The sequence below is a fragment of the Balaenoptera acutorostrata genome, chromosome 5 (assembly GCF_949987535.1).
Source record: "Balaenoptera acutorostrata chromosome 5, mBalAcu1.1, whole genome shotgun sequence".
Classification (NCBI taxonomy): domain Eukaryota; kingdom Metazoa; phylum Chordata; class Mammalia; order Artiodactyla; family Balaenopteridae; genus Balaenoptera; species Balaenoptera acutorostrata.
The window spans coordinates 70,586,937-70,731,115 of NC_080068.1; the positions used below are offsets into that span (position 1 = coordinate 70,586,937).

The 144,179-nt window shown below is 41.6% G+C and overlaps 3 protein-coding genes and 1 pseudogene across 8 annotated transcripts; 3 read left to right on the top strand and 1 right to left on the bottom strand.

Annotated features, from left to right (window-relative positions):
- Positions 1-2,073: 2,073 nt before the first annotated feature.
- On the bottom strand, positions 2,074-38,147 carry SPATA18 (spermatogenesis associated 18). 3 transcript variants are annotated; one of them, XM_057546970.1, is made up of 13 exons: positions 37,803-38,147; positions 24,074-24,179; positions 23,826-23,941; positions 22,293-22,405; positions 17,546-17,641; positions 15,336-15,575; positions 13,369-13,642; positions 11,706-11,864; positions 10,681-10,856; positions 8,336-8,459; positions 6,446-6,529; positions 3,440-3,485; positions 2,074-3,129 (listed from the first exon to the last, which is right to left on the bottom strand). In XM_057546970.1, the coding sequence occupies exons 1-13, from the start codon at positions 37,887-37,889 to the stop codon at positions 3,122-3,124; spliced, it is 1,629 nt and encodes a 542-aa protein (XP_057402953.1). In that variant the 5' UTR covers positions 37,890-38,147; the 3' UTR covers positions 2,074-3,121. The 3 variants fall into 3 exon arrangements, with proteins under 3 accessions (XP_057402953.1, XP_057402952.1, XP_007180858.1); XM_057546969.1 differs by lacking the exon at positions 15,336-15,575; XM_007180796.2 differs by lacking the exons at positions 15,336-15,575; positions 17,546-17,641.
- Positions 38,148-47,987: 9,840 nt separating this feature from the next.
- SGCB (sarcoglycan beta) lies at positions 47,988-69,677 on the top strand. Its single transcript, XM_057546747.1, has 6 exons — positions 47,988-48,146; positions 54,861-55,070; positions 61,616-61,801; positions 62,459-62,650; positions 62,982-63,113; positions 66,468-69,677. Exons 1-6 carry the CDS (start codon positions 48,081-48,083, stop codon positions 66,669-66,671), a joined length of 990 nt encoding a protein of 329 aa, XP_057402730.1. The 5' UTR covers positions 47,988-48,080; the 3' UTR covers positions 66,672-69,677.
- Positions 69,678-69,825: 148 nt separating this feature from the next.
- LRRC66 (leucine rich repeat containing 66) lies at positions 69,826-93,732 on the top strand. Of its 4 annotated transcripts, none has more exons than XM_057546745.1 (6): positions 69,826-70,092; positions 72,920-73,420; positions 83,427-83,596; positions 89,634-89,823; positions 91,084-92,966; positions 93,416-93,732. In XM_057546745.1, exons 2-5 carry the CDS (start codon positions 72,925-72,927, stop codon positions 92,958-92,960), a joined length of 2,733 nt encoding a protein of 910 aa, XP_057402728.1. In that variant the 5' UTR covers positions 69,826-70,092; positions 72,920-72,924; the 3' UTR covers positions 92,961-92,966; positions 93,416-93,732. The 4 variants fall into 4 exon arrangements, with proteins under 4 accessions (XP_057402728.1, XP_007180856.2, XP_057402729.1 ...); XM_007180795.2 differs by lacking the exon at positions 69,826-70,092 and adding exons at positions 75,286-75,466; positions 82,033-82,180 and having other exon boundaries at positions 73,352-73,420; positions 91,084-93,732; XM_007180794.3 differs by having other exon boundaries at positions 91,084-93,732.
- Positions 86,128-87,538, top strand: LOC102999100 (dr1-associated corepressor-like; annotated as a pseudogene).
- Positions 93,733-144,179: the final 50,447 nt, after the last annotated feature.

The following is a 144,179-nucleotide window of genomic DNA, read 5'->3' on the forward strand; positions in this document are numbered from 1 at the left end:
AACCTTGTCCATCACTACATCCCTAGCAGGACATACTGTATCTAGCACACAGGAGGTGCCCATTGCACTTGTGAATGTATGAATGAATGAATGAATGAACAAACCAATAAACAAAAGAACTGACGCTATAGGCCATGGAGGAACAAAAGAAAACAGGAGAGAATATTATTCTGAAATAAAAAGGCTTGGAAGAAGACCACATGGTGTATTGGATGAACAGGTTCCTAACCTATTTTACACTGAAGACACCTGGATTTCTTGTGGGGAGAAACTGAAATAATGTACATGAAAACAGTATAGAACTACTCAGAGAGAGTGTCTTGAATATGAAGACAATGAATTGTGAATAAAATAAGCTGAAGCTGATAATTAAGCTGCAGCATGGAATCACAGCATCATGGAGTCAACCCCAGAGCAGAGGCACCATTGATATTTATTGAGGGAATTTGTGGCCCTGGTTCAGACCTCAGAAAATGGAGATGGGTGAAGGGAATCTGCAAGGAAAACATTTCATTGCAAAGAACCTACAAGTACAGAAGCACTTTTTTTCTTAATTTTATTATTAGATGTTAACCTGGTAATACAAAAACTAACATTTATCCAGGTTACAAAGAAAGAGTTTATCATTTTTCAAAGTCACCAAGGTTAAGGTGCATTAAGATGTTAATGCATCTTTTTCCCAATCAGATGCATTCCCATATTTCACTCCTAAAAAATTCTGATATGTAGGCATTCTCATTATTTAATGAGATTTTAGAAAAGACCTTTTAACATATAACACATTCTATGGTTTTAATATACACCAGCTTCTCCAGGAATGCATTTACTATGTAAATTAAGGCACAGCTGTAAGTTTTTGTTCAAAACTTTACCAAGAGTTGTTCACCATTTCAGAAAACCCATGACATTAGTGTTTATGATATTGCCAGTACAATGCACATTGATCTGCATTTGTAGCTAGTAATTCTACATAAAGTCGTAAGCGTCTGATGACTTTATCTTCCGGGATAGTCATACCCAAGCTTTTTTGCTGAAATACATTCTATTTTATTAAAAACTGCTTTCCTTTTTTCTGATTTATATTACAGTTCAAGTACTATATTCGTTGCTTAAAAGTATATATACCTATAAATCATATTAACTTTGAACATTATTTCAGAATAGCCAAAATAAAATATTTGTTATGAAAGAGGGCATGAGTCTGGGAGGGTTGAGAGAACCACTGATCCCATCCACCCTCCTCGCTATGCAGTGAAACTGAGGCTCAGAGAGATGCAGTAACTTGCTTAAGGCCACCAAGCAAGCAGATGATCAAGTCAGAACTGGAGTTACCTGGGCACTGAGTTCTCCTTCCAGCACGCGGCCCTGCCTCAAAGTGATGCCTACATAAATGCAGAGGGAGAATAATTAAGTTCACGCTTCAGAATGAGTTGGTGACCATTAGACCCAAGGGGTGGAGGCTGGGGAGGTCTCTCCCCGTCCCTGTGTCCCAGCACAAGAGGCAAGATGCTTTAGGGAAGATTTTTTTGGTTTTTTGTGGGGTTGTTTGTTTGTTTGTTTTCACCTAAAAAGCCCCAGGTGCTGGTTCTGGTGCTGAGCTTACACAAACTGAGCTGTGACCAGTTCAGCGCTTCTCTCTAAAAGGCACACAGCAAAAGCTGTCATTTGCAAAGCTTGTGTTTAAAACCAGCATTAAAGTGAAAAGAATTGGGCTTCCCTGGTGGCGCAGTGGCTGAGAGTCTGCCTGCCGATGCAGGGGACACGGGTTCGAGCCCTGGTCTGGGAAGATCCCACATGCCGCGGAGCGGCTGGGCCCGTGAGCCACAACTGCTGAGCCTGCGCGTCTGGAGCCTGTGCCCCGCAACGGGAGGGGCCGCGATGGTGAAAGGCCCGCGCACCGCGATGAAGAGCGGCCCCCGCACCGCGATGAAGAGTGGCCCCCGCTTGCCGCAACTAGAGAAAGCCCTCACACGAAAACTAAGAGACCCAACACAGTCATAAATAAATAAATAAAATAAAATAAAATAAAAAAAGTATAAAAAATATATATAAAAAAAAATAAATAAATAAAGTGAAAAGAATTAAAAAAAAAAACAAAACAGAAAGAACATTATTCATCTTGAGAGAGCAACATTCCATTATAATCTTGAATGTGAACTTTTTCAACAGTACTTCACAGTGAAGAAATCAAGGGATAGACATTCAATTTAAAATCCATAAATGGTACCCTTAGCTTTTAGCCTTGAGTTTAAGTGTTTTTAGTCAGATGGAGTTCTTACGCGGTCTGAGTTTGTAAACAACCAGGTGGAATAGGTAAAGGGTGTGTCCCAGGAAGCTTTTATATTTCACACGTACATTAAAACTGCCTGAAATATTCCCGGGAGATAAACACAAGGTAATTAACATTTATCTCCAAACTGGCTTCTATCCAGATCACAGCTCTGCATTTATGAAGCAAGAGAATTCTCTCAAGTAAGTAGCTTCAACAAACAGTGCTCAATTCAGCCACACTGGGCACTTCACAGTAAGAAAAGAGAAGCAAGCCAATGAACTATATTCTCCTAAATCATCATCACCTACATTTAGCCTGAAGTCACTGCTATGCTATAAGTTCCCCAACCTGAGACTAGGGCTGTCTTCCAAACCCCCAAAGAAAATTAAAACACCCCAGATTGTTTTCCAGTTAAAGCTAAAACCAGCAATTATAATATTTATGATCAGTTTATAAACTGAAATGACTCCTCTTGTCTTTTGGACTCAGCACGGTAAAGATTTTCCACTTTAGTTCTTGTAGTTGCTATAAAAGAGCCTCGTATTTCAGGATGAGAATCCTGAACCTGTGTAATGGACTTTGCTTCGAATGAATATGATCCTAAATACCTAGGCAATTGTTTTTTTATCAAATTAATGGACTCTGTATCTATAAAATAAAATAAAATGCAATATATCTGAAGTTACAAATGCACTAAGCCAAAACATTTAACTCTCTGTGTGAAGTGATACACAGAATTGCCTTTTCACATTATCTTAAGTGAGGTCTGAGGCAGACAGCAGGCAGGCGGAGGCACTGGGTAAGTTGGCCGTTGCAGACGTCCTGGGCAGAGGAACATGGCTGGTGGTTTTAAAACCCTAGGGAGAAAAGTAAACGGTTTATTATTATGGTCCATTTCTTAGACTTTCTTTTGGGAAGACCTAAAAGAAAGGTGGGTGGTTAATCTAAGTTTACATCAATCAAATCTCTCCATGAGAGCCTCTTCCTGTGTCACCCCTGGCACCTGCCGTGGTACCATCCCGCGAGAAGGCCCAGAAATAAAAGGTGTGAAGTGGAGGTGAGCAGTGTTCTCCAAGGAGCAAAACATTCATTTTGCTGCACGATGCTGAGCTCTAAAAGCAACAATAAAAAGCAGAAACTTTGTTCCATCTAGACCATCCTACTTACTTGGCAATCCATATCTCATTGGAGAAGGACTCCGGCTTCGAGATATCTGGAAAATATAAAAGTGCAGTGTGAACTACACAGTAGATGGAGCTCAAAGAAAGAATCCTTTTGATGTTTTTTCCCTAAAACCAGCTAAAGAGTTTATCTGAAGCAGTTTAGAACTATGATGGTTTCCCCCTGAGGTTGAGCCCTGTGATTGCTTTTATACCTCCTGAAGTAAATGGACACTCAACTTAGCTTAAATTTTATTATTAACTAAAAGCTGAGCTCAGTGGCCTAGGTTTTGTTGGTTTTTGTTGCTGTGGTTGTTTTTAGTGGTTGCTAAACACTTTGAGACGGGATGCTCACTGGCCATACTGAAGTCTATGCTTTCCAGAAAATATTTATTACTCGTATTAATTAACCCTAAAGTGATCCAGTAATCTCTGGCACATCCTTTATATGAATTATATCATGTGTCCAAAATGCTGTCCTATGAAGGAGGGTCACTGGGAAGCCAGAAAAGAGCCATTTTTCAAATCTCACCTTTGCTTTCACTGAGGAAAAGCTACCCCCGTACCTACAAGCCTGCGATGGCTCGGAAATAACTGACCGCTAGCATCATTCTTGCTGTGAGCTTTCAAGCACTTTAGATAAATAGACATTAACAAAGATGGAAGGGCTTCCCTGGTGGCGCAGTGGTTGAGAATCTGCCTGCCGATGCAGGGGACACGGGTTCGAGCCCTGGTCTGGGAAGATCCCACATGCCGCGGAGCAACTGGGCCCGTGAGCCACGACTCCTGAGCCTGCGCGTCTGGAGCCTGTGCTCCGCAACAAGAGAGGCCGCGATAATGAGAGGCCCGCGCACCGCGATGAAGAGTGGCCCCCGCTTGCCACAACTAGAGAAAGCCCTCGCACAGAAACGAAGACCCAACACAGCCATAAATAAATAAATTTAAAATGCCTGGAACTAAAAAAAAAAAAAAAAAAAAAAAAAGATGGAAGCTGTTCTGGATATGAGGTCTCAAACAAGTCAACCAGATTAACCAAAAATGTTTGTACCGGGCTTGTCGTAAAGAGATGATGCCGGAAAGGGACAGGATTTTGGCAGCAGTTTCACCTTTGAGAATCTACTTTAGTCTATCAAAAGTTTAAGTTTGTTCTCCCTGGGCACAAAGTAGGAAAAAGAGAGGATGGGTTCAAACACATACAGGTACTTATTACAGAGGGACATTGCCCTTTGCTAAGCCTTCCAATGAGGGTCCAGAGTTAAAATTCGCCATGGCTGTAAGTGCAACAGGTGTCTAATATTGCTCTTTCTTCTGATAGAACACTTCGTCTTAGAATGCGAATTGTAATTCTTCCAGTATAAAACTCGTAATATGTCTTTTTAATTTATCAGCCCGTTAAATGTACTCTCCTTTTGCTTTTTCCTACTGTGAATACCTATTTGGCAATAAGGATAATTAAGTTATATTAAAATCAGCAAGAGCTAAAGAACTGTGTCTGACACATGGCTTTCCATTCTCAGGCCATTTCTTTCATGTGGATAGTCGTCCCCAGTTTCCCAGCCCACAAAAATTCTGCCAGATCACATAACACCTCCCCCGTGAACTAAATCCAGAGGGAATCTCTACCTCCTCTGACAGCTTTAGCTGTCATTCAGTAACATTCAGTTACTTTGTTGAAATCATACTGATCTTCCTATATTGAAACCCATTCAGGGAAGAAACCATGTTTTAGTCATTTCTGTATCGTCCACACACACATACACACTAGCATCCATCCAATAACGGAAAAAATGTTTGATAAGAATGTTATCAGGGCTCTCCTGGTGGCACAGTGGTTAAGGATCCGCCTGCCAATGCAGGGGACACGGGTTCGAGCCCTGGTCCAGGAAGATCCCACATGCCGTGGAGCAACTAAGCCCGGGTGCTACAACTACTGAGCCTGCACTCTAGAGCCCGCGAGCCACAACTACTGAGCCCGTGTGCTACAACTACTGAAGCCCGCGCACCTAGAGACCGTGCTCCACAACAAGGGAAGCCACCACAATGAGAAGCCCGCGCACTGCAACGAAGAGTAGCCCCCGCTCGCCACAACTAGAGAAAGCCCGCGCGCAGCAACGAAGACCCAACGCAGCCAAAAATAAATAAATAAATAAATTTATTTTTAAAAAAAAAGAACATTATCAAACATAATGTTTTGTTGAGAGGGGTTTAGAAGTTTAGGGCTAGAGTTGCATCACTAGAGATAATTTCAGAGAAGTTGCCTTCTCTACCACTCTCCCTAAAACAAGTTTGAACAAATATTTAAAGAATTTTTATTTGAAGGAACAGCAAATTGTTAGCCTATCTGGTATCTTAACATGTCTTGGTCTAGATCTGTATTCAAAAGGCACTGACTAAATATTATGTGTTGAATGAATGAACAGTGGTGAATCATAATAATGTTAGTTTTTAGGGATATTATCTCCACAGTTTTCAGAGATGTTTTTGCTGTTATTTTTTTCTTTTGATAGATGTGTTAGTAATCCTAAGAATGAATACACAGAGACTCATCCTAATTCTTCCTACTTTGAAGTTTGGAGGAAAATTAAGACCTGCAATGCCCTTTATACAGTATTGAAATCCAGACCATTTGAGCAATTTCTCCAAACTCATACAAGAAGATCTAGAGATACCAGAGACTGATGTGTGCAGAGACCAGTTGACTAAGATGTCCTATTCTCTGTTCAGGAGACTCATAGCTAATAGCCCATTTTCATTTAAAGATAAAAATAAAACACGAAATAACTAAAGTCTATTATTCTTTCAACTAATGAAGAAAAATACTACCTCTACTTCCTTCTTTCTAGAATGATAAATTCCTTAGCCAAGGTAGTATAAAAATCAATCTGGGGTGATTGTAGTAGGTTCTCTTTCTACCTACAAACTTATCATCGCCTCTTTTATAGGTGACTGTGGACAAAAAAAAAACATCAACCATAAGATGATTTTGTGTAAAAATGATTAGACAGATACGTACCGTGCTTAAACTAATACGGCTACGAGGGCAGATGGGACTTAAACTCCTGCTTCGACATCGACTTAGAGATCGCACTGAGTTCCACTAGAGAAAGAGAAAGAGAAAAATAGTCAATAGTTTGTGAAAGCCCAGGTGGCTTAAAACAATACTCATATCCCATAGAACGAACAAGAGGTTTTTCTGATATGATTACACTTGCCCGTTACTGGTCGTCAGTATGAGTACACTCATTTGCTATAGCTGCCCAATATTTGACAATAGCTCTAGGGTACTTCTCAAATAAAATCCCATTACAATGAACTTTGGGATATTCAAATTCATGATGCTAGTGGAACTTTGTTTTGATGAGTAAGCTGTTAGAAATTTACATTCAAATTTGCAAGTGTTGGAGAACGTAAGCTCCATCTGGTCAGGAATTTGTGTTTGTTTTGTTCATTGCTGAATCCCCAGCACCTAAACACAGTGCTTGGGTCATTAATAACTATTGAATAAAATGAATTAATGAATAAGTGAGTGAGTGAATCACTACTGTGGCCCACCTACTGTCCAACTAAGTTAATGAACAAAAAGAAAATTTTATTTCCTATAATGAGATTTTACTAGTCAAAGTCTTCTCATCAATTCCCGTCGTTCAACCCTTTCCCAAGTTCTTGCTTTAAGGGTATTTTCTTTGTTTTAGGAGTTTAAGCTTGGGTAAATATTGGTGACATACTTGAGGGGAGAGAAGAAGGAAGTTAAAAGGCAATTGCTATTTGATGGAGAACATAGGAATAGTGGCTATTTCCTCTCCCTCCCTTCCAAATTGCACTGCAGACAGTCTACAACAAGAGTTTCTTAATAGAGGGTAATTGTTGTAAGGGCAAGAAGCACGTTTTATGAGCTCATTCACTGTAGAGCACGTGCGATTGCCAAGTCAACACAACCCAGTTTCTATGGGCTCAACTCTTACAGCACAGAATATTTTCATTGAGATACTTTATGCTACAGTGGGATGTTTAAGCTTAAGTTCTTAAGTTCTTTTAAATACACTACTCCGCTTCTCCACTTCATGTGTGAAGAGCTGCCATGAAGCCCTTCCCCTATTCTCCAGGTCAAAGAGAACAGGAACTGAGACCACCAAGATGGTGGCTTTGCTCTGGACCTGGGAGCTCCTCTCCAGAATTCACTTAACTTCTAGGAAGGGCAGGGTAAAACTCCATAATGGGAACAATACAGAATATCCAAGCACCCGTAGCAACCAGTTGCAACATCCTCTCCCCACCTTAACACACACACTTACACACTTGCATACCTAAGACTCCATTCTGAAGGCTGTCCAATCATTTAACATGTTCAAAACATTCTACAGCCAATGTATACAGGAAGCAACCCTCCAAAACTGATTGGCTCCTCTCTCCCCACCTCCTCTGCCCTCTTTTTCTCCATCCCTCCCCTCCCTACACATCATACCAAGGAGAGAAAAACAGGACACATCCATCATATCCCAAAATACAGAACTATCAGTAAAAATTGGGCCAATTGTTTTCTGACAGTTAATCGATCACTTTTAAATGCTTAGAATTGTAGAGGGCCTCCAAAAGCTGAGCTCAAAGGGCTTTGCCCTTATAATAGTATAATGTTTCTAAGACAGAGGAGGCAAATAGGACCAGTTCTGTCTTGTAAATAAAGCAATAAACAAAGAAACGACTGCCAGGAAATGACGAAGACTCATGGAAGAATCAAAGAAAAGAATCTGCTCTTTCCCAGCCGGTCCCTTTCCTCTCCTTTGTACGAAATCTTATCAAATAACCCTTTATGAACTTCTTTTATAGAATCTCTGGGTTTATAAATGTTCTCGAACTTGTGAATCAAACACTTGTGATGAATTGTCACTATGCAAGGCCACCGTACAAAAGCCCCTCTCCTGGTGACAGCTTCTCCCTTCATAATGATACAGTCATTCTCCATGATAGCAGGCCACACGTGATAGAAGACCAAGGGAGCCGTGAAATCGGAGTCATAGCTTCGACGGTACCTATTTTAAACACCCAAAAGAACAAGAAAGAGAAGGTAAGCAGTTATGTAACCTAACTGGGAGGGAAGGGGACATCAGTGTAAATTTTCATCTTTTAATTCTGCTCACATTTAGATAAATATGGATCCTGATTCTATTGTTAAAGAGATAGTTGTGGGCTCCTAGAATAGGAACCAGTGATAACAAGGACCCGACATGGGCTCACTAAAAACAAGTCATGTCATAGAGAACAGACTGGTGGTTGCTGAGGGGGAGGGGTTGTGGGAGGGATGCAGTGGGAGGCTGGGATTAGTGGATGCAAACTAGCATATTTAGATGGATAAACAACAAGGTCCCACTGCAGAGCACAGAGAACTATATTCAATATCCTATGATAAACCATAATGAAAAAGAATATTTTGGAAAGAATGTATATAGAGATATGCATATGTGTAACTGAACCACTTCGCTGTAGAGCAGAAATTAACACAGCATTGTAGAACTGCAATGCGCTATCACTGCACAATGGAGTCACCCCAACACAATACTGTAAATCAATTATACTTCAATTTTTTTAAACTGACAAAAAAAAAGTCATGCCAGACTAGTCTTGTTCCTTCTCAGGATTACAAGAATTGTAATTCAGTCAAATGCTAGAGACAGAGACCATCTAAGTCCCACAGGCAACCTATAAGATTTCTCATGCTGGGGACTTCTCTGATGGCACAGTGGTTAAGAATCTGCCTGCCAATGCAGGGGACACGGGTTCGAGCCCCGGTCTGGGAAGATCTCACACGCCGCGGAGCAGCTAAGCCCGTGCGCCACAACTGCTGAGCCTGCGCTCTAGAGCCTGTAAGCCACAATTACTGAGCTTGCGAGCCACAACTACTGAGCCCGCGTGCCACAACTACTGAAGCCCACGCACCTAGAGACCATGCTCCGCAACAAGAGAAGCCACCGCAATGAGAAGCCTGCACACCTCAACGAAGAGTAGCCCCCGCTCGCCGCAACTAGAGAAAGCCCACGCGTAGCAACGGAGACCCAACGCAGCCAAAAATAAATAAATAAATAAATAGATTTATTTTAAAAAAAATTAAAAACAGAATTACCATATGATCCAGCAATTCCACTTCTAGGTATTTATCCAAAGAAAACTAAACACTAATTTGAAAAAATATAAACACCCCCATGTTCATTGCTGCTTTATTTACAATAGCCAAGATGGACATCTAAGTGTTCATTGATGGATTAATGGTTTAAAAAGTTGTAGTGTCTATACAATGGGATACTATTTTGCTATTAAAAAAAAAGAGAATGAAATCTTGTCAACTGAGACAACATGGATGGGCCTTGAGGGCATTATGCAATAAGTCAGACAGAGAAAGACAAATACCATACAATCTCACTTACATGTGGAATCTAAAGCAAACAAGCAAACAAAAACCAAGCTCACAGATACAGAAAACAGATTAGTGGTTGCTGGACATGGGGGCAAAATGGGTTAGGGAGGTCCAAAGGTACAAACTTCCAGTTACAAAATAAATGTCATGCAGACGTATAATTGTTAACAATATAGTTAATAATACTGTATTGCAAATTTGAAAGCTGCTTAGAGAATAGATCTTAAAAGTTCTCATTGAAAGAAAAAAAAGTTTTGTAACTATATATGGTGACTGATGGTGATAATCATTTCACAATATATACAAATGTAGAATCATTATGTTGTAGATGTGAAACTAATACAATCTTATATGTCAATTATACCTCAATAAAAAAAATTTTAAACAATAAAAAGCAATACATGTCTGTATTTCTATAGCACTTTTCTTTTTTTTTTAACATCTTTATTGGAGTACAATTGCTTTATAATGGTGTGTTAGTTTCTGCTTTATAACAAAGTGAATCAGCTATACATATACATATATCCCCATATCTCCTCCCTAGCACTTTTCTTTTAAAGAGTTCCAAACAGACTACAGGTACTCATTAGTTCTCCCCAAGACCAATATGTTCAGTGGAAATCATAACATCACCTCTGAAGCACATTTGACTGAGAAGGAAAATGACCCCAGAAGAGGGCCCTGCCCTGTAGTACAGAGAAATATATGGCTGGGCCTGAAAATCAGGTAATGTCTGTTGATTTCCCCATCCAGAGTTCTTTTCCCTAAATTGTTCCCAGAGAATACAGACAAGATCATTTATTTATAAAGAATCCCTTAGCTTCTGCTCCTATGTCTCTTACTTGCAATCATTAAAAATTTCTCCATCGGCCCCAAATGCAATATCGAGGGGTGGGTCTAAAGTCTGCATTGCAAAGGCGATGCAACATATCTCATGGATGAAGTTACTGAGGAGGCAAAAGTCAACTTCAGGAGGGAATGAAATCTTGGGATTGACATTCATGGCTCGGATCACATCCTGAAAAACAAAAAGATGGCATCACCTTGTTACCAACCTGTGAAATACACACTGACAATCCTAAGGACGTTATGACTGATGGGAGGGTAAAAGAGCATGTGAGTTAAAACAAGGTAAACTAGAAGAGAAGTGCATGTGCTGAAAGGAGGAAGACTCATTAACAGAGAAGGAGGAAAGATGACAGAGGACAAATGATATACTAAAGGCCAAGAAAGTCTCCAAAAACAAAAAACTAAAGCAAAAACCCTTAGTAGCTTTCATTTATTATTTCCTTATTTTTCTATTCTGGGCAAGTTATATAATCGCCAATACAGGACTCTGACTTGTTCATAATCTATAATAATAACAATTATAATAGCTTGCTCTTATTGAGAGTTTACTCTGTGCCAACTCTTGTGCTAAGCAAATTACCTGCTTCCTTTCATTTAATCCTCTCACAAACTCTATAGGGTCATGACCATTGTTGCTCCCATTTTAAGATTAGAAAACTAAAGCACAGAGAGGTTAAGTAAATGTGCAAGGTCACACAGCTAGTAAGTGGCAGAACCAGGATGCAAATCCATAACTATCTTTCCCAAAATCATTGCTCCTAAGCACTATGGTATTCTATCTTCCAATCTTAAGAGCCTGTCTGAAGAATAGAACTAGAAAGCTCAAGATATTTTCCTCATAATATGTCTGAGAAAGAAAGAGCCAATAATGACTGGTTCTACAAAATACATTGGATGCTCATTCCTGCTCTTCCATTACATAGATGCGATGCTAAGCTGGATGGATTTCTGAGTTATTAGTATTCATTACAAACAGCAGCAGCAGCAAACCAGTCCCAATAAAAGACCCAACACTTACATTAACACTGCTTTGGGAATCATATAGATCAAGATGACAAATGATATAATCCAAAACAGCATCCTCAAAGTCATTTGACCCTGCATAAGACGGTGTCAGCGATTTCCTCACACGGATCTTGAAGTGTCTGAATGCCACTTTAGCTACATGGAACGCCTCCTGCACATAAAAGTACAGCAAGTTTATCTGGTGGGAGGAGGGAGGTAAAGAGGTCCAAAGCAAGGAATGAAGAAAGAATGTCCAACAAAAATTCAACATCATATTGGACTTCTGGTAACTAAACCCAGCGGTCAAAACTACTTTTAACCTGGGAGAAAATACATATCTAAATTGTGGAAAGTACCTAAATACATATAAGACTATCCATATTCACTAATTTCAAGACAGTTGACCACTGTTCTGGTAATCCTGATTGCAAGAAGCAGGACAATGCCATAACTATTCATATGGTGACCATTCATAACCATTCATTATGGTTACATAAATACTTGAAATATGCTAGTTCATGCTTTGATCCCACAGCAATATCATATTACTGGTCAAGAAATAAGAGAAAATTATCAATCTAGTGGTCACGTCATACATAGACACATATCAAGCGTCTGACATGTTTCCTGGCATATATTAATTCAACAAATATTTATTAAATGCCTGTAATATAGCAGGCACGGGGAAAACTCAGTTATGCGTGAAAGATATAGCCTCTACAATTACAGAACTTTAACCAACTCAGTACATGATTCTTAATTATATAAATTACATATAAATTAAATAATTCTTAATGATATAAATTATCTTTTCTGTAAAAAGCCAGATAGTAAATATTTTAGGCTTTGCAGGTCACATAATTGTCTCTGTCACTTTTTTTTTTTTTACAACCCTTTAAAATGTAAAACCATTCTTATATGTTAGCTCTTGGGTGGTATTTCTCTTAGAATTACAGATCAGGGCCAGATACAGCCCAGGGGTCATAGTTTGCTGACTCCTGATATAAATGAATAAATATAGGATAAAGTCCAGTAGATTCTGATAATTCCACTCTCACACCAATATTTTGTTTTGTTTGTTAATATTTAGCTGCTCTCATTACAGACCCTTAGTATCTCCATATGGTACCCACAGAATAAACACATTTGCTTTGGATTTTAAGATTATATATGAGCATTTTTTAATCTTGCCATACTCAAGTAGTTAGCAGTTCTAGTAACTACTCTTAGTTAAATAAACAGAAGAGTGAACACAATCACAGCCTTTTGATTTTTCTAGGAAGGGAAGGTAACCTATCAAATGATAGCCCTTAGCAATAATATATCCATTGTGCATACATATACCCATATTACAATAGAAGATCCAGTGCGAATCAACTTCGTATATACCCATCTGAGATAGTCCTACATTTATGGATGCTTCAACAAATGTCTGGTCAAAATAGATATTAACGTATATGAACAGTTATTGAGTGTGAAAAATAATTCATCGCAAATATCTGTAATGGAAGGAAGGGAGGGAGGGAGGGAGGAGACAGATGGAAACCCACCCTCCTTCAGTGACCTCAGGCCCTACCAGTCTTTTTTCAGCCGTCCTGTTCAGTTGACCCAAGCACTGCCTGGCCGCAGCGCCCTTGGACCGCGGTAGTGCAGCGGCGCGCGCGAGGCTCACGTACCACTGCTGCGATGTAGATGATCCGCTGCACCGTCTCGGCTTTGTCGATGCAGCGCCGCAGCAGGCATTGCGCATCCAGGCGGGTCTGGGAATAGGCGTCGCTGAACCGGGACAGCAGGGCGGCCTTGCGCGCCGCGCTGGACAGTTTGGCGCGACTCGGAGACGGGCTCCTGACCTTCGCGACCGCGGTGGAGGGGCTGGCGGACCGGCTGCGGCTGCGGTCGTGACTGCGGCTGCGGCCGTGGCTGCGAGGGTCAGGGCTCGGAGACCGGCTCCTGGCGGACACAGTGGTGAGCAAGAATCAGGCAGGGAAGCGCTCTGATTCCCTTCACTCTCTTGTTCCTAGACTCGGCTGCTTCTCTCCCCGTAAACCAGAAGCCATGGGAGCAGGGAGAGCAGCTCCCTATGAGAGGCACTGTGTCTCCACAAGGCCTCAAATAGGACCACAAACAAAAAACAATACTCTATACTTGCCTGGTGCATTAGAATTTATAACACACTGTCACTCACTCAGCGCATCAATTTATCCTTCAAGCAGCCAGGTAAGGTCAGCATTGATTGTTGGCCCTTTTACAGATGAGGAAGTTGAGGCTCAGAAATGCTAAGAGGGCTGTCCTAGAGTAACACAGCTAGCAAGAGCTAGAGTTAAATAAAAAGTCCGATTTTCAGTATTTCTTACCCCAACCTTGGGCCACTAACACATCACTGAGCTTTCTGGTATAAAATGAGATGAACGCTGATTGAACAATGAGAAAGAAAATCTGTGCTCTCCTTCCATAGCAATGGAACCATTTGCAGTCATTTTCTCCTCTGCAGGTCCTCCATTTTCACCTACAAAATTTGTGCCCTATTTTGGGATGGTGGGGAGGTTATCAAGTGAGCTAATGCATGTGGAAGTACTTGGTGAATCGAAAAGCATTGTATCAGTGAAACGTATATTGCTACCAAGTACAAAGTAAATGATCAGACTAGCTAGTCCAAAGGGAATGGGCCACCAAAAAGAGAAGTTTTGTAGAAGGAACTGTGGGGCAAAAGGTAGTACAAAGCAGACTCTCTGAAGGTGGAAAGGGGACAAAAAAGCCCTCATTTATAGTGTTTGCCAGTTTCCATGGTGCAACAAATACTCTCACCATAGCCAATTTCAAACTATCAATGTGACGTCACTGAACCCAGAGTTAGGTAGAAATGCACAGAATCAGTTCCCAGAGCTAGTACAAGCTGGCACTCGCACAACACTGATGGAGTGATTCCCCAAAATGAAAGCCTAAGGTGACATTTAGGGGAATGGAGAACAGGGTTAGGAGTGGCTTTGATAGCCTGAATCTGGGTACACTGTGGGGCTGGGGGGGAAGAGGGGAAGTGCTAGAAAGAACAAGGAAAATGCAGAAACTCCTAAGAGAGAAATACTCTGCTTTGTCCTCACTTAACACTGTCTGAATGACCTGTCTTAACGTTCTGTCCATCAGTAGAAGGGAATTTCACATTCCCTTACCTACTCATTCCATCAAACAAAGTGAGATGTAAAAAGGCAATACCCTCTAGTAAAATGACAGTTGGTCATCCTGGCGAGAGAACTCGTAGAACTCAGAGAACAGGACCCTTCCCCTATCATGGAACAGTCTTTCAACATGGGTACCGCCTTTTGCATTATAGGCACTCAAATCTGGTATCAAGACAAAGAACCTTCCTTTTGCACATCTTAGTTTCATTCCTTAAGCTTCAATGTCAGTCCGAAATTAATTAGTGCCCAAGTATTGTCAGTCCACGAGGTATTTTCTCTATGGAAGAGTGAAGTTAGAGAAAACAATCCCTCTACAATTCAAAGTTTTCCATATTATTGGGGTTCGCACTCAGGATGTCACTTTATTTTTCTTTTTTCTTTTTCTTTTTTCCTTTTCCAAGCCAGGCTTTTATCACTAACTCAACAAAAGGAGCTTAAATGAAAAGATCTGTGAGACTTTGTCAGACCTTCCTTGGAGTACAGATTTTTCAGCGGACAGAACAGCTATCTCGTCCTTCAGCGTTCGGAGCTGTTTCTCATAATCGCATATCGCTTCTGCCTTCCGCTGGTCTACGCTCCACCCGTCCGCGCCCATCTGCTCCGAGCCCTGCAGCTCCTCTCTCCTACGCTCGGAGCCCCGCTTCTCTGAGCTCCTATGCTCTGAGTGTCTGTGGCGAGATTCCTCCTGGGCTTGAAGAGATTTAAGCCTGAACAGAAAAAAAAGTTTGAAAGAAAAGAGAGAAAGGGAGGAATGGAGGAAAGGTAATAAACAGCAATTGGCCTACTTAAGGAGGCTGCTCTATTTAGTGTGCCGTTATTGCCCTGGGAAACTCAGATGGAAATACATAGGATCAAACACAAATTAACAAAGAGCAGAATTGCCAGGGTCAGGGTGCCACTTCATGTCTGCAGCTTGCATGGAAAAAGGCTCCTGAAGAAAAGATAGGCATGCAAATCCTCTAGCCAAAGCAGAGTGGGCAGAGTCATGAAGTCTTTGCAGAGGCAAAGCGGAGACATACTATTCTACGTTGGACGGCTTCACTGCACAAAACTCTGGAAACCTGTGACCTCCAAAACCTAGTCCAGAAGCTGGTCAAAGATATAGCTCTTCTATTCTCTGAACAGACGGAATGTGGGGGGAAACTGCAGTGGAAATTGAATACCATCCACAACACTAAGCAGAAGTGTGGACCTATGAAAATAATGGACTACTATGGAAAAGAGTAAAGCTTTAGAAATAAAACTGGCATCCTCATTAATACAAAAAGGTATGACCATCATACAAGGGAGCAAAAGCCGTAAGAAGAGAACATGCTGTGATGAAAATAACAGTGATGTAAGAAGAAAAGGGAAGGGGTAAGATTAAGAAGGATGTAGAGGGCTTCCCTGGTGGCACAGTGGTTGAGAGTCTGCCTGCCAATGCAGGGGACACGGGTTCGAGCCCTGGTCTGGGAAGATCCCACATGTCGCGGAGCAACTGGGCCCGTGAGCCACAGCTACTGAGCCTGCGCGTCTGGAGCCTGTGCTCCGCAGCAAGAGAGGCTGCGATACTGAGAGGCCCGCACACCGCGATGAAGAGTGGACCCCGCTTGCCGCAACTAGAGAAAGCCCTTGCACAGAAACGAAGACCCAACACAGCCAAAAATAAAAATAATAAATAAATCTAAAAAAAAAAAAAAAGAAGGATGTAGAAAAACTAAAAATGCAATAGCAGAATTAAAAGCTGCCCTAGAAACAGTAAAGAACAGAATTGCTGAGGAATTGTGCTGAAGGAATTGCTGAGTAATATGATCAAAGAATTTGAGAAGCTGTATCAACTAGGAAATGAGATTAGTGCTCCAAGCTAAAATTTATGGATGTTCCTGAAGAAATCAGAACAATTGGAACATGTATGAAGGCAATAGAAAGGTGTGTATGTATATATACATATATATATATATATATATATATATATATATATATATATATATATATTTATTTTTTTTTTTTTTTTTTTTTTTTACTGCAACTCCCATTTGCTCTTTTTGGGGGGAAAAAAAATTAAAGTTAAGATTGAAAAAAGTGTGCCCTTAAAGGATCAGTGTTTATTTTCCCCTTCTAGAAATTTATCTTTAGAGGATAATCTGAAATTTAAACTAAGATTTGCCACAAAAAATTATTTCTAATGCTGAAAATTGGCATCAAAGTAAATATTCCATGTTCCATAATTTTTTGCCACAAAAAATTATTTCTAATGCTGAAAATTGGCATCAAAGTAAATATTCCATTCCAAATGAGGAACTATGATGTACCTATTTAAGACTAAGCTCTGCTTTATTTTTTCTTAGTAATAGAGAAAAATGTTAAATGAAACAATGGGGTCCACAATTGTATCCTTACATTTTGTTGTCTTAACTTTATTTTTAATGTACTACTTGGAAGAAATAGCAAATGGTGACAGTAACTGGCTCTGGAATTATGAGGGCTAAGGTTCCTTTCTACTATGTTGTACTTTGAAGATTTTCTATAGTAGCTAAGTATTGTTTTGTAGTAAGAAACATATATAAACCATTAATAAAAACATTGCTGCCTTTCCTCTTTATGGACAGATTCTTTCATATTGTAATGGAGCACCAAAAAGGCTAAATTCAAAGGTTGATCAGCAGCCTGCAATAATCCTGTCATTATTTTTTCTTACTGCTTTCTTAGCTGATTTATTTCCTCCTCTGCAGTCAGAAGGGATATGGCCGATCTGTTCTTGGGTTCTTCAAGAGTCTTTTCAGTTTCAGCCATACTGTAAGAGAAATCAGTAACGAAAGACAGATTTCCCAAAATTGGCAGACTTTCTAAATCAAGGCATAGGTTCTCTGGGGAACTTTTGCCATATGATATAAATTCGATATAAACAACATCAAATTATAAGACATCTGCATTCAATTAGACGATATTACAAATATTATGGCACACTAGTATGCAAAAACATGCTAGCACCTTTCCTCGATGTCAAACGCAAAGAAATTACAGAGCTACTACCTCTAAAAGACTATCTAATAATTACTGGTATTAGAATGTAAAAGACAAACTTCTTCAGTTCCTCCTTCTCATCCTCCTAATTCATCTGCTCTAATTACACCGAATCCCCAGGTTGCCTCTCTCTATAAAATCTCCATTTTTCTGTAATATACTAATACCTATTCTTATGACTTTGCACTGTAGAGCTGCATTTGACTTAATTCCCCCAGATTTACTAAATATAGAAAAATTATTTGCCCGCCTATAAAAAAGTCCTCCGCTATTACGCTCGACTACCAAGTACTTCGTGTCTTCCTGCCTCTGACTTCCACCACTAAATGAGCACAGTTTTCCTGAGTTTTCAACCTAGCTTAGTCCTTGTTAGTTTCAAGGACTCTCCTCGTTGTAGACAAATCATAATAAATCTATTTTTTTAGGAAGTGAGAATGTGATGGATGCCATTGGATGAAGACCAACGGTTCTCAATGAGGTTGTCCTAGTACAGTGAGAGGCTGTGGATTGGCAAAGGTTTTTGGACTTCTCTGACCTTGCATCCCTGGAACAGCCAGTATCTTTCATCACAGTAGTTCTGAAGCTAAGAGATTGCAACTGCTATCCAAACTCACACCAGTCTTCCTCCCTACACTTGGATGGAAGCATGGAACGTCAAACACTGGCCTCCCCTATACAGTGAGGCAGATTGAGAAATAATGGGACAGCAGGATCCCTATCAAGTCCACACTGATCCAATGAGACAATGCAGGAGGTGGTGTGAGTTTCCCCAAATTCCATCTCATCCCCTTCTCCTCTAACAAACGCCCACTCATCCAATGAGTGCCTCTCCAAAAGCCACACCTGACTCTCAAGCAATGTTTGTCTTCCCTTCTCCTGAGCCCCTCCAACACTTGTTCACATCTGTAATCTCATTACAAACACACTGTGAACTACTTGAAGGCAAAGATTTTATTTTATTCATCTCTTTATCCCCAGCTCCTAAAAGACTACCTGTCATATAGATTTTTTTGAAAAACTGAAAAACTGAATGAATGAATGAATGAATGAAATGTCTGAAGTCTACAATAAAACCAGAGGAGCAATAACTTCACAATAGGGATGCTGGCGATTGTAAGGAAATTGCTGTGATTTAATTTCACTGTGAATATGTTATAGATTTTTTAAAGTATATATGGGAAAATGAACATTTTTATCAAGAGAAAACTGTGGAAAATTAAAAGAAGAAAATAGACCAAGAAAGGAAGAAGAGTATGAACAGTAATCGGGTTTTTTTCTCTCAAGACATGGCATACATGTGTGAGCACATATATATACAAGCAAATATATATGCCAACTTGGCCCCCTTGGATGATATACAGAGCAAAGAAAGGAGATACCTTCATGTGACAAGCATTGTTTTAAGCAGGCTAACATATTTACTTTTTGTTATGGATTTATTCATTCATTGAGCAAGTTATTGAGAATTTACTATGTGCCAGGTACGATGCTAGATGCTGGAGATACAAGTGTCAGAATAGCGATACAGGACAGTAACACTTTGGAGCTTCCAGTCTAGTGGATCATAAATATTCAAACAAATTTTTCAAAGTTCCAACTTGCAATAAGTGCTATTCTTAGATGATTGTGAAAGAGAATTAGAAGAGAGGGAGAGGAAAGACCATTCAATGTATAGCGGTCACAGACTCTGAGAAAGTCACATTTAAGCTGAAACCTAAAGGACAAGAAAAAGCCAGCCATGCAAAGAGCCAGCAGAAGACTTCCATTTCTCTGAAAATGCACAGGCAAAGGCCTCGAGGTGAGGAAATAGACAGAACACTAGGTGAGGGGAACTTGGCATGAGATGAGGGTGGAGCAGGAGGTAGGTTCAGATCACGCAGGGCTGGGAGAGCCCTGGGAAGGAATTTAGAATTTTTTTCTAAGTACGAAAAGAAGCAACTAACAGCTTTTAAGCCAGGGGGCGACTTGCTACAATAAAAGTATATCTATATTTGCTGCGTGGAAAATGAGTTGTAGTAGAGCAAGAATGGACCCAGGGAAGCCAGTTGGAAGGCAACTGGCTGAGGCAAAAGGTAACAGCGACTTGAACGAGGGCAGTGGTAGTAGAATAGAAAGGAACATGTGTGGGAGACGTTTAGGAGGTAGATTCCACTGGATGTTCTAATAGATTGGATATAGGAAATGAGGACAGGTGAGATTTCTAACCAGAGTCCCAAAATAAAATCCAGCAGTCTTCTCTTGTCTAGGGCTCGTCAAACCTGAGCAGACCTGTCGCCATTCAGCACTCTGCTGGAATTTGCACCTTTGGAACTGAGTCACAGCTAAACTGGTCTCCAGAGGGTTAGACATGGGAACCTCCTGGGGTGGGCCCCTCATTCCACATTAGGTAGCACCCTGGATTTAGAGACAGGTAGGCAGAGCAGTGGAGGAGAGAGCTGGCTACCGTAGAATGTGGGGAACAGCCTCCGTCATTTCTGATGCCTTAAAAAGTGGAACATGAACCACACGTGGGTTAAAAAACAAACCAAAACAAAAATAGGGAAAAGCACCTTCTTGTGTGCAACTTTCAAATGGGGGAGGGCAGTGTGTATACAGATAGGGAGAGTATACATACAAATGATAAAGCAGGGACTTCCCCTGATGGCGCAGTGGTTAAGAATCCGCCTGCCAGTGCAGGGGAAACAGGTTCGAGCCCTGGTCCGGGAAGATCCTACATGCCGCGGAGCAACTAAGCCCGTGCACCACAACTACTGAGCCCGTGCGCCACAACTACTGAAGCCCGCATGCCTAGAGTCCGTGCTCCTCAACAAGAGAAGCCACCGCAATGAAAAGCACGCACACCGCAACGAAGAGTAGCCCCCGCTTGCTGCAACTAGAGAAAGCCTGCATGCAGCAACGAAGACCCAACGCAGCCAAAAATAAGTAAATTAAATAAATTAATTAATTTAAAAATGATAAAGCAAACAGGGCAAGGGGCATATGAAAGGGTATATGGGTGTTCTTAGTACTATTCTTGCAAATTTTCTGTATTTGAAATTATTTCCAAATAAAAAGTTTTTTTTAAAAAAGCGTGCAGTCATAGTTTTTGGTCCACGATGCCCCTGATGGGTAACTACACAGCCGTAGTGACAAGAGAGGCAGGTAGGAATTCCTGGCTCCTACGGATTCTGACTGAAGACAAGAATCAGCAGTCACAAAGCTTTGCCTCACAACCAGAGGCAAATGGAGGCAGCAGCAGGGGCCAGCGAATGCCTGAGGAAACTTAACCAGATGAGCCACAACTCAGTGCCCATCAGCACAAGACTCCAGTGCCCAGGTAGAACCAAGGCAGCAAGAACCCAGAGGGCAGTACAAGACCAAAAGCCCCTCTCCTCCATCACCAGGAGAGCACGGAAAGGAAAAATGTGTGAGAAAGGAAAAATGTCTGGAGTAAAATATGCCAAAATGTTAACAGGCGTGAACTAACAGGTGATTTTCATCTTTATACTTTTATTTGTTATATGCATTTTGACAAAGGAAATGTGTATTACTTTTATAATCAGACAAAATTAAATCAATCGATAGAGATGTTTTCCTTAGAAGGAAATCTAATCAGAGAACAAGGCAGAATGCCATACCCTATTCCATCACAAGCCTTAACTAGTGACAAAAGAACCCCTTGCCGTCCTCTACATGTCAGCCATGGAGCAATGCTGCGGTAGGAGAAACACCTTACTGATGGATTTTTATTAGATATGTTAAAAGCAGTTGCATCACATTTGTCTATCTCCCTCAAGTACAACCCAAAGTTTGCAATTTTCTTTGCAGTGATTCTTTGAATTTGCTACCCTGGCTTTGCACACAGCATACATCTGAGATCTGTTACTGCCAGACATTGCTTAACTTTTTAAAAATACATTTTTATATCTAAAAGTTATTCCAAAATCTTGAATGGTTCTCAGTTAGGCGTGAATAACCCCTAACTGACAGATAGATGCAGGCTGCTTCATCTTACTTTTTCTCTCTTTCTCTTAATTTTTCTCTTTACCTCATCTTTCACTCTCTTTAACCCTTCCTCTTCTGCCTCTTTTCTTATTTTCCTCCCCAAAGTTAGATTTTCGTGCAACAATCTTTCTATTTTATACATATGGACTGATAGTGGGCCTATGGAAAAGGAGGAGCCCCAGGAATGAAGCCAAGGGGACCAGGGTCTTAGGGATCATAATGTAATATAGGAATCCTGTCCCCAAATTCAAAGACACTGCTTCCCAACTCATACACACACACACACACACACACACACACACACACACACACACATCATATGACTTATTTGCAAATGTCTACATTTTACATGAGCCAGTATTCTCCTTTCAAACTTAAAAAATTAAGTTAAGAACAAGCAATTCTTTTTGGAAGCAAATAACTTGCATTCCTCTTACTCGTCTTGAACCTGGTTGAGTTGATGACGAGTTGCATTCAAATCAGCATCTAATTGTTGTATGTCCCGATCCCGAGCACCAGACTCTTTATGTCCGTCCTTATCAAACGTATCCTGGAATGGTACACAAATCAAAACAGAGTCTGAATACATGAAACCGCATGGGCAGATTGCAAAAACATTACCCTGGACAAAAGAAGACAAGTACAAAAGGGCATGTAATGTATAGTTCCATCTTCATGAATTTCCCATGCAGGCAAAATTAATGGAGAGTGATAAAAATCAGAAGAGTGGTTGCCCTGAGGGTGGAAGGAGGGGACTGGGAAGTGGCACAAGGGAATGCTCTGAAGTGATGGAAATGCTTTATATCTCCATAGTGGTGTGACTTACAAGAATATATCCACTTGTCAAAATTCACCAACCTATGGTTTTCATTACAGGTAAATGATACCTCAGATTTTTAAAAAAGACAGTGAAATATCATCCTACATCTTTATACCCAAAATATCATCCACAGGGGGTAAAAATCTAAGAGGCATATGAAAATCCCCACATAAAAAAAATGTGTTTAATAACAACTGATGTCTCCAGAGCCCTTACTACATGTAAGTTGTCTCGCAGGTTTATCACGTTTAACTCTCACGGTGACCCTGTTAGGTCAGCAAAAGCATTGTTTCCATATAACAGATGAGGAAACTGAGACCTAACAGGTTGGACAACCTACCCAGGACCATAGAAGATAGACTAGGATTCTGTCCAGTGATCTCTAAGCAGGAATCCTTTGGCCACTACCTCATAAGGCCCTCTTGCTTAGAACGGCCTGCTCTAAATGGTTCAGTTTTTGAAAGGAATTTATGTAAATCCATATAAACATTTAAAATCAAGGTTACAAATGTTTTGCCTAACCAGACATAGTGATACCAGCGCCTTGAGCAAAGTATGCGTTCTCTTTCCAGTCTGGTCCTCAACTGTTAAAACACTGCCACTGTCTCATGGAAACCACCAATATCAACCATAAATAATGACACTCATGATCAGTCTACCAGAATTGAGTTTTCTTCTTATCTTGGAAGTTTCCAATTAGTTTTATTTAACTCTTTCAGAATACTGAGCTTTCCCCCATCTAATGATCTCTTTCTCTTCTGACCCCGCCCAGTGGTACCCTGTCTGAGTGGCTAACTTGTTGTTTAAAAGTTACTATTTAGTGCCTAGTGTGGGCCCAGCAATGTCCCAGATGCAGATCATCACCAGGACCTTTTCACAGCTGAGGAAGCAGGGGCTTATCGAGTTGCCTGAAGCCGTACCACCAGTAAGTAGGCAAGGCTGAGATTTTAATGCCAATCTGTCTTAGGAGAAAGCTCAATCCATTATGCCACGTATTACTGTATATAGAAACTCACCTTTTCGACCCGCGTCTCAATTCACTAACTAGAGTTGAGCCCCTCACTAGGTAAAAACCATATCTTACGTATGTTTGAGTCCCCAGAGCCTGATGAGGTGCTGAACACCTAGGAGGATCCTTTAGCATCCCTACCTGTAGAGAGGACACCTTGCTGTCGACAGGTTTTCCTAGGGAAGCGGCAGTAAAGGAGGCCTCCAGCCAAGGCAAAAGGCGCGATTTGATTGTTTCCACACCATCATAATGTCCTCCTAGAAGAATCCACAAATCAGGTCAGTGAGAGAAATCCAGCCACACCAACCCAGTCAGAGAGCACAGAGAAGGGACAAAGAAAAGAAAGCAAAGACAGGAGACCCGGAGGGGGATGCATGGGCCATTCTCACCTTCTTGGGCTGCTGTAGTGAAGATCCCAAAGAGTTGTCTCTGCACTTCGGCGACTTGTTCAATGAGTTCGAGGCAATGATTTAGATTTTGATCACATGAGTTCGTCTGCAACGCCAGAACAGTAGACATCAGTGCAATTTCCTTATTCTGGGACGCACTGCAGGTGGACAAGCACTTCACTTTACACAAGGGCCAGTGGCTCTGGTATGCTCCCAGGGCAGAGACTGCTGTGTGCTCACAAAACACACTTCCCTCTCCTCCAGGGCACCCACTAGACTGCTTTCCCCAGCTTCCCTAGCGGTCGGTGCAGCCGTGCAAACCAGTTCCTGTTAGGGATGGGAAGTAATGAGATTGTCCTGAATGATTGTCTTCTTCCTGTCTCCCCCCATCTACTAGCCAAATGCAGAGGACCCAGCAGAGGACCCCAGGGGCATAAGGGATGGTGGAGCTACAGGATTTAGAAGGTTGCTAACTGAACACTTGAATTGAACTGTCACATCACTGAGAAAGTTTTTTGGTGGCCATTAAGCCACTGAAACTTGAGGATTGTTTTTATAGCAATAACCCTGACTCCCTACTCAATGGAACCCTGCAAAAACTTCTTTTAAAAGTAAATAGTCCTTTTGTAACACAATATAAATCACTGTCTCCTAATTTACCAACTTTACTGGTTCTTACCCTCTACCTAAGTTCAATACGTGCATAAAGGGCACTACTTGCTGACAATAAGAAGGTATTGCTGGTTTGAGGATACAATAGAGAATAAGACCAAAAAGATGGCCCAGGCCATATGGCGAGCCAGACAAGGGGGGGAGAAAGGAGAGTAGACAGTTACCCTGCAGTGGAATAAAGTCTTACTATAGGGATGAGCGCAAGGTCTATTCAAGAGCCCATTGTCTTAGAAAGTCAGGGAAGGCTTCTAAGACAAAGTGAAATCTAGGTGAGAAGAAGTTAGGCAGACTTGGGGAAAGTCTGTCCCCAGAATGAAGAAGCCAAGAGGTAGGCCTCTCAGCTCTTTTTCTGCTTTTCTCATCTCCTTGGTGACCTTTCACCAATTCCTCGTTAGCCAAACCTCTAACTGATTCTAACTCCAAAGGAATGAACACAACTACAAGCAACAAATTGTGTGGGTGTAAAAATGCATAGATTTATGTGTGACCTCAAGCCATAATAAGGCACTAGCAGGGGGTACCTTCTGGGCACTATGAATCCCGAGACAAGAAGTGGGAGCTAGAAACTGGAATGAAGAGGAAAGTTTCAGGTGATCTCTAGGTAAAAGTTTATAAATAAAATGCAGATCTGTGTCAACAAGGGAAATGGTTCAGACAGGCAGTAAGCTCTTGTGGACAGAGGATATGCCTGGCCTGTTCACTGTTGCATTCCCAGCCCTGCATCCTGTTGTCTCTATATATTCAAACTCAATGTGTATTGGGCTGATGAATGAAAATGAGACGATTCACTCACTTTGGCTTTATTACATCCCCCCTAAGTGCCAGGCACTGTTAATGCTTTACATACATAAACTCAGTTAACCGCACTATAGTACTCTAGGAGATTAAGAGGGCCTTTGTCATCATCCCCATTTTCAGATGAGAAAACTGAGACCCAGAGAGGTTAAATAACATGGTCAAGGTTACTTTAGTAAAATGCCAGAACTGAGACCTGGTTTCAGAGCCCATGCTCTTAACTACTAAACTATAGTGACTTCTGGATCATGATTCGTGCCAGGAAGAGGAGGAAAAGGACTCGATGATGTGACAAAGTGTGAATGAGGAGGGCACTCAGGGAGGCCTCTCTGAGGACGAGACACTGGAGCTAAGTTCCAGATGCAGAGCAGCAGAGAAAGAGCAGGCCGGGCTGTGGGAACAGCAAGGGCAAAGGCCCAATGGCAGGAAGGAGTCTGGCAAACTTGAATCAGAAGTAGGTACATGTGGCAGAGGACAGGTGGTCAGAGACGTTGGCAGGACAGTTCCTGGAGGGCCCAGGAGGCCTGGTAAGCAGTCCAGATGGAATGGACTCGTTGTAACTGAGAGGAAGCTGCTGGTTTACCTTCCATGCCTGGTTAACGGCACCTGGGGACTAGCTCTGTTGTAGCATTGATTTCTGTTGTGGCCATTTCTTCTTCTGTCTCATCTTTCTACCCCCTTCTCCTACCAAGACTAAGTTTTTTTGTTTGGGTTTGGTTTGGGTTGGGGTTCTTTTGTTTGTTTTTTTTTTTTTTGGTCGCGCCACACGGTTTGGGGGATCTTAGTTCCCCGACCAGGGATCGAACCTGGGCCCCCTGTAGTGGAAGTACGGAATCCTTACCACTGGACCTCCAGGGAATTCCCTGGTTTGGTTTTGACTATGAGTTTTTTTAAAGACTTTGTCTTTCTCATGTTTGTATCCATCATCACTAGCATCCATAGCAAATCGAAGGGCCCAAAATATTTGATGAATGAGTGAGCAAGTGAGTGACTTAGCATAATATTGACATGATCAGAACATATGGAACCCACAGCCTGAACAGCTCTCTCCATTCCTTCCTCGTTGAATCAGCAGCTCCTTGTCCTTGCTGTTTTATTCCTGCATTTACCACAGTGAACTTCACTTCCCCACTTACAGCCATTTGCCCTCTGGCTAGATCATGCCATGTGCTAAGTGGACAGAGAAGGGGCTTGGGAGTCAAGCAGACCTGAGTATCTCAGCTCTGCTACCTGCCACAGTCCTTTGTGATCCTGCACAGGTTATTTAACCTCTCCGATCCCATTTCCTATCCAGGAAAATGGGATAAAGCCTTGCAGAGTGTTAAGAGAATTAAATCAAAATAATGCACGTTCCACACCTTAAAGGCAAAAGATGTTCAACAGTTGGTACCTGCGAGGCACTACACAGAACTGAATGGAGCAATGAACTGAGTAATAGGGCAGACCATGGTTCAGATCTAGTTCTCCACTTATTAGCTTTTTCTCTTAGAAAGAATATTTTAAATATGAGCTTCCATTTACTTGTATTTAGAAGGTGGTTGATCTCACCAGCTAACTTAGGTGCAGAGTAGAGGAGGTATGTAATAATTAGCATTATTGTAATACTATTACTATATGTTCCCGTGCTATGCCCAATGCCTGATACAAAGTAGGGGCTCAATGTTTGTCAAATGAGTTTGTACACACGACTGAAATAACAGAAGAGAATATACCACATCAGAGAGTTCCTGATCCCAAGACACGTCATAACATGCTGCTGTTTCTAACACAAAGCATTGCACAAGACACTCAACTTGCAATAGAGTCACAGTACTCTACCAAACAATTACTCCCACAAGATAAATAGAGCAAGGATATGAACTAATTATATTGTCTCCTAATTCCAAAGCTCATTCATTCATAAATCATTGAGTTCCTTTAATTTGTAAGCCTTGGGCTGGCAGCTCAGGAAACAAAACTACATGAAAAAATAAAAAGTTGCCTGCTGTCAATGAGCTCACCAGCTGGGGAAGCAGGATGGAGAATGGGAAACACACAGAGGATAAATAATTCCCTTAGTGTTTATTAAATGCTCTAGGAAGACAATGAGCTGTAGAGGGAGCAAAATACACTCTGGTGAGGGGTGAGGGTAAGAGGTTAGGACACTTCAAAACGAAAAACATCAGGTACCAAGGCAAGAAGCAGTAAGGCATACTATACAGGAGAAGGGAATGCAGGGTCCAGTGACCAGGTAATGAAGGACTTTATTTGCCACGTGAAGGGCTTTGGGCTTTATCCCATCACTGAAAAGTTTAATGGGGCAAGTGGAAGATTTGCTTTGATTTTACAAGAATTACTCTGGCAGGAACAGACCAGATAATTTGGATTAGAGAGCGAGTCCTGTGAGACGGTAGTAGCTGTCTGGCTGAGAGATGCTGAGAGCTGTGGCAATGACAAGGGTCCCCTAAGAGTCCTTCCCAGCCCCCAAATTACATCTGTATCAGGCAAGGTCCCACTGAGTCTAGCATTACCTGAGGAGGAAGTGAGGATGTTTGGAAACAGGTAAGAGGTATGAGAGGGAAGATACTGTTTTCAGACAGTTTAAAGGGTTTGAAGGAGCTTCAGATAGAGATGTCCAGTGAGAGTACGTAACCATTACTGAGCACCTACTCTTTGCCAGCCAGGCACTGCGCTAAGAGCTTTAAATACATGTTTAAACGTTTCATTTAATCCTCAAAACAACCCTGCAAATTGGACACCATCCATCATCTCGAATTCACTAATGAGGAATACAAAGCTCTTAAGTAATTTGGAAGACATGGTGGTTCATCTGGAACCTAAACCCATCCTTGCAGCTTCTGGAACTGGAACCGATCTCTCTAACATGAGGCTTTACCAAAAGCCGTTGGAAAGTCATCTGGATCTTAGAAAAGAGGTGAGGGTTAGAGGTGCGGCTGTGGAAGCCTCCAGCAGAGGAAGAATGGAAGCCACGTGCACAGAGGGGAGAGTGGGGAGGGGGCTGAGGGTGGGGCAGAGGGCAATTTGACTGTTTCGGAAGTGGGCTGAGGAAGAGGGGCCAGTGAATGAAAAACAAAGCAAGAGCGGTAAGAAATAAGAGGACAGCCGGAAAGAAGGATGAAGAACGAGGAAGCCAAAGAAGATGGTTTATTCTCTGCTTCACTCATGCATTTATGTTCTCAGCAAATCTTTATGGAGGAGGCTACGGTGTGCTGGGTGCTAGGGACCCAAGATAGTCTCGTGCACCCAAGGAATTTATAGTCTCAGATAAACATGTAAATGAATGCAAAATCGAATACTGCCTGCTATAATAAAGGTAGGTCCAGAATTCAGAGGTGAGGCTCAAAGGAGGACGTGGTAAGAAGCCTTCACCAGAGGAGCCTTGTGGGTTCCCACTCTTAAAAATTCTAATTGCTCTAGTGTGGGATCTGGGCATTAGAAAGCTTAAAAATCTTTCTAGATGATTTGTAGGTGTAACCAAGACCACAACATTAATGAGGAGTGATATTGATTTAGTGAGTCTCACCCAGCTCCCCCTAAAAAAATTAATGAAAAAGAAAACAGAGTATATCACAATTACTAGAGATAAGAATTATTTATGAACCTTTACTTCAGTTATATAAGGGTGTATGTGTGCTCTGTCGTGATGTAAAATGCATTCATTTCTATGGGTAAGTTTTTAAAACAATGTCCCAGGGCATAGGGCTTTGCCTGCGTTGAGAATCACTGGTATGGGGAATGAGGAGCCCCCCAAAACGATCCCCTGTACAGCTGTATAAAAATTGGATTGGAGAGGGGCATGGAGCAAGGCAGGAAATCAATAGGAATATGCCATGTTGCAGGTGTGGAACTTAAACAAGTAAGCTTCAAACTTATTCTAGTTGCTTCGTGAAAATAGGAAAGCTAGAGGTAAGAGAAAGGAGTAGAACATTCCGGAATATAACCACCAGCATTATTAACATTTTTTTTTAAAGTGTTCTTTTGAAGCTACAAACCCCTGTGCAACAGAGATGGGCTACTAGCCTCCTTTTGTAACCGTGACGGCTATAAAAATACTGTGAGTTGTTAGGGACAGAATTCTCTGCACAGCAATCAGCTGCTATGCCAGTGCATCTTCTCCCTGCAGCTGTAGGCATTATTGCTATAAAGTTCACTTGAGATCTGCCTTAAACATATCCTAGAAGTTGGTTTTCCCACATATATAAGAAATGATTGGAGCCTGAATAAGAACAATAGCAGTTAAAGGGGAAAGGTAGGAGATATTTGAAACCTTTAAAAGGTAGAATCCTCAGGGCTTGATGAACCCATTGGCGAGGGGTGATGGGGAGGGAGGGCGCCCGGGCTTCTGAGTTGGGCCACAGGGGAGATTGTGATGCCGTTGCCTAACCAGAGGCCACAAGTGGAGAACCCGCAAGACTGGAGGGAGGGTAACTAGTCCCGTTTGGTTCATGTTGGGTCAGAGGATGTGGACATCCATGTAGAGATGTCTGGAAGGCAGGTGGCCGGCCACTCAGGTCAGGAGCTCTGGAGAAAAGCCCAAGCTAGAGATATATCTGGGAGTCGCCAGCACCTGGGAATGAGCAAAAGCCATAAAATTGGATAATACGTGTCAATTGCTGCAGAGAAATCAAGGAGATAAGGACTGTGGAAAAAAAAAAAAGAGGTTGGACATGACTGACCATCAGGTGGCTTTTAGTGACCATCGTGAGAGCAGTTATGGCAGAATGATGCAGGAGCAGTGGTGCTTGGTGTTGTTCCAGATTATTCCAGGTTGAGGAACAAATGGGAGTTAAAGAGCAGAGGCAATGAAGACAGATTATTCTTTTAAGAAGTTTCGTAGTGTGGGGAAGGAGAGCAAGAGGACAGGGGCTTTGTTCCCATCCCTTCAGTGTCACCACTCTCTTGCCCAAACCAAAGGTCCTAACCCACTGAACCTAAGTGTTGCCTAATTGCCAAGGTCCTTCATAAAGTGCCTCCCCACCACTTACACAGCCTTATTCCTCCAGCAACCCTCTCCAATCCAGCCACCATCCTGCTTTGCCATTGTACATGTGACGTGTGCACCAGATTGACCACCATTCCTTTGATCCCTTTCACTTCCTTTACTTCTGAGCAATCTTGACCTTATTTACATTTCTTCTCATGAGAGCCTGATCATCCCAGCCTCTATCAATGGTTCTCTCACACCCACTATTCTATTCCTAACTCGAATCACCTCCACAACATGAAAATGAAAAAGAGAGAAGATGTTTCACCCCAAAATAATAAAATTTATCACTAAATATGTTTAATCAACTTGCCAACTTCAGTTTGAAAAGCTATTCAAATCTATCAATTTTAGTACAAAACACAGTTATTTCCACTTTGAGAAATTTTAATCTCATATACACAAAATATGCTTCATCTATATTAGATAAGAATTAAATTGTGCCAAAGGGTTCATCACAATATTCCTTTAAACTATGAATGCTACCACAACATTAAATGATTTGCCTGACATTTTAATTTTTTTAATACTTTTCTTTTTAAAAAAAAAAAAAAAACCTCATTTTACATACAACAAGGATACCATCTCCAAACCTGCCAATTAGGGAATATGTAGATGAGCAAGGGAAAGAGATGATCAGTAGGAAGTAGGTGGAGTCTAGTCTGAGGGGCGGCATTTCGCAGGTCCTTGCGACTGGCCCTGGAAAGACACACATGGAAAGCAAAGCCCTAATTTTTACCTTCTTTCCCTGTTCCCCACCCCCGTTGTTCAGGGTATTTATTCTTGGGGGAGTGGGCAGGGGAAGGATGGCAGGAAACAGACATCCTTCAAGTGGAGTGTCCTTATACCGTCCCTCCTTCTGTAGGAGATAAGAGAATGGACTTGACAAGCAAAAGACCTAGATTCAAATCCAAGTTCCATCCTTTCTAGCGGAGTGACCTTGGGCAAGCAAGCTGCCCTCCTGGGGTTTGGTTTTCTCATCTGTAAAATGTAGAAAATAAAGCCTGATATTTCATAGGTTCTTACAAAGTTTAAAGGCAATAATGCATGAAGAGTGCTTTGAAGGCTTTCAAGGGCTCTTTAAATGCTGGTTATAGGGGATGAAGAGGTACAAACTACTATGTATAAAATAAATAAGCTACAAGGATATATTGTACAGCACAGGGAATATAGCCAATATTTTATAATTATAATGGAGTATAACCTTTAAAAATTGTGAATCACTATGTTGTACACCTGAAACTTATATAATATTGTACATCAATTATACCTCCAAAAAATTTTTTTAATTTTTTTAATAAAGTACGCTACAAAGTAAAAACAAAAATTCTGGTTATAACAGGCTATAAACTCTCCTCTAGGGAAGTACAGTCCCATATGTGGGAAGTCTTTCAAGCAGCCCTATTCCAAAATCAACCATCTGTTCTACATCATGGCTGACCTTGCCATGCCTCCATGCACCACTGCCTCCACAACAAAGTTTTTAAACTGAAGTCCTGAATTTTAGATATAAGAAAAAGTAGGCTTATGTACACCCCAACGTTTTAGGAAAAGCTTCTGTTTAGACTTCTCCACGGGATTTTATTGTCTTGACCCATAGTTGATATTCCTACTGGACTTTTTTCATTACTTCTTCTCCTTAAACATTAAACAATGGTGATTTTTACATTAACCAGTTTGCCCAAGATGAAAATAAGAAAAGTCAAATGAAAAAGTTGATAGCCTCTCTGTTAAAAAGAAAATAATCTTCCTTAATCACTTGTCAATTTTTTTGTAGCCATGGACCCATCATTAGTAACTATGGCAGGAGGGGTAGCACCAATTAAATATTCCACGTGCTTTTCCACATTTCTCAGGCTCCCTTACAATTAGATGGGAGCCACATAACTAATTCTGCCCACAGGACAATGAGTGCAGGGGACGTGTATAATGTACGAGCGGTGCAAGTTCTCCACTCCGTCTCTTACCCTGCAGAACCTTCGAGGTCCCGTAAAGAGTGGTTGCTCCACCTGATGGAAGGCACCTGAATCTGAGCCAGTGACCAATGAGAGAGCTGCCATCAGGCTTTGCATGAATGGGAAATAAATCTCATTTTGTTGAGACACTAAGGTTTGACATTTATTCATTACTGGCTAGTAAAAAGATAAAGGTCCTGAAGAGAAGAAAAATGTTCTCTATAAATTTACTAATTAGAATGAATCCTCAGGAATGTAGAAGGGGAGGGGTAAAGGAGGACAGGGAATCTGGTTGAAGACACCATAGCAACGACAACAACCTTGTGTACCAAGAAGCAGGCATACTTTGGCATAAAGGCAGCCTCTATTTCAACCACAAAGATTATTCTAAAACAAGCAGAGGAGACACCTCTTTAAGAGCTCTTTTTTATGTGCTGATATTTAATATACTGTTTTCACTTGTTAGTACAGATTTCTATAGCACAAGAGGAGAGTAATGCAAGAGGAAGCATTATCAGCCCTCCCTACTATCCCCACTTATATATCAAATAATCAGAAGTGTCCAGAGTGTAGTGTCCTGGTGTCTATTATTTTACTTAAGAAATGTAATCGTGTCCTATCTTAGGGATGGGGTTATCAGTGGTATTAAGCTCTTACCATTTCTCCATAGAGTACATTTTAAAAAGTAATAAATCTCAGAGAATCTGACCAAAGTTAACTTCTTGGTCCACAGGACTCTGAGTCTAAACAAAAGTATCTCAGAGGGAGGCGAGTTTCAGCCCAGAGTTGATCTTCTCTGGGTGCTGCTAACATTATAAGGAAGTTAATTTCTCTTCTCATCTTGACATCTCTAGGGAGTAATTAGGTAATCAGAATCCATTTCTGCATAGGTGGTTATTTGACCCTTTGAAAGAATTAACCAATAAAACCATACAGATGTTGCTTGATAAATCGGAGGCATTTGGAGCCGCACACTCTTACATAAACCTTAAAGACCATCTTCAGTCTTTGACCTTGTTTACTAAATGTGCCAGAGTAGTTTACAAGGAGCTGATTTATATAATCTCTTGCCTAAAGTCTTGCAAGAGACCGTTCTCCCTAGGGTTTCCAATTTTCCCATCATAGAACAGCTAGAGCAACCTTTCCTGAACACAATACAAACATGACTCCTCCCTGCATAACGCTTTTAGTTTCTCCCCATTGCCCTTATGATAAAGTCCAAACTCCTTAACACACTACCCAAGGCCCTTCATCCTCTGGCCCCCAACACCCCGCCTCCTCGGCCTCACGTCGGCTCCCTGCCTGGAAGTATTCACGGTCCCCCTAGATATGCTAGCTTTTTCATGCTCCCTGCTTCTTGCACATGCTGTTTCTCCTATCCTTCAACCTCTTCTCCAATTGGAAGTTCATCATTAAGATGCAGCTGACATTTCTATTCCCAGCACCTAGCACAGACACACACATCGTAAACTCTGGGAAAAAAACATTTTTTGAATGAATAAATGTACACTGCAAGAAGTGTGCAGTGTACATTTATATAGAGTGTCTGACCCAAACCCTTTACACATACCAGAAGCTAAGTAACCATTTGTTTTTTGGGTTTTGGTTTTTTTTTTTGTTTTTTTGACCACACCGTGCTGCATGTGGGATCTTAGTTCCCTGACCAGGGATCTAACCCATGCCCCCTGCATTGGAAGTGCAGAGTCTTAACCACTGGACCTGCCAGGGAAGTCCCAGTAACCATTTGTTGAATGAATTATTAAAAGCTTAATAATTGGCTGAGTTCGCAGTTAAACAAGAAGGAATTCTCTATAACCACAAAGGAGGAAAACCAACTCTGCGAGTTATGTGTTTACCCCAAACTGTCCCTCATCCTCCAGTGGAATCCAAGTTTTAAAGGCCAAGTAATGCAATAATTCAGCATCTCTTTAATAACTAAAAGAAAATGAGGTGGTGATGCTTGCTGTTATTTTTGGGATTTGTTTCTCACTAGGGGGGTTGAAAAATATTTCTTCTTGAAGTTTTTTAAGATAAATATAACTTTAAAAAAAAAAATCAAGGGCTTCCCTGGTGGCGCAGTGGTTGAGAGTCTGCCTGCTAATGCAGGGGACACGGGTTCGAGCCCTGGTCTGGGAAGATCCCACATGCCGCGGAGCAACTAGGCCCGTGAGCCACAACTACTGAGCCTGTGCGTCTGGAGCCTGTGCTCCGCAACAAAAGAGGCCGCGATAGTGAGAGGCCCGCGCACTGCAATGAAGAGTGGCCCCCGCTTGCCACAACTAGAGAAAGCCCTCGCACAGAAACGAAGACCCAACACAGCCAAAAATAAATAAATAAATATTTTTTTAAAAAAAAATCAAGCAAGAAGCAGTTTTGCCTAAGGCCCAGAAGATTGGTAGATGTTTTAAGATAAAAAAACAAGTAAAATACAAAGGCTTTGGGGCAGAAAATTACATTTTTAAAGAACTTACTGTTTCGGCCAACATATCAAGGAAACAGGCTGTGCCTGAGATGGTGGTGATGCCCGGATGAAGGCAGAGGGGATGGGAATGGATAAAATATCAATGGATGAAAACCTTTCCAGGCAGAGGGGAACAGTGAGGGTAAAATGCCCTGAAGCTGGAGCATGGCTGGTGTGTTCTAGAACAGCTCTGTCCAATACAGTCGCCACTGGCCATATGTGACTATTTAAATTTAATTAGACTTCAGTGAAGTTAAAAATTCAGTTCCTCAGTTTGCACTTGCCAGATTTCAAGTGCCCAATGGACACCATATTGGACAGTGCAGATATAGGTATAGATATAGATATAGATACAGAACATGTCTGTCATCATGGAAAGTTCTGCTGGACAGCTTTGCTCTAAGGCTGCCAGTATTGCTGGAGTGGTTGAGCAAGGGAAAGGGTAAGAGATGATGTCACAGAATTTAAAGGACCACAGTTGTATAGGAGCTTGATGGCCATTGTAGGAACTCTTTTTCTGAGACAGGAAGTTTGGAGAGTTTTGCCAGAGGAGCAACTTGATCTGACTTGACATTTAGAAGAATCACTTTGGGTTATTTTTTTAATGATCCAAATAAAAGATGACCAAAGGTGGACAAGGGTGGCAGCAGCAGGGGTGGTGGAAAGTGGTCCGGTTCTGCACGAATTTACAACTGGTACCCACAGATTCTACTGGCGAGGAGAAAGCGGAGTATGTCATGATAAAGACTATTAAGTGAGGAAAGAAGTTGGTGTTTGGGGCATGGGAGAGGCTAGGGTCAGTCTTAGACTGATTTGACTTTGAGATGACAATAGCACAACTGAAAATGTCCAACGTACAATTGGAGAAGAGAGAGCTCAGATGAGAATAGGACCTGAATATAGATGTGAGATGATCAGCATAGGAGTAAGAGATGAAGCAGGAACAGAGGTAGAAGAGAAGATTTCTAAAGTCTGGCCCTTGAAGAACAGTTACAAGAGGGGAGTGGGTGAGGCAAGGAGACAAATTATTAGAGCCTTAGAAGAATAGGGGTGTCAAGAGTCAAATGTGACAGAGACGCCAAAGAGTTGAAGACAAATGATGTTGCCCAGGGAATGGCCACAAAATTTGGAAAGCCACTGATCTCTTAGAGTGCAGTCTCTACTATTCGTGTGTGTGTGTGTGTGTGTGTGTGTGTGTGTGTGTGTGTGTTTTAGGGGGCGGGGTGGGACAGGTGAAGAATCTAGATTAAAATGGTTTCAGTGAGAACAGAGGAATGGGATGCACCAGTGTCAGTGAGAAGGGAAAGTGCAATAAACTTTGGCATTTCTCAGTTCTTACAGGTATTTTCAAAGCAATCATTTAATTCGGTCCAGCCACTACTAGTATCATTTGTGTTAAATGTTGTCTAGTGACAAACTGAATACACTTTTTAATATTCCAAGTTAATTTAGACCACAAGCAAGAAAAACATTTTTTTTTGTAAGAGGGAGTTTTAAGAAGGGTGAATACATGTATAGGATTTGTTATTCTCAACCTTCTGAGACTAGGTAACAAGTAGCCACTTTTAAAGGTAGGTGGTGAGGGGAATCCAAGTCTTTGTGCTAGAGGTGAATTTTAGTTTTCTTGCAATCTTGGTGGAGAAGGAATAATCAGTGCTGGTTCTTTAAATGTGCGCGAAGGGGTTAAACACTAGGAAGGAAGGCTAAGGAGAAAGCTGTAGCTATGCTTTGAGCTCCCCTCTTCCCAGGAGCCCTGGTTAGAGGGTGGATAGGAAAGCCCAGGGACTCATGACAGCAACCAGTTGCATTTTTCCTGGTAGAATTTCAGAAACAAGCTGATCTACACTCAAAAATTTGAGATCTAAAAAGGAACTTTACCTATCATCTAATTCCAGTCTCCCATTTAGCAGAGGAGGTACTGAGACCCAGAGGTTAAATAAGTTGCCCCAAATGATTCAGCTAGTTCTATGCAGAGCCAGACCTAGAAGCTAGGGAGACTGATTCCGTGTCCCCAGCTCTTTCTGCCTCCCTGTTCTACTTGCTGTGTGAAAATAGGACTCCCCTTTTTAAGACAGACGAACCGAAGCAAAATTCAGCACTGGAGTTCTACTCTCTGGGTGGTGGAGATTAACTGGAGCTGGAGTCGGGGTGGGGATTAAGGAGATTTGAAGAACCCTTCTGGGTTTGATGAGAGAATATGGGCTTACAAATGCCTTGGCAACAGGCCTTCTGAAATCTGCCCTGCTGTTGAAACTGTGCCTTACTTGCCATGCTGACCAGCACACAAGTGAAACCCGCGACGTTAACAACTGCCCGTTTCACTGATTTCTGGGTACTAACTCCTGGGTGTATTTTTATAAAAATCCATTCTGATACAACCACAAGTTATCCCCAGAGTGGGAGACTTGAGGAAAGGCAAGAGGAGGGATGTAGTAAAAAAAAAAAAAAAAAAAAAAAAAATTCGAGTCGGGGGTATGAGGATAGACTGCTGGCGGAGGGGATAGGAGGGAGAGTGGCAGGCTTGACCAGACCCCGGCGGCTCGCAGGGCTTTCGCGTTGCTAGGGCCGCCAGCGTCCTTGGCTACCGCCGGGTAAAATGCGCGCTCTCTTCCCAGACTCCGAATCCCGCGCTCCGCGGGCTGCGCCACCCAAGCGCCGCCTAGCGCCGCACGGAGAAAGGGGAACGCGCACTGTCCTTCCTTCCCGGCGATGCGGGTCCGACGCTGGGCCCCAGTTAGGCATCACAACCGCGGGACTTGGCAAAGCGGCCACCTGGAGACCAGTCCCAAGAAGCCCCCGCCGAGGGTCGTGCGAGGAACTAGAGGGAGGGGCGAGCCCCGGGGGTCTCCCACCCTGACTCACGTTGTACTCCCTCAGCCAGGACTCTAGCTGGTCCTGCATCGATCTTAAAGATTCGTTGGAGACCAGTTTCCTCAGGTTATCCGCCATTGCTCGCTTTTCCGCTCGGCCCCGCTCTGGGAGATGGGCTCGTAGACCGCGGGGCGGTGTGGCGGGAAAAGTGTTATCTTCCGGAGGGGCTCAGAGCGCGGCTGGTGTTTCCATCCTCCCTCTCCGGTCGGACGGGGCAGGGTTCGGGAAGCCGAGGGGTGGGGTGCCCTGGGCCACAGCCGCCGCACCTCATCCGCCGCCCCGCGCGGTCTCCAGGCTCCCCTGCGGCTGCCCGGAGCCCCGGCCAGAAACACCCGGGTGATTGTGAAACAAACCTTGACGTGAGCGCGCGGCTGCTAGGTACGCGCGCCGCCCAGCCCCAGCCGCGCCCTCCGCCCGCCTGCAGCCCAGGCGCCCTCCCTCCGACCCCGCGCGATGCCGCCGTTCCTCCCGCTGCTGAAGCTCTTCCTCCTGCTGCTGGTGGTGCTGCTGGTGGTCGAAAGCGAGGGTGCCCAAAGCCAGTGAGGCTCCAGGTTGGGCCGCGGGGCTGGAAGACGCTAAGACTACGGATGGCGGCTGCCCTAGCCCCTGATGGGCTGAGACGCGCCCGCAGTGTAGGATGGGGGGCAGCTGGAGGCCTCTTGTCTAGAAAAGCAAAGGTCGTTTCTCCCTAGACGTCTTTGGTTAGGCTCTGAAGAAAGCACCTGTTTGGGTCCTTCCTTTATTCTTTCATTTCTCAAGGCTTTAATTCTTCATCTGTTAACACCTAGGGTTTGGTGGGTGCCCAGCTAAATAGATATTAGCTCCAGGATGTTCACAAATTAATCAGGTTTAAACAAGATTTGGTCTATTTTTAGAATCATTAACACTCTAAAGCTTCATTTAATTATGAATTCTCTAATTGAGACTTTGTTCATGTTCAGAGCCGGTTTGGCGCTATTTCAAAAGGGTGTATTAAGCCACAGTGATAGTTTGAACTACTTAAGAAATGAAACCATTTCAACCATCATTAAGCACTTTAGAACCCTTATTTTCTATGCCATCAAATGATGTGCAGATTGCAAATCATCCTTATCTATTCATTAAAACAGTGCGGGTGGAGCAGGGCCTCAGCCAGCTAGTTTAATTCAGTTCCTTTTTTTCAGGTATATGAGAATACATGAACATTGCACATGTCCACCTACCGTAAAATTCAGAATTTTTGCCCCCTCCCCTTTTTTTTCCCTTAATTACAATGGTTTTAATGTCCTCTAATAAAAATGAAAGGCTCATTTCTGGAGCCTATGTGCTTACTATCTTCTATAGACCACAAAATAAGAACTATAAAAGTTCTCATCACAGGAAAAAAAAAAAACAAACTTGTAACTATGTGTGGTGATGGATGTTAATTAGATTTATTGTGGTGATCATTTCACAGAATATACAAATACTGAATCATTGTACATAATGTATTATTTTGATTATATCTCTACAAAAAGAGAAAAACTAAGGAATATAAAAAGAACACACATTTTATCATGGTGCAATAACAATTACTAAATTACAAAAAAACACTATTCATTAGAGACTTTCTTCCTTTAAAAAATTGTAAAGAAGGAGGAAGGGAATGGGGAAGAATCTCATAGATTTCTTAATTTAGGGCCAATAACTGCACATTTTAATAGGCAATTGGAATCTTTGAACAGTTGGATTTACTTATTAATAAAAACCAAGTTGGAATATTTGCTTATATCAGATTGTGTTAAATCTTCTTCCTTGCTATGGGCACTTTAATTAACTGCTAATCCTTGTTTATAACATCTTACAATAGTTCTTACTTCACAGGAATATTAGAGACTAAATAAGATCATTCATGTGAAGTATACTTAGCACAGTGCTTGGCATATATTATAGCAAGTGCTTCCTAAATGCTATGATCACTCTTAAGACGAATGTAGATCACGGTATTATATTAAACAGAGAAAACTAGGTTGGAAACAATGTAAATCAATGATAGGGTAATGATTGAGCAAATCATTCAATGAAATTTTCACACTAGAAATCTTGTTATTGAAGAATATCTAGTATCTAGGAATTCTTACTACATAATGTTAAGTGAAAAAAGCCAGACACTAAATTATATATATTGTGTTACGTTATACAACATGAAACAAAGGCATGATTATGGATGATTTTAATTTGTTCCTTTATACTTTTCTGATTTTCCAAATTTCTACCATGAACACAAACTGCTTTTATGAAAACTTACTCAGAAACAAAGTTACCCAAAAACTTTACCACCTTCAGAAAAATGTTAGTCAAAATATCAATATTTAAGCCAACTCAAAACAGAATATGCTTTGACCAAATGTTCATATTACTAATTTAATAGACTTATAGAGTCTTAGGATAAAATGGGTCTTTGAAATCACTTTACAATATGCTACCTGATGTTATTTATCTCTACAATACTGGAGCCCCACAGCTAGATTCAAGACCCTTCAGGCCTCCAGGCATTTCATGCACTTCTTGGTTTCTGTAGAATCCTGGAGCATGGTTGCCCATAGCAGGAACTTGATGCTTACTAACAACGAGCATAGTTCTTAAGGACTCAAAACAAAGGAAATGCATACTTATTCATTATTTATCCCCCCAAAACTTCCAAAAGAGGATCTGAGATGGCTTACAGTAAAAGGCTTGTAGAAAATATCATTGTTAGATTTAGAAATTTTTTTAATGGAAAAAATATGCCCCCAATTTAAGCTTATGTACTAAGATTGAGCCTTATTTTACATTTATTTCTGGGCTTTGTAGTAGTCAAGGCAAAAAGGAAAATGGGTGGTATGATTAGTACTATTTGATTTTAAAAGTATACATACTAATTTTTTGAATGAAAACACATTTTTCTGGTACCAGTTCTAAAATATGTTTATTCTTTTCCAAAGAGTATAGAACAACATAGATGAAGCTGTCCTTAATAACCCCCCCCCCTTTTTTTTAGAAAATATAGAAACAATCTTAATTTGATTGTTTCTTGCAGTCACCTTTGATCAATGCCAAAGGGGTAACACTAGAACACATGACATCAAAGAGAGGGCCAAGCGATTGACACCCCATTTCTTAGCTCTCTGGTGATGTTACTTGATACAAGCTTAGAATTTCCATACGTGTAGGAATAAGTGGATATCCTCATAAGTGCCCTTAATGATGATCCCCCCCTCAGAGCTTTTTATGGGTGTAGGATGGTAATCAATTTAAGAGAGAGGTAGAGTCTGGAATGCAAACAGTCGATGTTGCTAATTAAAGAAGAATCCATATGCTTCAAACTACAAGTATGCACTCAACAAGTTTGAGATTCTGCTTTAAAAGTCTATTTTATGTGTATATATGAAAGAAAATATCAAAGTAAAGGAACTATTTGGAGAATCTTTTGATGCTCTAAATTTTGTTCCAATTCGATTATTTTAGGATATTATCAAGTAGGCAATTATTTGGGAAGAAAAGATAAAAATCAATCTTTCTTTTTGGTACACTATCAGGTATCACGGGGAAGTTGAAAGAACAATAAACTTGGAACATGGATACTCTTGCTTTATCTCACACTCTGCCAGTTAGTGGCTTCTCACGACTTTACATAAGTCTTTAATCATTCTGAGCCTCATGTTTTTTCCATTCTATATAATGAAAAACATGGGCTAGATGAGCTCTAAGGTCTCTTACAGTTCTCACATTCTTTAATGCTATTTTTCCTTTTTTTTTTTTTTTTTAACATATTGGTTATGGTTTGGATTGAGCAAATTTTGCCCTTTGTTTCAGTTTTTGGTTCACAGTTCAGTTGAGGTCAAGCCTTGATTCTGAGAGCATTAGCCAATCAGCAAAAGTTGAGCCTCTTCCTTGCATACAATTTAATCTGCAGACTTTCTGGAATAACTAATATACCTAACCTCCAGGAAATAAACAAGGGGGTTCACGATAGTTGCACTTTTAATTAATTTAAATCCAGCTCAAACTGACAAAATCTTCCTAACTCCTCCAACCCCACAAAGCTCATTACTCTCTTCTTTATACTTTCTGTCTCTAGCTTTAGACATGTTGATATTGTTAAAGTTATCATACTATATTAAACTTATTTGTCTGCATCCTATATAAGTGTGTGAGCTTCTTAAAGAAAAGGGCAAAGGTTTATTTAGCTTAATATCCTCAGCACAGCAAGTGACACTTTCTAAGCCCTCTATAAATGTTCGTTAAGCTGCATTGTTAACAGAAAGATACAGAAGTAAAAGAAATAAAAGAAGAAAGAAGGTAGGAAGGAGATGATTGGCTGCTTCATATCTGATGTCATAATCCCATTGAGGCAGAAGAAAAGCAAATTTAATAGCCAGTTGGTTGTTCTTAGAGCATCATAATTCTACCATCCAGCCAGGAGCCACTTGATCTAGAGAAGTGTAAGAGTCAAACATCTGGGTGGAATAGGCTTTCTGAAAGTCCTTAATTGTGTCTGGTTCATATTTTACCTACATCAGTTAGCTGGAGATATTTTTAATTTGGGATTTTAAGAAGCCAACAAAAGACTGACGGAACCCACTCTCAGTATAGTGAGATCTGTGCGTGTTTTTCACGCTTGTATGTAAGAAACCTGTATGCAGGAAGCTACAAGGATATACAGTGGGATCCTCATCATAATTTCCAGTGCTCCCTCACTAGGGACAGTTGCAAACCCTTAGCCAATGTGGCTAAAGGCATAATCTGTTCTGCTCTGGCCAGGATTCTTTTTCAGGCACCCCAGTCCTCTTCTGTGTGTGCCATTGCTATTCTTATCCTACAGCTGTCCGTGTCAGAATCTCAGTCCTTTGGGTCAGGGCCTATATTACTATTTGAAGAAAATCTTTTAGCCTTTGCTGACCCAATTGCATGAAGTTTCCTTTAAATTCAATTCGTATTGGTAGTATTGCCAAAGCACTTTGTCTCTACTCGTAGGTAGAGAACACTAATTTGTCCATTCACTCAGCATTCTGTAACCTGAATGCTCTGTGTTCTCATACTATCAACTTCATTTGGATCTTTTTGTTCTCTGCCACACTGGAAAGAAGCTTCCCCCCACTGGACAGAAGCAGGGATGCTGTTTTCTGTGTAATACCAATAAGCATTCCCTACTCAGTGCAACAGTTCAGAATTTTTCTGTAAAATTATTTCATGCCCACTATTGATTAAACTACAAAAACGAGGAAAATTTTAATATATCACAACTGTATCACCTTAGCATGTAAATAAACTATTGATACTATAGAACATTTGTAGCAAATACAGATTAGCGGGGGGGGGGGGGGGAGTAGATTTGGTGTGATTTTTGAGGGCTACAAGATACCTCTCCTATCTCAACCCAGGATTCCATCATTTTAGTTAGTTCAAAAAAGAAGGCATGGGCTTCCCTGGTGGCGCAGTGGTTGAGAATCTGCCTGCTAATGCAGGGGACACGGGTTCGAGCCCTGGTCTGGGAAGATCCCACATGCCACGGAGCAGCTGGGCCCGTGAGCCACAATTGCTGAGCCTGCGCGTCTGGAGCCTGTGCCCCGCGACGGGAGGGGCCGCGATAGAGAAAGGCCCGCGCACCGCGATGAAGGGCGGTCCCCGCACCGCGATGAAGAGTGGCCCCCGCTTGCCGCAACTGGAGAAAGCCCTCGCACGAACCGAAGACCCAACACAGCCAAAAATAAATAAATAAATAAATAAATAAGAAAATCCTTTAAAAAAAAAAAAAAAAAAAAAAAAAGAAGGCATCCTTGCCCTCAATCTTTTCAGCTTTGCTCGCTAGACACATGGCAAATACTTGGCTCTGAGAAAATGGTCATTGAAGGTATGAGCTTAGGATGCATTAAGCTGATGCAAAGGTGCAGTGGGTATGATCTACATTATAAGATACCCTTAAACACCTCAGGAGAGGGACATGGGACAGCATGAGAACAGTCTCTAGGATGAAGGATGTTGAAATAGATCTTTTCAGCACATTTGATAAACATTTACTGAATTTCTAGTGTGACGGAAACAACTGCCTTAATCCTAAGGCAAAATTAGACTCAGTCCCTTCTCCCTAACATCTCACAATCTATTCAGGAGAGAGAGACACAACCATAGTTCATTGTGACAAGTTACAATAGGGTAAATATAAAATTGTATGGAAACACTGACCTTCCTCTACTTCCTCCTCCATCCCCCTGAAGAAAGGAAATTGTAATGCATGTACACATATCAGCAACACTTAGGTGCTAGTAATATTTTTTACCCAATAGAAAAAAATTAATCCAATAGTCACCCATCAAAGTTACTAAGTACATATGATGTACTTGGTTCCTAACGTGTCCAGGATTTGGGGCAAACAGAAGTAGTAACACATTATCCCTGCTTTTTAATGAGCTTACATTCTACCCGGGAGCACAATCTATGTGCGTGAAAAGTAAAATAACATACGATAATGTGTTATTAAGTATCAAATGGGTGTCATAGCAAATTGGTGCAATACAGTTAAAAATAGAGAGTAAGGGCTACCCCTGGTGGCACAGTGGTTAAGAATCTGCCTGCCAATGCAGGGGACATGGGTTCGAGCCCTGGTTTGGGAAGATCCCACATGCCACAGAGAAGCTAAGCCGGTGCGCCACAACTACTGAGCCCGCGTGCTGCAACTACTGAAGCCCGCGCACCTAAAGCCTGTGCTCTGCAGCAAGAGAAGCCACCACAATGAGAAGCCCGCACACCGCAACGAAGAGTAGCCCCACTCACCGCAACTAAAGAAAGCCCGCGCGCAGCAATGAAGACCCAACGTAGCCAAAAATTCATTCATTCATTCATTCATTTTTTTAAAAAAAGAGCATAATAATGATTGGCTGTAATTGTCAGGCAGAGGTGGAACTGAGGTTGGTGCCTAAAGATGACTGGAATTTGGAGAGGTATGAATTCATAGACCAGAAAGATGGCCAAATAAATAAATTTCAGCTTAGTGAAAGAAATGTGACAATAAAGGCATGCTTGAGGATCACAGGGAGGGGCACAGAAATCAGAAATTCATGATGGGGAGGAAGATTAAAGAAGTCTTCCCAAAAGAAATATCCCTTGAGCTGAGTTTTAGTGGACAAGCTGAAGAATATCTAGATAAAAAAGAGAAATATCCACATATGCAAAGGCACAGAGACATTAAGAACTTGGTATGTTCAGGCAAATACTTGGGAACTGCAGATACTGCACACGGCAGGAGTGAAGGATGAGTTTGTGGAAGGGGCAGGAAAGGAGGCTAAAAAGAGGTAGACAGGAACCAAAAAGTAAAGGACTATATATATACACACACACATATATATATATATTACTATAAAGAGTTTGATTTTTATCATGGAAGGTATTGGAGGGTTTTAAGCATCAGGGTGAAGAGAGACATGATCAGGTTTGTACTGCAGAAAGATCATACTAGAAATAGTATAGAATGACTTCTGAGGTTTCTGATGGGATGGTGGTGTCATTCACTAAGAGAACACAGGAAAAGTAAATTGGGGGGAAGTTTCTGAGTTTAATTTTTGGATGGTTTCCTAAGGGCTGCCATAACAAATTATCACAAACTTGGTGGCTTCAAACAACAGATACTGATTCTCTCACAGTTCTGAAAGTTAGAAGTTAGCAGGGTTGGTTCCTTCTGGAGCCTCTAAGGGAGAATCTGTCTCAGGCTGCTCTCCTAGTTTTTGGTGACAAGTCTTGGCATCCCTTGCCTTGTAGACACATGGCTCCAATCTCTGCCTCTGTCTTCACATCATCTTCTCCCATGTGTGTGTCTCTGTCCTCACCTCTTCTTATAAGGACATCAGTCATTACATTTACAGCCTACTCTAAATCGAGAGTGATCACATCTTGAGACCCTTAACTTTATTACATCTGCAAAGACCCTATTCCCAAATAATGTCACATTCGCAGGTACTGGAAATTAGGACTTGGATATATCTTTTATGGGGGGAACACTATTTAACCCACTATAATGTGAATGAATGGATAACTGTCTCTGTGTTCTGACTAGTACTCTAGCCTTGGGGAGCTCTGCTTTGCACTTCTAAATGCTAATAATATGTAACAGGCAAAAGGAAGCGCAGAATTAAAGGTTATGTGATATGGTAGAAAAAGCAAACACTTTAGTCAAGTGGACTTAGGTTCAATCCTGGCTCTTTAGTAGTTGAAAGCTTGGTTAGGTGTTTATGAGCCTTGATTTCTTCATTTGTAAAATGGGAATAACATGACCTATCTCATAAGACTGCTGGGAGAATTGAACTTAAAATATTATTTCAGAAAAAAAAAAGCTTGAAGATAATGCATTTGGGACTGACCTACATTAAAGTTGTGGTCTTATGAGTGAATTTAAAGACTATACAGTAATTGGCATCAAGGAGAATAGTGAGGTGTCCTTTCACAGAGCTGGAGATCAGCAAGGAGGAATCCAAGAGAAGGTAATTTTTTTCTCAGATAGCCTAAGGGGAATTTGGCATTAGGAAAATCAGGTATCTCACCACCTAAGTGCGAGAGAGGTTGGCAAAATCAAGGCAGGACTGCTGGTCTTAGAAACTGGGGTATCAGGCATATTTCTAAGACATTTATTAAGTATCCTTACTGTGTTAAGCATTGGAGATAAAAGAGTGAGTGAGATACGGGCGTTCCAGATAGAGCTCCCTGTTTTTTAGATGAAATTAGACAGGTTAACAATATAGAATACAATGCACTCTAAAGTGCATGTAGAAGACTAGGAGCAGAGTTAAGGGACGGACCAGCTAAAACTGCACATACGCCCGGGGAGGCTTTAAAGAGAATGCGACATTTGAATGGATTTTTGGAGGATGTATAAGAGTGTGCTTGCCAGAAAAAAAGAGAAGGATTTTCCAAGCAGAGGGAAAAAAGGCAAAGCATAGGAAGTAAGGACTACAGGACCAGAATTGGAGACAGGAAATAAAGATCAGTCAAAAGCCCTGTTATCTGAATGGATAATTGGGACCACAGTCAAGACTATTCAAAGAGACTTACTGCTGACTCCCAAAGCATTGGGCTATAACTTATAGTCTTCCTGCCTAAGATGAGGTTTGTCCTAGAGATCCAGGCAGGAGTGAGCCTAGAGATGCAAATCAATTGGTTCCAGCATTTGGGAAAGGATAGGCAGAGATTGATGACCAGGTAGGTGCTGACATTAGCCGAAACCAGAGGAGAGAAGGGAAAAGATTATGAGGGACTTACCACCTGAGAAAGTGTCTAACTTAAACTTCACGGCAATCCTCTGAAGTAAAGTAGGCAGAGAGCGAAACAACGGCTCCAGTCACTGAAAAGCAAAACTGACCTAGTTCCCAGAGAAAGGAAAACTTGGTCAGCAGGTAGGTCTCTTTGGTGCTTCCTGCTGAGTTAGGCAGGCCTAGGGCCCAAAGGTGCTTAGGAGAACTGGTTTCGGCTACCTGAGGAACAGTTCTTGGAACGGTTTTTGCACCTTGATTGCCACTGCTCTTTTTTTTTTTTTTTTAAATAAGAGGATTATTGGATTATATTGACTCGACTGGGAACAAGGAATGTGTACTCGAGTTACTTGTGTATCTGAGTGGCTTCCTGGTGTGCAGCAAATATCTGTTAAATCGGGTTCCCCAGGAGATATATCGACACTATCTCCAACCCACCTCCAATACTACAGAAAAAAGCATCAGACTTCACAGGCCCTCCAGAGCTAAGAAGCATCCCTGAAGTGATTGTATGTCCTCTTAAGGGGTCTCGGGAAGTGATTGTATGTCCTCTTAAGGGGTCTCGGTTCTCAAGATTTTCGATACCTAATCGGGAACTTGTTAACTTTGGCCACATTATCACCACCTTCCTCGTCCACGCGTACTCTCCTCTCTCCAGGGAGATCCCGGCCCGTGCAGCAAGGAGGACTCGGGGTGGCACCTGCCCCTCGTGATGGGGAATGGAGGGGAAAGGGAGAGGCGTCTTCTGTATTTTGAGGGCGCCCTTTTGGAGGAATCCAGAGGCAGCCCGAGGTCGCGTGGAATCCCGGTGCGTGGGAAGACGCGCCCGGAGGCCACCGCCTGGGCGCCGGGCCCTCGCCGCAGCCTCGGGCTCGGAACCTCCCTGCCGGGGCGGGGCAAGGTTGGAGGAGGGGAGAGGCGGTGAGGGGCTGGGTCCCCTCCCGCCCCTCCAGGGCGCAGGCGCAGGCGAGCGGGGTGCGGCCGCGGCGGGGAGGACGGTGGTAGTGGCGGCGGCGGCGGCCAGCGCTGGAACATGGCGGCATCGGCGGCGGCGGCGGCGGCGGCGGCCGCTGCTTCGGCGGTGGCGGCAGCCGAGCAGGTCTGTGAGCCCCGCCGCGGCCGGGCGCTGGAGGGCCAGCGGCGGCCGGGGTGCTGCCGGCGGGGCCCGCCTAGGGCCGGCCGGCATGACTCCGCGGGGTGGGGCGGGGTGGGGCGGGGCGGGAGGAGCTGTCCGCAGTCCGCGATGCTGGCAAAGGCCGGGCGGGACCCCAGGCAGGGGCCCCGGGGCGGAGAAGGGGGGAGCCAGACCCGGCCCTCGGCCTGGCCTGGCTGTCCGTCGGCGGGGTGAGGAGGGGTCGCTGTCCTGAGGGCCCGGGAGGCGGCCGTGGCAGCCGGGAGCCTGGGCCAGGACGTGCCGGGGACATGCCCTGCTCGGTGGCCAGCGAAGATGCAGGCAAAAATAACCCCAGCCAGCGATCCAAGAGCCTCCCCTGACACCAGCCAAGAAACACTCAGCTGTTGCCTGGGTGTCAGCTTGCAGCCCCTTCTTGTTTGCCATCCCCATATGCTGACATCCACGTTTCTCCTCCCGCTTTGGCTTTTGGAGACAGTCACCAATATAAAACTGTCTCCTATCCAGTTGGTTTAAAATCATTTTTTTAAATGCTTTATCAAGTATTTCCTGATCTGCATTGTAAACGGGTAACTTAGAATAATAGTTTAACAGGCTGTTTTCTTACAAAAAGCAAGCTATGCATAGGCACACATGCACATTTACATACACACACACATACATACATACCTGTAGTTACTAGGGTGATTTGTTATAATAAAAATAATTTTGATAGTCACTTTTTCCCCTTAACTGTTATTTCCTTTTAAAAAGAAACTGTGGTGTATGATAGTTTCTTTGGGAAAGTCTCATTCTTCAACACTGCTGAAAAAATACACAAGTCAAGTAGCCAACATTCTGTTTCCAGAACTGGAAAGATTTTCTTAGGCAATTAACAGCTTTTAGAGACATAGTAGATAGATATCACTGGACCAGTCATTCTGAGGGACATAAAAAATAAAAGACATGACATCTGCCTTCAAAGCTTAAAGTCAAACTGTCAGATAAATGCAGAAAAATCAGCTAAAGATGGTAGGCAAGCTACAGGTCCTAACAATAAAAATAAAATCTAAAGGAATGAGTGAAATTGAAAGGAGACAAAGCTTCTTGCAGTTGTTGAGGTTAAAATTGTCCCTTGGCTTTCCTGATTTCCCATCAGTGCCCGTTTTAGATGGTTCTTTTTTCATCTGCATCACCTGTTGATGCTCTTGAAGTTCCACCGAACTTCTGTTCTTGCTTTACACCTGCACTGGGCAATCTGATCCATTCCTCAATCTCTACTTCTCTACTACTTGGAGTTTATGTCTCCAGCCTGAACTTAACTGAATTTTCCACAGGCACCCCAAGCTCAAAAATGTTGGATTGGATCATATTCACCATTAAAAGGGTTACAGCCATCCATTCACTTGGTTCACCTCGCCACAAATTTGGGAGCAGGGCGGGTTCAAGGGAACTCAGAAGGGACCCGCACTTGGTTTAATGCTCTGCTGTCCCAAGCTTGATATTTGAGCAAAGGACCTCACATTTTCTTTTTGCTCTGGACCCCACAAATTATGTAGCAGGTCCTACTTGGGAGTCATCATAGATGCCTCTAAGTCACACTCACATCCAGTCAATCACCAGGTCCTTTAGGTTCTACCTCTTAAGGCTTCTCCCCAATCTTCTCTTCATCTGCAGCGCCAAAGCTCAGTCAAGCCTTCATTTGGACTGTTAGAGAAACCTGCTGTTGAAATCTCCATCTCTAAACTCTTCTGTTCCAGTTCATCTCTTTTTGGTTTGATTTTGCTCTAATGCAGATCTGATTATATCACTGACCTATTTGAAATCTTCAGTAGTTCCCCATTGCCTTCAGGATAAACTTCATCATTCTTGATGTGATACTTAATGTCCACTCATTTTCTAGCCCCTAACCACATCTCACCTCAATTTTTGTCCCATTCCTATACTCATCCTCTTCACCATCCACATAAAGCTACCAAAATTAGTTTACAGAGATGACTTATACTCAAAGTTCCCATGCTGTTCCCTCTGCCTGGAATGCCTTTCTCTGTACTTTGCTTGGCTAACTCCTGTTTGTCCTTCAAGATTCAACTGAAGCCCCCAACTTTTCTTAAAAACCTTCAACTGATGCCCCTGCTCGCCAAGTCGAGTGGCATTCCTCTTCTGCACTCTTTCAGTATTGTGTGCATTGCTGTACGACAGCACTTGCCATGTTGAACTGCAATTGCTAGTGACCCTGTCTATCTACTCTGCTGGCCTATAAGTAAGTTTGTTGAGGGTAGCTGCTCTGCCTTGCTCATCTTGGTAGTCTGGAGCATCTGACATATAGTAACTCCTCAGTAAATGGTAAGTATATCAAATGAAATACAATACTGTACATGAATTGGCAGAGAAAATTAAAGAATGCATCTCAGGAGGGTAAGTTTTGCCCTGTCTCTCTATAATGTAGACCTATATTCAAACTCTGGCTAAGATTTTTAAATTGCCCACCTGTCAGCACTGTCATAAACCCATACTGTGTCTGTGAAAATTAGAAGCAAGCACACTTCCCCTAAGGTATTTTACTGCTTTCGGCTGTCAAAATGCATATTCAACTCTAAAATGTTTGAGTGTCAATGCACCCTCATAGCTGTTGTACCTCATGCAGATATACAACCTACACAACTGTATTCAGCAACTTGTTTTGTGTTAAATCTGTTGAGTAGATTGAATTATCTTCTACAGAGCCTTTCTTACCGCTTTGTGGAATTAAAAAATTTTTGTCTGCCACATTACTCACAATGATTATTCCTGTCTTTTTCCATTTTCCATAAGCCCTCAACCAGCCTGCTACCCCTGCCACCACAATAAGATTCCAGCTGCCCTCTCCACTCTTTCTTGGCAGATGACCTTGCCTTTTACATCCCCAGGGAAAAGAAGAATTTTTTTTCTCTTCTTGGTGTGAACCATTTCAATGAGGTGGGAACCCACCCTTTAAGATTGTTTTCTCCTGTACTATCACTTTTCTTTCCTATCTCCTGAAAGATCTTATTTCCCTCATTATTCTGCCCTACTTTGAGATCTTTGACCTTTGCCCTTCTTGGCATCTTTCCCTCTGCCATCAGACATACAAGTCTTCCTGCAAATTGTTGTGAGGAGAGGATGGAGAGATACTAAGAACAACAAGAACGAGCACAATTTTCCTCCAACAGTACATAATCCTATAGTTAGTGTTCTGTCTTAACACTTTTGTCTTTCTGGACTTGAAAATAAATGCATACATGCTGGCATCCTTTCAGGACTATTCCTGCTTACCAATTTGCTACTCAGAGTTCGTATTTGAAAGTCACAGAGGCACTTCTTGACAAATTCAGCGACACTGCACCTCCGTAGTTTTCTTGTATTTCTCATTTTCCACTGTTTCTGCACATTTAAAGTTTTCCAAGGGTACATCCTGGGCTCTTTATTCTCTTCCTCTATACTGTTTTTTACAGCAAACTGATGTAGTCTCATAGATTTAATTTACCTTGAAGGTGAAGACTCTCAAATCTGTATTTCTAGTCCTGACCGACCTAATTCCGCATCCCATCCTTCCCATTGCCTTTAAAGCAGGCGCTTATTTCTCAATCAGTTCAAATGCAACATGTGTAAAATCTTCTCCCTGCTTCATTCCCCATATTTAAGTAGTCACCATTCAGTAAACATGAGGGGCTTTTTTTTTAACCTGGTACAAATTTACTTAACTCTTCTCTTGAAGTATATTTTAAATCTATCCTTTTTCATCCCACCTTAGTTTAGGCCCTCAATACTTCAGGCCTCCATTACTACAACATCCCAACAGCCTACTTGCTGGTTTTCCTCTTTCCTGTGTCTCCTACAAATGCCCACACATTTAGCATCCTGAAACGTATGTCATTCATCTTCAGAGACTTCCAGTGACTCCCAAATAAGCAGACATAAAGACTAGAGTTTGTACCCAGATGTCCAAAAAGTTTCACAACCTATCCTCCATTTCCAACTTGATTCTGCCTTCATTGCCAGATTTGACCCACCTACTCCTTCTGGTTTCCCTGACAACTCCAAGCCCTCCTGTCTCTTCTCCCATGAACTCCACAGCATGTATTGTCTAAACTATTGATTTTGGCATCTGAATATACAGAGCATTTTATTGCATTGCCAACTGTTTTGTGTACCCAAATCACATTTGTAATATCTGGAGGATAAGGATCTTGTCCTATATTTCTTTTGTATTCCTATTTATAATATTAGTGTTTAAGCATAAAGTGCTTAATAAATGCCTATTCAACAAATTAATTTTCTCAGAGCTCTGAAAAATATGAAAATTGGGCAGTATTCCATTCTACTCCTTCCTTTTTTTTTTTTTTAATTAATTAATTTATTTATTTATTTTTGGCTGTGTTGGGTCTTTGTTTCTGTGCGAGGGCTTTCTCTAGTTGCGGCAAGCGGGGGCCACTCTTCATTGCGGTGCGCAGGCCTCTCACTATCGCGGCCTCTCTTGGTGCGGAGCACAGGCTCCAGACGCACAGGCTCAGTAGTTGTGGCACACGGGCTAAGTTGCTCCACGGCATGTGGGATCTTCCCAGACCAGGGCTCGAACCTGTGTCCCCTGCATTGGCAGGCAGATTCTCAACCACTGCGCCACCAGGGAAGCCCCTACTCCTTCCTTTTGTGTTCATGATATACCAGATTATTACCTAAAATGTCTTTCAACCATAGTCGAAAGTCAGAGGTTCTCAAACTCTTTGGTCTCAGGTTCTCTTTACACTCTTTTTTTTTAAGATTTTTTCTTTTTTTTTAGATGTGGACCATTTTTAAAGTCTTTATTGAATTTGTTACAATATTGCTTCTGTTTTATGTTTTGGTTTTTTGGCGTGAGGCATGTGGGATCTTAGCTTCCCGACCAGAAATCAAATCCGCACCCCCTGCGTTGGAAGGCAAAGTCCTGACCACTGGACCATCAGGGAAGTCCCCCTCTTGATACTCTTAAAAATGACTGAGAATCCCAAAGAGCTTTTGTTTATGTGGGTTATATCTGTTGATACTTACCATATTAGAAATTAAAACTGAGAAATTTTGTAAACACAGGAATATACAAACACACATTCCATTAGCTGTTAGAGCAATGATGTCATCACATATGGTCATGTAGCCTCTGGAAGCTTCACTGTACAGTTGACCCTGGAATGATCCCCACACAGTCAAAAGTTCACGTATAACTTTTGACTCCCCCAAAACCTAAACTAATAGAATGCTGTTGACCGGAAGCCTTACTGGTTACATAAACAGTCAATTAACATGTATTTTGTATGTTATATTTGTTATATACCATATTCTTACAATAAAGTAAGCTAGAGGAAAGACAATGTTATTAAGAAAATCATAAGGAAGGAGAAGATACATTTACAGTACTGTACTGTCTTTATCGATACCATAAATTTATGTCATCTGTTTACAAGATGAATCATCTGTCAGCACCTACATCAATATTGTCTTATATGGTACAAAACACTATAGATGTTATACATATTACTAACACTGGACATCAAAAATTAAAAGATAATGTGGAAAAGAAATTCATATTTATTTACGTGCATAACGATTCATGCATTGATAACGAAGAAGCAGCAGTATGGTTGCTTTACAGTAGCCTCGTGTAATCAGTACACTTCCTTCACAGTAGCCTAACCTATACACTAATGAAAGGATCGTAATAAAATTTTTTATGGCATAGAGTATCACAGTCATATTCATAATATCTTTTTTAAAAAACCAGTTACATGGGATGATAGGCTGATACACAATTTCTCCAGTTATGAGAGAGAGAGAGAGAGACTGTACAGTAATGTAATTCTTTGAAAACAGAGTTATAAAACAGTAAGAAAACTAGCATTATTTTATATTAAATATCACTACACTTATGTATCTACATATATTTTATGGATTCATGACACACCTTTTTCTTAATTTTTTTGATATTTCTAGGCTACACAGTTTATCTGCAAGTTTTTTCAAATTGTTACAAATCTCCAAATTTTTTTCCACTATATTTACTGAAAAAAATCCACATATAGGTGGACCCATGCAGTTCAAATCCGTGTTGTTCAAGTGTCATCTGCATATTCATGGGAGAAGAAGAGTAAAAAAAGAAAATAACATCTTAGTGTTATTTTGAAAATAATTTGCACCCTCCAGACACTTGAAAGAGTTCAGGGGACCCCTCCAGGGCTTCCCAGCCCGTATTTTGAAAACTGCTAGTCTAGGATAATGTTAACTTTAGCCAATTGGAGTGATAAATAAAGTGTATTAGCCTTTCCAAATTATTTTCATATAAATGAAAAACTATATACAATTAAACAAATCTTTATAAATCATTCATTAAAAGAAGATTACCCACTGTAGAATGTGTATGTTAACTCTTCCCCCAAATGAGCTAGCTGTTCAGTTTACTGACAGTAGGACTATTCAAAGCAGACAGTGGAAATATGTTATCAGATGGTCACACTGAAGGTTCTTCTCTCTGACCCTTCTCAGCACAGTCATGTCCTTACTTGGAGCCTGCAACTCAACGTGACTTGAGGTTTATTGGTGGAAAATACATCACTAACCAATTCAGCTTTCTTTAGTTATGAATTTGCACCTAACAAATAAATGCATCAAAAAGAGAGGGTATAGCTGCTCCATTGTGTTGTATTTCGTTTTTAGCCAAGTTCCAATGGTCCTGTAAAGAAGTCCATGCGTGAGAAGGCCGTTGAAAGAAGGAACATCAATAAAGAGCACAACAGTAACTTTAAAGCCGGGTATATTCCAATTGATGAAGATCGCCTGCATAAAACGGGGCTGAGAGGGAGAAAGGGCAGCTTAGCCATCTGTGTGATTATCCTCCTGTTTATTCTGGCTGTCATCAATTTAATTGTGAGTATTTAGTACAGAATATTCTTTTCTTAATTACCATGGGGAATTTTTCTTCTGTTTTTTAGTCAAATCATGGACTCTCTTCCTATCATTTCTTTCAGGACCCTCTTTCTGCTTTTCTGTACAAGCATACCTTGTTTTATTGCACTTAGCTTTATTGCACTTTGCAGATACTGCGTTTTTCACAAATTGAAGGTTTGTGGCAACCCTGCATCAAGCACATCTGTCGGTGCCATTTTCCCAACCGCATTTGCTCACTTCAGTCTCCATGTCACAGTTTGGTAATTCTCACAATATTTCAAGCTTTTTCAATATTAGTATATTTGTTATGGTGAGCTGTGATCAGTGATCTTTAATGTTACTATTGTAATTTTGGGGGGTTGCCACTAACCACATCCATGTAAGATGGTGAATTTAATTGATAAATGTTGTGTACGTTCTGACTGCTCCATTCACTGGCCGTTCCCCGTTTCTCTCCCTCTTCTCGGACCTCCCTATTCCCTGAGATAACCCTACAATGGCCTCTAAGTGTTCAAGTGAAAGGAGGAGTTGCAGGTGTCCCTCACTTTAAATCAAAAGTTAGAAATGATGAAGCTTAGTGAGGAAGGCAACGTGAAAAGCTGAGATCAGCTGAAAGCTAGGCCTCTTACGCCAAATACTTAGCCAAGTTGTGAATGCAAAGGAAAGGTTCTTGAAGGAAATTAGAAGTCCTACTCTAGGGAACATATGAATGATAAGAAAGCAAAACAGTCTTATTGCTGATATGGAGAAAGGTTTACTGGTCTGGGTAGAAGATCAAACCAACGACAATATTCCCTCAAGTCAAAGACAAATCCAGAGCAAGGCCCTAACTCTCTTCAATTCTCTGAAGGCTGAGAGAGGTGAGGAAGCTGCAGAAGAAGTTCGAAGCTAACAGAGGTTGGTTCATGAGGTTTAAAGAAAGAAGCTGTCTCCATAACATAAAAGTACAAGGCGAAGCAGCAAGTGCTGATGTAGAAGCTGCAGCAACTTATCCAGAAGATCTTGCTAAGATAAGTAATGAAGGTGGCTACACTAAACAACAAATTTTCCATGCAAACAAAAGAGCCTTCTATTAGAAGAAGATGCCATCTTGGACTTTCACAGCTAGAGACGAGAAGTCGGCGCCTGGCTTCAAAGCTTCAAAGTACAGGGTGACTCTCCGTTAGGGGCTAAGGCAGGCAGTGACTTCAAGTTGAATCCAGTGCTCATTTGCCATTTGGAAAATCCTAGGGCCCTTAAGAATTATGCTAAATCTACTTCTGCCTGGGCTCTGTAAACGGAACAACAAAATCTGGATAACTGCACACCTGTTTACAACATAGTTTACTGAATATTTTAAGCCCACTGTTAAGATCTACTGCTCAGAAAAAAAAAGATTTCTTTCAAAATATTACACCTCATGGACAATGCATTGGCCACCCAAGAGCTCTGATGGAGATGTACAGTGAGATTAGTGTTGTTTTCATGCTTGCTAACACAACATCCATTCTGCAGCCCACGGATCAAGCAATAATTTTGACTTTCAGGTCTTATTATTTAAGAAATACATTTTTTAAGGCTATAGCTGCCATAGATAATGATTCCTCTGATGGATCTAGGTGAAGTAAGTTGAAAAGCCTCTGGAAAGGATTCATCATTCTAGATGCCATTAAGAACATTAGCAGTTCATGAGAAGAGGTCAAAATATCAAAGTTAACAGCAGTTGGGAAGAAGTTGATTCCAGCCCTATGGATGACTTTGAGGGGTTTAAGCCTTCAGTGGAGCAAGTAACTGCAGATGTGATAGAAATAGCAAGATAATTAGAATTAGAAGTGGAGCCTGAAGATGTGACTGAATTGCTACCATCTCATGATAAAACTTTAAAGGATAAGGAGTTGCTTCTTATGGATGAGCAAAGAAAGTGTTTTCTTGAGATGGAATCTACTCCTGGTGGAGATGCTGTGAAGATTATTGAAATGACAATAAAGGATTTAGACTATTCCATAAACTTAGTTGATAAGGCAGTGGCAGGGGCTGCCTGAGCTGCTTCCAAGCCTTAAGAATGTTTGCATCTCCGTGCAGCCCTGCTGTACCTAAGTTTACCAGGAGATTTGGGTCGGAGTGGGGTTGACGGGCTTCATCGTTTATAAAATCAGGAGTGCTGATAAAAGAAGTAAAGCCTTGAAAGCTTCCAGTCCTACTCCTGCTCGTGGTCATCGTTAACCAGCTTTACTTGGATGGGACGTTGGTCTGGCCGTATTGTGGGAATGTGGGACATCATGCACACTTGTAGCAGTGCCGCTGTCCTCGAGCATGAATAGACATACCTGTGAGATACCCCCAACAGAAAGAAAGAAATTAAATAAAGCAGTGGCAGGATTTGAGAGGATTGACTCCAATTTTGAGAGAAGTTCTACTGTGGCTGAAACGCTACCAAACAGCATCACATGCTACAGAGAAATCGTTCATGGAAGGAAGAGTCAGTGCAGCCGACTTCATTGTGGTCTTACTTGAAGAAATGGCCCCAGCCACCCCAGCCTTCAGTGACCACCACCCTGGTTAGTCAGCAGCCGTCAGCGTCAAGGGAAGACCCTCCGCCAGCAAAGAGATTACAACTTGCTAAACGCTCAGGTGATGGTTAGCATTTTTTAGCAAAAAAGTATTTTCTAATTAAGGTATGCACATTGGTTTTTTTGGGTTTTGGTTTTTTGGTTTTTTCAGCCGCATCGCGTGGCTTATACAGGACCTTAGTTCCCGAACCAGGGATCGGACCCCAGGACCCCGGCAGTGAGAGCGCCAAGTCCTAACCACTGGACTGCCAGGGAATTCCCTATACATAGTTTTTTTAGACATAATCCTGTTGCACACGTAATAGACTACAGTATAGTGTAGCCATAAGTTTTATATGCACTTGGAAACCAAAAAAGTTTGTGTGGACTTGCTTTATTGCAACATTCGCTTTATTGCTGTTATGTGGAACCAAACCCACAATTTCTCTGAAGTATGCCTGTATATGTTTTATCTCTTATTGAATTTTAATGAATATTTTCTATATGAAAACCTAGTATGTTAATATTGCCATGCACTAATTTTATTTAGAAAAAAATGTTCATGGACTCTTTCCTTTAAAAGACTTAACTTTTAGGGCTTCCCCCAATGCAGGGGACACGGGTTCAAGCCCTGGTCCGGGAAGATCCCACATGCCGCGGAGCAATGAAGCCCGTGCGCCACAACTACTGAACCTGTGCTCTAGAGCCCATGCTCCACAACAAGAGAAGCCACCGCAATGAGAAACCCGCACACTGCAACAAAGAGTAGCCCCCACTCGCCAGCAACAAAGACCCAACGCAACCAAAAATAATTAATTAATTAATTTTTAAAAATAAAAGACAACTTTTAAAAGGTTAGAGTCAACTCAATGGAAGAGACCTTTGTCAAGATGATTTTACTGCCTTCATCTCTCCTAAAAATATACTCCTTCCTGTTTTCATTCAACTTTTCCAAAATTTGCTCTTGCCTCCTCAGCTAGATTTTAAAATTGTAAACCTTGGATGGCAGTAAAGGGTTATATTTTGTAGTCCTAAATCTCTGTTATAAAAGAATGAAAGGATCTGAGGTAGACTGGTTTACACTAAGGTGTGAGGAGCTGGTGTGTTGCCTTTTCCAAAGATATTTGCTTTCTTGAAGAAGACTTTTAATCCAAGGTTGTAACTACCTGGGCGTTAAATCTGAACCCCTCTGGCATGTGTGTGGATAGATATTTTCAGAGAGTGATTATTGGTATCCCTGAGACCAATCATGAACATGGATGCAGCAGTTCTAACATAATTTCACTTACTACTGTATTTTTTTACTTCTAATACTCTCAAACCAGTCCATTGTATTTTATGTACATCCAAAACATTTGTGTCTAATTCTTCACTTAAATCAAAAAGAGCTGATACTGTAAATAGCTTTACTAGGAGCACATGTTCTGAATTTATTTTATTTTAGAAATTTATTTTTTTGGAAAGTTATGGTTAAGATGGCAAAAAAAAAAAAAAAGACATTTTCATCCCCTTCTGCTTTAAAAGCTCATCCTAAGATGACAATGTCAAGAACCAGAAATATCTTGGAAGAAATTGGGAGGCAACCGAAATCCTAAACCGTAATATATGAAGACAAAAAGGAGGAGTGGCAAATACCTTACCAGAGAAGAGAAACTGCATGTTGGGAGAGAGGGTTGCAGGGGGCATTGGTGGAAGTGCCTTGCAGAATCCTGAAAAGCCTCGGGAACTGGGAGTACAAGTGCCTTGAAAAGCAGGAGGAGTGAAGGGGGAACTGAAAACAGAGAGCTTGTTTGAAAAGTCCATGGAAGGAGGCATGCGATCCCCAGCCTCCCTTCTCCTTCCAGGCAGCAGTTAGGCAGCCAGCCCTCCTAACCCCACACTGAACCAGAGGGGATGCTTTCTGCCTGAGGATATTGCCAAGAGGAGAGTAGGGATGGGTTTCCACACTGAAGGCAGGAAAGCCTGTATCCTGAGCACTGAGGCTCCCTTATCCTCATCCTCCACCTCCAGCTCCCTGTACCAGGCTTACATCCCCCAGCAAGAGATAAAATAGCCTGCTCTGGAGAAACTGAAGAACATAGAGAAAAGACCTGAAGATACACTTGGCAGGTCCCTGTGAAAAAGCCACCTAACCTCCCTACTGTGAAGCCTGTCAGTCACAAGTGCCACCCCACCCAGAGAACTTTCCCTGAGCTTTTTATAACCGCTCTGTTAACTATGAACACAGAGCCACCAGGGGTCAGTAGATTTTTATGGAAAGCTCCCAGAATTGAGAAATGATTGAGATCAAAAGCACCCAAACCATGGGGAAAGTGGGAATTCAGGGAAGTGGAGAGAAGGCAACAAATGACAGGAAACTTAAAAAAATTAAAACACACAATCAATAGCTTCAGAGAAGTCAGAGGATATTGCATCCATTAAACAAGGATACCATGCCATTAAACAGAAGCAGTTAAAGAATATGGAAGAACTCATAGAAATACACATACATGGATGGATGGATGGATAGATATAGACAGATAGATAGACAGACATTGGAAGATAAAAGAAAATCTTCCACAAAATTCAACTAAATTAAAGAATCAATCCAGGAACATTCTGTTAATAGGAGTTTTAGAAAGAGAGAAGAAAAAACACAATGGGAAGAAAGTTATCAAATAAATAAAGAAAGATCCCTAGGACAGGTTGAAAACTACCATTCTGGATCCAGCATATGCATTAAAAAAAGACTCACACCAAGGCTATTACTGTGAAATTTAAGAAGACCAGGAATAAAGAGATGATTCTAAAATCTTCCAGAGAATTAAAAAGACAGGTTTTGTATGAAGAACACAAAATCAGAGTGGCATCGGACCTGTCAAAAGCAGTGCTGGAAACTAGAAGGCAAGAAAGCAAGGACCTTCAAAATTCAGAGAGAAAATAATTTCAAATCTAGAAATGCATACCAAGCTAAACTATCAGTCAAATGTGAGGAATTATAGAGACATTGTTTTAGCCACGCACACTCTCAAAAAATATTTACTTCATGTACATTCTTTCTAAGGAAGCCACGGGACAATGTGCTCTACCAAAAGAAGGTACAAAACCGAGAATGTTGAAGACAACATACCGGAATACCGGAAACTGGGTACCCTGCATGGGAGAAAGACGAAAGGAAGTTCCAGCATGAAAGTGAAGGGAAAGCTCATGATTACAACCATACAACAGACCCAGAGGGCAGGAGCTCAGACTGGAGCAAGAAGATGAGGATTCATTCCAGAAAGATTTCCTGGGAGAGGAAAATATAACTAAATACATTTTCTGGGAGGTTTGGACTTTTAGAACATTTTATTAAGAGACATTTTATGGAAATGTTGGAGAGTTTGAAAAAACTTAGTCTGATTTTCAAAGAAACTAAGCAAATGAAAGAAGGACAAATATAAAACTCTGAAAGACACAAAGTACAAGAAGGGAACTGCCATCATAGTACAGTATTTGGCTTAGCAGTGAACAATATTTATATTGTTGTAATACTGAAAATACTGAACATGGATTTAACCAAAACTTGAGATTGGAGTTGGAGGAGAAGAAATAGAAATGAGCTAAAATTCTCATCTGCTAAAATAGAAAATTGATAGATACAACCTAAAATTGATCAGTGAAGAAATAACATATACTTATATTTAGAAATATGGAGATAAATTCTAGACGAAATAGCTAAGATTGTTGAAAAGTGGTTGTTCCTGGACGAGATATAGGGGAGGTAGAAGAAATAAACTGCTCTTTTTTTTTTTATTATAGATCCTTTAGCACTTTTTGACTTTTAGTTATTGGTATGTAATACCTTGATAAAAATAAAATTGGTTTTGTTTGTAAGTGGAAACCCAATTGATGTGTTCATCTCATTGATGAAACACTTTAAGAAGTTTAATCCTTTGGCAGCTATCTTTCTTATTTGTTTACTGATTATGTTAAATGTATGCTACCTATTAACAGTGGGCTTGATTTCTTTTTTAGGTAACGCTTGTTATCTGGGCTGTGATTCGCATTGGACCAAATGGCTGTGACAGCATGGAGTTTCATGAAAGTGGTCTGCTTCGATTTAAGCAAGTATCTGACATGGGAGTTATACATCCTCTTTATAAGAGCACAGTAGGAGGAAGGCGAAATGAAAATTTAGTCATCACTGGCAACAACCAGCCTGTAAGTAACCACATTAATTGAGGAACATTAGAGAAAAATTCTTCGTAAAAACCTAGAGTTGATTACTGGAAATGGATACTTTCCTTTAGAGAAAATTCATAATATATTTAATAATATTGTTGGTCTTCTCATCTATTAATGTTAGATACTTTCTTAATATTCTAGATTTTGTCCCATGGTAGCATTTTCTGTGATAGATATAATTACTGTAAGAATATGTAGTTTACTCTTTTCTCCTCCATATGAGGAAACCATTTAAAAAAGCACCTTCCCAGGTTAGAATACCCTCTACTCTCTGGGAGTCTGGAAGAGAATATGCCAGTCTAGTCAGTGGCAGCCCCTGTCAAGTGGCTACTATAACGTAGGTTTTCAACTGACCAGAACCTCAAGGAGGTATCCTTACTGCCCCTGCCCGTCTTAGCTCTGGGCCCCTGTGCTCTGCGATCATCTGTGTCTGCCAAGCATTACAGCAAATAAGCATGTTAAGGCCTCGTTTTAAAGGACTATTCTCCCAAGTGGGTGGAGGGAGTCAGAGAGAGGCAGTTAAAATTATTAGGAGTTAAGCCTGCTATTGTAGAGTTTTCTTATAATGTTCTTGATGAATTTTGGATGCAGTCTTGTTCAAAAACATATTCATGATAAAGTGTTTTTCTGAAGATTGTTTTTCAGCAAGGGACAACAAAGCTCAGTGTAGAAAAGAACAAAACTTCTATTATAAGTGACATTGGTGTGCAGTTTTTCGACCCAAGGACTCAAAATATCTTATTCAGCACAGACTATGAAACTCATGAGTTTCGTTTGCCAAGTGGAGTGAAGAGTTTGAATGTTCAAAAAGCATCTACTGAAAGGGTATGATTTATTTTCCTTGCTTTATTAATGGAAGAGAATTATTATCTAAAGTTACAAAGTGTGTGAGGTGGCGGGGGCAGAGGCAGCTTTACTGATAAAATGCTATGAAAGAAGTGACTCCAGAGCAGCGGAAAGGATTAGTTCTAGATTTGTCATCAACTAGTTTATGTGACCGTTATCAAATCATCTCTCTTTATCTCTACATGTGTAAAATGTGAATTAAAACACTTGCCTTTCATATGTTGTCATTGAAACGCCTCCTCTATCTCTAATAATAATCCTCACTTTAATGTAGAAACTCTTCATCACTACTTTTTTTTTTAATCTTCAGATTACCAGCAATGCTACTAGTGATTTAAATATAAAAGTTGATGGGCGTGCTATTGTGCGTGGAAATGAAGGAGTATTCATTATGGGCAAAACCATTGAATTTCACATGGGTGGTAATATGGAGTTAAAGGCTGTGAGTATTTTTTGATTTTAAGAGAATTATTAGATTCTTGGGTACATAAGTCCTTATGTGGAAAAAGAGTTATGAAAAATGATAATGTAGTTGTATTTTTTGGACATGGAAAGATGTTCAAAATGGATTATGAAGTGAAAGAAAGTTATAAAACAATCTGTGAAATATCTCATTTTTATTTTTCAGATTATGTGTATGTTTATAGCAACCTAGAAGGGTATGCCAAAATGTCAACAATGGTTAGTTATGGGTAGCAGGGTAACAGATGATTTTCATTTTATTTCTGCTTGCCTGTTATTTTCTAAATTTTATTTTTTTTTTGCATAATGATGCCTGTGTTATTTTAAAAGGCAAACAAACAAGCAAGCAAAAAGCTTCCAAAAGAGAATTCTCAGTATGCACGCCCTGAAGTTGACAGGGTTTTTTTCAGTTAAAGATTTTTCACATCTCTTCATGGGTTTTGTGTCTAGTGATGTGAAAATCAATTAGCAAATATATTAAATGTATTTTTATTTATACATCTATTATTAATTGTAAAGGAAAAAGATTTTGCCTTTATTATACCTGTTGAAAAGTAAAATTTTCTTTGTGCCTCACAGATTATATCTGAACTTTAATAAGTAACATTTTTCATATAAGGGAGCGATAAGTTCGAAAACATTTTACCTGCTCACAATTCTGGTCAAAGTATATTTATTCAAAATGTCTTTGGGCACCTGCTCTATGCTACCTAATTAAAGCTAATTAAATTTGTTTTACTAAGCATTAAATGACAAAAGTTAAACCTAAGGACTTATAAAATAGTTCTTTCCTTTTAAAAAATTTAATCATAGTTCTTGAAGGAAAAAAGTTTAAAAAATTAAGTTCTTTCACTTTCATAAATATCTTTTCCCCATGAAGAATATGTTCCAATCTCTAAATAATAAATATGAACATAAAACGTGATTCTTGCCAGAAACTCAATAGTAATGCTGAGTATTGTTTACATACATTGTAGAAAGAAGCCATTCCTCTGAGAGAATAATAGTGTTGAAGAATGGTCACAGTGGGGCTGTTGTTCTCTGCGTCAGAAACTCAAAAGCAGCAAGAGATGGGATTGATTTGTTTATAGCCATTAGCAAGTCACCTAAATCTTTTATTTTTTTCTACCTGAAAATTCTACCTGTTGTTAATATGACATACTTTGAAATACATATACACACATATCAGTTTCTCCACAGTTAAAAAAAATAAGCCAGTATTGAAAAGATAATTAGCTTTATAATTCAGTTAATATCAGAGGTTAGTTTTTAAGTGTATGGCTAGTCATTAGAAAGAATTTTATCAATCAAACTGCTTTTTAAAAAAAACTGCTAAGACAAATATTATATCACTTACATGTGGACTCTAAGAAACAGTACAAATGAATCTATATACAAAATAGAAACAGACATTAAAAACAAATTTATGGTTACCAAAGGGGAAAGGAAGGCAGGGAGGGATAAATTAGGAGAATGGGATTAACAGATACAAACTACTATATATAAAACAGATACAAGCTACTATATATAAAACAGATAAGCCACAAGAATTTAATAACCTATAATGGAAAATAACCTGAAAAAATATATATATGGCTGAATCACCTTGATGTACACCTGAAACTAACACAGTATTGTAAATTAACTATACTTCAATTTAAAAAAAAAAAAAACTACTTTAGCAATTTAAAGAAAGTAAAATTACATAACCACAAGATGGCAGCATTGGAACAAAATTTGAAAATTCCATATACTATCACTACATAGTCAATTAGCCATTTCCATTACTTCATAATCAACTTTTGTTGCTTTACATACCCTCTATAAGCTGATGACTCTCAACTTTGGAACTCCTTCTTTCTCCTCTGAACTAAGTAAAATTCACATATCCAGCTGCCTTCTTACCTCTCCACTTCAATATCTAATAGGCATCTCAAAGTCAACAAGTCTAAAGTCTTCATATCCTCCTTCCTTCCCCAAACATGCATTTCCTTCAGTGTTCCCATCTTGTTAAATGGTACGCATTAGTTCATCAGCAAAGCCTTTGGGCTCTACCTTCAGAAGATGTAGAGTCTGGCTGATTCTCACCACCACCACCATGGTGTAAACCAGCATCGTTTCCTGCCTGCACTGCTAGAATAGCCTCCTAAGTGGTCTCCCTGCTTCGTCTTTCACCCCTGTATTCAGTTCTCTGTACAGCAGCCAGAGAGATCCTTTTTAAAAGATCGTCACTTCTCTATTCAGAACCTTCCAAATGGCTTCCCATCTGATTCAGAATAAAATCCAAAGTCCATTCCCTGGCCTTATGTGTCTGGCCCCTAGTTATTTCTTTGACTCATCTCCTACCTACCAGTCAACTCCCTCTCTCAGTCCTTCAACCACTCTGGCCTCCCCTCTGTTCCTAGAACACAAGGCACGGCCTCACCTTGGGGCCTTTGCATATGTGCTTTCCTCTGCCCAGTTACCTACTTCCCCTACTCCCTCATGTCATCCAGTTTCCATCAGACTGTGACCTTATCAGAGAGGCCTTCCCTGACCATCCTCTGGCCACTCTCTCTCTACTTATCCTGACTTGCTTTTCTCAGATGATGTCCTGTTTGTTTTACCTCTTCAGGTGTTGTCTGCCCCTCCCCAGTAAATGGGGACTTGGACTTTGCCTGTCTGTTGACTGCTGCATCCCCAGCACCTAGAATAGTATCTGACACATAGGAGACCTTTAATAATTATTTGTTGAATGAATGAAAAGAAGAAAAGGGAAGAAGGGAGAGAGAGGGTTAGGAGTTCCGAAAAAGAGAGGGTCTGCAATACTAGAATGTTCCTGGGATAGTGGGCTGGAAGAAGAGAACCTCCAGGCGGTTTTCTTTGAGTGCCTGGGCTTCAAAATTGTATGGTTTGAATTCACTTCATTTATGGTGTTACAAAAAAACATTGGAAATTAAAATTACTTTCCTCTAGGAGAAAAACAGTCTTTTTCTTCTTATCGTCAGAAATTTATCAATCAGTAGCTTGGTTAAAACTCTCTTAGGAAGTAATAAATGAAAATGATCTGAGACCTTATCAGTATTAGTCTTATTGTGCACTTAGGAATTTTGATATAATTTTTAACTAATTAAGAAATAAATTGTGTTAACAAGTGTACTGATATACATTGTGAACAATTACTAAGAGGTCACTAGGTGAATTTTGATTGGTTTTGGTTTTCTGTTGTTGTTTGGGTCATGACTTTTTCTTGCTGCCCTCTATTCTTGCTAAGATTTCAGGGAGTTTTGTTTATTAATTTTGTTCTCTCCCTACTTGTGGATGCAAGCAAGCCATATGAGTTTTCTCCTGATAGGAAAACAGCATCATCCTGAATGGAACTGTGATGGTCAGCACAACTCGCCTCCCTAGTTCCTCCAGCGGAGACCAGTTTGGGGGCGGTGACTGGGTACGCTACAAGCTCTGTATGTGCGCTGACGGAACCCTCTTCAAAGTACAGGTGACGGGCCAGAACATGGGCTGCCAGACCTCAGACAACCCCTGTGGAGACACTCATTAGAAGAACCCGAGAGGGCGTCAGTAGGTTCATATCGTGACTTGACTTTTTTTTTTTTTTCAGAGTAGGCATGCAAATCATGTTTTTACAGAGTTTGTGATAACTCGTAATTATTTTATCTGCAGAGCACTACTGTATCTATTATATAGTCTCCATGTTTAAAATAGTCTCAGAGACCCTAAATTCTAATACATTTCATTAAGTTGCACTGATCTGCAATTTACAGTTCTCTAAAACAATTAAGAGAAGTGATTACAATCAATATTAATCTTTAAAGAAGTGTTTTTAAAATGCCACTGTTCCTTGTCTAAAGGCCAAAGGGCTGAAGCAACTGTTCAGACTCACTATAAGTAAGCTTTTGGTAACTAATGGGGATAGACCCACTTAAGATGTTTAAAGGTACACCATCAGTAAATGTTACATGCTCTGTCTTTTGGCTTCTAAGAGGAAAGACAGATTTTTAGTGCATTGACTTTCAGCCATATTCTCACATGCAAGTGAGGTCATTAAAGAACTTCGCATATGGGAGTTAGTAAGAAACTATGGTTCCTTAGTTTTGCACTAGGAAGAAAATACTCTGATAGAATGTATACTCATTAAATATTGATAAATATTGTGCTCACAATGTGGTAGAAGTTAAAGCACCATCTCAGCTTTAACTGTTAAATGATGATAACTGTCATGTATTGAGTACCTTACAGTGCTAGGCATTGTCCTAGGCATTGCACATGGAATGTCTCTAATTCTCACCACAACTCTATAAGCAGGTGTTGTTCTCCCAGTTTACCCATTAGGAAACTGAGGTTCAGAGAAGTTAAGAAACTTGCCTAATGTTACAGAGGAAATAGCAGAGTTGGGATTGGAATTCGAATGTGATTCAAACCTAGATGGACCTGTTTCTAAATACCGCATTCTTTTCACTATCTGCGCTGGAGTTTTAATTATTTAAAACTTTGCAAAGATGAACAAGGACTAATTCAGACTTACCTAGGCAGATAAGAATCAAACAAAACAGGTATGCTTACTCTAATTAAAAGAAAATAAATCAACCTCAGTCAAAAAACTGACCAATCACTGTCAGATTTTAAATTTTCTTAAGCCAATTCCAAAATATACTATAGAGAGATCAAATTGGCCTAGTTGTGGGTTACCCCTGTTTCCCAACTGGGGTACCTGAATGGGTAAAAGGGTTGCCAAGATATGTATACCCTCAGCCCTCGGGGCAGCACAGTGGGAAATGGGGAGGCCATGCCCCAGACGAGTCCTGCTGACCCAGAATGGCTGGTGGATTTACCCCAGCAAGCCAGACAAATATTACCCTTTTTAATATGTACCATACCTTGTAAAAAGTCAGGAAGCACTGGACTAAAGGGTACTAATGCAGGAAATAATATAAGTAATTTTTACGTAAGTATGAGATTGATCTCTGCTCCTAACATCACCACCCGTTATAATGTATTACAACCCTCAAGCCAGTTGATTTTTAAGGTGTTTTATATTTGACTTGAAAGGAACTCTCTGGTATTATTAAGATACACATAACATCAGGAAGAGAGACCTCAAAGTAGTGTGCTGTAAAATAGGCAGAAGAGATAAATCATGGGCCCTATTCTGCATTCAAGTAAAATATTCTGTCCTTGCCAGTTTGAACTATATAGATAAGAAAATCAATACAAAAACAAAATTTGCATTCAATATTGTCACAGTTCTCTCTGATAGAAAAACCAAATACTTTAGAGATTATGAATAGTCATTAAAGTATACTAAAGTAGAGATTGACTTACTACCTACTACTGAGTGAAGTTTTTTTTTTAAGTGAAGAAAAAAAGAGAGTGAAATTTATGACCTCTGGGTGTTATTTGTTGTCGTGATATTCAGAACCCATATGAATATATTCAGTATCATTTAATATCTGAATAATGTTCAGAAAAAATCCATTGGAATATTCGTTCAGATGCTCAGTGTATTTGTAAATTTTACATTCATTACTTGTCTGCTCTATTTAGATTTGTTTTGAAAGTTTGTTTAGGTAAATATTTTTACAAAAACCACAGAACACTATGTTACAAAGTATTATTTATTGAATGTAATTCACGAAATAATCTATTTTTACTTCTCTTTGAGAAATACTTGTTTTTGATACATCTCCATTAAGTGCTTTGGACATGAGAGAATATTTTGATGTTTTCACAGAACTGATTGTTAAGGTAACAGGTATAGTAATTTAGGACACTTTACAGGTAGCTTTTGCTTTTTCATTGAAATGTAGACCTGGGAAATTCCCTGGGAAGCAGAACAAGAACAAACTGTCCATTTTACCTGTGACCTGTTTAGCATAACAGTAAAGCCTCAGCTACTCATTCTCACCATCAGATGCTATTTTTCTATAAACTGAATTGTTAATTTTGCCTCTTCTGCTGTCATTCCTCCCCTCCATCAAGCACTGATATGACAAGCAACAGACTTGGGGGAGGTAGAGGACAAAGACAGGATCCCAGGAGATGGGGCAGACACATGCTTGTTTAAATAACTACAGTCCTTTAGAGGTGGATTTTAATGACATGGGGGACAAATGAAATGAAAGCAAGGTATTTTAGGGGCTCTCTAATGGGCAGGTAGGAAGAATGCAAAACTATACACAGTAGGGACTGTATGTGTGCTCTGTAATATTTTAAAATATACTTATTTGTATTCTTTTTGCATTGAAAAAACAAATTGTGTGTGATAGTTTTGAATGAAAAGTGGAAGTTCTACCTAGTTTTTGAGTGAGTTTTTTTAAAGATCATGAGAATGTTACGGTGCTAAACTTGACAAAAAAGAAAAAGAGAACATTGAAATGCTGATAATTTTAGTAATCTTTTTTAAAGCATTGAGGGGGGCAAAGATTACAAGTTATGCCATACAAAAATAAACCTATAAATGTGTCGAGTTACCAATTTGACTTTCAGTTGATTCAGTTTGTAATAACTATTAATGACCTCTGTTTACAATAAAGATTCTGTAAAATTGTTTGCTGTTAATGTTTTAATTGTTAAAATATTAGCAGGTTTCTACTTACTCGTATAAACGTGCTGAATGTAAATACAGCTTGAGAATTGGACGCTGCCAGTATTTATGTAATCTCTCTGGAATCCTGGAACTCAAAGTTAGAAGTTGTACAGACCCCGTCTGGAAAGTCCTACCCTCTGCATTGCAGAAAGCCTCTCTCTGTTGGCTTTTCCCCCAGTATCCCAGGGGAGCGTGCACCACACTGTCTGTCGCTGTCACCTCTGCAAGAGGCCAGAGCTTGGAGATGAAAGGGTTGAAGGTTTGCCACAGGGCAGGCTCCAGGGCAGATGGGTGGAGCCTCAAAGGCTCAAGTCTAAAATCCCCACCTGGCTTGATTCAGAGAGAGACCCATTTGAAAAATCCCTAAGGATCAAAGGTATGCCTTAGAAACGGTGTTACTGTTTTGTTCTTTCTACATCTTAGCAAAACTAGCCTCTCCTGCTTTTTTTCTTCTAACTGTTGTAACTTCTCTTTCTTTTATATAGGAATGAACTCTTCATTTCCTTTCTACTTTGTTTTTTCTACTGCCTTCTCCCTATCTCACTGTCTGACACACCCAGTATTTCTGCTTCCTCATACTTAAGCTTGAATATGTCCATTTAAAGATTTACATTCCACGTAATTGTCTCCAATATCCTCAGAAAATTTTTCTGGAGTTCTCAGGTGTTCCTTACCTAATACATATAAGTTTGTTTTATATATATATAATATTTTTTTAATTTACAAATGAATACCTTTCACTTTATGATATAAGATTATCCTTATCTAGGTGTTTTGAACTCAAAACTGTTAGTTATAGATAAATCTCTTCAACTTAGAAAGAATCAGGTCCGTGAAAATCTTACTTAAGTCCCCTTAAGAAGAAGTTTTTTTCAGCCACGTATTTCTCTTCAGTATTGTGGTGTGCCTGTGAAGGATGAATCTTTTTTCGTTGCTGATGTTGTTACATTAGCTTGCTATATAATTACATAGACAATGATTGCAGCTTTGAATATGGTAACAAATATCTTTCTGACTCTACAAATTAATTCAGTTTCTGGTATTGCATAAGAGGCACACTTTAAAAATAAATCACTCCTCCGTGCTGTAGGGCACCTTTGCAGTTCACAGCCACGTGTACTGGAACTTAGATGCCTTTCAAAATATGGCAGATTTGACCTTGTATGAAACCAAAGTTTAAAAAGTTACATGGTAAATTTCATCCATTGCATACATTCATTTATCCAAGCAGAGCATAGCACTATGACAGACTGCAGACTATTAAAAATATAAAACATGGGGGAAAATATATAGATACATAGATGAGATAAATAGATGATAGGTAGATGATACAGATATAGCCCTCTATATAGATATATAGATAGCATAGTCCTATGACAGACTAAAGACTATGAAACATGTAAAACATGGGGGGAAGTTATATATATATGTATGTATGTATGAAAACATGGCCCTTACCGTCTGGGAGCTTATAGTCTTTTGGGCTGTTTAAAACAGACGCAATGCAAAGCAATAGCAATACAGGACAGTACTGATAGTCTGTCAAACTGAATGTTACTAACATGCATTCATTCATTCAATAAATATTTACTGAAAGATTTCTGAACAAAATAGAGGCCAAAGCAGGAAGAAGGGTCTTCAGGTCATAGGATTTGTGATGGATCTGGAAGGACTTATGTAGGATTTGGACTGAGGAGAGGAAAAGGCATTGGGCTTGGAATTGGAGTGAACTAAAAGCTAATTTTTGCATGAGGTCTACATATATACCGAGGTGCACAAGCCCCATCTTGTAGTTGCTCCACATGTACTTTTAAAACTAGTTCATAAAGTAAAGTAAATGATACAAAGCCTGGGATGCCAACCTGAGGGATTTGGACTGTAGGCACTGCGGAGCCCTTTAACGATTCTGAATGAGGATACGATATGGGAAAACAGTACTATGGGGAAGTAACCCTTTGGAATTTCACTGGATGAATCAAGAAGGAAAATTGAAAGGCAGTGACAGGAAAACCAGTTAGCCCATTCTAGTATTGCAGATTAGTGATTAGTGGTGCCGTTTGCCATTGGAATAGAACGGAAGGGACAATTTGTTGTAAACCTACGTGCCGAGTAATGGGGTTATTTGTACACACACTGATTTTTTAATGGAATTTAGTAATTAAAACAAATCACAAAAAAGTTATTCATCTACTCTTAAAATTGTTTTTTGTGTATACATTCAGGCATTGTGATTTGTAGTTACTTGTTTTAAAGCTTTCAGTTGCTTCTCAAGAATCTTTGGTGATTATATCTTCATGGGTCCTAAGGAGAGCATCCTTTTTATAACGCATTTTTTTTTAACGTAGATATCTAAATGGTTTCAAGTGGATTTGAAAAGTCACAAAAGCCGCAAAGACGAAGCTTGTAGTTCTTCTAGTCATTAAAAAAAATCAAGAGTCTCTTTCGTGAGTTGAACTTTCCACCGATGCAGTTCCACGGTTTGGTGTAACTGTGTGGCTTGTCACTCGTGATAAAGCACATGGCTGATTACCGTGCTGTAAAATAAGGATAATAGACTTTGCTCGGTACTTAAGACCAGGAAGGAAGCAGAGAATTTTTTTTTTTTTTTTTTTTTTTTTTTAGTTTTCTGTTTTGCTCAAAGCTTTATCCTGAAAATAGGCACTACATAATATTTTTTATTTTTTTATTTTTATTTTTTTTAACATCTTTATTGGAATATAATTGCTTTACAATGGTGTGTTAGTTTCTGCTCTACAACAAAGTGAGTCAGCCACACATATACATATGTTCCCACATCTCCTCCCTCCCGCATCTCCCTCCCTCCCACCTCCCCCATCCCACCCCTCCAGGCGGTCACAACTTTTTAATCTTGGTAGGTTTCCCTCATTCCAAAGCAGACTGCAGGGTGAGTAATCCTGGAAAAGCAGACACAGAGGTGAGGCCCAAGTGAATACATATTTTCTGACAAATCAGGAGGGGTTCTTTCTTTAAAAATGTGGCATAAATGTAATTTTACACTATAGCTGTTTACCATTTTGGTAGCTACATTTTGCCCCACTTTCTAAGAAATCAGACATCCGTGTAAATTGGCAATCAAGGCAAGATAACTTTCCTAAATCTTAAATTGAAAATTAAAATTTCTGCTTATTTGCTATTAGTTTTTACATAAGATATTTTGAATAAGTCCATTTTTCTTTCTCCAGGCATTATGAAAAACCTACATTTCAGAGTCATTACCATGGTTATAGGTCTTTATTTTACTGGCACAATGACAAACCCATCAAGAAAAAGCCGTATTTTATTCAATTCCGAGTGCCAATGGAACGGATATCTTCTGACAAATTGTTCTTTTGCTGGAAAGCATGAAATACCTGTGGACATATCACAGATAGCAGCCACAGTGGATGTAAGTTCCAGTTTCTTTAGGGTTCTCTTACAAACTCACATGAAAAAAGAAGAATGGAATATAAAACACCTGGACCTCAGTAACAATCTCATATCGAAAATAACCTTAAGCTCTCTTGCACATTTTCATGCTTTGGAAATATTAAACCTCAGCAACAACGCCATTCACTCCGTGTCATTGGATCTACTCAGTTTTAAGTCCTTGTGGGTGAAACGCCACAGAGGCAGCTTGAGAAATGGGCTTCCATTTCTAAAGTTGCTCATTCTTCAAAGAAATAAACTCAGTGACATTCCCAAGGGTAAGTACAACTTTAAAAGATGGACTAGACCACGAAACAATGAGTATGTGGAGAGCTAATGTTTTATGTCAGTAAGAATTCCAGGTTTGTTTTCAGTTTCAAGGAAACAGCTGAAAGTAAAGCAATTGGATCAGAGCAAATATAATAAAAGGAGTTTCTTAGTGGAATTTTAAGTTATAACATGTGGAATTTAAAGTCAGTGTAATTTAATCTCCCATTGCTATAATTTACATTAATCTTATATGGATTTGTCAAGAGATACTAGGAAGTATTTAAGTACTAAATAATAATGTGTGATTTTTAATTACCTACTTTGATTTATGTATTTTTTTTACTAACTACAGAAAAGCACTGAGAAATAACTAGTTCAGATGCTTTTAATATGTAACAATGCAAATTAAGTGTTGCTGTATTTATAATTTTTATTTTTACAGAATACATTTTACATCTTCTTATCTAGTTTTCCTCCAAATGTAGACTACATATATGCCAATATTATATATAAACTTCCTTATTATCAAATCAAAGTAGAGCTCCTTATCAGAACTCCACATACCCTCCTATTATAATAAATTCTCATCCATTCCAACACTCAATAATCTACATTTTGGAGTTTCTTAACTAATCCACCAATGTTTTATTTAGAAAATGTATCAGATTCATAAGCCAGAGCTTCCTTTTTAATATTCAGGAGTGCTAGACAGTTTCCTTTCCCTGTCTATTTTCAGTCTTGGTCGCTATTTGCTAAGTACTTACTTTATATAAGATCTTATGCTAAAAAAAGAAAGTGTAAGGATATTGTCATTTTTCTCCATCTCAAATTATGCATATTTAGTTTTTCTCACTTTCAGTTCTTTCATTTCATGCTTTTATTTTTTTATTTATTCATTTATTTTTTGCTCTTTCTCCAGTATCTTGTTTTAAGCGTAATTTTGACTATAATAGCCTGGCAGGTGAAGGGACTACTATTTCAGTCACCACATCAGCAGAATTGTGTGAGAAGGACAGGAGCCTTCTCTCCCTGAACTTTTCCATAAAAGCAGTGTATAGTATTTTCAGTGCAAAGTGTAAACTAATTGCGTTTTATTTTATGATTTTTATCATATTGTTCTTATTACAAAAGGAATGCCTGTTTTTTGTAAAACATTAGGAATTAAAGAAAAATTTAAAGGGAAACATTAAAGTCCCTCATGTAATATGTATTCTTCAAGTTTATTCTTTATGCCTACATATATATTTTTCTTTCAAAATTGGATTTACTGTCCATAATATTTCATAACATAATTTTATATCACAGAATATTTTGAACATCTTTACATAATTAAGCAATCTCATAAATAATATTTTAAATAGTTGAATAATTTTAATATATACATATATTATAATCTGTTCAATCAAACAACATTTAGATTATTTCCATTTTGTTTGCTATAACTCTGACAAACATCCTTAAAGCTACACATATCCACATGATATAACTGTGTTTTCTAACTAGTATGGTAGATGTGAATCTCAACCCACAAATTCAAGTGTACTGGAGATATAACCTTCTACTGTTTATAACTCAGCACAGTTTCTGATTCTGAGCCCCCGTTTTGCTAGCGTCAGTTGTGGTGGGATGTAGGGGTACTTACACTTAACATCAGTTTTTCATGGGCTTTCCTTTATCTTTTCCTAGATTTATACCGCAGCTCTAGAATCTTATACCCTGACAAGGCATCAAAGTGTGTGTGTGTGTGTGTGTGTGTGTGTGTGTGTGTGTGTGTGTGTCCCTTACCCCCTCTAGCCAGAGAATGTTTCTTTTCAGTCTTTCAGTTTGGAGAAAATTCTTACCTGCTTTTGTTTCTTCAAAACTCTCTATCTAGATCTAGAAATTCCTTTCCTCTAAAGATTCAGGCCTTTGGAAAACAAAAGCCAAAAAGACTTGTAGTCGCCTCTGCTTGCCTCTGCTTTCTGCCTTGCAATGTGCCTCACCTGGAACAATTAACACAGAGCTTTTACTTTCTGCTTGAACGGAGAGAAAGGACACAAGGAAAATAGAGACAGGTAAAAGCTTACTATGTCAAAATATTATCCCACCATAACAGTAGATAGAGAAACGCTGACTATATCTCCTTAAGGCAGATGAATTCTCCAGAGCTAACTGGAGGTTAGGATGAATACATTTCATTTAAGGACCAAACATCCCTATAAAATGCAGATACAGTCCCATCCTCCTTTCCCAAGTTAAACTTCTGCCTCCCAGAATATCAGGAAATGTGTTAAGCTTGCCAAGGAGGGGATAAAACGATGTGAAATGAGCAAATCCTTTATCTGAAATTCTAATGGAATTCTAGCAAATAAAACCATGGAGAGATGAATGAAACAGATTGATGATGGAGGTCCACTGTAAGCCCTGAATCTAATTGGATGTAATTCAGAGTTCTTTTCTCCATTGCATTTTGTGGTTTGAAGTGTTTTCCTGTAATCATCATACACTTTCAGTTCTTACTAGGGACTAGAGTCCTCTCTGGCGTCCCATCCCATTTTATGATTCTGTGACTATGGCTGGGTAACTCTGACATTGAAATCCCATTTTCGAGGGAAAAAGCTGGTAAGAGAGGTGCTCCCTGAAGTGCCATCCTATTCCTGACCTTTGTTCTTTTTTGATTCCTTTATCCTATGCCTTTTTAAAGGAGATGTCTAGATAATGTAATATTTACTCAGAACTGTGAGGATTAAAGGAAAGATGTGTCTTAGGAACCTAACTTAACACAGTATTTGGCGTCATAAACAGTAGCTATTAAAATGTGAAAAGCACTTCATAAACTTCTAAAGTACTTTGCAAATATTAGTTATTATTACTCTCGGCACAAATTGAGAATAACAGTCTTTTAGAAACAAATGATAAATTTGTTTTTGTCTGAATCTCAAGTTATCTTTTATTTTTTTATTTTTATTTTTTTTTTAATAAATTTATTTATTGATTGATTTATTGGCTGAGTTGGGTCTTCGTTGTTGTGCGCAGGCTTTCTCTAGTTGCGGCAAGCAGGGGCTTGCAGAGCACGGGCTCTAGGCGCACAGGTTTCAGTAGTTGCAGCACACGGGCTCAGTAGTTGTGGCTCACGGGCTCCAGAGCACAGGCTCAGCAGTTGTGGCACACGGGCTTAGTTGCTCCGTGGCATGTGGGATCCTCCCAGGCCAGGGCTCAAACCCGTGTCTCCTGCATTAGCAGGCGGACTCTTAACCACTGCGCCACCAGGGAAGTCCTCAAGTTATCTTTTAAAATGTTAAATAATTATTGCAGTAGATGTGACTCCTAGCCCACTGTAATTCATAAGCAGAGAATCATTTGTATCTAACTATTTACATAGGTGTTTGCACTCATCTAAAGATAATTAATTAGAGATTTCTCAGAAAGCAGCAATCAAGCAATTGGCCTATAGCACCTTTCTAAATCATGTTTCACATGTCTTAATATGGTGACAGTTTATAGAGCCAGTGAAAAGTTGCTTTGACTGTGGAAAGCCCATTTTTGTAAGGGTGAAAGATCACATTGACTAACCAGCCCAGTGTCAGCTGATTTCCTTTCTTGATGCTGATCATCTGTGATGTTACCAATAAACTTCATGTTGGGAAAACACCCAGAGGAGGTACCGGCCAATGCAATTCACAAAACAGAAGCCAGCCATGAATTTAACCTTCATGATCATTCCACCTTCCTCCCATATTCTTGGAGTACAGCATTAATAATGGAAAAATCAGTTTAAAAAAATTGAGAACAAGGGGATTGGTCTCCAGTTAAACTATCCCACTTTCATCAAGCAGTATTTCTGGAGTGCCCACAAAGTGCCTGAAAATGCACTCAGCACCAACATCTTACTGAGTGTCCAGTTAGGTTGAAAGACCAGATGTGACAGCCTCACATTAACATACTAAATTCCAGAATCCAAGGGATAAATATGTTATCAATGAGTTGAAATAATACCTGATTTTTGAAACTGATGGAGGAGAGAAAAACATAACCAGTGTATTGTTGAAACAAAAAGTATATTCTTTTCATTTGTAGGGAATTGAACCTTTCATCCTGATTACTATTTGGATTATGGAAATACCAATAACCAATGCTCTCAAAACCAATTCAGTTTCTAAAGTAACAAAATGAATGTATATCATTAAGCTAAGAGGTCAAGGTCTTTGGCTCACCTATACAAATTTGACCACATTAAGGGGCTGATTTTATGACTCAAATATCTTATCCAGCATCATTCCAGACTCTATTCCAATTCCTAATACTCTTTGAACTTGAAGCCATAACCCTTGAATATCATCATTTTATGTTATCAGATTATCACATTTGGGAGACCACTTAAGAAGTTCAGAGTCGAAAGGAATATTTCTAAGATGGTGTAATGTCTGGGCGTGCCCTCTGTGGCCTTTTTTCTCATAGACACTGAGATAATTTCTTGGAAATAATGAAACTGCCTCTGGCGTTTTAAATGCAAAGGCTTATCAAATTCCTGCCTATGTGATCATCAGAAAGCAGTTCAATAAATAATCCCATCTCCACAAAAGTGCCTCCATATGCCTCTCCCAACATTTGACTCTCTTAAAACATAAAATGTACTCTCTGATGTCCAAGCCCCAGCTCTGAATGCACCTCACAACCTCTTTCACTCACCTGAATACTCCTCAACGTTGATTTGCCATGCAAAATATGTAAAAGAACATATTCCCTTATTGAGAAACACAGCCAAGTGTCATAGAAGAGTTTACCCAAATTTTCCAACTCCATCTTGAGAGACCCCCAAACAAAAAGGTCATTTGCAGGACTCCACCAGTTCTCTTAATAACATTGAACCTTAATTCTCTAAAAGTGGAAGTAAAAGGAAAATCTTCATGTGGGAGGAGGAACTGAACTTCACAGTCTTAATTCCTATGTGCAGAAGTTTCCCTTCTTCTTGGGAATCTTAGCTTGATATTAAGAAGGGAGTCAAATAAGAGGATATTCTTATAACTCTCCATGTTCAAAATCACCCCCATGCTTGGGCATGTTCTGGTCCCACTCTTCCTATTTACTCTTTTACTTTATCTTTTATACTTTTATGCTCCTTGTATTACTCTATTTGCTTGTTTGTTGACCTTAAGCAAGTCACTTAACCTATAAAAGCTTCCTGGTCCTTATCTTTAACTGGAGATAGTGATATATACAGGCTTGATGTGAGGGTTAGAGGTAGCATTTGTAAAAACTATAACACACAGAGTGATGATATATGTAAAACATCTCTCATTGTACCTCGTACATAACAGGTGCTCAAAAAGTGTTAGTTCTCCTTTAAGGCCATTTGATCAGCCTGAGTATCTAATTCTGTTTCCAATCCCAGTCTTTGCTATAATAGTCATCACCTCCTTGATTTCTGGTACAATGAGTAACTGAAGGTGATTTTCATTCTCTTTCTACAACTGTTCAGAGTTTGTATAAAGTTCAGAGTACTCACCAACAATCTTGCACTACAGTTCATACTTCTGTAGGCCTGTATAATGTTGGAGGCCGCTGATTCTCCATGTTCTGAGTGCTCTGGTCTGTCCTGTGGCTCTCTGAACCACGCTGACCTGTGAGACCATCACCACTATCAAGATAACTATCCATCACCCCCCAAAATCTCCTCATGCCTCTCTGCAATCTATCTTTCCCACCCATCATCTCTCCCCTGCCCAAGTAGCCACTGATCTTCTTTCTGTCACTATCGATTCATTTGCATTTTCTATAATTTTATATAAATGCAATCATTCAACACATTCTTTTATTTTTGATGTATCTTCTTTCATTCAGTATAATTATTTTGAGATTCATCCATGTTGTTGTATGTATTAAAATTGCATTCCTTTTTATTTCTGAGTAGAATTTCATTGTGTGGATACTCTCATTTACCTGTCAGCAGACACTTGGGCTGTCTTTTTTGGTATTACAAATAAAACTGCTAGCTAAAGGGATGGAGAAAGATATGCCATTAGAGAAACACTAATCTAAGGAAAGGTGGAGTAGCCATATTAATTTCAGACAAAGGAGACTTCAGGGATAAAGAAAGCACTACTTAATGATAAAGGGAAGAGTTCTTGAAGGGGATATAATAATTCTAATGTGAATACACCTAACAATAGATTGTCAAAATATGTGAGGAAAAACCTGACAGAACTGTAAAGAGAAGTGAGCAAATCTGTTACCAAACCTAACTTGCGTCTGCTGGCCCGATGTGCAACAAAGCCGATCTACTGGCACCGAGTTGTGGTGAAGGAGAGCACAGACAGCATTTACCTCAGGGTGCCGAGGAAGGAGAACAGGCAGCTCATGGTCACATGGCCTGAACTCCTTGATGGTTTTCAGAGAAGAGTTTTTAAAGACAGGGTGAGGGAGAGGGTCATAGGGTGTGTGATCCGCTCATGCACAATTCTCTGATTGGTTGATGGCAAAGAAACAGGGTGATGTTTCAGGAATCATCAACCTTCTGGTTCCAACCATGGAGTCTACCTATGTGCTCATGGGGTCAGCATGCAGTTAACTTCCTCCACCTGGTGGGGGTCTCAGTATCTGCAAAACAGCTCGAGGCTATGACTCAGGATGTTATCTATACCCTTGAGGAGGAACTAAAGGTCATTGACTTTTTTTTATAGCTAAACTATTACTTTTTTTAATTGAAGTATAGTTGATTTACAATGTTGTTCCAATCTCTACTGTACAGCAAAGTGACTCAGTTATACACACATATACATTCTTTTTTTATATTCTTTTCCATTATGGTTTATCACAGGATACTGAATATAGTTCCCTGTGCAATACAGTAGGACCTTGTTGTTTATCCATTCTAAAGGTAATAGTTTGCATCTGCCAACCCCAAACTCCCCCAGTCCGTCCCTCTCCCTCCCCCACTCTCCCTTGGCAACCACAAGTCTGTTTCTGTTTTGTAGATAGGTTCACTTGTGCCGTATTTTAGATTCCACATATAAGTGATATCACATGGTATTTGTCTTTCTCTTTCTGACTTACTTCACTTAGTATGATAATCTCTAGTTGCATCCATGTTGCTGCAAATGGCATTATTTCATTCTTTTTTATGGCTGAGTAGTATTCCATTGTATATATGTACCACATCTTCTTTATCCATTCATCTGTCCATGGACATTTAGGTTGTTTCCATGTTTTGGCTCTTGTGAACAGTGCTGCTATGAACATAGGGAGGCATGTATCTTTTTGAATTATAGTTTTGTCTGGGTATATTCTCAGGAGTGGGATTGCTAGACCATATGGTCATTCTATTTTTATAAACTATTATTATTTTGTCTTGCTCGACTGTTTTCCTTTATTTCTACATTTTGTCATTTCTGTGATTGAATTTGCTCTTTGGAACTTGGGGAAGCCCTAGGAGGCTAAAGCTTTTCTACAAATGAGAGGCCAGGGACACAGGGGTCTGTCCCTGAGAAGGCCCTGCAAGGTCCAGCTCCATTTCAAATCCACTGTTACAGCTGGAGATTTCAACACCCCCCCATCCATTGATAGAGACCAAACTAGACATGGTCTCCCTCTCCACTGAACTCCTGGGGTACTTATTCAATTCAGTTAAGTACTAGATATGATAGGGACCATGAGCTCACATCCCTGTACAGGTCAGGCAATTATCATGAAAATGTTAAGAAACTTCTTTCATATCAGCTTCTGTGTTGCATTTTTTTCTCAAGACCCATACATTTGCATATTAAAACACATAGGAATATTCTTCACTCCAGAAAGAAATGTATTTTCTCCAGAGCTGGGTTCCCAAGTTGGATGCCTCCTGGCTGTAATGATGAAGCAGAATCCTGCTGGGGGTGGGAGGTGGAAGGGAGAGTAGACTAAAGTGCCCAGGGCAGCGGGGCAACACACAGTGGCTCAGCAGTGGCTATTTATGAACCAATATGGAAGTATTTCTCACCAGCATATGCCAGCTGAATCTCAGCCTTGGCTCTCTCTCATTTTTTTAAACATGCAGGCTTCTTGGCCTATCCTTTGTCTTCCTTTTTTTTTTTTTTTTAAGTATTTGTTTATTTATTTATTTATGGCTGTGTTGGGTCTTCGTTTCTGTGCGAGGGCTTTCTCTCGTTGCGGCAAGCGGGGGCCACTCTTCATCGCGGCAAGCGGGCCTCTCACTATCGCGGCCTCCCTTGTTGCGGAGCACAGGCTTTCTCTAGTTGCGGTGAGCAGGGGCTACTCTTTGTTGTGGTGCGCAGGCTTCTCATTGCAGTGGCTTCTCTTGTTGCGGAGCACGGGCTCTAGGCGCGCGGGCTGCAGTAGTTGTGGCACGTGGGCTCAGTAGTTGTGGTTCGCGGGCTTAGTTGCTCCGCAGCATGTGGGATATTCCCGGACCATGGCAGGCGGATTCTCAACCACTGCGCCACCAGGGAAGCCCTGTCTTCCTATTTTTGATAGAGACATCATATTCTTCTGTAAGTGCATGCCCCATCCAAAGCAGGCAGCCCTCATTCAGCTCCAGCCAAATGTCTTGTGCCAGTTGAGACTTATTTTTCAAGAGAAGCTAGAAATGTACATGTTTGTATTGAATCTTTGATGTTGGCTCAACAACTTTTAAATCTCTGTGCAGGTCAAACACTGTGACTTCTAGCCTACTGAATGTATATTATATATTGGGCATTACAAGTGTTCACAAAGGTGTGAATTCTGCCCTGAAAGGACTAATCATCTGATGGAGAGGCTGACAAACAACAATTATTTTACAGTCAATAGTGGGGGTAAAACTGCTTTATATAACTAATAACTTTTTCTTGTGTGTGTGTCTTATCACGCAACCAGACTCAAAGTTTCTCTGCTGTCTTTGTCCTCAGCACTAAGTGCCATGCTCATAATATTTTGACTGAGTTGTCGTCCTTGTGGTCTCTTGCTTAGTCTGTGCAGCTGAAATGAGCAAATGAGAACATAGATGTGCAGCCATTTCATTTAGGTCATCATCTGTCTCCATAAGTAGTCTTACAGTAAGTACTGATATTTTGCAGATAGTAGACAAGGAATAAACCCTTCTGGAATTGAACCAACCTGATCTGCTATGTAGTAGTTTGTTAAAGACACAGACTATGTGTGAGAACAGAGCAGAAGGAAACGTAAAAATGCAGGGCTTCCATGGGAGGCTCATGGGAACTCAAATTTGGAAGATTGCTATGGCTGGCACGTCATCCTCAACCTTTATCTTCAGTGCCAAATGGGCCTCATGGTTACTTCTGGAATCAAGTGAAACACAAAGGCAGAGACCAAAACTCAATTATATTATTTTGCCAGAAAATAAAACCTCTCGCTATAACATATTACCTTTGAAAAATATAAAAAATAGTTATAATATCAACAATAAGTAGTTAAAGGATACAGCTACAAAATAGAATAAGAACATCTTAAAAGGGGAAGAATTCATCCATGTAAATAAAGCATCAAAACACCTTTTTCCTCTATAACCATAGCAAGATCATCCAGTTTTACCCATGGTTCAGTCAAATAAGCAAGTATCATATTTACCGTTTCATTCAATCAAGGTTAAATTTTTGATTGATGCTTTTATTATAAAATTAGCACATGTTCATTCAAAGGAAGAATTCAAAAGTGTACAAAACAGAAGCATAGTTTCACCTCCTTCCACCATCCTACTTCTAAGTGTACCTACCACTGGTAGCTTAGTTCATCTCCTTCCAGGCCTCCTTCTCTACTCTCTTGAAACATATGTGTATGTTTGCATGTGGCCTTTTTTTCCAAGAGCATTGGAATTATACTCTACTTTCCTGCAACTTAACTTTTCCTTCCTGTTCAGTTATTTCATGTTGGTCTATCCCATTCTCTTTTAAGACTACACAGTATTTTGTAGTATTGATATGCCATCCCTTGCCCATTCTCTGTCGTGAACCATTTAAGTTGTGTCCAATTTTCCACCATTACAAACAATGCTGCAGTAAATACCACCAATTTATATTTCAATTTGCTTTTTAATTTTAACAGGGCTATGGAAACTGAAGTCATTACAGAGTTTGGATCTGTCATTCAATGGGATAACGCAAATTGGTTTGTCTGATTTTCATAACTGCCTGCAACTAGAAAACCTCCATTTAAAGAGCAACAAGATATTCAGAATTCATCCAGAAGCCTTCAAGGACCTAAAAAAATTACAGGTTAGAAAATAGTGTTTATAATATTTCAAATATGCAGAACTATAGGCAATTATATTAGAAGAATATTTCCATTGAAGAGTTTCTTCATGCCCAGTAGTACTGGCTACCAATCAAAAAATATGTCTATTTTAAGATTCCCCTAAAAGAGCCGAAGTCTCTCTCTTGCCTCAAAAATCCAAGGCCTCAGTAGTGGACATGAATGTGGACATTTTATTTGAACATGTATGCTCAGCAGCAAGAATTGGTACATTATTTTTCCTAAATCTAATTAAACCCAACTCCAAGCTGCCACTTACCAGTTGTCAAGAAATTAAATCTCGGTTATTAGCAAGGCTCCCTCCCTGAGCTACAAGGTCAGTCAAAGGTCCCTGGGGTTTTATGCAATATGGGACTATATGGGCCTAAATGGGCTCTACACCCCATATAGCCCAGGACCACATGGGCCTCTGAAGGCCAGTGACCCTGGTGCTTCCACACCAAAATTGGGCACAGAATAATACAAATCATAATGATATCAACTCATCCACACTTACCACGTGCCACATGCAGTTCTAAACATCAGAGCCATGTTGGGGGGATCGACGTCACATTTTGGAGCCATGGTGCCTGTCTCTCGGGCACCTTGCAGTGAATCTCACCGAGGTCCTGACGGCTGGGAGTGTGAGTAAGCCCTAGAGCCCTGCTCTAGCTTTGGCAGCTTCAGCCCCTTTTCCTTCTAGCCCCTTCCTCCTCTCTCCTCCTCTTTGGGGAGATATTGTAAAATCTCCCCTCAGTGCTCCTTTAGAAACACCAGGACCTAGAGATGGCTTAGGAGAAGCTTGAATCCCCCGTCCCCGTAACCTGCACCACACACCCCCATTCTTTATATAGGCCAGTATCATCCAATAAAGCATAATGTGGGCCACATATGTAACTTTAGATGTTCTCGGTAACTAGATTTAAGAAGTAAAAATAAGCAGGTGAATTTAATTTTACTAATATATTTTGTAACCCAATATATCCAAATATTAACTTTTACACATGTAGTCAATATAAAAATTATTAATGAGATATTTTCCATTCTCTTTTTTCATACTAAGTCTTCAAAGCCCTGTGTGTATAGCTGATGCTTGGTATCCAAGGGGATTGGTTCCAGGACCCCATGGATACCAAAATCCGTGGATACTCAAGTCCTTCATGTAAAATGGCATAGTACTTGCGTAAAACCTAAACACATCCTCCCATATACTTTAAATCATCTCTAGATTACTTATAATAATACAATGTAAATGCTATGTAAATACAATGTAAGTGCTATGTAAATAGTTGCCTGCGCAGGACAAATTCAAGTTTTGCTTTTTGGAACACTCAGAATTTTTTTTTTTTTTAAACTATTTTCTGTCCGTGGTTGGTTGAATCCGAGAATGCAGAAACCACAGATATGGAGAGCAGACTGTATCCTACCCTTACTGCACATCCCAGTTTGGACTAGCCATATGTCAATGATCGATAGCCATATGTGGCCAATGGCTGTCACCTTAGAGCACATCAATGCAGACAGCTGGCGTTTTCCCAGTTTTATGTAAGGTGCTGTTCAAGCATAGCTGCAAGACAAATGCCCAACCTCGCCCCCGCCCCTTTCAACCGGAATGGCCCTCCAAGCCCGTCCTCTCTCGAAGGGAGACTAGTGACGCAGTGGTGAGGGAGGTCGACTCTGCAGCCAGCTGCCTGAGTTTAAACCTAGGCTCTGCTGCTCGCCAGCCACACGATCTTGGGTAAGTTACCGAATCACTCTGTGCCTCAGTTTTCTCATCTGTAAAATGGAGGTAAGTTGCTTCCTTTTTCATAGAGTTTTGTGAGAATTAAGTGTTTTAATCCATAGACTGTGCTTTGAACAGTAGTTGGAATACAGTAAGCCCTTTATAAATGTAGACTACATATAGAAATTCTAAAGTGGCTGCGACGCCCTACTCTTTTAACCTACAAATCTGATTGTAAGCTTTCACGACAAGGGCCTGGCCCCTGCTTGCCCCTCCAGCCTCATTTCAAGCCACCCTCCCCTTGCTGACTGCATTCCTGCCTGGTTTTCACCCCAAGCCCTCCCCTCTTGCTGATCCTTTTGCCTGGAAGAGCTAACTCTTACTAGTCCTCAAGGAAGCCTTCCCTGGGTCTCCAGATTGAATTAGTTTCCCTTTATACACAGGTATAATAGACTGTGTTTTTTCCATATTGCACGTATGGAAACTGAAATTATTTCATTTTAGGTATGGTTTAGCCATTAATGCCTATATCCCCATAACCCTTCTACCAGACGGTGAGCTCTTTGAGGACATACATCATGTCTATTTTGTTTTCTAATGCTTAACATATGTCCAGTACATACCATATATTTACAAACACTTGTTGAATAAACAAAGGAATGAATGGCTGGATGGTGATCACGGATAGGTGTATTAGTTATCTATTGCTGAGGTCAGCAATCCAGGCAAGGCTTGGCTGGGGCCTCTGCTGAGTGTGTCTCAAGAGGCTGCAGTAAAACCACGGAGGGCAGGTGGGCGACGAGCAGGCCTAGGGGCCAGGAGGCTGCGGGCAGTGGCGCTGGGCCCGGCGCAGCAAGAGAGGCCCCGAGATGCCCAGCAAGAGGAGGTACAACGTGCGGCTCCCACCGGCCCGGATCAAGAAGATCGTGTAGACGGACGAAGAGATTGGGAAGGTGGCGGCGGCTGTGCCCGTCATCCTCTGTCGGGCGCTCGAGCTTTTCCCGGAGTCACTGTGGAGGAAGGCCTGCCAGTGACCCGGTCCTGAAACGCCAAGACCGTGACCACATCCCCCCGGAAGCAGTGCATCGTGCTGGAGCAGCAGCTTGACTTCTTGAAGGCTCTGGTGGCGTCCATGCCTGACGTGTAGGGGGACGGGGAAGACAACCACGTGGATGGGAACAAGGGTCCCCGCAGGGGCCGGAAGAACGGTGGGATGCGAAGCAAAGGCAAGGACAAGAAGCTGTCAGGGACAGGCTCAGAGCAGGAGGATGTCTGAGGATACAGACAGTGACGGGGAAGAAGAGACACCCCTGGCCCCATCCCAGGCCAGCCACCCCCTGCCCGCTTCCAGAGCCCCACCCCCGACACCCTTCATGCCCTTCACCTCAACTCTGCCTCTGCCCCCAGCACCCCACCGCCTGGGCCCCTCAGCACCTGAGGCAGAGGATGAAGAGGATTGTGACTCCTAGCGCCCTCTGCCCCCCAGGCCACACCCCCTTGTAGCTGGGTTTAGTTGCTCTGGGGGGAAGGGAGAAGTTAGAGCTGTTCTTAAGTTTATTAATAAAATAATAATACAAGGGGGGGAAAAAGGCTGCAATCAATGTGTTGGCCAGGGCTGGAGTCTCACCTGAAGGCCCAGGGGAAGAAGGATCCACTTCCAAGCCCACGTGGTCGTTGGCAGGATTCAGTTCCACGTGGGCTACTGGGCTTCGGGCGCCGTTCCTTACTAGCTGCCAGCCTAAGCCTGCCCTCAGTTCTGTGCCGTGTAGCCCTCCCCACAGGGCAGTTCACAGCATGGCAGCTCGCTTCAGAGCCCGAAGGAGAGAGCCTGCTAGCAAGAACATTACAGTCTTATGGAATGTAATCGTGGAAAGGACATCCATTTCCTTTGCCATGGTCTGTCGGTTAGAAGAGCGGCACAGGTCTTGCCTGTACTCAAGGGGAGGAGATTACCCAGATGGTGTGAATACGGGGGCAGGTTACTGGGAACCTGTCTGCCGTCGTAGTTATCAGAGCAGATGAGAAAGTCCACTTAACTTGGCAGTGCTCCCGGTTCACCACAAACAGGCTGTCGGATTGCCTGGGAACCTCATTTAGTATAATGTGTACTGATTATATTTGTATGTGTAATTTCCCTATGCCTGTTTTATTTCCTGTGCATTTTTATTGTGCTTTATAAGTCTTCTGCAGCTCACAGGTAATAGATGCTACAGGCAAACTAAAAAACAAGCCCACGAATGTTCTGAATCATCTGTAATTCTAAATTACCTGAGCTGCCCAGAATCATACAATTTCTCTTTCTCTATTAACCCTTCTGCCTGTTCAGCAATAACTCTAAGAACTTCTTTGGGAACATGATGAGCATATTTGGTACCAGAAGGTCGAATATTAAAATGGATGTAGTTGCGTTTTTTCCCAGGAGACGTATTTAATACTTGCATTATATATTACGTGCCTTCCCACATGGGAATCTTTTCAGAAACCAGATAGATTTTTCAAAGCATAAATTCATCATCATGTGGAGGTAGAATGAAATGTTTCATTGGCATTTCAAATAAGCATTCCTTTTCTTCTGCCATTCTTCTTAGAGCAGTGATTTGTTAGCAACATTATATGCTTCTCCCAATCTTTCTATAATGTACGCTCCTTTCAAATGACAGTGGATGGCCACTTCTTTAGCCAAATTGGACTATTCTGTTTTAATCTTTTCTCAGAAATTATTCCTCCTGAATCATTTGATTAGCTTTCTGTCCTCTCTTCTGTTTTGCTTTTAGTTTCGTGATTTATAGTATAATAGCTGCTAGGATGAAAAAAAAAATGCAGACATGCACTAAGAAGAAAATAGCCCCGAAAACATTAGAATATTTCACCCTGTTGTTGAGGAGGGGGTACATAGAAAACTATTGATCCTAGTCAAGGCCAGCCTGAAGCAACGTTTTGTTTTGTTTTGTTTTTCCTTCCTGGTCCCAGTCTCCTACTTCCTATTTTTGACAGCCTTCCCTTGGGAGTCAAGAGTGCTTGGTTACTCAACAGTGCAAAGGTCCCCCTCACTAATGAGTCTTGGTTATGGTGCTGTTTGAGTGGTGCTGTCTTGGGAGTAAGCTCTTCTCAGGAATTTATATAACCCAAGATGCCAATGCTGCTTTTTCCCTGATGTTTATTAAACAATTGACCTGAATTACATTCAGCCTCCATGGTTTTCATCCATGGCCCTCTTTTTTACTTTTCAGCAAGGTTTGCATTTATGATTTTCTCCCAAACCCCATGACCTGGCTCTGCGCATCCCTTCACTCCAGTGCAGTGGGAGCTCAGGCTCCGAGAGGCTGTGTTCTGGAGTGGAAGGCACACAGCTGCGGAGCCAGGTCAGATCTCAACTCTGCCATTCACTCATTCATTCATTCATTCATTCCTCCCTTATTTTCTGAGCACCTGGGTACCAAGCCTTAGGAGTAGGGATTATATGGGATATGCTGTGACCTAGCCTAGTTTCCTCCTCTGTAAAAAGGGGGAAATGACAAAGCTGTTGGGAGGAATAGAGATAATGCATGTAAAGCACCCAGTAGAATGCCTGGTACACAGCGATGCTCTGCAAATGGTAGCTAGAGCTACACCTAACTATGCTGTCCTGGCCACATCACACCACTGCCATATCCAGCTTCACAGATCCTACTCTGTGTTTTTAGAGTCACTGAATCCTTTTTGTTCCCCAGTTTCCCCTTCATTTCTGATGAGACTAGGAAAATTAGTCATTTTGTTTATACTGAGTAGCCATGGATGCAGAGAAATGTACTATTACCTTTAAGATAATACTTGATGCAAAAGAACTCTCTTTGCTACTTTTAGTCAACTGCAGTTCTTCTGGGCTCTATGTCCTCATCGTCCAGTATCTCCTGCCACTTTGAAGATCACAGTGCTTCTAGACATTCTAGACCTGATATCTAATTCCAGACCTTGATAACAGCTGGGACTCTAGGTTATATCGAACAGTACAAATCACAGTTCATAGGAAAGAAGGAAGGGAAAATGATTGGGCATCTAATACAGGCACCATACTTAAAGCTTTCACATACATTTAATCCTCAGAACAACCCTGGGAGGTAGGCTCATTGAGAGTCAACAATTTGCCGAGTCTCACAGAGTTCTTAGGGACAGAGCAGGGAATTAAACCCAGTATTCTGACTCTGAGATCAGTGCTAAATTCATATGGCTTCCATAGAGATATAGACAGTATCTGTAATTAGTTTGTCCCCAAATGTCTTTATTCACAGACTGTCCTAAATTTGTTTCTTCTCAATCAGGTTGTAGACCTCAGCAACAATGCCCTGACCGCCATCCTGCCGATGATGATGGTGGCTCTAGAACTTCCCCACCTGGAGGCTGACTTGGCTGGTAACCAGTGGCAGTGTGACTATGGCATGGCAGTCTTCCAAAATGTTATTTCTGAATCCTGGAGAAGAAAGTGGAATGCAATTTGCAACAAGTCTATTGGTAAGTCAGTAGTGCCTCTTCTCTCAGAAATGGTTCCATTTAAACAAAAAGAGCACATGAAAAATTTAGTCTCATTTGAAACAGTGACAGTCCCCCCAGAAGCAAGAGTGCTGGTCTATGGCATTAGTCATCCTTGGGCTGTATCACAGAAAAATCATTGGTACCTAACTGTTTTCCTCAGTTCATGAACGAGTTTCTTCACGTGGTCAGAGAAACCTAGTTCAGCTAGCTCAGAAACCACTGGATTTGGTCAAAACCAGAAATTTCACAAAGAGAGGATTTTTCCCTAAAGCCCCAAAATGTCATATTTTTATCCCAAATATTAACAAAATAACTGATCAAAGAAAGGACTTCTAAAACTTGAAACATAATTATTTAAAATGCTGGTTAACCCTCTGGAAGTATAATCCTATACATATACAAAACACACATATTTCAAAAGTCTATTTTTCTTTGATTTGTTCCCTGCCACTCTCCCAAACTGCTAGAATATGTTACTGCAGTTGAATATTTTGGAAAGCTTTTTTTTTTTTTTTTTTTTCCCCCACTATTAACTATCTTGGCTAATTCTCAAACTCCTAACTGGGGGGGGGGGGGGAAAAAAAGAGTCATTTTTTTTTTAAATGAGTCCTGGCCTCTGTTCTATTCAGGACTGCTATTAAGTAGAGACATGGCCATGCTTGCCGGGTTTAGGAGAAATCCATGAAGATTAGAGAGAAGTCAATGGTGACAGCCACACTTGTTTCACTGCCCCATACGAGCCACAATGGCATTCTGAGTGTGGAGGGCAGAATGTCAGGAACCAGCAGAGAAACCTGAATATTTATGCTGTTTGCCAGCACTGAGGAATGGTGAGGAAATGATATAGCAAACACAGGTGTGGCCAAGGCAGATTCTGCAGAGGGTTGATGGAATGTTCTCGTAAATGTGCAGTAAGTAGGGAAGGCTGTGGAGAAAGGAGGAACAGACTGGCTTCCTTTCTCCCGTGGGCAGCAGTCAGTCAGGAAGCCTAAAAAACACAGTCTCCCGGGCCTGGGAGCAGCACACCCGAGCCTGAGAGCCTCGTGTAAGTGTGCACAGAGCCTGACACATGCTGTCGGCATCGACAACCAATCAAGCAATCAGCCAGCAAAGTTGCTGATCGTGTAATACCCACTTTAAATCTAGCTAGACGAGGACTGAGGACTCCCAGATGCTTTTTAAACCACTGGAATCTCATTCCCGTGTCAACTCAGCATGTGCTTTTACCCCCACTCTCAGGGAAGGAGGAGGCATACTGGTGGACGCCCACAAGGCGAGCGTCCAGAGAGACCCACCTTCCTCGCACTAATCTGAATCGTACGAAAAGCCTCACGGCGACGAGCAAAGCTGAGAGGCCCTGGGAAGTGCGCTTTTCCACTCTGCGCAAGAAGGACCCTGCGGGCTCTGATACCAGTGAGGGGCAGAGGCGGCTGCCAAGAAGGGTTAGGAGCGCCGGGGATGTGCAAGCTGCTGGCAGAAGGGAGGACGCTTCCCAGGACCTGGCCCTGGCCGTCTGCCTGTCAGTGTTCATCACGTTCTTCGTGGCTTTCTGCCTGGGGGCTTTTGCGAGGCCTTATGTGGACAGACTGTGGCAACAGAGATGCCGGAAAAAAAGTCCAGGTTCAGGGAACGTGTATTCAAACCAGGGCTTCTACGATGAAATCGTAGCTGTAGGGAACACGCAGCAGCCAAGGATGGATCTGCGCCAGACTTTCCACGGTCCAAACCTCTGTGAGAACCAAGCCCCACACGCGGCTGTCACTCCTGCGAGGACGCGGGCACCGAGCAGCAAGGAGGCTGGCGGCCGGCAGGGCGGAGAACGATGCGGGGACCACACTGGGGCAGGAAGCGGGAAGGATAACGCGCTCCCAAATCACGGTGCAGCCCGGCCCGTTCTCCGCGGACGGCCGAATGCTGATGATACCCAACTAATGCCGGCGGGACAGGACTGCAGCTACAGGTATGATATTCCTGGAGAAGTAAATTATGACACCGTGGCCAGGGAAGATTCCCTCGGTGAGCGTTCAATGGGCATCCCTGCCGTGGCTGCCAGATTACAGACAAGCCCTGGCTCGATCCATAAGGATTCCAACGAATTAGGCCCACCCCTCCCCAGGGAAATGGCCACGCCTGTCTCCCAAATGGTGGCGCGCGCAAAAGCGCTGAGGACGGGAGAGAAGGAGAGGAGAGGGGGCACTCCACACTTCCCTTCGGAGTTTTCTAAGGAGAATGTGCTGAGCGCACAGCAGCAAAGGCTCGAGGGCGCCGGTGACGAGGAGGAGCCCCTCGCCCACTGCGGAGCGGCCACGCTCAGTGACCCAGGAGCCACGGACCCGTCCCCACCCGTCTGCGCTCCGGGCTGGGGTCATGACCTGCATGTGACTCCTGCTAACAAGGAGCTAGCACAAAAGGACACTCCTGACGCTCAGTACGAGTTGGACACCGATTCTGACGAAGGGTCTTTATTTACTCTAAGTTCAACAAGTTCAGAAGACTGGAGAAATGTGGCTGAAGCAGAGGCACGTGGCGAGGAGAGCTGCAGAGCCAACGAGCCCCGGGGGGACGAGGACTCAGGGGAAAGGAGGGACAATGTCGTGTCATTAGAGAGTCTTGAGGACAGCATCGCCTTCCAGAAGATTCTGGGGAAATGTGAGAATCAGGAAGATCGTTCTGGAAAAACTCTCATTTCTGATCCAGACTACGGTTTGTACGAGGCTCATCCAGAAAGTCGCTCTAACACCAATAAGTTTGAGGATCCCCTGACCTTGCCCAGGTCACTGGGCAACAGTCCTTGCGGTGATGAGATCCCAGGCATGTCCATTGACGACTGTGTCACAGCTCTTCAATCCAAGGCAGCAGAGTGGCAATGCTCACTTAGAGACTTGGAGTTTTCAGTTGTGGATGTTTTACCACAAACGCCAACACGTTCTGCTGAAGTTCCCTCGGATCCTGATGAGAGTGTCTGTGGTGAAGGAGATGCAGACATTTTTAAATACGAACCTTACGTTCAGGGAGTAGACACAGCTCAAAGCCACATTCCTTCCAAGATGGCTGTGGGGAAAAACTTAAGACCCTCACGACAAGATTCTGAAGAGGACAACATGAATGGACACTGATGAGGGGTTTGTATGTCCTCTTGAGGACAGTGATTCCAGCAAGGTTATAAGCCAAACACAATTGTTACACTCCTGTGGTGATGAACCAGATCTTCAGTGTGAGAGGGGGTGGGGTGGTGGGAGGGGTATTTTGAAGATGGTGTCAAGAGCTAGGTACCACTATTACAGATGCTTCCAAATGAAACCAGTTCACTAAGAACACGGGAGCACTTCAGTGACAGAGACTGGGGTCAACATCCAGAGCCGAATCAATGAATTTGATTCTCTAAATTCTCCCCTATGTTCAGTTAATTCTAATATAAAACCACCATTCACAAGACATAGATCATTTAGGTAGGAAAGCACTGAGATATTTGAACATCAAAGGTTCCAATGAATAAATTTTACATTAAAACTGAACACAGATGATGTTGCAGTTAGGCAAAGATGATTCTAATTTTTATACTCAAATGCAGACCCAGAGAAACCTGATGGTTGTTGGCTGTCTATGTGAGGATCAGATCTACTATGACAAAGACAAGGACATTCACCTTGAAAATCAAAGGGAATTCAAGTAACATTTTTAGTGCATATTGAAGCACTTACATGGAGCTGCTGAAGAGATTTTAACAAGTTCTGCACAAAGACCAGCACAGCCTTTTGGAGTTTGATGAGGAAACTAAAAAATTGGAGGGATTCAGAGTAATTCTAAGTATTTGTTAAAAGCAATGTTAAAGGAGGGACCATTTTGTAGGACAAAGTGTAAATTAAAAATCAATTTTCAAGAAGAGAAGTGACGTTTCTTGTAAAAGAAAAAGGTACTCCACCATTACCCTTGAGTAGGCCTTCCTCGGAGTGACTCTCCAATTGGGGATCTCAGGAGCTGTGTTCTTCTGTTTATCTTCCTACTTCTCTGACAGTTTCTCCTTTTCCTCCCTGACACTTCTCCTCTGCTTTGTCTTCTTCTTTTTTTTTTTTTTTTAATAGGGAGCATTTTCTTTTTTCTTTTTTTTTTTTTTTTTAATTTTATTTATTTATGGCTGTGTTGGGTCTTCGTTTCTGTGCGAGGGCTTTCTCTAGTTGTGGCAAGCGGGGGCCACTCTTCATCGCGGTGCACGGGCCTCTCACTATCACGGCCTCTCTTGTTGCGGAGCACAGGCTCCAGATGCACAGGTTCAGTAATTGTGGCTCACGGGCCCAGTTGCTCTGCGGCATGTGGGATCTTCCCAGACCAGGGCTCGAACCCGTGTCCCCTGCATTGGCAGGCAGATTCTCAACCACTGCGCCACCAGGGAAGCCCCCTGCTTTGTCTTCTTGAAGAGCATTCCTCAAGGGTCTGTTCCCAGTCTTGGCCACTCTCCTTGGACCCCACTGCTTCACGACCAGCTCTATACAGGTGACGCCCAGGTCTGCACGACAAGACCCAACCTTCCTCCCAAGCTCCAGACTCCCATTCTCCACCCCAATTGCCCAAATCCAAGTAGATCCTCCGGAGACCAAAATCTATCATTTTCCCTCATGATCATGACCTCCCACATCCTCTTCCTAGGTCAATAGCATCATGACACTCACCCAGTAAAGCCACTTAAAGTTTCTGACTCCTCTCTCATTTCCTAAATCTGAGTAGCCTCTAAGCTCTATACAGTGGAAATTTGTCTCTGCAAGGAGACATTCAGGCTTGAAAATCTGGATGGGGGCTAGGCTATGTATGTTGAACCAGTGCTTGCATAGAAAGCACCCTCTTTTTACTTAGAGTGAATATTTAGGGTAGACTAAGATGGAACGTGATGGAGTTTGGGGGGAATGACCTTAAGGACCTCCCAATCCAACTGTGGGCATCACCACTAGTCTTGTAGGATCCAACTCCTCAGGAGCTCTTAACTTTGTGATCTCAACTCTCAACGCCCAAATAAGGCACATCCCTTATCTATCACCTAGATGATTTTGAGGCCTCTTTGTGACCTTTAGTATCTCTCCTTGACTCCACTCACCCCCAAATAATCTTATATTGTATCCATCTGTCCACTACGCAAAAACCTTTGATAGCTCTCCATTGTCTATATAAAGACCAAACTCCATAATCTAGACACATCCTACCTTTCCAGCTTCATCTCACAACATTATCAATTCATCACACATTCTATATTCTGGTTTATATATTTACATCAATAATTTATTCATTTATGTCAGCAAACATTTGAGGTCTTCACTGGTCCCTGATCAATTTCTCCCTCCTTGTCCATGTTCATAATTGCTATTTTGAAATTTCCTTGTCCTTGTATTTTCACTGAGGAAATTTAGGCTATCAGGAGGAAACTCCTTCACGCCCCTACCCCATGCAGTAAACGTTTTTATAACCATATCTACACTCACGCCTTTCCTCCATCTAACAAGTCTGCATTCTTTTGGTCAATGTCAACCCCTCTGCTCTTGCTGTGGTCCTGGGGTGTGGGTCCACTCATGTTTCCCCTTCCTGCACGTCCAAGCTTTTCCTGTCTAATGGCTTTTACTCACGGGCAATAAGCATGTTCAAGTCCCTTCAACATTCACATTGAAGAACGGAAACACCACCCTGCTGCTCCCTCAAAATACCACCTTCTTTTCTCCTTTATAGCTAGGCTCCTCCAAGGAATGGTCAGCAACTGTCCATTGACACACCAGCGCACCGTGGTCAGGTTTCAGCTCACCGTTCCTTTAACCCATGCCAGTAGAGGTCACCAACAACCTCCAATGGGACATGCATGGACTCTTCAGTCTCATCAGGTAAAACCTCTGCAGCTTTGGACACTGTCAGCCACTCCCAACTTAACATTCTTTCTCTGTAGTTTTGTGACACAACTCTGTAAAGGTGAGGATCCCAGCAGGACCCAGACGGCAAGAAACAGGGATGACTAGAGAGAGTTGAGTGAAAGAACCATTTGGAAAGAACTGGACAGGATGAAGGGAAATTAGTAAGAGAAGGTGAAGGACCTAAAGGCTAGTAATAAATAGGGGAAAGCCTTTCCCACACTTAGGCCTGAAGAGACAAGGGGAATTGCAGCTACAGGTGCCCAGCAGGAGCTGTGGCCTTTGGTAGAGGAACACAGCCACCAAGAATCCATTGTCCAGCAGGAGGAAGCCAAGAGAATAGCCACCTGAACTCTCTCTCTTCTCACCCTCAACCTCCCAGTGGCTGACTCTGGAAGCCAGAGGGCAAGAGAGTCTGTTGATGCAGTCCACAGAGGTCAGCCTTCCAGGCCACAGAGCAGGACAGAGAGGGGGAGAAAGTCAATTTGGAGAATAGATTTGGGCAAATAGGGACCACACAGCATGTACTTCCTTTTGATTCTTCTATGATTCTGGTCACTCTCAGGCTCCTCCTACCTCCTCTTTCTATGTTTGCCTGGGAAATATCTATGTTTCCCAGGGTTTGGTCCCAGACCTCCTTGTCTCCTCACTCAGTTTCCTTTCCCCATGTGAGGTGTCACTTGTCATGGCTTCCACCATCACCTAATTGCTGATATTTCCTGCTTCTGTATCTCCAGCTCTGACATCTTTCTGGAACTTTCCACTCACATCCAGCTGCCTGTTGGATATCCCCATAGGCACTTCTAATTAAGCCATGCCTATGCCTATAGTGAAACTCAGTAGCAGCCCCTAATTCTCTCCATCCACCCAATCTGATCCTCCAAGTTCCATTTCACTATCTGCTCCATTGCTCCATCCAGAAACCCAGGAGCCTCCCTCTCTTCACTGCCCACGTCTAATTATCGGCCACTGAGTGCAGCCACTTCTAGCCCCTCAACATCTGTCAAGTCCATTCCATCCTCTCGGTCCACACAGTCCCAGCTTTAGCTCTCGCCTTGACACTCCCCCCATGACTGTGACGACAACACACCAACTGGTTTCTTTACCTCCAGTCCTACGTGCCTTTATTATCGCCACGCTACAGCCAGGGGGTGGTTCCTGAAACCCAAGTATGATCACATGGCTCCCCTGAGTAGAGTCTACAGGGCTGCAGGCTTTTCGGTTTTTCTAAAGCATCGCATAACTCCCTGTCTCCAGACCTTTGCCCACTTCACATCTGCCTGAAATGCTCTTAACAACCCCACCCAACAAGCCCACCCAAACAAGCCCCGCTTTAGCTCAGTAGATCCTACCTGGGTCCCAGCCTTAACTGTCACTTCCTCACGGAAACCTTCCCAGACCCCCAGACTAAGTTAGACTTCCCTGTTGCAAACTCTTTCCTTACACAGGCATTGTCCTTCTCAGAGGAGAGCTTATCACAAGCAAAGTTAAATAATTGCTTGTGTGATTATTGATTTAATGTCTGTCTGCCCCTTCTGTACCCCTACCTCCGTGAGAGCAACAACAACAAAAATGTGTCTTGTCTCCTAAAGGCCTGGCATTTAATAGGTTCTCAATATATGGATTTATTTAATAAATGAATGTAAACAAACTCTTTAGTGTGATACACAAGGATGTCAGTGACCTGGCCCAGCTTTCCATCCAACTTTCCATGTGGCATTTATCTCTCTGTGCCTTATCTCCTTCCTGAAAGCCACAGTTACAGACACACCAGACTATGTCACCCCACCACGCCTGCCCACCTGCTCCCCACATCTGGGGACACATCTGGCCTCTCCACTAAGCCCTGCCTCATCTGCCTGGCAAATATCTCTGCTGTTTTCGAGACACTGTTTAAGGTTACCTCCTCCATGAGTCTTTCTTGGCTCATTCCACCCAAGTAGAACAGACCACTTTCTTCCTCCCTTCGGCCCCCACTGCACCGCTGTGCATTATGGAGAAAACAAGGTTTCACGTGGTTTGATTGAGATCTACTAGAGACTCTTCTATGGGCCAACATCCAACTTCTGGGTGAAGTTCAGTGCCAGCATAGAGTCTATGAAGCCAAAAAATCATCTCAGAGTTAGCAGTTACTTTATAAAGTGAAAAATTACTTTGTATTTCAGCAGCACTGAGAAAAAAGTATATACAGTTTTGACTATTTTTGTTTGTTTTTGTTCACACTTCCAAAAAAAAAAGCTTCTGGTAATGTGGCATAAACATCACAGGCATTGCAGTTTAGTAGCTCTGTGTCTCAGCAAGCACTCATAAAAACAAAACTTTAAAACCCCTCTCAATACGCCTTGCTGTAGGCTTGGCTAACACTGCTAGATGTGAGTGAGATTTGAGGCCTGTTACTTCCAGATATCCAAAATGTCTCACCTTCGGGGTCTGCCCCCAAATTGACTCAAACTTTAAACTACCTAAGTTCCATAGATCTCCTTTACCCCAATTTCCCCCTCTGTTTTAGTTTCACTTATTGGGATTATGTCTCTAGTTCTATTTTTACACAAATGATCTTTAAAACATCACACTTTTCATTAAGATAAGTCTTTTTGCATTTCTTTAGCAGAGTAACTCAATTTTTTATCAGCCTAACAATTCCATAATAGCATATTTTCATCTAAGAAACATTCAAAATCCCTGGCATAATTTACCTTTACATGTTGCTAAAACTATTAAATACATCTTGGACTAATGGCTGCAAACCCAACATATGAAGCATTAAAATCTTTTCTTTTTTGAAGAGCAACTAGTGCCACATTTAACTGTCTTTTTAATGTTCTCTTCTACCCTTCAGGTTCAATAAAGTCATTTTGGTTCATGTTGACAAAATTTTCCCCTAACCCTCTAGAATGGTTCAATATGTAAGGCCTCAGGTCTCTCCCTCACTCCTCAGGAAAGATTCATCCAGTTCTTTTCAGTGGCCATGCAGGGCAAAGGAGAAAATCCAGGGAGTAACAACCAGGAATAACCGCTAGAACCACCGAACGGCAAATAAATGCAAGCAAAGAGATATCGCCATATTTCCAGTCTATTTGAAAGACAAAATCCATTCAACTCAAAGCTACAAGTTTTCTTTGAAGTACCTTCAGACCCAAGGGAGATGCAGGTGAGAGGGGGAGAAGGGGTTCCTATAGCCTGTGAATTCCACTAGTGCTTTGTACTAGATTACTATGTCATCAAATAAAGTAAGTGGCAGGCCACAGACTTAACAGCAGGAGGGCTCACGAGCCTATCCACTAATAAGTAAAGGGGAGAGAGTGCCATCTTTCTGTTGCCTGAAAAATCTTATATTCATGAGAACTTGAGGGCAAGAACTGTGGCTATCTGAACATTGTTTCTGCATAAACTTCAGCCAGTTTATATTTTTCAAATGTTCTACTACTATCTGAAAATTCTATGTGATGTGGGCAATGAAAGTGTTAATGAATTTTAAGGCTCTGTGGACTCTTTATAATTTAACATATAACAAAGTACTTCAGTCGCCAGAATGAACAAGGACATCCCGAACCTGGGCAAGAAATCTTTTCAGTCTTTTTTTTTTTTTTCAGTCTTTTGCTGACGAGTATTTCATCTGCCTTTGTGTGTCTATGTATCTGCAATCCTGAAGCAATTCGTACGCTTAAACACAATAACATCTTTGCTCCTTTGAATAAATACAACCCAAATATAACATGTTACTTGAAAAGAAAATTCTCATTATTTTTCTTTGAATATAGTTATTGACTCTGGCTTTTCATGACTCAATATTTTGTAATTACCATAATTTTTTTGTTTTATTTTTATTTTTTGATACTCAAATTGTTGCAGTTTGGTCAATGCATCCCCCTTTAAGCTGGTTTCTGTGTCCTTCTTCAGAATTTCTAAAGCATCATTACTTTCTGGCTATAAATGTTCCAAGTCAGCCTAGACTATTACCCCAAGAATGGAATTAGCTTCTCTCCAAGGAGACCTGCCTTCATTTAGTGGAGAATAAATAGTTCTGGTTTGTCTGCTATAAGGTGAAATGTGCATTACTGAAAAACCTCACATTCTACAAAACGGCACATTAAAAGTCATGGGGCTTATGCGATAAATAAAGTTGGGGAGGGCTTCCCTGGTGACGCAGTGGTTAAGAATCTGCCTGCCAATGCAGGGGACATGGGTTCAAGCCCTGGTCCGGGAAGATCCCACGTGCCATGGAGCAACTAAGCCCGTGAGCCACAACTACTGAGCCTGCACTCTAGAGCCCACAAGCCACAACTACTGAAGCCCACTAGCCTAGAGCCCATGCTCCGCAACAGGAGAAGTCACCACAATGAGAAGCCGGCGCACCACAACAAAGAGTAGCCCCCGCTCGCCGCAACTAGAGAAAGCCCGCGCGCAACGATGAAGACCCAATGCAGCCAAAAATAAAATAAATAAATTTTAAAATAATAATAATAATAAAGTTGGGGAGACCACTCAAAATAGGCAACCTTGTAACCAAAGGACTAAGAAAAACAATCACTGGTACCTTGGAAATCACCTTGGACCACCCAGGCAGGCAGCTAGACATGGCTAGAGGCTACAACAGTAGACATTAAAAATTCACATAAACATTGAGTGGCAATGCTGGCCACAGTTTAGTTAGAACAGAGCTTGGGGGGTGCTGGGACAATCCAGCCCAAACCAGCTCCAAGCCAGGAACTTCCCAGGCACAGGAGCCAAAAGTGGCCCAAGGCTGGGGTGCACATCTCTGGGCCTCCCCAGAGAGCCTGATGCAGGTGCTCATTTTCAATTTTCACAAAACACAGCTAAAGGATTCCTACTCCCAGTACAGCACTGAATTGTGGGATTGTTTTCTTTCCTTTCTACTCCTGCTCTTCTGGCTCCCCTTGCCTAGAAAAAATCTGTTATGATCAAACTTGACTTCTAGGTTAGACTGACATCATTCTTTAATTGCACTTGAACTAATTCATATGGTAGAAACATGCTTTGTGAAACCATCAATTTCTTCTCTCTTTGTATATACAGGGTACAATGAGAGGTGGAGACTATTCTCCCACCTCCTTGAATCTGAGCTGACTTGTGACGGCTTTAACCAATAGAGTACAGCAGAAGTGACACTGTAGGACTTCCAAGATTGTCATAAGAACTTTTGCAGCTTCTGCCTGGGTGCCTTGGAACGCTCACTCTGGGTGAAGCCAGCTACCACGTAAGAAGTTCAGTTACCCTAAGGCCACCATACTGTAAGGAAGCTCAAGCTAGCCGCATGGCGAGAGAGACGCCCAGCAGCTCCCCACTGTTCCAGACATCCCATTGGATGTCAGATATTTAAAGATGATGACTTCAGGGAGTTCCCTGGTGGTCTAGTTGTTAGGACTCAGTGCTTTCACTGCTGTGGCCCAGGTTCAATCCCTGGAGGGGGAACTGAGATCCTGCAAGCCTCGTGGCACAGCCAAATTTAAAAAAAAAAAAAAAAAGATATATAATAAAGATATATATACTTCAGCCACAGGCCACACCTGACTGCACCCTATAACACCCAAAGTAAGAACAACTCAGCCAAACCTGTCAACCTCTAGAAATGTGAGAGATAATAGTATCAACAGATTGTTGCTTTAAGCTACTAAGTTTTAGGATGGTCTGTTATGTAGTTGACCAGAACATGGAGGAATATACTATACTAGCATATGAAAATTAGGCATAAGGTTGGAGAATAGATTATCTGTGTTGAGTGTAGTATTGAGGTAACGGTAGCTGGGCTATTTAGAGGCAGAGTTAGAAAAGGTCTCCTTTGTATACATGAGTTCACATGAACACTTCTAAGGTTTAGTTTTACATTTGCTCTGTGACATACCTGCTAAAACTTTTAGCTTCTCTTCCTAACTTTAATTTTAATTCCTTTTCTTTCATAATTTGCTGTCATAGCTTTATTTATAACTTAAAATCAAATAATATAACTACTTGTTTTATCCTTCCACACAAAATAAATCTAAAGTAAAAATGTTAATATTAACACAGATAATAAGGCTACTGGATGACTAATAAGGTTTAACATTGCAGTGTTTGGCAGCTATATTTGTACATATCCCATTACTGATTGCTACTCAGATTCCTTTGTTTTGATTTATTGGGGTTGAAACATAAACAAAGCTTCCTGTTGTGTTTAGGTTTTGAGATTGTTGAAAGCCTTATCTTTACCATGCTACTGTTTCAAATACCAGAAATTATAATGTACTTCCTAAAGTATTAGTAGAAACAGAAACAGCTTTTAGTAGAGAAAGGAGAAAACATAACTTGTTTTAAGTTTATTTACATTTGCAGTCATTAACAAGTACCATTCTTTTCTATTTACTATCTCTTACCTGTATTTTGTGACTTTTTGAACTTCTCTAAAATCTGTTTCATGATTACTGACATCCAAATGAACAATAGAGGTTTACATTTCACGTGGGTCAAAAGAAACTTTTATCATAAAACAATTTGATAACAAGAGAGTTCTGATGGCTTTACACTGAATGGCTGGGAAACAGCCAAAAACAATTATCACCAGAGACAGGCAGTCTCGCTCACCTGAGACTTTGTCTCAACCCTATCATTTAGCAAATATGTACTGGTGGCAACAACCTTCTCTTTTCAACAAAGAGGTATTATTTGCATATGATGCCCAATTAAACAAATGTACATTTAGGTGCAAGAGCATCTGCTCACAGTTCCCTTTTTTTTTTTTTTTTGAGAGAGAAAAAATTGTAAACACATCTGATAAAGGACTTGTATCAACAATATATAAAAAACTCTTATAACTCAACAATCAAACAATAAACATCCTGATTTAAAAATAGACAAAAGACCCAAACAGGCACCTCACCAAAGAAGATACAGAGGTGGCAAATATGCATATGAAAAGATGATCAGGAACATTTGTCATTAGGGAAATGGAAATTTAAAGTGACATGCAGCTACACACATATGAGAATGGTTAAACTTCAAAAACATGAATGATGTCTATGTGAGTGGATGACACCCCCGTCCACCTGTTACCCAAATCAGAAACCTAGGAGCCATCATTAATGCTTATTATTTTCTTCCTCACTTCCCATAACTAATCGTCCAATTCTCATCCATTTTACCTCCTGGATTGTCTGAAATCTACTATCTTCTCTTGATCTCCGCTAGTTACAATCTTGCCCAAGCATCCAGACTCATGACTCATGTTCTTACATTCAGTGGGATGTTTTATACAAACAAATATGTCATATCTCTTTTCAAAAATCTTCACGGACTTTCCTTTACTCTCAGGACAGGAATTGTCTTTCACAGTTCCTTTTAATTAAAATATTTTCCTTTCTTAAAGAGACTTAATTTTTGTTCGCTATTTCTCTCAAAAAGGGGCTTATATTACTCTGGGGTGTATAACATTTTATTTGTCTTTCTTGCCATGTGACTTCCCCACATGTCTTTTTTTTTTTTTATGCCTCAGTTTGTCTTTTTTTTAATTAATTAATTTATTTATTTATTTTTTGGCTGTGTTGGGTCTTCGTTTCTGTACGAGGGCTTTCTCTAGTTGCGGCAAGCAGGGGCCACTCTTCATCGCGGTGCGCGGGCCTCTCACTATCGCGGCCTCTCTTGTTGCGGGGCACAGGCTCCAGACGCGCAGGCTCAGTAGTTGTGGCTCACGGGCCCAGTTGCTCCACGGCATGTGGGATCTTCCCAGACCAGGGCTCGAACCCGTGTCCCCTGCATTAGCAGGCAGATTCTCAACCACTGCACCACCAGGGAAGCCCTCCCCACATGTCTTATAATTTTTGTCTGTGAACTCTCTTCTGTGGAGCCCTTTCCGTGAGGTCCCACGCATCTGCCCTCCCCTGGGCAGATGGCCTCTGTCCAGGCTCGGTGGGATTTGTTGATTCCAAATCAATTTTCACATTAGCTTTACAGGTTGTGGAAAATGTATTGATAGAAGATTGGAGAGGAACTGAAAGGACCAACTGGAGAGACATCATGAGGGTAGGATCCACAGAGTTGATTGACTAACCCAGTGCCTGTCGCATAGTGAGTGCTGAATGAATATTTGTCAAATACATGAATGAGGGGATGAAGGGAGGAGGGAGGAAGGGGGGAGCAGAAGAAAGAAGGGAAGGCAGAGAATTCTGCTATAATGCGGTGCAGTAGGTCCTTCTAAATCTAGATTAATCCTCACTCCACTACCACCTCTTTCCATACCCTTGACTTGCTGAAGACACAGGGTAAATTGTCCTGCAGAGTGACCTATAGTCTGGATTTGGCTAATTGCTTCCTCCTAGTATCATTTTATTCCATCTAGTATTTGGAATTCTGGCTGTTCCTGAGGGCAAGAATTATGTTTCTCCATTACTTGCCTGTGAATATCCCACCCACCCTTCAGAACCCACCTCAAAAGCTGCTCCCCTCTTTATGAAGCCTCTTCTGATTGTTCCAGAATCAACCTTCCTCATTTCTCTCTCTGTGTTCCCCAAACGCATACCTTATAATTCTCTTTAGCCTTGATTCCACTCTGCCTTGCACCGCGTGGTTTTTCTGACCTGGCTGTGTCTTGGTAGCGGTCCCTGGATAGTCTCCTTCAGGAGCTTCCCTAAAACACCATGTTACAAGACTTCAGATTTGCTTTCTTTAGTCATCAGACTGTTCTCCAAATGTATTGAGGCAAAAAGCTGGCTGATGAAACTCGATTGCTAAATAGCAGCTTAAATTTAGGCCCCAATATTATGTTTGAAATGTAGGCGTGGGACTTTCTGCCATGTATTTTTATAGGATTAGTGGGCTATGGTGGCAGCACAGCCCAGGCCCTGAAAGCTGGCTGCTCTTGATACCGTCAGGACTACATCACTGACTGCAGTAAACAGAGGGCCCTCTGACTTTCTCTGCAGGCTAGCCCAAGGCAATAGGATGTGCCCTGGGTGGTGTACTGGGTACCACCCGGAGACTCCAGACTGTCAGAACAAGTCCTTCTTCCTTTTCTTTGACAACAAGCTTTGCTCTACCCAGAAGGGCTGGAGATGGCATTGAAGCTTACTGGTGTTTTACCCGCACCTCGTGGGGCTGCGTAAAGATCCACTCTAATTTAGAGAAAAAAAAACCCTGCTTCCAATTCCATCCCCAGAACTAGAACGTCAGTCCTTATGCAACCCGTGTCCTATATCATCTGGACTGCAAGCTCACTGAGAGCAAGGGTCATGCTTTATATATAACTCCCACCCCTACATTCCAGCATTAAATAGTGAACAGAAATTAAGGAAAAGGCAGATTTCAAATAATCCTTACTTGGTGAATTATTTCATCAAAATAATTAAACACAGAGTTTGATGCTTCAGTTTTAATGAAAAGTAATCCGGTGTAGCTCATAAACAAGGAGAATTAGCAAGGTCTTGACCAATTCTGGGTGGAGCACTGTAACCCATTCATTCAATAGCAGATGTACCTAGAAGGAGTGAACCCATGGGTTCCTGCAATTTTTGCCTAAGATGTGATGTGGAAATTAGCAATGTTTTCAAATCAAATGTAAAGTTACAAAATGAACAAAAATGAAAAATAAGACTAGATATTTCCCATAAATTCTTTTTTTAATAAATGTATTTATTAATTATTTATTTATTTAATTTTGGCTGTGTTGGGTCTTTGTTGCTGCGCGCGGGCTTTCTCTAGTTGCGGTAAGCAGGGGCTACTCTTCGTTGCGGTGCGCTGGCTTCTCATTGCAGTGGCTTCTCTTTTTGCAGAGCGCAGGCCCAGTAGTTGTGGTGCACGGGCATAGTTGCTCCCTGGCATGTGGGATCTTCCCGGACCAGGGCTCAAACCCATGTCCCTTGCATTGTCAGGAGGATTCTTAACCATTGCACCACCAGGGAAGTCCCTTCCATAAATTCTTTACATTCATGTAAAGTCGTCTTTCTATATACTTAATGCCCTTAATAACTCATGTAAATACTGCAGTCATTTCTTATATCTCATTGATTTAAAAGCTCGTTTTCCATTCAAATGCAATGTTTTGACTGGTTAAATAGTAGTTACCTGAATACACCTGTGAAAAACCTAGAGTTACATACACATTCATTGACTACTTTTAGATTCACTAATTATTAACATTTGCCATATTTGCTTTTTCTTTCACATGCATGCACACGCACGCACACACTAAATACATACATACATATATATACATTCCAGAAACATGGGTGAATAATATCACAGATATCTTCAATCTGCCATATATTTTAAAAGTAAAACAGTATTATCTATGATTCCAGATTCTATGGACATCTTTAGATACCAAAATCACTATGACTATAGTTTTGTTTTGCCTCAGCATCGAATTATTAATGTTGGTCACGTTCAGAATGCCATCCCTCAGCAAGGGGAATAAACTTCTGATGCTGGATGATAAGAAATAACGTTGATAATTATGCAGGAAGTAAATTCGCTTCCCCTCCTTTTTTTTTTTCCAGCTTTGTCATTCTGTTCTTTCTAATAGCTGGTGTAGGTAACTGACCTGACTTCGGGGAAGCACTGTTCCAGTTTGGAGCCGTTTCCCGGTGAATAACGGATGGCAGAGTCCACCATTGATTCCAACCTTATGCTGTAGAGGAGAACACTGAAGCACAGATTCGTAAACTGATGTGCCCAAGGTCACCCAGCTAGTCCTTGTTTCCACCCAGAATTCACTTTGGATGTCCCGCACCACTGAGGACAATCCTTATCCTTGCCTCTCCCGCTGGCTGGGTTGCTTGACCGGGGGCCCTGCCACCCAGGAGATTTAGGAAGCATTCTTTTCAGGATGTCACATCTTCCAGACGCTCCTTCCCAAGAAGACCGGCCACCTGCTGCAGCCACGCCTGCTGTCCTCACTGCTCCGGGCACGGGGACAGGGTGTGGTACCCGGCAGCTGGGTGTAGCCCTGGGCTTTCCACAGTTCCAGTCCCGAACTTCACCTTCCTACGTTCTGCGGATGGGCAGACGAGGGTCAAGGCTTCCTCGTTCCCACCCTCCATTGCTCCCTCCAGATCCGGGGGAGCCGTGCGCTTCTCCCTCTCTGGATGGTTCTCCCTCCGGATGGATCCCTTCTCGTCCCGCTCCTTCCCTCAGGTGGGCTGGGCGCACTCAGCTTGGGGGCAGCCGGGACACTCTACAACCCCAGGAGCGGTAAAATCTAAAGCAGCCCTCGGTTGCTACACCGCTCCCCACCCTCCTTTTTTTTTTTTTTTTTTTAACTCAAGCAGCTGGGTGTGTTTGTGTGTTCTGGAGTTACTCCTGCTACAGACAGCCGCGACCCAGGCTGGCAGACGCCGTCCGCTCTGAGCGCAGCCTGTCTGCTTCCTGCCAGCCCCGGGCGCGGCTGCCCACGCGGCCTCGCTCCCGGCACGGAGGGACCTGGTGCCGCAGGACACTTTGGCGTGAGATCAACTCACCACTCAGCGCCTCGCCTACAGAGGGAGCACGTTCGCCCGCAGAGCTGGCTGCGACTGTGATTTTTTTTTATTCTCTTTTTTTAAATGGAAGTAAAGTTGATTTACAGCGTTGTGCTAATTTCTGCTGTACAACAAAGTGACTCATTTATACACATATATATATATTCTTTTTTAATATTCTTTTCCATTGTGGTTTATCCCAGGAAATTGGATATAGTTCCTTGGCTCTACAGTAGGACCTTGTTGTTTATCCATTCTAAATGTAACAGTTTGCATCTACCAACCCCAAACTCCCAGTCCATCCCTCTCCCTCCCCCGCCCCCCTTGGCAACTACAAGTCTGTTCTCTGTGTCTGTGAATCTGTTTCTGTTTTGTAGATAGGCTCATTTGTGGCATATTTTAGATTCCACATATAAGTGATATCATATGATATTTGTCTTTCTCTTTAATTAGGGCTGCCATGTTTATTTAGCAAATAAAAATACAGGATGCCCAGCTGAGTTTGCCTTTCAGGTAAACAACAAATACTCTCTTCCTATGCAGGTAGGTCTCATGCAATATTTGGGACTTATTTTACTAAAATATTATTCGTTGTTTAGCTGAAATTCAGATCCAACTGGGTGACCTGTGTTTTACCTGGCAACCCTAGTTTAACATTCAAATAAAAAGGAGCTGAAAAATCTTCCATGCAAGGTCCTGAGAGAGTCTGCAGCTCCAGCAAGGGTGTGAGACAGTGAACATTGGTGAGCTACGTTTGCTGCCTCCAAGGCAGTGATCAGATGTCTGGTATGTCCTGCATGAGGCATTTAAGCACATGCCACCCATGCCAGCCAAAGTGTCTCGTCAAAGCCTAGACAATGATTTACAAGCAGTAAAAATGGAAATTCACTCACACCCAAATCCAGGGAGCAGAAAACCTAGAACAAGTCCTGCCAGCTGTTGCCAAGGGGGGGAAAAAAAAAACCGTGATAAAACCAAATAGATGCAAAAGCATTTCCTTGCACAGAAGCAAAGAGTTGCTTGTAGGGAGAGTGGGTTATGTAAAAGCTTGCAGTTTCCGTAGGAGAAGCTCCTAAGATCCTTCCGTTCGGTAAATCCTACCACCAGCGGTAGGTCATAGCGCCCACGTACTCCACCAACTCCTTGACCTCATGGCTTCAAAATGTATCAGCTTTTACTTTGGCTGGCTCAGCAGCCTGGGATGAATTACTTTCAGTTAACTCGGTGGCACATTTTTAAATCCCCTAAGTATTTATGGTATTTATGGCAGGCCGACTTTGGCTCGCTAAATTGTACACGCATAGGCACAGAAACGCGCTTGGATTTACCCCTCCATTCAGCGTAAAGCCTCTCATGTGCAAAATGCAGTGAGGGCCACCGGTTGAGGATGGGGTGCGAGGTATGAGGGAGGATGGGGGCCGGGGCTGGACCCACAGCGACGCCGTCCTGCCCTCAGACCGCTTAGAATTCAGAGGGAAAGACTCAGGAAGACAAGCTTCCTTCACCAGCAGTACAAACGCCTGCCACGAGGGTGGGAGGGAGACGCATGAGGGAGGAGATATGGGGATATATGTATATGTATAGCTGATTCACTTTGTTATAAAGCAGAAACTAACACACCATTGTAAAGCAATTATACTCCAATAAAGATGTTAAAAAAAAAAAGAATCCGCCTGCCGATGCAGGGGACACAGCTTTGAGCCCTGGTCCGGGAAGATCCCACATGCCGTGGAGCAACTAAACCCGTGCGCCACAACTGCTGAGCCTGCGCTCTAGAGCCCACGAGCCACAACTACTGAGCCCACGTGCCACAACTACTGAAGCCCACATGCCACAACTACTGAAGCCCACGTGCCTGGAGCCCGTGCTGTGCAACAAGAGAAGCCACTGCAATGAGAAGCCCGCACACCGCAACAAAGAGTAGCCCCCACTTGCCCGCAACTAGAAAAAGCCTGCGTGCAGCAACGAAGACCCAATGCAGCCAAAAATAAATAAATAAATTTATAAAAGAAAATAAAAATAAAGTAGCACACCTCACCCAAAGCATTCTTTATCACATTCATACCTCCTAAAATTATCTATAAAATTATTGTTTATTTAAATACTTCCTTGTGTTATTGCCTGTCTTCCCAGTAAGAGCAAAAATTGGATTTGTCTTGGTCACTAGAGCATTCCCTGGGCTGGGGACAGTGCCTGGCACAGAGTAAGTGTTCTATAAACATTTTTTTTTAAATTGGGGTATGGTTGTTTTACAATGTTGCGTTAGTTTCTACTGTACAGCGAAGTGAAGTAGAGTTCCTTATGCTATACAGCAGGTTCTCATTAGTTATCTATTTTATTTTATACATATTAGTTAGTGTATATATAAATCCCAATCTCCCTATTCATCCCACCTCCCCTTTCCCCGCTTGGTGTCTCAGTAAACTTTTTTTTTTTTTTAATATTTTAAACCCCACATTTGTTTATTTATTTATTTTTGGCTGTGTTGGGTCTTCGTTTCTGTGCGAGGGCTTTCTCTAGTTGTGGCAAGCGGGGGCCACTCTTCATCGCAGTGCGTGGGCCTCTCACTATCGCGGCCTCTCTTGTTGCAGAGCACAGGCTCCAGACGCGCAGGCTCAGTAGTTGTGGCTCACGGGCCTAGTTGCTCCGCGGTATGTGGGATCTTCCCAGACCAGGGCTCAAACCCGTGTCCCCTACATTAGCAGGCAGACTCTCAACCACTGCACCACCAGGGAAGCCCCCTCAATAAACATTTTTGATTGAACAAATAAATTTCAACTGAAGCCAGAAAAAGTGATTTTTGACATACTTCTATGAGAAAGGACACACATGTTAGTGATGGGAAGGAGGTCCCAGACTGTTCACTTTGCAGAAATCACTAAAGAAGAATGCAGTCAATCTCCTCTAATAATAACTTTATGTGATCTCTTGGGAAGCATCCTCATGTTCTAAAAATTTTTTTAATTAGATGAATGTTAACTATTCCTGACTTTCAGTCTTTCTCTTCGCTTAAAACATTTTCATAAAATTTCAATAGATAGAGTGACCAAGTACTATCTCTCTAACAATTTTCACCATTGGAAGAGGGCTGCTTGGACCCAACTCTTCTCTGCTTTGGTAAATGGAAAGCCACTTGTGAGTGTATTTTAAAAGGGCTTGGGTAAAGATTCCTGGGATTTCTAGGTCCCCGGTGGTATCTACCCTCGTCTCTTGAGTCTGACATACCTTCCTCGGCCCCTTTCAGTGCTTTAACCAAAGCCCTGAACTTGCCCTGGCTTCCCACCCATACTGGACCCCCGCCTTGATTTCTACATGACCCATGTGCCTAATGCAGTCATGCCCCAGTAGGAGCCTTTTACTATAAATCTCCGTCATTCCCATCAGGGAGGATGTGTTGAATTCCTTCTCAAGGGCCAGGAGCAGGTTTCTATAATCCTCCATGGGTCTCAGCACCTCAGTCTACAAACTCGGGACAGTGAAGACAGCCAGCAACCGAGGGCCTCCCTGCATCTAATTGTGAGATTTTTCATCTGTCTTCTTTGAAAAATCTTTTCAAGGAAGTATGTACAACCCTGGCATAAAAAATTATCTTAAAAACTTTAAAAGTAAGGAGAGCTAATAATTCATCCTCCTCCCACTGCTCTGTTGGAGATCTTATGAAATCACAAATCAGATTACTTGGAGCCAGGAAGCCAATAAATAGCTGGTTGTTTCTAGAAACACTCAGCCACTTGGCTCTGTACATGTTCAGGATCCATAGCAGGCACTGATTCAAGCTGCCTACAATGAGAAAAGAGGTAAATGCCCCAAATCAGTACCCCCCACCCACCCAAATCCTTCACTGGAGCTCAGCAGGTGCTCACAGAAAGGCTGGGGACAGGACGGTGACGATGGTTTGGGTCACGGCCGGGAGCACTGAGTTTAGGGAGTCACCTCCTTCAGAGCAAGCCTGCTTTTTGTCTTCGAGGAGGCGTCGCCTCATTCCTTGGGCTGCTCCCTGCAGACACAACCCTGAGAAGTGCCCTGGGAAAGGGGCTGAGAGCTTGCATGCTTGGTACACCCAGTAGGAACTTGCAGGCACCCACATGGCCGAGCACCTCTCCCGACAAGGTCGAGAACCAGTCTCAGAGGACCCGGCCCAGAGAGTTCTTCCGTTGAATAGGGAAGATCCCTTTCCTGCCCACCAGGCCTGGGCCATGGGCTTACTGTTTGAGCAGGAGGATGTGAAATAGTGGAAATGAAAGGTCAGAACCTGCCCCTCTGGCCTTGAAGGATTGTAGGAGGTGATAAGAGACGAAGAAGGAGGAGAAAAGAGAGGTGAGGAGGGAGGGACTTGGGTTACATGAGACCAGGGGATGCTGAGGGCATCAGGTAGGATTCTGGGAGGGGGTTGCCTCAGACACTACCCCCTCCCACCGACCTGGGGCCACCAGACCCAAACTGCCTCAGCCAGGCCAGGAGGAGGGAGCTGGAAGTTAGCTTTCCAGAGCTGCTCTCTGTACCACTGTGCTGTGGCTCAGACCAGGCAATCCCGCAATGAGCCAGAAGGGGGTGCACTGGACCTAACTTACGTGCCTCCCCGGATTGCTTTGGCCACGGGCTCCTGGGCCAGGTCATGGGGCTGCTGCCAGCCGTGCTGGACCCTTTCCACCCTCTGCTAAAAGCTAGCAGCACATTCCCACCTGTACGCTTTAGTGTCTTCATCCATGGAATAGGGATAAGAATAGCACCTACCCCATAGGCTTACATAACCACTGTGTGCCTTGGTTTCCTCATCTGCAAAATGAAGATAATAATATTATCTATTTCAAATGACTGATGTAAGAATTAAATGATTCAACATTTGTAAAGCGTTTCAACCATGTCTGGCACTAATAAGCACCATGCAAATATTTATTGTTACTGTTATTCTACTTGCAAGTTAGATTTGCTTCATCAAAGTTTCTGTGTGAAACTTAGGAAAGTTTCATTTCACTTAGGAAATGAAAATATTTGTGTCACAGAATCGTAGCCGTTTAGAGCTGAAATGAATTTTTAAAAATTAGTCAAGCCCAACACTTTTGTGTTTCAAATGATAAAAGTCAGCTCAGAGTAGCACAGCCAAGGTCAGCCAGCCCATAACTCAGGGCTGGGACCAGAATGAAGTTCAGAAGTTCAGAGTTCTCTCCAACATGCCACACCGCATCTGTGCTTATCAAACAAAGCACCATGTGCCAGGGACCCTGAGCAAGCCAGAGCCTTTACTGCAACAATCAAGCTTGGGTCCAAAAAGCAACACATGGGCTTCCCTGGTGGCGCAGTGGTTGAGAGTCTGCCTGCCGATGCAGGGGACACGGGTTCGAGCCCTGGTCTGGGAAGATCCCACATGCCGCGGAGCAACTAGGCCCGTGCGCCACAACTGCTGAGCCTGCGTGTCTGGAGCCTGTGCTCCGCAACAAGAGAGGCCGCAATAGTGAGAGGCCCGCGCACCGCGATGAAGGGTGGGCCCCGCTTGCCACAACTAGAGAAAGCCCTCGCACAGAAACGAAGACCCAACATAGCCATAAATAAATAAATAAAATTAAAAAAAAAAAAAAAAAGACAAAAAGCAACACAGAAGCATAGAGGAAGAATTTGGAAATCACCCCCAACACCACCACCATCCCACTGTCTTTGACTGGAGATACTTCGAGAAACCTGGTCCCCTAATCCCAGAACCTCCCGAGCTATTGCTGAGTCCCCCTCTGGGCTGCCCCACCACAGCTTTCAGTGGAATTCTAGGGATTAAACAGGAAAGTTCTTCCGGTTCTTCCCAAATGAGCTGTGTTTATGCTACCTCTTAATTCTGCCTAAGAAGTCTCTTGCCCTGAGGAGAGTTTATGTAACTTTCTGCTAAGGTCAAAGCACTGTTTTCTTTCAGCAGCTGGATATTAATTGGTCATTGATCTTTGAACTATGCTTTTTCAGACTGCTGGGCTGAGAAAAATGAATAACATTTGTCTTTTGGAGTGCTTTCTGCAAAAATCTCTCTCACCCATCCTTTCCTCTCCTTTGTCCCAACCCCCCATTCCAGGTGGACACTTTTTACACTCTGGGTGATATATCACAATGTGCTCTAGTGCACTGGTGAGGAGGACAGCTCTGGGGTGAGATCTCGGTTTGAGCCCTGGCTCTGCTATTAGTGCCCAGGGAAGTGCTCTGGGGGAAGTGGCCTAACTCCTCTAAGCAGACGTGCTAGTACTGGCTCCAGTGGCGAAGGGGAGCAAATTTTATGCCTCTCTTCCCAACTGGGGGCTCACCACCGCCCCTAGTGCGGGAGGATTCTCAGGTTTAAACTGTGATGGTCAAGCTTCTCCGATGGAAGGTGCTGCCTGCCACTCAGTCTTCATGGATGCTCTCCAGATGTTTTGCTGCTATTTCTATTTCCTGTTTGGCTTTCAGCTTTCCTCGTCTGTCAATATCATCACCTCCAGATGGAAGAAGAGAAAGTAGGTTACACTGAGATGTGCCCGTGAGATGCCAAAAAGCTATTGAGTCTGATTGTATATGAAAGCTAACTTTTCCCTGAACTAACCAGCCATTTATCTAGTTTGCTGGCTTCAGAAAATCTGCTTTGTGATTTGCTCTGAGCTCTAACAGAGTGGTGGAAGGAAGATAAACCATTAACTGTCCTTACTTTTATTAGAGTTTACAAGGTTAATCATGTATGCCAAGGCTCTGCACACTCCCTTGAAAAGAGGGAAGGGAGAGGTGTTTTTCCACTTATTCTTTCCAACTTATCCTTTCTGCCCACATCCTTACCACCGCTTACCTAGCTCTTCCATGATTTTCCAGTTGGCCAGCTGCTCACCATCCCTCCTCCCTGACTCCCCACTAAGCCCATACACCTAATCTAAGCCACTTCGTTTTCCTTAGCTAACTTGTTCCAGATACAAACAAATCTCCTCCCTCCTCAGTTCAGTGCAGCAGAGTTTGGTAATTTTTTGAAAGACCTTTATTAAGAACCTAATGGACAAGCTAGTATTGAGCTGGTATTCACCAGCTGGTATTATGATCCTACTGGTTATAAAGACATTGAAATATTGCAAATGACATGATCTTATATATAGAAAACCCTAAAGATTCCACTAAAAAACTATTAGAAGTGATAAACAAATTCAGTAAAATTGCAGGATTCAAAATCAACATACAAAGAGCAGTAGCATTTGTATACACCAACAACAAACTATCTGAGAAATAACATTTTAAAAAATCCCATTTACAATAGCATCAAAACCAAAAAATATTTAGGAATAAATTTAACTAAGGAGGTGAAATATCTGTATACTAAAAACTATAAAACATTGATGAAATAAATTGAAGAAGACACAGGTAAATGGAAATATATCCCATATTCATGGACTGGAAGAATTAATATTATTAAAATGTCCATACTATCCAAAGAAATCTACAGACTCGATGCAATCCCTATCAAAATTCCAATGGCATAGATAGCCTCATCCAGCAGAGGGCAGAAAGCAGAAGTAAGAAGAACTACAATCCTGCAGCCTGTGGAACAAAAACCACATTCACAGAAAGATAGACAAGATGAAAAGGCAGAGGGCTATGTACCAGATGAAGGAACAAGATAAAACCCCAGAAGAACAACTAAATGGAGATAGGCAACTTCCCAGAAAAAGAATTCAGAATAATGATAGTGAGGATGATCCAGGACCTCGGAAGAAGAATGGAGGCAAAGATCAAGAAGACGCAAGAAATGTTTAACAAAGACCTAGAAGAATTAAAGGACAAACAAACAGAGATGAACAATACAATAACTGAAATGAAAATACACTACAAGGAATCAATAGCAGAATAACTGAGGCAGAAGAACGGATATGTGACCTGGAAGACAGAATGGTGAAATTCACTGCTGTGGAACAGAATAAAGAAAAAAGAATGAAAAGAAATGAAGACAGCCTAAGAGGCTTCTGGGACAACATTAAATGGAACAACATTAGCATTATAGGGGTCCCAGAAGGAGAAGAGAGAGAGAAAGGACCAGAGAAAATATTTGAAGAGATTATAGTTGAAAAATTCCCTAACATGGGAAAGGAAATAGCCACGTAAGCCCAGGAAGCAGAGAGAGTCCCATACAGGATAAACCCAAGGAGAAACACGCTGAGACACATAGTAATCAAATTGGCAAAAATTAAAGACAAAGAAAAATTATTGAAAGCAGCAAGGGAAAAACGACAAATAACATACAAGGGAACTCCCATAAGCTTAACAGCTGATTTCTCAGCAGAAACTCTACAAGCCAGAAGGGAGTGGCATGACGTACTTAAAGTGATGAAAGGGAAGAACCTACAACCAAGATTACTCTACCCTGCAAGAATCTCATTCAGATTCGTTGGAGAAATCAAAAGCTTTACAGATAAGCAAAAACTAAGAGAATTCAGCACCACCAAACCAGCTCTACAACAAATGCTAAAGGAACTTCTCTAAGTGGGAAACACAAGAGAAGAAAACACCTACAAAAACAAACCCGAAACAATTAAGAAAATGGTAATAGGAACATACATATTGATAATTACCTTAAACGAGAATGGATTAAATGCTCCAACCAAAAGACACAGGCTCACTGAATGGATACGAAAACAAGACCCATCTATATGCTGTCTACAAGAGACCCACTTCAGACCTGGGGACACATACAGACTGAAAGTGAGGGGATGGAAAAAGATATTCCATGCAAATGGAAATCAAAAGAAAGCTGGAGTAGCAATAGTCATATCAGATAAAATAGACTTTAAAATAAAGAATGTTACAAGAGACAAGGAAGGACACTACATAATGAACAAGGGAGCAATCCAAGAAGAAGATATAACAATTATAAATATATATGCACCCAACATAGGAACACCTCAATACACAAGGCAACTGCTAACAGCTATAAAAGAGGAAATTGACAGTAACACAATAATAGTGGGGGACTTTAACACCTCACTTACACCAATGGACAGATCATCCAAACAGAAAATTAATAAGGAAACACAAGCTTTAAATGACAAAATAGACCAGATAGATTTAATTGATATTTACAGGACATTCCATCCAAAAACAGCAGATTACACTTTCTTCTCAAGTGCTCATGGAACATTCCCCAGGATAGATAACACCTTGGGTCACAAATCAAGCCTCAGTAAATTTAAGAAAATTGAAATCATATCAAGCATCTTCTCTGACCACAACACTATGAGATTAGAAATCAATTACAAGGAAAAAAACGTAAAAAACACAAACACATGGAGGCTAAACAATATGTTACTAAATAACCAAGAGATCACTGAAGAAATCAAAGAGGAAATCAAAAAATACCTAGAGACAAATGACAATGAAAGCACAATGATCCAAAAACCTACAGGATGCAGCAAAAGCAGTTCTAAGAGGGAAGTTTATAGCAATACAATCCTACCTCAAGAAACAAGAAAAATCTCAAATAAACAATCTAACCTTACACCTAAAGAAACTAGAGAAAGAAGGACAAACAAAACCCAAAGTTAGCAGAAGGAAAGAAATCATAAAGATCAGAGCAGAAATAAATGAAATAGAAACAAAGAAAACAATAGCAAAGATCAATAAAACTAAAAGCTGGTTCTTTGAGAAGATAAACAAAATTGATAAACCATTAGCCAGACTCATCAAGAAAAAGAGGGAGAGGACTCAAATCAATAAAATTAGAAATGAAAAAGGAGAAGTTACAACAGACACCGCAAAAGTACAAAGCATCCTAAGCGACTACTACAAGCAACTCTATGCCAATAAAATGGACAACCTGGAAGAAATGGACAAATTCTTAGAAAAGTATAGCCTTCCAAGACTGAACCATGAAGAAATAGAATATAGGAACAGACCAATCACAAGTAATGAAATTGAAACTGTGATTAAAAATCTTCCAACAAACAAAAGTCCAGGACCAGATGGCTTCACAGGTGAATTCTATCAAACATTTAGAGAAGACCTAACACCCATCCTTCTCAAACTCTTCCAAAAAATTGCAGAGGAAGGAACACTCCCAAACTCATTTTACAAGGCCACCATCACCCTGATACCAAAACCAGACAAAGATACTACAAAAAAAGAAAATTACAGACCAATATCACTGATGAATATAAATGCAAGAATCCTCAACAAAATACTAGCAAACAGAATCCAACAGCACATTAAAAGGATCATACACCATGATCAAGTGGGGTTTATCCCAGGGATGCAAGGATTCTTCAACATATGCAAATCAATCAATGTGATACACCATATTAACTAATTGAAGAAGAAAAACCATATGATCATCTCAATAGACACAGAAAAAGCTTCTGACAAAATTCAACACCCATTTATGATAAAAACTCTCCAGAAAGTACACATAGAGGGAACCTACCTCAACATAATAAAGGCCATATACGACAAACCCACAGCAAACATCATTCTCAATGGTGAAAAACTGAAAGCATTTCCTCTAAGATCAGGAACAAGACAAGGATATACACTCTCACCACTATTATTCAACATAGTTCTGGAAGTCCTAGCCACGGCAATCAGAGAAGAAAAAGAAATAAAAGGAATACAAATTGGAAAAGAAGAAGTAAAACTGTCACTGTTTGCAGATGACATGATACTATACATAGAGATGCCACCAGAAAACTACTGGAGCTAATCAATGAATTTGGTAAAGTTGTAAGATACAAAATTAATGCACAGAAATCTCTTGCATTCCTATATACTAATGAGGAAAAATCTGAAAGAGAAATTAAGGAAACACTCCCATTTACCATTGCAACAAAAAAAATCAAATACCTAGGAATAAACCTACCTACGGAGACAAAAGACCTGTATGCAGAAAATTATAAGACACTGATGAAAGAAATTAAAGATGATACCAACAGATGGAGAGATATACCATGTTTTTGGATTGGAAGAATCAATATTGTGAAAATGACTGTACTACCCAAAGCAATCTACAGATTCAATGCAATCCCTATCAAATTACCAATGGCATTTTTTACAGAACTAGAGCAAAAAATCTTAAAATTTGTATGGAGACACAAAAGACTCCGAATACCCAAAGTGGTCTTGTGGGAACAAAACGGAGCTGGAGGAATCAGACTCCCTGACTTCAGACTATACTACAAAGCTACAGTAATCAAGACAATATGGTACTGGCACAAAAACAGAAATAGAGATCAATGGAACAGGATAGAAAGCCCAGAGATAAACCCACACACCTATGGTCAACTAATCTATGACAAAGGAGGCAAGGATATACAATGGAGAAAAGACAGTCTCTTCAATAAGTGGTGCTGGGGGCTTCCCTGGTGGCGCAGTGGTTGAGAATCTGCCTGCTAATGCAGGGGACACGGGTTCGAGCCCTGGTCTGGGAAGATCCCACATGCCACGGAGCAGCTGGGCCCGTGAGCCACAATTGCTGAGCCTGCGCGTCTGGAGCCTGTGCCCCGCGACGAGAGGGGCCGCGATAGAGAAAGGCCCGCGCACCGCGATGAAGAGCGGTCCCCGCACCGCGATGAAGAGTGGCCCCCGCTTGCCTCAACTGGAGAAAGCCCTCGCACGAACCGAAGACCCAACACAGCCAAAAATAAATAAATAAATAAATAAATAAATAAGAAAATCCTTAAAAAAAAAAAAAAAAGATTGGAATCGTTTAAAAAAAAAAAAAAAAGTGGTGCTGGGAAAACTGGACAGCTGCATGTAAAAGAATGAAATTAGAACACTCCCTAACACTATACACAAAAATAAACTCAAAATGGATTAGAGACCTAAATGTAGGACCGGACACTGTAAAACTCTTAGAGGAAAACATAGGAAGAACACTCTTTGACATAAATCACAGCAAGATCTTTTTTGATCCACCTCCTAGAGTAATGGAAATAAAAACAAAAATAAACAAATGGGACCTAATGAAACTTAAAAGCTTTTGCACAGCAAAGGAAACTACAAACCAGATGAAAAGACAACCCTCCGAATGGGAGAAAATATTTGCAAACGAATCAATGGACAAAAGATTAATCTCCAAAATATATAGACAGCTCATGCAGCCTAGTATCAAAAAAACATACAACCCAATGAAAAAATGGGCAGAAGACCTAAGTAGACATTTCTCCAAAGAAGACATACAGATGGCCAAGAAGCACATGAAAAGCTGCTCAACATCACTAATTATTAGAGAAATGCAAATCAAAACTACAATGAGGTATCACCTCACACCAGTTAGAATGGGCATCATCAGAAAATCTACAAACAACAAATGCTGGAGGGGGTATGGAGAAAAGGGAACCCTCTTGCACTGTTGGTGGGAATGTAAATTGATACAGCCACTATGGAGAACAGTATGGAGGTTCCTTAAAAAACTAAAAATAGAACTACCATACGACCCAGCAATCCCATTACTGGGCATATACCCAGAGAAAACCATAATTCCAAAAGATACATGCACCCCAGTGTTCATTGCAGCACTATTTACAATAGCCAGGACATGGAAGCAACCTAAATGCCCATCGACAGATGAATGGATAAAGAAGATGTGGTACATATATACAATGGAATTTTACTCAGCCATAAAAAGGAACGAAATTGGGACATTTGTAGAGACGTGGATGGATCTAGAGACTGTCATACAGAGTGAAGTAAGTCAGGAAGAAAAAAACAAATATTGTATATTAATGCATATATGTGGAACCTAGAACAAAGGTACAGATGAACTGATTTTCAGGGCAGTAATTGAGACACAGATGTAGAGAGCAAACGTATGGACACCAAGGGGGAAAGTGGCATGGGGTGTGGTGGTGGGATGAACTGGGAGATTGGGGTTGACATGTATACACTAATATGTATAAAGTGGATAACTAATAAGAACCTGCTGTATAAAAAAATAAATAAAATTAAATTTAAAAAAAATTCCAAAGGCATTTTTCACCAAAATAGAAAAGACAATCCTAAAATTTATATGGAACCATGAAAGACCCCAAATAGTCAAATAAATCTTAAACAAAAAGATCAAAACTGGAGGCACCACACTTTCTGATTTCAAAATATTCTACAAAGCTATAGTAATCAAAACAGTATGGTAATGGCATAAAAACAGATAAATAGACCAGTGGAACAGAAGAGAGACTCTGTAAATAAATCCACGCATTTTCAGGCAACTGATCTTTGGCAAAGGTCCAAGAACACACAATAGGAAAAGAATAATCTCTTCAATACATGGTGTTGAGAAAACTGGATATCCACATACAGAAGAATGAAACTAGACCCTTGTCCCATACCATATAAAAAAATTAACTTAAAATGGATTAAAGACATAAATATAAGACCTGAAACTGTAAAACTATTAGAAGAAAACATAGGGGAGAAGCTTCTTGACCTTGGTCTGGACAATTATTTTTTGGATATGACCCCAAAAGTCACAGGCAACAAAAACAAAAATAGACAAATGGGATTGCATCAAGCTAAAAAGCTTTTGCATAGCAAAGAAATCAACAGAGTAAATAGACAACCTATGGAACAGGAAAAAATATTTGCAAACTGTACCTCGGGTAAGGAGCTAATATTCAAAATATACAAGGAATCCAAACAACTCAATAGCAAGAAAACAAATAACTCTATTAAAAAATAGGCAAAGGACCTAAAAAGACATAAAGAAGACATATATGAAAAAATACAACATCACTTATCATTAGAAAAATACAAACCAAAACCACAGTAAGGTATCACCTCCATGTGTTAGAATGGCTATTATCAAAAGACAAAAGACAAGTTTTGGGTGTAGAAAAAAGGAACACTTACACACTGTTGATAGGAAAGTAAATTGGTACAGCCATTATGGAAAACAGTATGGAGGTTCCTCAAAAAGTTAAAAATTTAACTATCTGTTGTCAACAGAAAAAAAATGCATGACATGAGAGTTATGAGTTAAGTTTATTTGGGGCAAAATGAGGACTATAGCCCAGTAGACAGCATTTCAGATAGCTCTGAGAAACTGCTCCAAAGAGGTAGGGGAGAGGTCAGTATTATATACGATTTTAGTGAAGGGGGTTATATGCACTCCAGCACACATGTTGGCAGAGGCTTGCTAGTAGTCACGAGGAGCAGAGGTCACCATTAATGATTTTAGTGCTTTTCCAGATATGAGGAGATGCAAGAATTGGGCTCATAAAATCGTCTCCTGAAAATATCTAACTATCTGAAGGCCTGTTCTGCCTGTTTTTCCCAGAGCAGAGTGCCTCATTCCTGATCTCCACCCTGAACTCCTTTCAGAGTGCATTGAAGGTCAGCTGTACAGCAGTTTGTGACTTAATCCTTGTAGAAGCAGATGGCAAGTGCCTATTTTTAGTTGGCACTATGATCCAGAAATCCCACTTCTGGGTATATATCCAAAGGAAATGAAATCAGGATCTTGAAGAGATATCTGCATTCCCATGTTCATGGCAGCATTATTCACAATAGCCAAGATATGCCATCAACCAAGTGTCTATTATGGATGAATAAATAAAGCAAATGTAGTGTATATATACAATGGAGTATTATTCAGCCTTAAAAAAAAAAGAAGGAAATCCTGTCATTTGTGATAACATGGATGAACCTAGAGGACATTATGCTAAGGGAAATACGCAAGGCACAGAAAGACAAATGCTGCATGATCTCACCTATATGTGGAATCTAAAAAAGTCATACTCAGTAGCAGAGAGTACTGAGTATGGTGGTTGCCAGGGAGTGGGGCAGGGAAGGAAAAATGAGGTGATGTTGGTAAAATGGTACCAGTTATGCAGGATAAGTAAATTGTGGAGAGCTAATGTATAGCATGGGGACTATAGGTAACAATATCATATACTTGACATTTGGTCAGGCAAAATGTTCTCATCACACACACACACACACACACACACACACGCACACACAAAAATGGTAACTATGTGAAGTGATGGGTATGTTGAGTTGATCATGGTTATCATTTCACAATGTATCCATATATCAAAACATCACACTGTATACTGTAAATACTTATAATTTTTATTTGTCAATTTTACCTTAATAAAGCTGGGGGTGGGGCGTGCATGTAAGATATTGAAACACTGGTATTCATTCAGCAGTTTCCCCAAGCCTCCTGAAACCCTCCAGCAAAGGCAGAGCACCCGGTAAAGCAGCAGGGGGCGCTCCAGATCCCTGCCCCAACACTCAGCCAGCAACCATTCCACTGATGAATGGTTGTCCTTAAAATAGTTGACTGTTACCGCATGCTAAGGGAAATAAATAAGATTACACATTCCAGAGTCAGAGTCCTCATCTGAAATTGAGTGGCCAGAGACTGGCAGACTTCCACTGCCTGGGGGACATAGCCAGGCTCCTCCCACAGAGCTGCCCTGTCCCAGGTAAACTCCCTTGTTGGTTGAGGCAAGGGACATTTCACTGCTCCTTCTCTGTTTCTAGCATAGAACCTCGGCTCCCTCCTAGAAGCATGAGGCCTCTTGGCCCAATTATTCCCAAACAGCCACTGAGGATCAGTGCCCAACTGTGATGAAGTTTTACCAGCCTGCTGAGATATGAGTGATGCAAGAGATACACTCATATAGGGTGGGTTTTGTTCTGTTTTGAAGAGGAGAATGATGGTTTCATTTATTTTATTTTATTTTTTATTTTTAATTGTGATGAAATACATAAAACATACAATTTTCCATCTTAACATTTTTAAGTGTGCAGTTCAGTAGTGTTAAATATATTCACATTATTGTGCAACACATCTCCAGAATTTTTCCTCGTGCAAAACTGAAACTCTGTTCCTATTAAACAATAACTCCCATATCCTCCTCTCCCCAGTGCCTGGCAACCACCATTCTACTTTCTGTCTCTGAGTTTGACAACTCTAGGTCCCTAATATAAGTGGAATCATACAGTATTTGTCTTTTTGTGATTGGCTTATTTTACTTAGCATAATATTCTCAAGTTTCATTTATGTTGTAGCATGTGTCAGAATTTCATTCTCTTTTAATATATTATTTGGTATCTATATACCATATTTTGTTCATCTGTTTACCTGTCAATGGACAATTTGGTTGCTCCCACCTTTTGGCTATTGTGAATAGTGCTGCTATGAACATGGGTGTACAAATCTCTTCAAGACCTTGCTTTCAATTCTTATGGCTATTTACCCAGAAGTAGAATAGTTGGATCATATGAAAATTTTAATTTTTTGAGGAACCACTGTATTATTTTCTATAGCAGCTGCACCATTTTACATTCCCACCAACAGGGAACATGGGTTACAATATCTCCACATTCCCACCAACACTTGTTATTTTCTTTTCAAGAATGGGTGTGATCATGTAGGGTGTGAAGAGATAAATTTCTTTCATCATCCTTTATTTTAGGATTGTGTCTTCTTTTACTTTTTTAAAGGTTAAAATCACCTTTCTTTCATCAAATGGCAGCAATCATAGATGGTATTTTTTTTAATATCCTTACATGGAAAAATTAAAAGTTGGCATTGCTATGTCAATCCCTGCCAATTAAAGAAAAATTTCAGGTCATAAAATCCAAGTCTAGAAACTATTGGGCAGGAAACAGCAATAAATGCACTAATACTTGCTTAGGGTAACAAGAGGATGGGTTTAAAATACAAAAAGAAAATAAATGGATTCTAGCATAGATGCAATAGAGACAGAATAACATCTCCTAGCTGGAAACCAGTCTTACTCACTCTAATCCAGAAGGGGTAGCAGATCGTATCGGAGTATTCCCTGCCTCCCCTACCCCACTTCCGGGGAGGCTGTGAGTTGAGAATGGATGCATTAGAAACAGGATGATCTGTCCAACCGGCCACCGCTGCTGTTCCTCTTTATTTCATATTCCTCGTAGTTTTTTTTTCCCATTTAAATAACTTATGGAAAACTGCACTCTCTATGCGGCTAGTAACTACACTGGCATTTGTTTCAGATCACAGGAACTAAAGGAAAACTGCACATAACAGGTGCATTTAGAAATGCTGTGCTACAAGAGCCACCTCGTACATAGCAAAAAGCCTAGAAAAAGTAATCTAATGTGCACTGTTCAGCTTTTCAAGATCTCAGATATTATCCTATTGTAGACCTAAACCATTTAAATCTGTACCTTGTCATAATTCTTAGTACCAAAGAGAGAGAGAAAGAAAGATGATTGATTGCATATGGCAGAATTTACAAAGGATAATATCATATCATCTTTCCAAATGTCTGACCCAGCTAATATAAATGAGATGAAGCCTGATATTAGTGGCTGGTTTTTTAACCAATAAGAACATGTAAGGATGAATTGGTGTGTCCTTTTAAATGTCGTTATCTTGAAGGCTATAAACTTATTTTAATGATTTTTGAAACACATTCTTTTGAATGATTCCCCTGGCAGTAAGTTGCCATGCACTAGGAATGGATGTGATTTCTGGAAATAACTAAAAGTGATTCAGAGCCGCATCTGGTGAAGATGATTGGACTCATGCAGGGAAGTGCTAGTTTCATCAAAAAAGGAGATATGGTTACAAAATAATATAGCTGGTTTGTAAACCTTTCTGAAGGCAATTCCAAAAGAAGAATTCCGGAAATGTGTTGAGCAATGAAAGCATTGTTGGTAAAAGTGTGTAGGTGCCCAACTTGACTGCTCTGAAGAGAAAGGCACAAGTTTAAACACTGCTATGGATACCTGAGGAAAAAAACCGAAAACTTTGCTTTCCAAGGATACTGCCTAACTTACTCTCATGGAAGGCCAAACACATGCTGGCGACCCACAGGCCATATCTTGGCCCACACTTTGGTCTTCTTTGGCTTGCAGAGTATTTTTTTTTTAACTCTGAATATTTAAATTGGGAGATTTAAAATGTTTTATTTTTAATAATTTTTTAATTTATATTGGAGTATAGTTGATTTACAATGTTGTGTTAGTTTCAGGTGTACAGCAGAGTGATTCAGTTATACACATACATGTATCTATTCTTTTTCAGATTCTTTTCCCATGTAGGTAATTACAGAATATTGAGTGGAGTTCCCTGTGCTATACAGTAGGTCCTCGTTGATTATCTATTTTATATATAGTCGTGTGTATCTGTTAATCCTAAACTCCTAATTTATCCCTCCCTCCCCTTTCCCGTTTGGTAACCATAAGTTTGTTTTCTAAGTGTGTGAGTCTGCTTCTATTCTGTAAATAAGTTCATTTTTAAATATTTGCATCATTTTTGGAAATTTTTTAAAATCTCCATTTCCAAATAATCATGGAAAATCAGCAGAATTGTGCTATCATTACAGGGCACGTTCTGGAGCCCGACTGCTCGAGTCTGAAGCCCAGCTCGGCCACTTTCCTACTTATTTGGCCTTCAGATTACTTAACCTCTCTCTGCCTCAGGACTCAAAGCAACTCAAGTCATCATCCCCATCTGAAAAACAGGGATAGTAATAGTAGCTCCCACACAGGGTTACTGTGAGCTTAAAATGAGATCGTCTATTTGCCTCAGTAAACGTAAGCTACTACCTTGGAACACCACACCCTCTTTTCTGCGGGAGTCGAGAAGTGGCTGCCTGTTGATGCGGGCCAAACATACTCCATTTCACACAGTTCCCCTCGGGTCCTCTTCACCCATTTCATTGCCTGCCTGGCCCCCGTGGGCACCTGCAGTGTGCAACCTCTGCCTTAGAACCACGGATCTGGCCGAACAGCCACATTTCAAGATAAGAAAGAATGACCTCCCAATCACGAAGTTAGTGAACAGCAGCGCTGGCCAGTTGTCTGCCCATCCAGGGCCACTTCTGGTGCTCCTTAGACCTATAATCTTGGCTCTCACCTAGTACTCCAGTGAATTATAGCAGGGCCACAAAATCACTCAAAAGCCACGCAGACTTGGAGAGTAAATGCGATTTCTTTCTTTCATCTGTAACTGATATTCTTCCTGGGCTAGCAGGAACAACTTAGATTTGCCAATAAAAAAATATTTACATCTCTTCCAATCTAAGTTGTCTTCTTTCTGAATAAAATTTGAGTCTGTTGAAAAGTAATTGAACTCTCTGTCGGGACTGGTTCGAGCAGCCTCGTTAGAATGACTTTATCTCTCTGATTTTTGTCTCGTCTCTGTTCTTTTCCTCCTGTCAGTGTCTGGGTATATGAGGGACACGCTCTGTCTTTGGGGCTTTTGGGAGAAAGGGTTCTCAAATTAGGCTTTGCAGAAGGTGTCCCTTGACTGCCCAGTGGCTGCACATCTTATTGTCATTCTCTGGCTGTCCCTTGCCTTGGCTTTGTCAAGGTCTGTCCCTCACCGGCCGATCCTCACCCAGGCTCTCACAAACACTGAGGTCGGCCCGACTTGCCTGCACTTCTAGCCCTAAAGCCCTCCACCGAGGGCCACCCAGCCCCACGTCTATGATCTGCTTTGGGGCAAGATCCCCAGGAAAAACCTTAAGCAACCTCCACACTTGCTGCCTGAGCCTGGGGTCCCTAGAAAAAAAAGAGTATGCAGGAAAACTTAAAAGCCAGTGTATTATTGGCAGGGAGGCATGGGGTTGGAGAACAATCCCCCGGCTACCAGAGTGAGAGGAAAAGGTCACTGAAGCAAGGGACAGGGGATGCAAATACAAGACAATGCTCAGGGAAACACAGCCGGTTGCGCAGGCACATGGGCATCTCTAGAGGGGCTGCTTGGATCTTGGAGTCATGAACTTGTCAAGAGGCGGGGCGGGGGGGGGGCGGTGGAGGGGAAAGGGGGAGGGGCAAGGAATGCATCCGCTGGCTCTTTCCACTTCCTGCCCCTCCCTGTTCAAACTCTACCTCACAAGCCAAGACTCTCCTGCGCTTCTGCGTTGTGTTCCCGGCCCCTCCATTCAGCACTGACAGAAGCCAAATCCCTGTCAAATCATGCTGCCTCTGAACTTGAAAATGGTGGCGCTCTGGCTTCAGCCACAATGGCTCCCATGGGGCCCACATTTCAACAGTTATGGGGTGAGGTCAGTAACAGGTCACTAACAATAACAGGCTTGCCGGAGCTGTGCTTTACTGGCCCAGGCTGCCTACCAGGAGAAAAGAGCAGCAGAGGGTGGAAAGGGTCCAGCACGGCTGGCAGCAGCCCCATGACTGGGCCCAGGAGCCCGTGGCCAAAGCAATCCGGGGAGGCACGTAAGTTAGGTCCAGTGCACCCCCTTCTGGCTCGTTGCGGGATTGCCTGGTCTGAGCCACAGCACAGTGGTACAGAGAGCAGCTCTGGAAAGCTAACTTCCAGCTCCCTCCTCCTGGCTTGGCTCTGGTGGCCCCAGGTCGGTGGGAGGGGGTAGTGTCTGAGGCAACCCCCTCCCAGAATCCTACCTGATGCCCTCAGCATCCCCTGGTCTCATGTAACCCAAGTGCCTCCCTCCTCACCTCTCTTTTCTCCTCCTTCTTCGTCTCTTATCACCTCCTACAATCCTTCAAGGCCAGAGGGGCAGGTTCTGACCTTTCATTTCCACTATTTCACATCCTCCTGCTCAAACAGGAAGCCCGTGGCCCAGGCCTGGTGGGCAGGAAAGGGATCTTCCCTATTCAACGGAAGAACTCTCTGGGCCGGGTCCTCTGAGACTGGTTCTCGACCTTGTCGGGAGAGGTGCTCGGCCATGTGGGTGCCTGCAAGTTCCTACTGTGTGTACCAAGCATGCAAGCTCTCAGCCCCTTTCCCAGGGCACTTCTCAGGGTTGTGTCTGCAGGGAGCAGCCCAAGGAATGAGGCGACGCCTCCTCGAAGACAAAAAGCAGGCTTGCTCTGAAGGAGGTGACTCCCTAAACTCAGTGCTCCCGGCTGTGACCCAAACCATCGTCACCGTCCTGTCCCCAGCCTTTCTGTGAGCACCTGCTGAGCTCCAGTGAAGAACCTGCAAATTGGTGCAAATTCTGTAGCTCCAAGGAGGTTCATATTTTTAGGCTAGTCGCATTCAGCCCTTAGCAATTCATTAAAAATCTTAGTTGAATTCTTCTTACCAACTTGTACTGTATCTAGAAGCATCTGCCCTGGCCAAGCAAGTGCTCACAGCCCATTCCTCCTTGCAGGTGCCTGTCTTTCCTTAGATTTCTTTTTTTCTTTTTTGGCCGTGCTGCACAGCTTGCGGAATCTTAGTTCTCCAACCAGGGATTGAACCCAGGCCATGTCAGTGCAAGCACAGAGTCCTAACCCCTGGACTTCCAGGGAATTCCCTAGATTTCAAGTTAGTTGGCTGACCTGCAACCTCAGCTCTCTGATAGGTTCAAGAAAAGGGAATTTGCAGATTTTCTGCCAGGTCATCACATATTTGATTAAGGCCCAAAACATTAAAGAGAAAGATATGATAAACTAACTGAATAACATGACTCAGTAGTCAACAGAGAAATTGGAGAACAAACCATCAAACAGCAAGAGAAAACTCTTGCATATTAACTCTTGTATATTAAGCTGTTAAGAACATTCTTGCATTTGCAAAGTTTCACAGTTTGGCTTGAACTGAGCTGGGAATGAATGAGTGATGCAGGTGACTGTTGGTTTTCATTAGAATCCTCTCTGAATTATATAATTCATAACCATGCTCATTTATTATTTAAAAAATTTTTTTAATTTAGGGAAGGGACACAACATTTTATCACTAAGTCATAAGCAATAAGCAAAGCATCCCAGTTGTATGTTCTTGGTTGCTGCTGCAATCTGGGGATGCAACACGAAAACAACAGAATCCAAATTCTGTTCCACTGAGAACACTGGAATCAGCTCCTTGCCAAGAAACAGAAACTAGAATCCGGGAAGGGCTGGCTCATAGTAAACTTGTCATTCTATGCCTCTTCTTTTTTTTTTTTTTTCAATAAATTTATTTACTTATTTATTTATTTGTGGCTGCGTTGGATCTTCGTTGCTGCACACAGGCTTTCTCTCATTGCGGCGAAGGGGGGCTACTCTGTTGCGGTGCGCGCGCTTCTCATTGCGGTGGCTTCTCTCGTTGCGGAGCACGGGCTCTAGGCGCCCGAGTTTCAGTAGTTGTGGTGCACGGGCTTAGTTGCTCCGCGGCATGTGGGGTCTTCCTGGACCAGGGATCGAACCCGCGCCCCTTGCATTGGCAGGTGGATTCTTAACCACTGCGCCACCAGGGAAGTCCTCTATGCCTCTTCTTAACCTATTTGATGACTAACAACATTTGAGTTGTTTGGGGCACCAAGGAGGCATCTAAGAGAATCCATACAATTAGTATTCATATAATTAAGTTGCATGAAATGAGCCAGGCTAGCAGGTCTCACATATTGAGATCGCTGCCCGGACAAGCAGAAACACCACAGCAGTTACAATTCACATTGGCTTCAGTCAGACTTCATCCCGGCAAACACTTTGCCATCTGCTGACACCCAACAGTTACCTGGGCTGGAATCAGACTTCCCAGACAGCCCGGCACCCCTAAACAATCTGAGCTGTGTCAGGGTTGACTTATCTTCTCTTAAGTCACTTTCTTTAATCAACCATTTCCAGAAACACGTTTACAGAAAGAAATGAGTCATAAGGACATGATGCATCATATTTTAGCTGTTACGTGTATCCTTGGACACTTACTTGCTTAGAACTTAATTTGAAGTAACTAGCTTTCAGTTACTGTAAGATAAAGTCAGATCAAGCCAAAATGTGAAACTTTAGAAATGCAGAATGTTTTTAACAGCTTAAAGGAGGAGGGAAAGTGTCAAAATCTGGATTTCTGGTTCCTACATTGGCCCAGTTGCTCATCAGAGAAACAAAAAACAGATTCACAGAATTTCATGTATCTTCAGATAAAGAGATAAATAAAAACCAAAAAAGCCGGGACCAAAAAAACAAAAAACACTTAAATGGTATTCCACTGAGGAAAGTCTGATGTTACAAAATGATACACAGTCTATAATCTCTTTTCTTCCTGAAGAATTAGGGTTTGAACTGGATAGGCTGCTAAGCAGAACAGGGCTTTGTAAAGAGAGGGTTTCTATTGCTTCCAGAAACGGGTAGAGTTACTCACTGTCACAGCCAAGCTCTCCTGAGGTCAGAAGCTTCTGGTGGGTCAGCAGCCTCCCCCTCGACTAGGCAGGAGGAAGAGTTTTCTCTTGTAAAGCTGCTAAAGCAAGGGCTTTCCACGCAGATGAGTTTCTAACCACAGCCAACAGAGGAAAAAATATATAATATTTTCTTTGGGAGGGAATAACATTCTACCAGTGCATAAAAAAAAATTGTATTCCTTCCATCCCATTACTGAGATGTGTGCAAGAGTAGTTTGTAAAGCTGCTAATTAGCCTGGAGCAGCTACGTGGATACAAGTTAGGCATAGGGACCCTGTGGCCAGATTGCCTGGGTTCAAACCTTGCCTCTTCACTCTGTGGGAAGAGCTACACCAGTCTGTGCCTCTGATATTTTCATCCTTGCCATTAGAATAATAAGGTTATAGTGAGGACTAAGAAAGTTATTGCCTGCAAAGTGGGCCTGGGTCATAAAAAGAGCTCAGCAGATATTACGTGCCGCAATTTTGGCGGCAAACTTTTCATGCCTCGATTGCCTGTGATCCATGACGACCAGTCAGCAGAGGAGGAGAACGCCCGGACTGGAGGAGAACGCCCGTAGGGTATTTGTTAACTGAGACTTCTTCGAAGCCCTTGGCCCATAAAGGATTTTCTTAAATCATCTTCTGGTCCTTGAGGTTCCTGGCAGCCCTGTGGCTCTGTTGTGACAGCCTAGGGATCTATCTGGATGTTTCACATTCCACATACATTGCTCCCACTGGCTTGATTCTTGGGCTATGTTAGGGTTTATACACTCACAGGATGAACTGATGCTGCCTTTCAGAAAAAGAAACCAGGATAGGGACTTCCCTGGTGGTGCAGTGGTTAAGAATCCGCCTTCCAATGCAGGAGACACGGTTCAATCCCTGGTCTGGGAAGATCCCACATGCCGCGGAGCAACTAAGCCCATGAGCCACAGCTATTTAGCCCGTGTGCCACCACTACCGAAGCCCCCCGCGTCTAGAGCCCATGCTCCGCAACAAGAGAAGCCACCGCAATGAGAAGCCCGCGCACCGCAACGAAGAGTAGCCCCCCCGCTGTCCGCAACTAGAGAAAGACTGTGCGCAGCAAGAAGACCCAACACAGCCAAAAATAAATAAATTAATTTAAAAAAAAAAGAAACCAAGATAGTATTTGTATGGCAGTGCAAAGATTTTAGAACTTCAGTAAAATGGACAATTTCCTATGCTATTATGTTAATATAAATTCTTTTATTGAAGCAGAATATATATACCTAAAAAGGGCACAAATACTGTGTACATCTCCACGAGTTATTCCAAGTGAAAAAACCTGTACAACCATCATCTGAAGACAAACAAGTCACTACCAGAACCTTAGAACTTCATCCCCGCCCACCACCTATTCTCTCCCCAAATGACGAGTCCTTCCCTCTTCCTCAGAAGTAACGACTGTCCTGACTTCTAACACCACAAATTAGTTTTCCTGGTTTTGAAGGGAATTACAGAGAATGAAGTGCATCTTGTTTCTTTCACTTGGTAGTGGAATTGTAATAATCACCAATGCTGTTGCACGTAGGGGTGGTTTGCTCTTAACTTCAATTTCAGTATCATTTGGCACAGGTGCGTGAGCATTTCTGGTGAGTTATACCTAGGGAGGAAATGATGAATCACGGGGATTGTGTATGTTCAAGTTTAATTGATAATGACAAATGATCTTCAATGGTATTTGTACCAAAGTTTACTCACACCAGCCACGGATAAGAGTTTCAGTTGCTCCATCTCCTCACTAACCTTGGGATTGTCAGCCATTTTATATTTCATCGTAGCCACTCCAGGGTTTGAGTAAAAGCATCTCACTGGGTTCTAATTTGTATTTCTCAGATGATTAGCTGTATGAATCATCAGATACATGATTAATGAACCTCAGATGCTTGAGTGAAATCTTTTTTTTTTAACTATTGAGATTATTATGTGATTTTCCCCTTCATGTTGTAAATATAGTAGATTGCATTGATTGATTTTCAAAAGTTTAACTTCTCACTCTTGGAATAAACCCAACTTTATACTCTTTATCGAATTTGATTTAATATTTTAAGATTTTGCACATATGCCACAAAAGAAGTTGACCTACAGTATTCTTTCTTGTAAAGTTCTTAGATTACACTGATTATAAAACAAGATTCAAAATGTTAGTGTAATCTCTGCCTCAAATGTTGGGAAGAATTCATTGGTAGAGTTATCCAAGCTTGAAGGTTTGCTTCATTTTTTTTCGTAGGAAGGTTTTTCTGTTGTTGACTTCTTATTAAGAAGAACATACAGGAAAGTGCACAAAAGGATACAGTACATTTTCACAACTGAATATAGCCATGTGACCAGCATCCAGAAACAGAGAAACAGAATGTAATCAGCAACCCAGATGCCCATTCTTGTCCTCCTTCTGCTATTATCCCCCTTCCCAAGGGTAATCCCTATCCTGACTTCTGAGACCATTATTTAGTTTTGCTGTTTGGTACTTTATTGGAAATCTGTTGAGACTTGCTTTTTGAACCAGTTTATCATTAGTTTTGGTGTTGCTTTACGTACACTTGAAAAAATTGCCTATTCTGAAATTGTTGAAAGCAGTGCACTATGTAAGTCAATTAAGTCAAGTATGATCGTTGTGTTGTTCAAATGTTGAATATCCTTAATGTCCATTTGTCTGCTTGTTCTATCAGTGAGAGAGATGTGATAAGCTCTTCAACTATGTGGATTTGCCTATTTCTCCTTTTGTTTCTGTCCCTTTTTATTATATTTTCTTGATGGATTGAATATGTTACTGTTATGAAATATCCCTCCTTACCTCAGCAACATCAAACAAAGTAGATTTCAAGGCAACTGATGTTACTGAAGAGAAGGAGGGATGTTTCATAACAGTAAAATATTCAGTCCATCAATTTAGCATGAACAATTTCCTTTACATTTCTTGTACTGCAAAACGGCTAGGAACATATTCTCTTGATTTTCAGTTACCTGAAATTGTCTTTATTTTGCCTTTATTCTTGAAGGATATTTCCACTGGATGTAAAAATTCTGTGTTAACAAGCTTATTTTAAATTTTATTACATTGAAGGTATTGGTTCAGTGTCTTCTCAACTTCATTGTGTTTGATGAGAAGTGGTGGTTTTTGAAATGGTAGTTCCCCTGTATACAAATGTATTGGTTTTATGTATGTATGTATGTATGTATTTTATTTTTGGCTGCGCTGTGTCTTAGTTGCGACATGCGGGATCTTTCGTTGTGGCACGCGGGCTTCTCTCTAGTTGTGGCACGAAGGCTCAGTAGTTGTGGTGTGCGGGCTTAGTTGCCCTGCGGCATGTGGGATCTTATTTTCCTCACCAGGGATCAAACCCGCGTCCCCTGCATCGGAAGGTGGATTCTTTACCACGGGACCACCAGGGAAGTCTCACAAATGTATTGTTTTTTTTACCCTGACTATCACTGCTTTTGTAATTTTTTCTTTATCTGTTTTTTTTTTCTTTAATTGAAGTATAGTTGATTTACAATGTTGTGTTAGTTTCTGGTGTACAGCAAAGTGATTTCTTTTTCATATTCTTTTCCATTATGGTTTATTAAAAGATATTGAATATAGTTCCCTGTGCTATACAGCAGGACCTTGTTATTTCTCTATTGTACATATAGTAGTTTGCTAGTCCTAATTTATTCTCCCCCGCCCCCTTCCCCCTGTGGTAACCATAAGTTTATTATCTGTGTCCGTGAGTCTGTTTCTGCTTTGTAAATAAGTTCATTTGTATCAAATTTTAGATTCCATGTATCTGATATCATATGACATTTGTTCTTTATTTTTGGTTTTCAGCAGTTTGACTATGATGTGCCTAGGTATGGTTTTATTCATATTTATCCTGTTTTGGGTTTCCTGAGCTTCTCAAATCTGTAAATGTATGTGTTTCACCAAATTTGGGGAAATTCTAGCCTTGAGTTCTAATTTTTTCCTTCATTCTTCCTCTTCTTTCCTTCTGAAACTCCAATTACATGTAAGTTAAATCTTTGCTGTATTGTCCCATAGATACCTGAGCTTCTATTTATTTTTCAATCTTTTTTTCCCCCCTGTTCTTCATGTTGGATTAATTTCCACTGATCTATCTTCATTTATATTGAATCTTTTTCCTGTGAATTTTTTATTTCAGTTTCGAATTTTTTAATCCTGGAATTCTCATTTTGTTGTATTTACAAGATACTCTAATTTCTCTGTTGCGAGTTCCTATCCTTTCCCCTATTATGACCACATTTTCTTTTATGTTGAGCCAGTTATAATATCCACTTTAAAATTCTTGTCTACTAATTCTAATATCTGGATCATCTCAGGACCAGTCTCTGCTGATAGTCATCTTTTGAGATTCAGTTATATTTTCTGGGTCCTTCATAAGTAATTTTAGACTGTATCCTGGATATTGTGACTGTTTTGTTGTGGAAACTCTGGGTTCTGTTAAGTTCCTCCAAAGAGTGTTAACTTGCTCCCATTCAAATGGCAAACTCTGTCTATTGTGTGGCAATTCAAAAATTCATTTCAGCAGTTTTATCTTGAGCTGGGCTCCTTGCAAACTGCCCTGCACATGCATGGTTCAGGGATTAGGTGAAGATTTGGGCTGAGTTTATACTCAGAATTTGGGCTTTCTCCCTTTGGCTCTGTTTCTGGGATTGCCCTCTTACTTTCTAGGGGCTATGGTTGCCCTGAAATCTGTCCTCTGGTTATTTGAAAGATTGCAGGATTTCTAACAAAGTTTTACTCACCCCACGTGGTACAGATTTTGGCATGCCCTAGACTAAACGCTATAAAAAATGGCATCAACTTCCCTTCAGATTCTGCTTTTGCTTACTCTCCAGTGCCTTCTGGTTGTTGTTTGTTTTTAATTTGTCTATAGTATTTTATAGTTGCTACCTACAGGTGTGGCTACTTTTTAAGATTTTCTGTCTTTGTTTTTTCAGAAGTTTTCCTTGTATGTACTTAAGTCTGGTTCCTTTATATTTGTCCTGCTTGGGTGTTTGTAGGACTCTTTAACTGGGGCTTGTCATCTTTCATTAGTTTTGGGAAATTATTGAACATTATTTCTTTAAATATTTCTTCTTCTGCTTTCTCTCTCCTCTTTTCCTAGGACTCAAATTATGTGTATTTTAGAACTTTTCACTGTGCCATAAATCTCTTGACTTGTCTCTATATTTTCTACATTTTTTTAAGTTTCTCTGTGCTTCCATCTAGATTTTTTCTGACATCATCTTCTAATCACTAATTCTGTCTACGTCATGTTTAATCTTCTGTTAAATCCGATCCATTGAGTTGTTAGTTTCATCGAATTAAGTTTTATAGTTTTAGAATTTCCATTTGATTCTTTTTATAGTTTCCAGTTCTCTGCTGAAATTGTCTTAAAAATATTCATTTATAGTTATTTAAATTCCATGTCAGATAACCCTAATATCTGAATCTCTTATGGATCTTTTTTCCATGGATTTTTCCCCCTTAAAAAAATCTTGTCCTTTTTGTAGGCCTGGTTATTTTTTAGTGATTGCTAACATTGTGTACAAGAAATTGTAGACATAGCATGAGGTTCTGTATGATATTTTTTTAACTAATAAAAGAAAGTTTATTTCAAGTCTTCAGTAGTCTTATGGATATTAAAAAGACATTGAAAAGCAGAACAAAGAGCTGGGAAAATGGGTTGTGGACCTGGAACTGTGGGCACAAAGCTGCCCCATCCATCTCTCAGGCAACTGTACATCCCATACCTGCTTCTTACTGTTGCTCTTTGCTAAACAGCTCTTACTTCTGACTTACTGACATGTAAACAGTATAAAATGTCAAGCTACCCCAAATCTTCATGATATTATAGATCTCATTCTCACCTATTTCCTCCTGACTGATTCAGTATATCTTAGTTCAAATTCCTGAGGAAAAGAATATGAAAGACTCAGTCAAGGCGGTGGATTGGTACCTGTGGGGACAGGTTTGTACCCAAGGTCCAGTCACCGTAGCTGGAGAGGTGTGAACTCACATGTTCCAAAAAGGCAGCAATATCAAGCTTAGAAGTAAGTCTCAGCAGAAACCAAAGATACTCATATCTAGTATGAAAACACTAATGTCAGCATCACTAGATATTGTGTTACTTTCTTCATCTGTTAGCTTTCCTGAAGATAAATTACATCTCTTTGCTTTCCGTTTTCTCTTTTCATGAGTGAATAGAATTTTACTTCATATATGTATCACTGTGGATGACGTATCTTTTCCAGAGAGAATTTACTTCTGGTTCTGTCAGGCGGTTAGACTGAGGCAATTAACCTAATCCCATGAGGGACTGAATTGATTTGGAACTGAGCTCTAGTCCTGTGAGTACTGGTCTATTTCTAGCTCATCCTTACTCGTAGACCTCACCATGCCCCCAGCTTCTCAGGGTCCTAACCGTAAGTCTGGTTACCAGAGCCCATCCTCCCTGGGACACTCCAAACTCTAATTTTGTCACCCTTGTCCCTGTGAGACCCCAAAAAGGTCTTCTGAACCCCTCAGCCTCTGCTTTCGCTTTCAGAATTGACAATTGTCTGAAAGGAAAAAGATGAGCTTCGGATACTAGGCTCATTTCTTTTGGCTTCTTTCTTCCTCTAGATCTTACCTAACAAATGTTCACTTCCTTAGTAGCTTTTCAATCCCTTCAAACAGATTTTTAATATTTTGCCTAACTTTTCTAGTTATTCTTAGCAGGAGGTTGTCCAAGACAACTTAGCCACTCCAGGAAGCCAAACTTCATACGATGTCCACATACTTCCCAAGAGTGTCATCATTTTAGAATAAGAATTGGTCTTCTTTCCCAGGGTCTTTGGTCCCTCCATATTATGACAGGTCTCCTAGCTAACTTTTACATGAATTGCTGCACCTGACGGGCTTTCTCAAGAGCTTTCTGAAAACAGAGGCCAATATGGCACATTCTCTTCTCTTGTCCCGTCGTCTCAGAGAGAGGCCCCAAGTGCAGGAAGTGTTATCTAGGGTGAACACTTGAATGAATGTGGAATATGGAATATGAATATGAATGAATGAATATACAAGTGTTATCTAGTGTGATATACATCCTCCTCTACCCAACTACTTTTGTTTTTTTGTTTTTTGTTTTTTGTTTTAAATATTCCTATGCTTTTCCTAGCCTGTACTTTTTTTTTTTTTTAAGTGGAGCTTGTTGAAGGAGCTCTTTCTCTTTATTTATTAATTAATTAATTAATTTATTTATTTATTTTTGGCTGTGTTGGGTCTTCATTTCTGTGCGAGGGCTTTCTCTAGTTGTGGCAAGCAGGGGCCACTCTTCATCGCGGTGCGCGGGCCTCTCACTATCATGGCCTCTCTTGTGGAGCACAGGCTCCAGACGCGCAGGCTCAGTAGCTGTGGCTCACGGGCCCAGTTGCTCCGCAGCATGTGGGATCTTCCCAGACCAGGGCTCGAACCTGTGTCCCCTGCATTGGCAGGCAGATTCTCAACCACTGCGCCACCAGGGAAGCCCACCACTTTTGTTTTTGATGAGGGCTGTGATTTCCTCCACTCTGCCTGCTGTATGGTTAATGACAAAGTGTTAAACTAATGGGACAGTTGAGGTAAGATGAGAAGTTTTGAGTGGACCTGATCCACGATTGTGACATGGATCTTCATGTAAGAGAAGAAACTGTCATTCCCCCGCTCGTTCCCTAATAGGGTCCACAATGCATGCTGGCTGGTCTCCCACAATCACAACCACCAGATAATGGGTTCTAGATAATCTGGCTCTTATGCAATGTGTCCTTTCAGCTTCTCATCAAATAGGAGACACATTTTGAAAATGACAGGGCTATCATTTGACTTCTCATATTGAAAAAAACCCCAGAATATGTTTTCCAACCCCTCCATTTTACTAACACCTTGAAAGAGGTACAGTCTCCCATCTTCTGATGGGTCTGATATTAGGACCACCATGGAGCTCATCCAGCTAGTCTCATCCAGCTTGGATTTGGGGAGTACAGGATGGGATAATGATGGAGAAGGTCAAGCTTTGCTTCTTCTTTCTATATTTCTTAATGTGTTGTCATGCTTATGACGATGTCATAGTCCTGGGGTGAGGCCACCAGACCCATTCTTCCATTTCCTCCCACTGACCGTCAGTTCCATTTCCAGATTGCTCCCCACCAGAGTGATTGTCTCCTACCTAGTTAGAGTCTTGGTCTCCTACACTTCCTTCCTCCAGAACATCCTTCAAGATCTCCTAGATGCCAGGCAGGAATCTAGCCCTAGAGATGGCCCACTGGAGCACCACTGGATGAGTCCTCTTTACCTAAGCAGTCATTAATTGTCCTTCTACCTTAGTATCTCACTCTCTGCCTTGGAAAAATTTGACCTCCTCTGATGTTTGTTCCAAATTAGTAAGGAGTAGTCTGGTATTCCTGGAATTGTAATTCTGAGGCACAGCTTGCCCCTTGTCCCACTTTTCCTTTTTAATCCCCCAGCTGATCCCCTCCAGTGCCCCCAGATAATCACACAGATGCCATCTTCCATTGTGCCTGCAGCTCAAAAGCCACAGAAAGCCCTGGCTGCATTACACCACTCCAGGAACTTAGGAAGTTTCTCATGCCTGCCTCAGTCTTTCCCTGCTAACTTCTTACACTTGAGGTCATTCTGCCCCAGTCTTTTGGCCATTCCACAGGAACAGGGCTGACCACAGGGCTGGTCTGGATTTGAAGACTGGTAGGAATGGCAACTCAGCTATGGAAACTTCCACTTTGTTTCGCCGTCCCTTCACCTAGAAAACAATGCAAAGTATATGCAAGTCTTCAAGGATGTCAGGGGACATGGCTTCACTGGGTCTCCCTTATTTCTCAAAAGGCATGTCCAGAGGTGGGTAGTCTCAGCAGTCTGCAAAGAGACAGGAGTTTCCCAGGTCAGAGGAGCCCAATGTCCAAATCCTGCCGCCTTTTATATCAATTCCAGCTGGGGGCTGGAGCCTGCTGGCCATGCCATCTGGACCTAATGTCCTGGATCCTTCACTTCTTCCTGTGCCACAGTTACAGAGCCTAGTCTTATTTTTACCTTTTACTTCTCTCAGGGCAATGAGACCTATTCCTTAATCATCTGTTCGCAGTCTCCCCAAAGGCTCTTCCAAACTTTCATCTCTTTCCTTGAAACTCCTACCTCTTCTTTCTCCCTCTCAGTAGAAATCTTTGAGTCAGTCCCTGAGAAAATCAAGGCCGTAAGGCGAGAACTCTTTACTACGTCCTACCCATTTACAAACATCTGCCGTCTCGGGAAAACGGGTCCCTCTCCTAAACCTCCACCTGTGTTTTGGGGTCCTTCCTCCTTCTTCCCTCAGTCCTTCACTCCATCACCATCTCTTTTCTCCTCTTTATCTTGCAAATACTCCGGGGGCTTCCCTGGTGGCGCAGTGGTTGAGAATCTGCCTGCCAATGCAGGGGACACGGGTTCAAGCCCTGGTCTGGGAAGATCCCACATGCCGCGGAGCAATTAGGCCCGTGAGCCACAACTACTGAGCCTGCGCATCTGGAGCCTGTGCTCCGCAACAAGAGAAGCCGCGATAGCGAGAGGCCCGCGCACCGCGATGAAGAGTGGCCCCCGCTTGCCGCAACTGGAGAAAGCCCTCACACAGAAACGAAGACCCAACACAGCCATAAATAAATTAGTTAATTAATTAATTAATTAAAAAAAAAGAAAAGAAAATACTCCGAATTCAAAACAGGAGGGAAAAGTGGATTGTTCATTGGCCATAGGAACATGTAACTGCTAGAACTCATTTTAAACTTGTCTCTATTGATCAGTGACAGCCTTGTATCAGGATCCACATGTGATATTGCGATTTATAAGAAATATATATTTGGTCTTCATCCCAGTTCCTGACACAGAGCTCCTAAAATCCTTCGAATTTCTCTAGGTGACTAGAAATTATGGTGTCTTTTGTTATGTTAATGAGATGGGTTTTAGAAAGCCCCTAGGTAACTTAAGGAGGGGCTGGTTGCCAAGGGAACCGGCCCTGTGATTAGAGGGTTGGAACTTTCAGACTTACCCCTTCATCTTCAGAGAGGGGCTGGAGATTGAGTTCAATCACCAATAGCCAATGATTTAACCTATCAGGCCTATTATTATGAAGCCTCCTTAAAAACCCAAAAGGACAGAGTTCAGAGAGCTTTCAGGTTGATGAACACGTGAAGATTTGGGGACGGTGGTGCTCAGGAAGCATGGAAGCTCCGTGCCCCACATACCTCGCCCTAAGCACCTCTTCCATTTGGCTGTTCCTGAGTTATATTCTTTTATATAAACTGGTAATGCAAGTAAATGTTTCTCTAAGTTCTATGAACCACTCTAGCAAATTAATCGAACCTAAGAAAGCGGTGTGGGAAATTTAGCAAATTTATAGCCAGTTGGCTAGAAGCACAGGTGATAACCTGGACTTGGGATTAGCATCTGAAGTGTGGGTGCAGTCCTGTGGGACTGAGCCCTTAACCTGTAGGATCGGATGCTGTCTCTGGGTAGACAGTGTCAGAATTAATTGCTTGGTGCTGTTGGCAAACAGCCACACATCAGACCACGCCTTTGGAAGCCAGCCCCAAACTTCTGAAATCGGTCAATCAGCAACAGCCTCGCTCCAGTGACTTCAATTCCGTGGCTGATGCTCAACTAATCCCTAAACATCCCCACTCCTGAAAAATTGGCCAAAACTCTCTATAAAATTAGCAGGAGAGGGGCAACAGTAAGTCCATCAGAGAACCAAGCAGCACACGTACGGCTTACACGCTTCCATCCGCCTCCTGGCCAACTTTCTCCACACCACGTGGGCACCCCCAGCAAATTGCTGGGTGGAGACATCCACCTGGGCTCAAACCTCAGCTCCCCCACCTTCCCGCTACGTCACTTAGGACAAGCTACTCAGAGACTCTGATCCTCAGTTTCCTCCGTATACTCCCCAAGATTGTTGACAGGTGTTCCAGGAGACCAGTGTAGAGCACATTGCCTGGCTGGCCGCCTTATCTTCTGAAAGGAGCTCCACGATGTTATTAAGCCAACAACTGGCCTTCTTTACTGCACCCCTCGAATCCATTACAGCCTGCTGGCAACCAACTCTCAAAACAAAATCCACGTGTATGCACTTGGTATCAGTGTGCTAAAGTCACGACGATGACCACGATGAACCAGAAAGACGAAAAGTCTCATTTTCTCTTGTTCAGGATCCTGCAATGTCATCTCATGGTGGTCAGAATTTTAAAAATACTCTGCCTAAAAAGACCCTTGGAAGTCTGCTCCCTTATCTCCAAATCTCCACCTCTGGAGCAAGAGATGGTTACAGGTGCCTTCAGCAACCTATTCTTTTATAATAGCAGGGAGGGTGGGGCTGGGGGCAGGGGGAGTTCTCAGCAATGCAGCTGCCTAGCTGCAAAGATTTTGACACTCATTGCACAGAAAAATATATGCTGCATGAAAATTATGTCCTTTCTGAGGAAGAGGGAAGAGCACAGGATCTCCGCTAGCCTGCACGCCCTCTCTGTAACTGAATGAGGGCAGTCAGTGCCTCTGTGGGAGGTTTGACCCAAACACAATACAAGCTCTGGGTCTCAGGTGAACTTGCTGCTCGCCCAGCACTGGCCTCCTATTGCTCCCCACCTCTCCCCACGGAGGTGCCCTCCACTAAGCTGTGCTGTCTGACCCTTCTCACCTCCCAGCACCTCGGCTCCCCATTCCCCTTCCAGAACCTTTGGGGTCTTCCTCTCGTGTGTCTTCCCCTCTATGAAATGCCTAGCATCTGGGCCTGGGGAGGGTGCTCCTGGACAACTGGCCTTCCACCCCCTCCTGCAGGGAACGTGCTGGGGTGTCCTGCATCAGCTCCTCCCATCAGGTGGGTGGGCAGGCTTATGGCCAAAGGCTCCAGAGGACAGCAGACAGTTATGCACCCCCTGCCTCCCGTGAGAGGACAAAGAGAGCATCTCGTGCCTGGTGGAATCCTTGCACTTAACTAGAGCTGGACATCCCCATGGTGAACTCTGGGGATCTGGGAAGCAGTTCCTCCACCAGGGACCACCAGGGAACATGCTTTATCATCTCTTGCTTTATGCGGCTGCCTCAGTACATTCCATATCCTTTACCATTAAAGGAGATTTCTTCTGTTGGCATCTTTTCATCAATTATATTGCTATTTCTTGGTGACAACCACAAACTCTTCAGTCAACCTCTCTGCCACCTCCATCGCTATCTCTGTGTGCACTGCTGCACCTCCCTAGGGACAGTCCTCCGATGAGTCCCCCTCTGTCTCTATAATGCTCGACTCTCCAAAAGGAACTCTCAGCTCCAACTGAGTCAGTGTCTTTCTGGTCTACCATTTATAAGTGGTTGATGCCACTTATGCCCAATTAGCAGAAGACCACCCATCCAGAGGTCCTTCCTAATTCTTCAGTCTGTTGATTTTCTATTTACCCTGGTCCTCTCTCTGCACGCTTATAAATTTTAATGCTTATGTTCCCAATTTCACATAGGAATTCTGCCTAAACATACAATTAAAGTTAATAAAGATGATTACATTGAGAATCTGAAAATCATCCTTGATGGAGGAGGAACAAGGTTTGGAAGGATTTACGAGCACTTTAAGACATGCAGAATAGGTTGTTAAAAGGTACCTATTATTTTATGCAGCGACTCTGGGAGTAGATGCGATAGGATAACCCTTGTCCAAATCCTACTCTTGAGACAGAACATGTAGGAGCCATGACAGGTAATGAAGCCAAAATAAATAATAAGCAATTAGAGACAAAATGCAGCGGCTTTCAACATACTATTAAAAGTTGGTCCAAAACTCTTTGGTGAGTTAGTTCACTGGTAACGAGTACAGCTGCAGCTCTCTTTAATCACCATACATTTATCCTAAGACTTCTAGAGAACACTAGTTTGAATTTCAGATATTCAAATTTAGGCAATTCTGAGACATCTCTGCTGGAAAGTGTCAGAGGAAAAACCAAACCTCTTCAGCTTACCTTCTCATGGCCAGGGTTCTTCACAATCCACATTCTTCAGAGTGATTACAAAAGAATTTCCTTCAAAGGATTGAATACATTTCTTTGGGAGAAGAGATTTACATTTTAAATGGTGTTTTTTTTTAAATTTCCATTTAATTACTATAGTCATTTTTTTTCAGTTTCCAATTATTATTCTCAGCGCAGCCTACTTACTCACTCACCATAATTTCTAAGCAAGTACTTCTATACTTGGGTTGATTTTTCGTTAAGGCAATCGAAGATAAATGTTAGGAACAAATTCAGGGGGAAAAAAACCAAACTATTTTCTGCTGAATGTGCCAAAAGTGGCGAACGTGCCTTATTTTGGATCATCTTCTGCCCTACAAGCTTAGCTAAGTAGACAGGGCCAGAAAGCTTGATGTATTATTTCCTCACGTGATAGTTTTTTTTCCCTTCTAGCTATAGCAAAGTTCCACAGGCAATTCTTTTCTAATGGAATCACAAAAGCTTTTCTCTAAGCTTCTGCCTAGAAGCTATTTTTCACATCAGAATTTGGGGATAACATTCAAATGAGTCATCTCAGTATGATGTAACCCATCTTACAGCATCATGGAAAACAGGTCCTGCCTTCCTGTAGGTTCAGACATATGAAGAAAGTCCAGAAGTAGCTATTTTCCTCCTCACTTTTATAGCCCTGGAGCCGACTCAAAGATCTTCCCTTTTTTGTGGGGGGGACGGGGGTTATGTGGTTCATCTTTTGGTTCACTTTCTTCTTTGTTCCATCATTTCAAAAAGCTATCTTTATAAACACCCTTCCTTTAGAGTGATCTTCCTGTAAATTTTTCCCTTATAGGTCTGCTGCAATGCACTTCAGCTGGGTTTTTCATCTGGAGCAGGCATTAGTGACTTAATCTCTCTCCAGTCTACCTTGTTCCAACCACCTTGCTGGAGAACTTTATTTCAATTCCTGTTAATTTTTAGGTGGACCACTAGTATTGCCTGGAG

Coding starts and splice junctions, on each gene's coding strand:
- SPATA18 (XM_057546970.1), bottom strand. CDS start 37,889: ATGGCGGATAACCTGAGGAAACTGGTCTCCAACGAATCTTTAAGATCG. Junction 24,180..37,802: donor CCTGGCTGAGGGAGTACAAC/GTGAGTCAGGGT, acceptor CTGGCGTTGCAG/ACGAACTCATGTGATCAAAA. Junction 17,642..22,292: donor CTCAACCAGGTTCAAGACGA/GTAAGAGGAATG, acceptor TTTCTCTTACAG/TATGGCTGAAACTGAAAAGA.
- SGCB (XM_057546747.1), top strand. CDS start 48,081: ATGGCGGCATCGGCGGCGGCGGCGGCGGCGGCGGCCGCTGCTTCGGCG. Junction 61,802..62,458: donor TCACTGGCAACAACCAGCCT/GTAAGTAACCAC, acceptor GTTTTTCTGAAG/ATTGTTTTTCAGCAAGGGAC. Junction 62,651..62,981: donor AAAAAGCATCTACTGAAAGG/GTATGATTTATT, acceptor TTTAATCTTCAG/ATTACCAGCAATGCTACTAG.
- LRRC66 (XM_007180794.3), top strand. CDS start 72,925: ATGAAAAACCTACATTTCAGAGTCATTACCATGGTTATAGGTCTTTAT. Junction 73,421..83,426: donor ACTCAGTGACATTCCCAAGG/GTAAGTACAACT, acceptor TAATTTTAACAG/GGCTATGGAAACTGAAGTCA. Junction 83,597..89,633: donor AGGACCTAAAAAAATTACAG/GTTAGAAAATAG, acceptor CTTCTCAATCAG/GTTGTAGACCTCAGCAACAA.